Source organism: Thunnus albacares, chromosome 10 (genome assembly GCF_914725855.1).
Source record: "Thunnus albacares chromosome 10, fThuAlb1.1, whole genome shotgun sequence".
NCBI classification, from domain to species: Eukaryota; Metazoa; Chordata; class Actinopteri; order Scombriformes; family Scombridae; genus Thunnus; species Thunnus albacares.
In genome coordinates, this window is record NC_058115.1 from 31,463,238 (window position 1) to 31,576,656 (window position 113,419).

Sequence of the window (113,419 nt, forward strand, 5' to 3'; positions counted from 1 at the left end):
GCAATCTGACCTGAAGTTTTTTTCTTTGTGGAAATGTTGACTAAACCTTATTGGTTTGTTTATTTGTTCATATTGTTAAATTATAAGCCAGTCAGGCCCCTTAAACATCAGTCAGGAGTCATTCAGACTTCCACAGTTATTGGACTAACTGATAGTTTTGAGTCTGATGATGAAACCAAAATCTAATAATTTTATATCAGACTCCCTTTGGTCTATCAAACAGTTGTAAAAAGGTGGTTTTAGACACGAATAATTACAGTACATGAGATGCTTTTGTTTAAAGCAACTTACAGTAAGTGTATTCAACCTTAAATAAGAGCCGCATGTCATGAAAAATATACGTTCAATCTATTATTTTTAAATTTGAGAAGTGTATGACATGTTTTCATTTCTTCACTGCAGTTCATCCATACATCAACTCCTTTGATTGTGACATAATGATATTTTGCATTTGTCCTCACTAAACGCTTTATGAACATACAAGTTCCTCTCAGGTCATGTTTACTTTCTCTCATTTGAAACAACCCTTGGATACTGTTAGATAATTGTTGATTTTTACTCTCTACATGATTTGGGCAGTTTTGTCAACCAGACCTTTAAATTTTAGTGCTTTTAACTGTATAAAGTGGGTTTGTTAGTTCTCTATAAGTAGTTTTGTTTACAATTCTTATGGCTCTTTTTTAAAGGATGAAGGTTAGATTAGTGTTTGTTTTACATGCATTTCTACACATTTCCACATAGTAAGTTATATATGGGAGTATAAAGGAACACTCCAAGGAATTTAATTTCAGTCACTTTTTAGATCTCTACATCATTTATCATGAGTTTTCTTATCTGAGATATTTGAACGGTTACCAAAGATTATAAATTTCATTTTACTTAAATTCAATGTTAGTTTATTTGCATCAAACCAACTCTAGCTTTTTCAGTTCCTTTCCCACTATATCCAAAACATCTGTCATAAGCTATTACTGGTCACTGATATGTATCAGTCAGTATCGTTTCATCAGTGGAAGTAGCTGAATATGTGCATCAGTCTAGATTTTTCAGATACAAAGAGCTATATCCATTTCCTTCTACCCACAATCCTTTGAGGGCTGTTTAATGAATCACATCACAGCAGTTTTCTCGTTAGATGTGCTCGTTATAAAGCTAGCATGAGAGATGCAGCGGAGTCACAAGAGCAACTCAAACATATGCAGAAGTGAAAAAGTACATTTTACGCACACACTCAGAAATCCTGTTTGTTTTTTTACTGGTGAGACCAAGATAACGAAGCCCACTGAACTTTGAGCTCAATACTGCTCTGTATATAATACTACTACTAGCATGGATGTTCTACTACTACTGTTTACTTCTTATAAAGCATCTATTCAGAAAAACCTTTATTTACAGAGATAAAACAGTTTTTTCAACATATATTTCAATTAATTTCACAAATACACATTCCTGAATCTCATTTATCTAATCCCATACGTATACATATGTGTATGTATAAATGCAAAATACAGGTGCTGCAAAGAGAATCTGCATATTTCTATCCATAAAGCAGTTTCTATATTCCACATTAGACCTTCTATAGACAACCAGTGTACATGCAGCTTGTTACGCATGAAGCCCCACACACTGAGGCAATAAAGACCTTTGAATCCATGTCTGATTCTAGGACTGCAGCCTCAGTGTATTTTTTTCATTGCATGTATGTGGACTGAGGTCAGATATATTTACTGGGCTGCTTTAGGAATTCCATCGGAATCACATGTTCCGTGACACGAATGCTGCCACGCGAGGCAAAAAGGTCGTCCGTAATTGAAACTGTGACATTGAAAAGGCAGGACAGACAGAGAATTAATGGTCCGTCCTGATGTTCAAACATTAACTTATTGTGCCCCCTAGTGTCAGCAGACCAGTCATGCTCTGGTTTGTTTTTTTTTTTTTTTTTTTTTTTTTTTGAGTAGGACTGCTTTTATTCATAAGATTCATTCATTCTTCCTGTTTAACACTCTCTACCTTTTCTCCTCAGCTTGCTAATACTCTCCTGGAGCTACTAACATGCACATTAGCAGGAGAAGTTTTCCCATGCAACCTTTGACCCTCCCTACCATTGGTTGCTTGTGATATTGATGACTTAAAGGTTGTGTTATTGTTGTATTTAACAGTGGTGGAAGTAAAGTAAAAGTGTCAATATAGCCATGTAAAAATACTCCATTACAAGTAAAAGTCCTGCATGAAAAGTCCTATTTAAGTTAAAGTACCTGAGTACTAGCAGCAAAATGTAGTTAAAGTATTGCAGTAAAAGTAGTGGTTTGGTCAGCATGTTACTGTTGTAGCTGCTGGAGGTGGAGCTAGTTTACACTACTTTATATACAGTTAGCTAGTTTAGTCCAGTGGTTCCCAACCTAGGGGTCAGGCCCCTCCAAAGGGTCACCCGATAAATCTGAGGGGTGGTGAGATGATTAATGGGAGAGGAAAGAAGAAAAAACAAAGTTCTGATACACAAATCTGTTTTCAGTTTTTGGACTTTTTCTCTAATCTTTGATTTTTGCTGAAATATTGGATCATTTGAACATTTATTGAAATGAAAGCATGTGAGAAGTTTAGAGGGAAAAATCACTATTTGGTGGAGCTGTTAACAACTCATAGACATGTGAAATGTGACCCCGACTACACACTGCTTTTTGTAAGACATCAAAAGCCCAAAAAGGTTGGAAACCACTGGTTTCATCTTTAACAATGTGTTGTATTTTAAAAGCTTGTTATATTATCCATTGTGTCAAATCTTCATCTGAAAAGTAACTAAAGCTGTCAAATAAATGTAGTGGAGTAGAAAGTACAATATTTCCCTCTGAAATGTAGTGAAGTGGAAGTATAAAGTAGATTCAAATGTAAATACTCAAGTGAAGTACCTCAAAATTTTACTTATGTACAGTACTTGAGTGAATGGTGAAAGTTACTTTTCACCACTGGTATTTAATGTAAGTTGCCCTGAAGAGCAGCATCTCTTGATGCTTTTTTACATTTCAGTTTGAACTGTAAATGTAAATAAGGTAGGTAGGTATTTATTCCTTCCTGTTGCATGTGGGGAATGTGACTGATTGCAGGCTTACAGCCACTCCCTATTTAAGATGGCCTCTAATTGTCACAAACCAATTGCCTGATTTGCCTCCATCTCACACCTAAACATCACAAATAAATGTATCATTGCACATTGGACAGTGTGTGAAAGTTTGTTTACAACTTTTTGAGCCAGCAGTTTTTAGCCAGCTGACCTATATTTAAAGGTTTTTACGACCTGAAGAAGTTTTATGATCAGGTCACCACCTCTGTATCTTTGACTCTGATTGGGTGTATGGATTTCAGTCACTTATTTACTAGGATTTTCCTCCACCTTCCAGTGATCCAGGATTCAAACTTTGCTGTTTTGGTTCAGTCTAATTGCTCTCATCCACCTTGTTTCCAGCAGCTCTGATCTTTTTGTCTATTGATAGAGAGAAGGGTGATTATCTCCAAGTGTCTGAAGATTTCTAAGGTTGTGGTGACTGATGTTGCTCTCTCTGATCATTCCTGTGTTTTCTTTGAGAGCGCTATCTCCATGCACACAAATGTTCAAACAGAAATAATCACAGAACAGTATATCGCTGAAAAAACCAGTGAAATATTTATTTAGACTTTCTCTTCCACACCCACTCTCTCTTGGATCTCAGTCAATGAGTTTGCAGATGATTTCAATTCTAAAATTACAAATGTTTATTGATGACACTAAGAGGAAGGTGGTCTCTGGTAAGAAAACACCTCCGTGGAGAAATGCCACACTGGTCAGAATAGAAAAAAGAGAGTGTTGAAAAGCTGAACGCAGGTGGTGAAAAACAAACCTCCAGGTTCATTATGACTTCTATAAAGAGAGATTTCACATTTATTTAATTCTTCTCTGACATCATCGCCAAAAACAATAATAATGCATATTATTATTATAATATTTGCTACTGTTGACAAGCTAACAAACCCTCCTGTGTCAATAGCCCCTGAACTTCTATCCATCAAGGCCTGCAATGAATTTGCCTCCTTCTTCACTGACAAAATCCATAAAATTAGACAAGCAGTCAGTGCCTTCATATCAGGTACAGGATATGTGTTGTCCCTGTGTCCACTTAAAATCAACTCAAGTAGTATGACACAAAAAACCTGGAGGACATTATACAACATCTGACATCCTCCTCCTGCTGCCTTGATATTCTGCCAACAGGCTTTTCCAAAAATATTTCTAATTGAATGGCCTCAGAGCTTCTGCAAACTGTCAACACATCACTTCTCTCAGGTGTCTTTCCACAGGCCCTGAAAACTGCCGTCATCAAGCCTCTCTTAAAAAAGAACACTCTAGACACTTCACTAATGAACAATTATAGGCCCATATCAAACCTCCCATTTCTTCTTGGCACTAAACAACTGTTTTGATGTCTTCCAGTCAGGATTTCGACCACACCACATCACTGAGACTGCTCTTGTAAAGGTCTTCAATGACATCCACATAAACACAGACCGGGCAGAATTTCAGTCTTAGTATTACTGGATCTCAGTAGTGCATTTGACACAGTGGACCACAGCATATTACTAGATCAACCGGAAAACTGGGTGGGACTTTCTGGCACAGTACTAAATTGGTTTGAATCCTACTTAAAGGACAGGGACTACTTTGTGTCTCTAGGTAATTACACATCTGAGTGGATAAAAATGACATGCGGAGTTCCCCAAGGCTCCATTCTGGGGCCTCCTCTGTTCAACATCTATATGATCCTACATGAACACTAATTATGCAGATGACACACAAATTTGCATAACCATATCACCAGGGAACCATGGTCCAATACAAGCACTGAGTAAGTGCATTGAACAAATCAACAAGTTTCTTCAACCAAACAAAGAAAAAACTGAAGTAATTTTTTTTGGAGCCAAGGAAGAACGATTAAAAGTCAGTGCTCAGCTTCAATCGATAATGTTAAAAACCACAAACCAAGCCAGAAATCTTGGTGTAGTCATGGATTCAGACCTGAATTTCAGCAGCCACATTAAGACAATTACAAAGTCAGCCTACTATCACCTGAAGAATATATCAAGGATTAAAGGACTTATGTCTCAGCAGGATTTGGAAAAACTTGTCCATGCACTTATCTTCAGTAGACTCGACCCCTGTAATGGTGTCTTTACAATTCTCCCTAAAAAATTGATCAGACAGCTGCAGCTGATTCAAACGCTGCTGCTCGAGTCCTAACTAAGACCAAGAAAGTGGATCATATCACTTCAGTTCTCAGATCTTTACACTGGCCTCCTGTCAGTCAATGAATTGATTTTAAAATACTGCTGTTGGTTTATAAAGCACTGAATGGTTTAGGGCCAAAATACATTTCTGATCTGCTGCTATGTTATGAACCATCCAGACCTCTCAGGTGGTGGTTTGCTTTCTGTTCCTGCAGTCAAAACTAAACATGGAGAAGCAACTTTCAGTTTTTATGCTATACATATCTGGAAAAAAACTCCCAGAAAACTGCAGGTCTCAGTTCTTTTAAATCACAGCTGAAGACTTCATTTCTCACACTGCACTGTAACTTTTATTCTTGTGTTTTATACCTATCTTGTTCTATTTTAGCTTGTTTCTCTTGGCTCTTTAATGACCATATTTAAGTGTCCATTTATGGTGTGCTTCTTTTGCACTTTGTCTTGATGTTTTTAATGTTTTATGTAAAAGCACCTTGAATTGCCTTGTTGCTGAAATGTCCATCTAGACTTAAACTGCAGGCATTTGGTAACATTCAAACCCAAAATGTAGCTCCTTTTATTCTTCTTTTGTTTTTGGTCTTTCTGGTGGATGACAGTAGAAGAAGAAGCAGGTACTGCAACATTAAGGTCTATTAAAAAAATTCTGTCCCTATCAGCCATTATTGCATGGTCCCTTTTTCAACAAGTCAACTTTTCCCCCCATGACAGGAAAACTAAAATCCACCCAAACACACTGCTGCAGGATTGTGTCACTGACCTCAAGTGCAGCATGAAGGGTTCAAAGTCAACGACAGAGGTATTAAATAATCTACATAAATATGTCCCAACAGTCAGGGTCACATGGTGTTTATTACACAAAACCAGAATATTCGTGTTCCTGTGTAAATACAGACAATACGTGCTTCTTTCAGTCAATGCGTCTTCACAAACAGATCGTGTGTGTGTAGTTTTCACACTTTACACAGAGCAGGAAAGAAAAAAACAGGACGTCTGTGTTGTTGTGGTTCAACATGACCTCAGATCAGAACAGACTGAGACAAATCTGAGAAAATGACTGATTTGTTTTATCAGTCACACAGCTCAGTAACAAATACCAGACTTCTCTTAGTTTGTGTCAAGTATTAAGGTCAAGTATTGAGCAATGCCAGAGTAACATAATGTTGAAAATATGAAATCTTAAAGAGCAGCGATAGCCTAAAGGTAAGAAACCAGCCAGAAAAAGAAGAAGGTAAAAGTCAAGAGCTTGAATATCTATAATCAATGCGCCATTGTGCAAAGAACAACCTGCTTTCCATTTACTCCGAGACTGTGGTTGTACTGAGCAGCTCCCACGTCTCAACACAAGCCAAGAAACATTCCCAGAATGCATAAAGCTTCATGTCACAACCGTGTGTTAACTCAAAAGGTTGGCACTTTTGAGCTGAAAGAAAACCTTTTTAGTGGAGACCACTTCCTAGATTTGTTTCAGAGATTATACATAACCATAAATCTGTAAGTAGAAGTCAAATCGCTGCAGGCAGTTGTTTAGTTTTTGATCTCTGAGGCTGATTTTTCATTTGAACAGCGACTGAATTCCTGCATGTCTCACTTTCCCATCGGCACATTAACAAATTGTTATTATTATTATTAATAGTTATTGTTATAAAGACTGATTATCTAATGGAGATTGTCACAGATCAAGAGATAACACTAAAATCTGATTAACTGATGATCTGTCCACCACATTTCATCCAAATGTGAAACTTCAGAGGAATTTATACCAGAATGACAGATGGATATGTGGCTGTGAGATGATTGCCACAAGGTTGTCATCTTTATTACTTTTTATTACTTTATAACTTAAATCTGTCTTTGTTACCTCTCCAGGAACATGTTGTTCTTGGACTCTTGTCTTTTTCCCAGTTATTAGTCGAGTCAGACTCATTCTACATAATTCATCCTGTACAAAGCTTTAATATTTTCAGGATTTAGCTGGTCTCCAAAAACCTCCATCATCATGTGTCACTACTTTGATGCTGATTATTATGAACATTTTCTACTAGAAAATATAATGTGAAAAATGCATTATCATCTACTATTTTTCATCTTTCGTGGTTTGTTTGTTGTAAATAGAAGTAAGGTTTGTTGCTTCCCATCACTGCAGTGTATTTGTGTTGAGATATTATCTCTTTTACTGTCTCAGTAAGACTGAGGTTGTTGACTTTGCACATGACAAACAGCCTCTTGGATGAGAGGGTAAACTCAACCTCACATGCACCATCCATGTCAGTTATACCTGTCCCCACGGACCAATCAGAAGCCAGAATCAGGACACACCACAGACACATGTCAAACACACATGGGGTTCAAGGAGACAAACACAACGTGCGTTTGTTTTGCAGAGAAGCGAAAGTGTGTGACCTTGTGTGTGCATTTGACATGTACTTGTATCCTGCAATCCTGTAATGTCAACATTTTCATATGAACTTTGTGCACAGTTTATATTATCAGGGTTTAACAAAATACATTCTACGTCACTTATCATACTCATGAAACTTATATTTTTACATTTCTTCGAAATGATGCACAAAATACAAAATGATGATACATTATACTCACATTTCCTTAAATGCTTAGTAAACTTGTATACATTATTATATTAGTAGATGTTGCTTGAGTGCTGAATCAGAAAATGTCACTTTATTCATCCTCACTTTCTGAAATCAGAGTTAATTATTGATTTCAGAGGGAAGAAGGAGGATGTCTTCCCAGCAGATACAAACTGTCCAGTCCTATAAACATCTTGGTTTCTACCTGGACAGTAAATTAAACTGGAAAAAGAACACTGAGGTTTTATTCAAGAAGGCTCAGTCAAGACTATTTTTCTTGAGGAAACTTAAAGCCTTTGATATCAGCAAGAAGCTTCTTGATGTTTTTTATCAGGGAATCTTAGCTAGTGTCCTCCTTTATGCTGCTGGAGGGGGGCAGCATCACTGCGGAATGTAAAAACAGGATCAATAAGATGATCAGAGAGGCTGGCTCTGTGATCGGCTAACCCCAGACTGACTTGAGGTCTGGGGTTCAGGTAGAAAAGAGAACGAGGGCCAAACTAAAACCGGTTCTGTTCTTTGACGGCCGTCCATTACACAGTGATTTAAACTGACTCAGAAGATCAATCAGTGAGCGACTAGTGACGCTTCAGTGTTCGACTGAACTCAGAAGGTCTTTTGTTCCAGCAGGGATCAGATTTTATAATAATAAAACACTTTTAGATGTGGTTTAGATCCATGGCTATCAGTCATGTCTGAATGGCTTGATGAGGTTATTTATTTGTTGTGTGCTGTGAATGCAACGTCTACATTGTTTGCGTTAGCTGGTAATCATGTCTCAAATGGCTTTTTATGGTGTTATTTATTTGTTGTGTGGTGTGAATGAATTGTCTGTATTGTTTGCTGCCTTTATGAGTTGATTTGGTGGTGAATGAGTTAATGAAACTATCTAATCTAATCTAATCTAACTTTACAAACATGTTGAAAGTAGCTCATTTTAGGTAACTAAAGTTTACTTTAACTAAAGTAAAAAATACTAGTGTGATCTACAAATGAAAGCAAAAACAAAGTATCTTCCAGAGCAGCTTCAGTCTGTGGAAAATAAATAAAATATATTCCCTAATTTAGTGTTTTGATGGGGTTGGACATCCTGTGGGTGTTTAATGGAGTTGACATCTGGTGATTGTGAAGATGTCATCGACTCATGTGACTATTCAGACGCTCCTCTCGTGCTGTATGATCAGCATTTCTTATGTTTCTCCACTCATTTATTCAGGCTTTTTCTTAAATCTGTCACTCGTCTTTATAGCGGCATGCAAAACAAAAAATGACACTGACACAGAATTTACTAGAGTAGCTCAGGCTGATGAGTAAATTGCAGGAAACAACGAGATGACTGACTGGTCGCTGTTTATTGGTCTCGTAGGATCTGCAGCGGATGTTGACAGCTGAGGCTCTTTTTCCAATTTTTTTGCCAAATCATAGCTGGTGTCTTTGAGACACTGTGACAGAGTTTAACAGAATCTATTACAGAGCACCTCCATCAGGAATAATGAACTAATTTAACATTTATAATATTATTAATAAGAATAAGAATAAGAATAAGAACGTTTATTTATATAGCACTTTTCTTAACAATGTTACAAAGTGCTTTACAAAAAGAAAATCAAACCAAAGGAGGCAGATAAAAAGAAAGAAGAGACAATAAAATAAATGGGATCAAATAAATAAAAGCATAATCCAAAAGCTTTTACAAAGAAAAACATTTCTTAGAAGAGATTTAAAAGAAGAAAGCAAATGAGTGAGTCAGAGTTCAGCAGGTCCATAGTGTGGGAGCTTTGATAGCAGAGACCTGATCACTGTTGGTCACTAACCATGACCTGGGAGTCACCAGCAGGGCTCCACCTGCAGATCTTAAGGGCCGAGAGGTCACATACCAGGTCAATAAGTCAGAGACGTATGTAGGTGCGAGGGCATTTAAGGCCTTAAAAGTGAGCAATAAGGTTTTTAAATGAGTGTGAAATTCAACGGGGAGCAGATGTAAGGAGGCAAACACTGGAATAATGTGATCATCCCTCTTTGTTCCAGGAGGAAGGATCTGGAGCTGCTTTATATAACTGATTATGGTCTCTTTTTTAAAAATTGCACAATTTCCCTTCCAGTAAATGAAACCCTTCCTACATGATCTGTCTTAAATGTATTTGCATTTTGTTTAATGGTATAAATATCTGTTTTTGTTGTGTTCTGCTCTGTATCAGTCAGTACTCAAAGAAATCTGAGCTCAGTTATAGCCGTCTACAGCCTCCATGAAACATTTTAGTCGTTGAAATGTGATACAGAAACATACGAGAACACTCACACGCCCAGAGTCACACCGCCTATGTCGTCGTCATCCACGTGTTTGCATTTTCTCCGTCTTGCGGGTTGAGATCATTGATTCATCTCTGTGCAAATAATTAAAACTAACTTAAAGAAACACCTAAACAAGTGAAAATGGATACCAGTTTCATCAGTGTGCATCCACTACAGAGATAAATCCCGGATGTTTAGCCTAGCTTAGCCTAAAAACAGAGAGGAACTGCTAGTCTAGCTCCAACATACTCCTTCCAAGAACTCAGAGTCTGTCTTATTTACATGTATCTTTATATCAAACAGATGTCAGAATAAAAAAAGTAAAAGGAAGACATTGTGGTTTTACAAGCTGTTAACATTTGAGCTAATTTGTTGGGCAAAACTTGGCTCTGATAAGTCCTCATAGTGGGGTCATTAGGTTTGACTTCCTCTGATTAACAGATGGTGGCTTGCGTTTTAGCTAAATATGTATAACATATGAATCAAACAGCTTTGGAGTTGATGCGAGGTGTATTTTTACCTGGCTAGCAGTTTGCCTCTGATTCTAGTCTTTGTGCTAAGCTAGGCTAAACACCTCCCATACACATCTCTCTACCGGGCACCGAGATGAAAACTGATCCCCGTCTTCTCATCTGACTCAGACGGGAGGAGTTCCCAAAACGTGAGACTGTTTCTTACAGTAACCAAGCTGCAGTGGCAGCTGCATTAAAGTCACGTGTACTCAATGTAACATTTCAGTAAGACATCCTGACATAGTGCAGGAAATGTCTCCGTCCGGTTGTCACAGCGATTTATGGATTCATGCAGCTTGTCGCCATAAAGCAGTTTATTCACTTCCACCACAATAAAAACTCAAGTTGCTTTCATTACTTGTTACATTTATTAATTTGCATTTATATTTAAGGATATATTCTTAAAGTTTACTCACTGTTTTCTATTATTTTTTATATTTTTATATATGTTATGATGTGGTAAGCTGTGTAGAAACAGTTTTCACGCTGGCTGTTGGGTCGACAGGTCTATGTATAGCTGAACACATCAGCTACGGTGTAGATTTCATCAAAGGAAATACGTCTAAATGTGTAGTCTGGGCTTTCAGCAAGTAGATATATTTCAATTTACACTATGATCCTGTTACAGAGATTTAACCCTTCATCACCCATTTTTTAAGGTTTGCCATGTATCTGAATTACTTTTTTTGAAAATGACGACAATGTCCAAAGATACAAGAATCTGATCTGTACATTTATATATATTAAATGTTCATATATTAATGTAACTATTCATAGTAGTAATCCATGAAAGTTGTAGATAGTGTCCTGAGGGTAAGAGTAAAAGGTTTTGAGAAAAAGAAAAGTCATGAAATACATATATGGTAATCAAAGTTATATGACAGTACAATAATACAGTAAGCAGCAGCTGCTTTAGTTTACCTTTAGGACATAATGAATGTTTGATAAATTAACTACAAGCAACTTACAGTAATTAACTTCTAAATTCACTGAAATTGCCTTCTTTCAAATGTTAACAGTGTGTGTTTATATGTTTTAGAATGACATTCTTCCTCTGCTCAAACGTCGACCAAAAACAAGTTGAAACTGAAAGTAAAATGCAACAAGTTCTGTTGGAAACTGTGTGAACCGTGAGATAAAAAGCCCATGGGAAAAATGTCAGCGCTGTGCATCTGAGACTTCTTCTGTTTGAGACAGACCGTGCAGATTCTAGTGAATGGAAACTTTTTGTACTTTCCTTTATCAGCAACAGAGCAGGTTTTTATTCAGTTTGCACATTACCTGCATGCCAATAAATACATACTTATATTTAAGTATGAAATCATATATATATGTCCTCAGATGACCTTGGACCAGGACTTTAAATAGTTTCCTAGAGATCTGAGGAAGATGGAAGTATTAAAAATGAGTGTCTAGATCATGACAGGAAGCAGGAGGTATTTGGGGAAAAACAGCCAAACTCTGTATTTTCGATGGCAAAGAACCAAGAAAAAGCATTAATGCTTTAGATCAACAAATGATCTGTCTGGAGTTTATTTCTTCACACACGTCTGTTGACAGATTTAAAAATGGAGAGACTAATTAAATTGAGACTTTGACAGAAAAGTGTTGGAAAAGAGCCACAGAGAAACAGCTGTTTTTTAAAAGGGGTCCACTTGTGTTTCTCTGGTAATTTTCCACAAAGTGTGCATCGCCGTTATCAGCGTCTTATCGCAGGGTGGAGCTCAGTTTGTGTGATTGTTAAGAGGAGGAGGAGGAGGAGGAGGAGGAGCGTGAGGGGAGGGTATGTCCTCCAAAACATCTCTGAAACATTAACTTCTATGTTTTATGGAGACAAAGTATCATGACAACAGCATCATGGAATTTTATACAATAATAAACTTTTATATAATTAAACCTTTATAGCTGCTTTCAGGAGTTCAAGGTACAACATGAGAGACAATTTAAAATTATATTTGTTTGTTAAACCATAATAAAAAAGGTCATAATAATGAAATATGAATAAAAAGTGCATATTTATAAGAGGAAATACCTACTTCAGGGGTCATAAAATGATTAAGAAGCTATAAAAACAGAGAGAAATATAGTTCTTCCTCCTGTAGGTCACAAGTTTGTGAACCACTGTTCTGGGACTTTTTAAAACTGTTGTTACAAACCACAAAACAGCAAAGTAACAATATTAAAATAAAAACTGAATTGAAAGATGAGAATTAGTGGATAAGAAAAAGTTGTCCAATAATGACTGTCTATCATAGTACGGTTTTAAAAATGTGTTTTTAAAGTTAAGTAAAGCTTTGTTATTAAACCCAGTGGGCACATCTGTCCTCTGATCTGGCTCGTATTAACTATTAAGGAGCAGCAGTGCAACGCCTCGGGGACCGGCTCCACCTGTGAGGTCGGCGCCTTGGTCAAGGGTAGCGGCGGGAAGGTCCTGATAGCGAACATAATACTTAACATATAATACCTAAACCGGAGCACCTGGAGGAAACACACACAGACACGAGCAGAACAAACAAACTCAGGTCAGTGACCTGAGCTGCTTCATGTGTTTTATAGTTCTGATATATGTGGAGGCTGTAATGATTTGATTATTTTAAAAAGATAAAATAGAGATAAAAAAAAGCAATAAACACACAGTGAATCCTGAAAATCTTCAACTACTAAGTCCAGCTGTCAGATAAACGTTAGTAAAGTAAAAAGTGTAACATTTTTCTCTGAAATGCGGTGCTGTAAAAGTACCACAATAACATACCTGAGGACAGTATTTAAGTGACTGAGACACTCAGTATCAGTCTTCAATATCAGCTGATCATGTAAAACTCCTTCAGAAAACTATAAACTATGTAATCTTATAGAGTCAAAATGAACCTCTTACTGGGGTGGATCTGTCGTTATAAACTCATGCTGTGAAGCTTAACAGTGTTATCAATCCCAAAGTTCTCAAACATACTAAATATGTCAGGCTGAATATTGCAGAAATGTGTCCAAAATTATGCACAAGACATCTAGAATATTTCCATTTGATGCTTGTTTGGATATGCTGTATCACTCAGTGAATACATATAATGTCTGACAGAGTGGAATAAGAGGACTTTACCAAACTTAAAGCTATGAGGGGAAATATAACTCAACGTTTTCTTAAACACAACATATTAAACTCAATATCAATGGGTTTGTCACCTCTGAATATGTTCACGTTGGCTTCAGGGAATAATGATCAGCATTTTTCTCACTTTTTTCTGACATTTTATACACTGAACAATGATATTGAAGATGAATTGTTGTCTTACAGGACTCCTATAATGGAATAATACGACCTGGCCCTCAACAAATAATACAACAAATAAGCTCAATATAAACTAAAATAATTTAAATCTTAAAACTAGATCTTGACACAGAATGTCTCTTTAAGACCAACACACTAACAAATGATTCCACTCGTAATACCTGTTTACTCCTCTGCCTCCTTTCTGTACATCTACATTTTTTTTGTCTTTTTTCAACAGCAGTTTAAACCCCAGCAGGCAGACTGTACAGGACATAGTGAGACATTTATATCCATTAACATTGATAATGTTTTATCCACTTCTGTCAAAAAAAAAAATATATGGATTCAGTTACCCAATTTATCCACAACCAGCAAAGATCAGATGAGCTTCAGTCCATTGTTTTAAGTGCTGAGGGAGGAATATAAGTCCTGTGTATGATTTTTTTAATTATATAACTTTATGAATCTGATTGTTTTCTGTCTCCAGAGGTGACAGACACCCGTAAATCTTCCTCCCATTGACACAGAGTCTGATTGTTAAAAGAAACGAGTGATGAGAGTTGTTGTAAATATGATCAGCTGATTACAGTTGCGCCATATATGTTTAAATACAACATAAAACATCACTGAAATCATTATATAGTCTTCCACAGACATGGTGTAGCCTCCTATGATACACTGAGGAGGGAGGTTCGGTGTGTCAACAAGCTGCAGTTCTCAATAGAGTCTGTCTGCATTTCTGCTCAGCTTTTCCTCCTCATGGCTCATTTCCATGACTCTGTGTCTATAGGCTGTGTGGCTTTGGAGAGCTCGCATCCGATTGGTCGGGAGAGCCATCCCGCAGATCCAAACCGCGCTGTGATTGGCCGCTTGTGCCAACCTGCTGTGCGGTTCTCTTATCATCGCAGACACTCAGTAAGATCTCTTTTCGTTACAGAGAAACTGATCCGGCAACTACATTTTCAGTAAAGTCCGATCGTTGTTTTCCTCATCGCTGTGACTGATTGTGGGTTTTTTTTTTATTACTATCATTTTTTTTTTAATGTGCTGACTGATGAAGTTTGGACGCGCAGAGCAGCTCTGAGTTGAAGATGCAAACCTCAAAGAGTTTTCGGTTGGATGATTTTATCGCAGGATGGATCGGAGGTGAGTGGCATTAAGTTATTTGCAGCCTTTTATTCAGAGTGAAGCTGCCTGTTGGTGTTGTGTGGATCAGTGTGGGGGGGTTTTTTTTGGAGAGGAAGGGGAGAGGAGGGGAGGGGGTAGGAGTTGCACTCAATGTCCTCTCAAATCTGCATGTTTGTTTGGATGAAATCAGGTTTGCATTGAGGAAAACAACAGATAAACACACGCACAGCTGTTATATTCGCACAATAAAAAGCCGCTTTGCAGGAAAACCGCTGCTGATCAACATGCATCCACATCCATTGTAAACAATGGAAGGTCTGCAGAGAAATGTTGCCCCCCTCTCCCCTCCCTGCTTTCACCACACTAATAAACACTCTGACCTCCTGCCTGCTTTAACTCACAACTAAAATAATCCTGAAGTTAAATGCTTTGTCTTCTTGCATTTAACGGCTGCGGTTGAAGGATTTAGTTTCATTCTAATGAGAAAACGTTGTTGAAGTAGATTTCCATGCGTGCAGCTCGGGCCGTTAGAGGCGCTGTTGCTGCATCAGTTTTATTTGAATAAACAAAAGTAGGCCTCCCAAAGCCCTCATACTGACCCCATGTTGTCCTGTTTATTCATACAGGATGGTCCAGCGGCAGCAAAAAGCGATTCTGAATTAAAGATCAATAAAAACCTGAGCGAAGAGAAGCAGGAAGTCTTTGAAATTACATTTAAAGTGTTGCATGTGTAAAGGCAAATTAAGAAAAAAGTTGAGATCAAACTGTTTAAACTAAAAAAAAGTAAAATTTAAACTAAAACCTAAAGTTTTGCGATGAATTTGAAAGTGATTCAAATATTTACATGGTTTAATAATGTAAGAATAAAAAAAGCTGCTGCTGCTGCTGCTGCTGATGATGATGATGATGATGATCTGTCATGAACGTTGCAACCTTAAAACCAGAATTTCTGTCATCAATGCTACAAAAATCTGACCCACAACTAAAAAAACCTGTAAATTGACTGACTGAAAACTGAACAAAAAGCAACAAAACTACTGCAAAATTCAATAATCCAACGAAACTGATTGTACGTTTTCACAGAAGACGTTGAAATTTTTACTGTAATGGTGCAATTTTTTATTAAAAGTGCAAAAAATCTGCCCTTTTTTTACAGTATGTGCAGTAGTGGAGGCAACAAAGAAGTCAACTAAAACACACCGTTCATATGTTTTCTCTCATTGTCTGTCGGTGAATAAAATAACAATCGTATGTGAGATGAAGCATCTTTCACTCTGCTGTGACCTTTAGGAACTAATCCAGGCCACATGCAATCAAACTCAAGTTTCTAATGGCTTCAAACTTGCTTTTTTCTCAGGAGTTTGTTGTGTTGGTTAAAAAAAAAAAATCAAACTAACATGCAGTAATTATCCTGTTTTTCTTACTCTAGTCGATTAAAACATAGTTGAAAGGAATGTTGGAGAAGTACTGAGCAGCAAAGATGAATATTTAGAGGATCTGGGGAGGCATAAAGCATGATGAAGTGATGACTGATTTGTGACTGATTTTTTTTTTTTTTTCCTGGAGCAACTCAAGAAATAAAACGAATAAAAAAAAAGCAAATCGTTTAAAAGATTGAAAAGAAAAATTTAGTATCAGTCGAACACTTTGACTTGCATTTCAGCTGAAAATGACTCAACGTATATACAGCAGAGTGAACCAAAGCTGTCTGCTCAGTCACACATCTGAAATAAAGACTTGAGATGTCTTAAAAAGTTTAAATTCTCGAACTGCTGCTAAATACATAAAGTTACACCCTAAAACCATGTTACGAGTACAAGCTGCAGTTTTAAGCTCTGCTCTGGGATTTAAGCGGTAACTGCAGGATAAAGCTTCTTTTTTTTTTTTTTTGCAATTTCTGCTTCTGTAACTGTCATGGCAGCAGCCAAAGCTGGATTAAACAACCAGATGAAGTGAGTCGGTAAAATGGGCAACTGCCCCGGGGTCACTGCATGTCAGTTGGTTTTTGTGGTCATCACAAATAACTGTAAATTTGCTGGGCAAGTTTCAAAATACGCTCTATTAAAGCCAAATATCATCAGGAAGGATTTGAGTAGTCAGCCAAGCCCTGCATCAGAACTTATTCTTGAGGTCTGGTAGAGCGCCCAGAGTCAAAATCTACTTTTAAGATTTTCTTTTAATTATTTGATGTTGCTTAAGTCTCATACAAACGCACAACAGATCTGCAGCCAGTGAGGACTGGAATCTAAAAGTCAAAGATGTGTGTGTGTGTGTGTGTGTGTGATCTGTTACCTTCGGGTACATTCCCATCAGCTATAGGAGGAGAAAAGACGATGATATGAAGAGTTTTTCTGGATGTTTCAGTAAAGGAACCTTTTGTGTTGCTGATTTTAATTGTAGATCTTGGTGCAGAAGACAAAGTTCTTTGTTTTGTAATGTAATGTAAGTATGTGTTTATGCAGCTGTATTTTGGTGTCTTGTAAGTCCATGTGGGTTTGGGTGCTCGTATGTGCACGACACAACTAACTAACTATTGGTTGTGTACTGAGTCTTTAAGCAATATAGTGTATAAGCTGCCATGTGTAGTGTTGTGTGTGTGTGTGTGTGTGTGTGTGTGCTCGATGGGTGCTGGAAGGTGACGGGACATCCACACAATGCACAGAGAGCGGTGGGGACATGAGGCACAATGGCTCATTTTTGCCCCTGGGCCTCATGATTACAGCACCGTTTGACCGTTCTCTTGCTACATCTTTATCACAAACTTCATCACAAAGCATAACAAAAGGCCATAATATTTGTTTCATAATGGAACAATGAAACTAATATGAAGTGGTGTAGCTGTCTATTGAGGGGACTTTTAAAAAAAAAAAAGTCTTACAAAGAAAAAGAAAAGTTCACAGTTATCAAAGTAAATCCAACTTTTCAACAAAATGCCTTTTCATCTGCAGTTCCACGGAAACATAATCTCTTTATTCCTTCTCTGGTATTTTGTAAATTCATTTTTTTTCCCTTGTGTGTCTGGTTTTCTCTCTCTTTTGGCTGCAGGAGCCTCCAGTGTTGTTGTGGGCCATCCACTGGACACAGTGAAGGTATTTCAGTCCTACGGCATGATTTTACCACACATCTCCCACATGTATAACCGCCCCGTCCTGAATATAGTCGTGTAAAAGAACAAAAATCTGCCATTTGATAAGGCTCATGTATCTCTGGCGCTTTGTCCTGTAAGAACAATGAAAGGCCAGTTTACCTCTTTGAACAAATGCTCTTGTTTTTTCTGACAGAAATGTATCCATTTACTGATGCACAAAGTGGGGAAAAATAGGGGATAAATGGGGAAATTATGTATTTTTTTGATACAGAAAGAAGGCAAATCCACATCCAAAATGTTATTGGTGAAAGATGTTGCAGTTCTGGCTCCATTCGGTAGTTTAGAGTTTGGATTTTACACTAAAAACATCTTCTGAAACTTGTTAATCTCGTCTATAGAGAGGTGAATTCCAGATTATCTCAGATTAGCTAGTTTTGCTAGCTTTCAATGTATTTTGCAGGTATTTGTTGTAGAAAGCTAACAAAATCATTGTTTTATGCTACAAAAGAAGACGTGTTTACATTTTAATGTCCAGTAAAGTAGTAGATATTTATATTAGGAGGCTGTTTTGAGAAAGCGCAATGAAAACTATAAGAAAATACTTTGTTCAGCTGATGCTAAAGGAACAGAGTCGAGCTATAATGGCTTTCTGTTCTGTTTTATTCAGTCCTATTGTGACGCTGTTTGGTTTCTCTCCTCTAGACGCGGCTCCAGGCGGGGAAAGGCTACAAGAACACTTTACACTGTGTCCTCACCATCTACAGGAAGGAAACGGTAAAGATCAAACGATGCACTGTAACGTCCTGAGTACAGTATGAATAATTAGGAGATAACAACCATTTTCAATTCACTTCCTGGATGCTTTGTACATTGCTCTTTGGTAATAAAGATAGACAGAGAGAGAGGAAATGAAATATTCAGTCATACATTTCTTAGACTTTGAACTTAACAAATCCTGAGATTTATAAATCTCCTCTTTTGTCTCAGTAAGTTGTGTTGCTGTCAGTTTTCACTCAATGATAATACTCTTCTCTACATTTTTTTCCACTCATGCATTATATTTATCGCATCCCAACACTGTAATTTGTGGGTTGCTTATGTTTTTATACCTATTTTTTTATTTAGCTTGAGTCGGTTCCAGTTTTTGTTTTACTTGTGTTGCTTCAGTGACCCAGTTTCTCAGCAGGAATCCTAAAAATTGATCAAATGTTGAGTGAGTTTAACCAAGTTGTTTTTAAAAGCTTGAAATGAAGATAAAGGTTTTTGATCACCAAAGCTTGATTATTTGTGCGATATGAATAATTATAAGTTAAATTGTCAGTGGGAAATGAAGAAAAGTGTTCACTGCATCTGTTGAACACTAGGTTGACGGTGCAATATGAATCATTGTGGTATGTATCAGCCTTACACTACCTTACAGAAAACAAAGGCCTCCTCCTCCTCCTCTTAGTGGTCAGATGATTTGTTAAGGCAGTGGACAGCTGTGTTTAAGTTTCAACATGTGTCTACCAAACCTCCCCCCCCCCCCCCCAACTAGGAGAGAATACTTTCTGCAGAAAGAAAAATATTTGGCAGCAACCTCCAGTCTTCATGCTGCTACTTTTCATTCTGTGCATTGTTGGCAGAGGAAACGCTGAGTACACTCTTGAGTTTAAAATGTGCTCCTTTAAATCCAGGGTTTTACATTCTTTCCCCACAAGAAAATGTCTTTTTTGTAATTCATAATCACTTACAACTAACTGTATTGCAACCTGTCATGTTTCTCAGGTCATGGGGTTCTTTAAAGGCATGTCTTTCCCGCTGGCCAGCATCACCGTTTACAACTCTGTGGTGTTTGGTTTCTTCAGCAACGCACAGAGATTCATAAGCAAGTATCGCTATGGTGACGGGCGGCATCCCTGTGGCATGCTGGATCTGACCGTGGCCAGCATGCTGACTGGACTGGTGTCAGTGGGACTGGGAGCCCCGGTGGATCTGGTCAAGATCAGACTGCAAATGCAGACGCAGACGGTTCTAGCAGGTAAATCAGGGTTAAGTTGTTTTTTGTTGGGTTTTTTTTTTGGCTTTATTTTCCCCCCCCGTAGGCAGCAGAGAGCAGGAAAAACAGTTTAATCTTAAAAAAAATACATGACTGCTGTTGTTGTTTCTGTTTTTTTTTTTTTTTCCTCTGGTTCTCTGGAACATAGTCGACATAGTTGCTGACAACGCTTGAGCACACACAGACAGTCCTAGCAGGCATATTTGTTGTTTTAATTTGTCTTTGGAAGCTCAAATAGGCTCAATTTGTTTTCTAAAGTTAAAATTTTTTTTTATAAAATTCGTACAAGGATCAGCATCAGAAACAGACTCGATGTGTCCGGTCATCATCATCAGTCAGCCAATCAAACTGAAGCAGTTCAAGGTCGTGAAATAGCCGAACGTCAGAATGACATTGCATTCTGATACTGAGAGACTGAACAAACATCACTGACTGTCAGACACTGTCAGTGTGTGTGTGTGTGTGTGTGTGTGTGCGTGTATTTGTGTGTGTGTGTGTGAGTGTAACAAGGCTCCATTCAGTGATTTGGAAACATTTCCACCTTATCGTGCTGTTTACTGTGAGAACAGCAAGGTCCCTGCTACTGACCTGACTACTTGACATTTAGACTTCATCCACAAGTTGCAGTTCTGGTGTAAGACTGTCACCTAAAGTAAATGTCATACTCCTCTTAAAATCTATGTAGCCTTGAAAAGTGGCTGTTTAAAGGTCAATAGTCTTAGCTTAGATTCATGTCAGATACTTAAGCATCATAATCTAAATCTTTGAGATTCATCTATACGTTCGTTATGTTCCAAACGCTTACATTTTCACCAAAAAATGCCAAAAAGTGGCAAAATTTATTAGAGTTGCAATGATTAGTCGATCGTCAGAAAATTAATCAACAGGCAACTATTTTGATAATCGATGAATCGTTTCAGTTGTTTTTCAAGCAGAGATGCCAAGTATTTGATGGTTCCAGCTTCTCAAATGTGAAGATTTGCTGTTTAGTTATTGTTATTTAGTTAATTGAATATCTTAACATTTTTAGACTGTTAGTCAGACAAAACAAGGAATTTGAAGACCTCGCTGTGGCCCTACAGTTCACGGACTAAATGATTAATCGATAAAATAATCGGCAGATTAAATGGTAATTAGAATAGCTGTAGCTGTTGGTTGCAGCCTTAAAATTGACTACTTCAACTTAGGGCTTCAGGTATCGACTTTTTGTAGAATCCAGTGTTTCTACTGATGAATTCTAGTAATTAACTGAGTAATTGGATAAGAATGCTCATGATTTTAAAAAGCAAGACCAAAAAGCAGCATTTCTGAGAAAGGAAAAAGCATTTTATAGCTCAAAATGTACAATTGAAACAGCTTAAATGTCTCAAAATTGTTCTTTTGAGGGTTTTGTATTATTGTATCTACTTGTATGGCTGTCATGGCTGAAGTTGAAGTACTGAAAGAACTTGAAGTGATAGTTGAAAGAGAAGCACTTAATGAAGTAGAAATGGAAGTACCAATAAAGTTGTAGTGGCAGATGAATTGGAGGTGCTGAGAGGGTTTGAAGTGGCAGTTATATTAAAAGTGCTGGGAGGAGCTGCGGTTTCAGATGAAGTGCAAATGCTGAACAGAGATGAGGAACCAAGTTTTTTTCTTCTGCTTTCGATTCGCACAGTCAACTGGTGAAACAGTGATTAATATCCGCACTCTCATCCACGCATTACACAAGTTCATTGTCATTTGGATCATACTGAATTTAGGGAAGTCAATTATATTCCTGGAAAGGTCTGATAAGTGATACAGACACCTTTTAAAACTACAGGGGTGAGGCTGTTTGATAGTAGAGGGTCATATTTTGGTTGGGGTTTTGTTGTCTTTCTGTTAAACAGTAAACCAATAAAACTGAGGTCACAGCCGTTAAATTAAAGGATGAACTTGCACGTGAAACATTTATTGCCTTTTATTTGTTTATGGTGTCTATTAAACTCGCACGCTTCTGTTTTTGGCATGTGATAACTTCCGTTTAGACACCTCAGATCCAGACTGATTATATGATGGTACAAAGTGCCAGAAGATTCACTCAGTATCGGGCAACACTTTGATTTGATAAACCTGATAATACCTGATACATGGTTATATAAGAAACCGATTCTTTTTCACTACATTCAAAACTGTGGTTGGCATTTTGACTGTGTTGATAATGGCGAGAAATATTAACAATGCATTAACACATTCAGGGTTGGTGGTCTCATTCCCAGTGTACAGGAAGTCAATGGTTTGAGACACTTCAGAGTCAGATGTCAGCATAATGTTTTTGTCAGTTTTTCTTTTGCAGTTTGGAGAAAGATGCACCAAGACACAAATCTCTAAAATGCTCACAAACACCCTAAGAACTGGCTATAATCATCTTTTATATAGTTATATGTTTTTAAGTTGAGTTTTATGACAGTCTATTAATCACTTCCACTGATTTTTAACAACCATACAAGCAGAAAACCATCAGAAGAGGAGATAGACTAGTTTATACACCAACAGGAGCAGGAAAGTCAAGTCAAGTCAATTTTATTTGTATAGCCAGATATCACAAATCACAAATTTGCCTCAAGGGGCTTTACAATCTGTACAGCAATACAACATCCTCTATCCTTAGACCCTCGATTTGAATAAGGAAAAACTCCCTAAAAAACCTTTTAACAAGGGAAAAAAATGGAAGAAACCTCAGGAAGAGCAACAGAGAAGGGATCCCTCTTCCAGGAAGGACAGACATGCAGTACATGTTGTACAGAATAGACCATGAAAGTGAAATACAGTATGGAAAAACAGGATGACAAACAGTAAATGGATCGATAACATATGAAGAATCTGATCAGGATGTTGAGCAACTTCCAATGCTGCCAAAAACAGATGGAAACTGAGCCATGAAACCTCCATCACCATGTAACCATGTAACAAAGAGTACACTGCTCAGTCATTAGGTTAAATATTGCATTGATGTTGCTAATCTTGTTGATTTTCCTTTTTATTCTTTACAGAAAACTTACACCTTGCCGGCAATGTATCCAACGGCACCAACATCCCTCTGCGCTCTGTCGACATTCCCAACCAGAGACTCTACCGTGGCCCCATCCACTGCATCAGCAGCATCCTGCAGACCGAGGGCCTCCAGGGCTTGTACAGGGGGGCCGGAGCCATGATCCTGAGGGACGTTCCAGGATATATACTCTACTTCATCCCTTACACCATCTTCTGTGACCTGCTGAAGCCAGATGCCACGTCCAGCCCTCATCCGTGTTCCATCTGGCTCGCTGGAGGACTGGCAGGTAAATGTGACCAAATCTACAATATGCAGCGTTATAGTAGTGATATATTGGGTATTTCTGTTGTGTTATTAGAGTTTGGTTTGCTTTAAATTGTCTTTTCAGTAGGGTTAGGGATCTATTTAAGTGTAAGTTATGGTCTGCTGTGAGGCCAGGAAGTAAGAAAGGAGTAAGAAAAGAAAGAAGAGTGAAGCTAAACCTTCAGGAACATTGTGCACATCTTGAATTACTACAAGCTGGTTGGCTTGTATTCACTGGTTACCTCCGCCTACAACTCATCAAGTTAAACGTCGGCTCATGGGACAGGAAGTTGACAAACTGAGGATAAAGTAGTGTTTTTTCTTCTTTGGGTTGTATCCAAATCCAGTTGCATTGTTGTATGTTCTGATCAGTGATGTCAAAACCTAACTGGGTATTAGGCAGCTGTTGGAAACAGTGACTGCAATGTTACACTTTTAATCCACGCAGAGCAATGTAGTAATATTTTCCCGGACCAACAGTATGTGAGTCATTGTTGATTCACCCTTTAAATGACCAATTTATCAAATTTCAACCTTATCTCCAGTGTTCTGGGGCGTAGATCTGTTGTTCTTCCAGCACCAGCACCTTCATTCAACATATACAGTGACCAAAACTTCCTTGTTCTCTTCGCTTAAATTGCGATCTAGCTACATTTCCAACAGTGAAAATGGCATCCCAAAATATGAGTGCAGAGGATACATTTTACAGTGTTTTGGCTGACTCGGATATTCAGGCAACCACGTAAAGGCCGTGGTTAAAAATGTGTGTATATATACAGTATATACATCCATTCAGACATATCTGTTCCGAACAGCCACACTCGAAGGTGGGATGAAAAGCTTGCTGTCATGAAGAGGGGCAAGACATAATAATTGTTAAATATCAGGATAATGGTGCACTGAGTTGTATACATTTGAAGTGACAAATAGTTGTGTAAAGAGTGAAAAAAGACAGCTGGAGAGACAAGTTCAAAGTATGCTTTCTTTCTCTCCTACGCACAGCTGGTCTGGACGTCAAGATTGTCGGTGTCGGAAAATTAAAAATATTGTCAGACGCAGTTCAGACACTGGACAGGTGTGAGGAGAAGAGGTTTCCAACGCTATTTGACCATCTGACAAACTCTTCTGACGGAGTACACAGCCAGCTTAAATAACGATTTCCTTTACTTCTTTAGTTTGGACAGCAATTGGCTCTCTTGTCACCAAACACAAGCAGTACAGCTGTTGACCGTCCAGCAGCTGAGCCAGCAGTGCACTCCCATTTAAATCAGATTTGGCATGAACTGTTTCCGACAGAACACCAGAATACTAACGGTCAGTTCGTTTGATGGCTTATTGTAAGTTCCCATGAAAAAGAAGTGAACATGAAGTACATGACTCATAACTATTTATCATATTGTTGAGAAAAATCAGGTTTATTGTACATCGGCAAGTTGATGATCAATGTAAGCAACAACTCAAGTTGCATTGCCTCGATCAAAGCCATGATGCCAGTTCATTTTGGTCCCTCACCTGCTGTTATGCCAATGAGAGCACACCAAATGAACTTGTGTGTGAATGTATATCCAGCCCAGATTGTTTTAGATGATGCACAAACTTTGTGCTTTAATGGAAGCTATTTTTTCTGATTCAGCAAATAAATGCAACAAGTTAAAAGGATTTCTATAAATCCAGAAACTGTATTCAAGCAATGTACAGTATATGTGCAGAAATTAAGATCAAGATCAAGATTCAAGATTTAGTTTATTGTCATTTTCTTTCAACAACAAAGAAGAAAATGGATAAAACATATATAGAGAGAAAAGTACATGTCTCAGTTCGTGCAGGCAGCCCTTGCATGTCAACGAGTGACCAGCACTGATTGGGGAGTTATATAATCCATTTAGCTGCCCAGAGAACATTTGGCAACATAATTGTTGGGACAACCGGTTTGTAAGGGTTAACAGTTAGCCTAGCTTGCACTCCTCCGTGCTTGCCCCACTTCCACGTCCTGTCACACTGCTTTCGATGTTTCCTCTCTGGCGCAGATCCAGGCAAGGCTGTGGTCTCCTTCGGGTCCACTAGGCGTAGCAGAATAAGCGCACTCAGCTGATTTAATTGTCCCAGCTAGTATTTCTCATAGCAAAAGTATTTGTTACAAATGTCCAAAAGAAACTGATTACATATTTCCCTTGCACTCCACACGATGACGTAGACTTAGACATGGACAAAGACACTGCATAGTTGGAACAAGGAGAGGCCGCCGTAAACGTTGGTCACGCCGCCATCACACCAGTTCATGGAGGGAGAGAGAGAGAGACAGAGAGAAACAGAGAGAGAGAATACCACCAACAAGGACCTTTTTTTTTAATTTTTCTTTTTGTATTAAAATAACTCTTCTGTTAGCTTCCTCAGTGCAGTTTCTCCTTTGGAAGGTTGGTAACAGCAGCAGGTAGCAGTTAGCAGCTAGCTGGTTGTTTTGATTTAAAAATATATCCAAAGATGATATTTCCTCTTCTGTTCTTCCTGATTAATGCTGTTACCTCTTCTGTAGAGTCTTTTCTGAAGATTATTTGAAGATTGTTTTGCAAAATGTCCAAGTTTGAGATGTACTCAGGAACCCATCTCTCTCTCATAGAACGTAGCAACTGGTTTAGTAGGAAATGATGTACTCTAATACAGATGTATTTTACTTGACAGTAAAGATAGTATTCTTTTACTTTTCCTTGTAGCTACAAACCTATTTCCGGTCTAAATCACAACCCAGAATGGCCTTGATCTGATCAGTCAGCAGCGTGTGAAGTTTGTTTGTGCCGACTGATCTTTTATTGATATCTGTGTGCTGTTTTACTGCATGATGTGTGTCGGTTATTTTTATTGACTAGTGAAACACCTTGTGACGTTTGCTCCGGATAGGTGTGCCACAAATAAAGGTTACCTCAGTTCACCTTAATTAGGAGTGTTGCTGGGTTTATTAGTGTGATGGCTTCATTCCAGGACAGAACAATTACAAGAAATCATTAACCATTCATCATCTGTGAACACGTGGAAGCTCAAACTTTAGAAATCAGGCTGTTGCTGCATTGAAATGTAGAGCAGTAGGGGAGTTTGAACGCACAGCCAACCACAGGGAACGATCCGGGTGAATGTGAGCTGTGTGCACGGTGGATAAACAGTGAAGGGCCTGTGGACTCTGATTTGGGAATTGTTTGGTCTCAGAGGTTTCAAGTAGACTTGCTTCCAGATGCAGACCGGCCACCTACGAACACGTGACAGAGTCAAAACGTGTTGGAGAGAAAACTGAAATCCCTGTGTTCTGTAAATCACTTCCATCAGGCCTGTATGTGAATCATCATCTGGTGCCAAATTGAACCCCTACAACTCTGAAAATGTCCAAAATAAACAGCGGCTGTTCTACAAGGGTATAAACTGTGGTATTTTAGAGCAGCCCTACACCGTAAATTCTAACATGTTCAGTTTACTTGAAAAAAGTTTGGAAACCAATTGCCTGTCATATCACAACAATTAACCACCGATAGTAAACTCAACATTTTGTTTAAAATCTAGTAAACTTGCCATGTTATTTCTAGTAAGATTTCACGGTTTACTATTTATACTATTTTCAGTTTAAGCCTTTTAATGCAGTGGAGTAGGACAGACTAAACTTATTTTGTGTATCATCAAATAGCCATTAATTCACATTTTCTAAAAGCATTTTTTTTTTCTGCTAAGGTGGCTGTTTTCCTCCCAGTCTCCAAATAATAGACTGTTTTAGGCTTTTGATGACTTTATTGAATACTGAATTCTAATATAAAATATATCAGCTGAGAAACAACTTCAAAGAGGATTGCTGGCCTTTTATTTTCACTTTACCGCTGGTACTTTTCCACTTCCCCAGCTGTCTGAATGGATATATGACTCAACAGGTTTTATAAGATCACCTAAATGCACCATTGGTTTAAGTTATTTTTGGTCTCTGTGAGTCTTCAGGTCCACTGAAGGATCCATCTTTGTGGTCTTTGAAGTATCACATGCTAAATTGGGACATATTTGGGGGGAAAAGTCTGTAAATTATACTGTATTTTATTCAACTTTGTAAGTTTCAAATTGAAATTTCCAAGCTTTGACTTCAGTGTATGTCCCAGTGGTCTTATTTAGAAAAAAACAAAACACTAACAAGCAAATTAAGATGATACCTGACTTTCCAAGCACATATTTCATGTTATATGCCATATATTTGAACACAAAAAATGTATTTTAATAGTCACATTTTGTTGTTGGATTGTGCCCCTGTTTAATATTCAGTGCCATTTGTACTTTTCCATATTAGATGCCAGTTAATCTGACTTTCTGAATTACCTGGAATGCAGCATAACGCGCTGCGAGGAAAAGAATCCATAACCCCGGCAGTGTTTCACACTTGACATCTAAAGTTATTTTTTCTCTACTTAAGGGTCCATTTCCTGGGTCACGGCCACACCGGCTGATGTGGTGAAGAGTCGAATGCAGGCGGACGCTCAGCTGCAGAGGAAGTACAGGGGAATCTTACACTGCATCATCCACAGTTACAAGACAGAGGGAGCACAGGTGAGTGGCATGACTTCCAACCTGAGGAAGAGAAGTTTGATTTACAGCAGAACCATAACACAGTCATAAAAGTGCTTATCGCAAACTCAGTCAACATGTCAAGAATGAATCATCTGCATTATGAGCTTCCTTTTTCCTTGACAGCTTATTTGTGTAGGAAAACGTAAATAATGATGGATTTGATCTAACGTACGTGCGGTTTTCATTTTTGTGATACACTTGGCTGAATCACAAAAAAGTGTATCTATAAAAAGTGAAAAGCGGTACAACCCCTTAATAAGAAAGCAAATACTTTCTCCAGATTTACAAAAACAAACCAAGAGCAAAACCAAATATGAAAAAACAAGAAAAACGTGATATGTTACGTTCAGAGGCTTTATCAGCATGTTCAACTGGAGAATCTGTTTTGACACGATTTTATTACAGCTGCTTAACAGGCTGTAAATATCTTTTTAAGTCCTTAACTTGTCCTCTGAACTCAACAGAAACATCTATTTAATTTCCGTATTTTAAACAGTGTTGGGCAGTAATGCATTACTTTTAATGTATTACAGTAATATTATTACTTTTTTCAGTAATGAGTGGTGTAAGGGATTACAGTTTGAAATTCAATAATTACATTACAGTTACTAATCCCAGTAACATTCTGTTACTTTTACACTTGGGGGTCGGCGTGCTCGCTGACGTAGTGCAGTTAATGGAGTGTTGATATCAATGTCTGCCATCAGCTGACAGATAAGGAGGAGAAATGTGACTTCCAAAGTTGTGATGTAGCTTAGCCGGCTTGCTCACCTGATGCTGGCTCAGTTCAGAGTTGGAGGGGTGTGTGAAACGTGCGGCTGAGGTCGGGACGTCTTCCAAAATGTTTCCTGCCTGCTTGTTTTCTATTTCTACATGTTACTGCAAAGGGGCTGTAATCTGAATTAAATGACTGCACCGTACTGTGATGAAACATATCAGTACTGGTGTTAATGTTGACATTGACACCAAATGTATAAAACAACACACTCAACACGTAATCTTCTGTTTAAAAACAGCTCTGAACCTTGCAAGGCCAATGCTGACATCTTTTAACCGTTTGGGACTTATCTACGTCACTCCCCCACAGACACACACACACACACACACAGGAGAGCCTCTCGTAGCAGAGCTCAGCTATAACACACATGTACCACACAGAAACTTTTACAAAGTGCCGTGAATGAGCCTCTAATGACTGTCAAAGGACTCTCTGTGTTTCCAGCACGGACACGGAGAGTCTACCAGCTCTACATCTCTGTTCATGCTACACTGAGCGGTGGTCAGTTGGTGTCCCCTTACTTCCTGTGTCACACACTACATAGTCACGAGGCCACACCCCCTACAGTCATTGTCCTATCCGGTCCTCTGCTGCATTTTTTAAAATATGCTGGGAGGGAGGGAACCAGCAGAATTTGGGTGTGTAGTTATTCTTTAAATACCAAAGATGCTGAGTACCATTCCCGGAGTGCCAGGGTTACTGGGTTACTAGCTGCTGTAAATGAAACAGATGGTTTAATCGTTCAGAGGTGAAACCCTAGAAGAGTGTAAACACGACAAGCGTCAAGCTGTATTTTCAGAGCGTGAATCCCCTGAAGGGTGTTGATCCACGTGAATCTGTTGGTGAATGAAAGCTCAGCATCCAGACAACCTCTTCTGATAAAGATCACATTACACCAACAGCAGCCAGGGCATCACACCCACACACATGCAGTATGATAAACACACTCTGGTTCTCCACTGATCTGAGAGTAATGGATAATCAGATTCATTTATTTGGATTAGTGTCATTTATAGGAAAATGTTTAAAAATCTGGAAAATATAGGTGACATTATAATAAATACAGACAAAACTTGCAGCTCTCATCCTGATTTATGAAATGTTTTTGATCTATCAGCAAGAATCAGTATATGATGCAGCTGTAAACTGTTCCATGAAACTACAAACAGCAGATTTGTGACTTTGTCTAGCTTTAGTGGGGGTTATGTCAGGTGAACCGTTGCAACGTGATCGTATTAATCCCTCTCAAATCAACAACAGATCTGCTGCCAAAACCAACGTCCTGGTGTCAGGGTTCATAATGTTCATAATGTCAAAGGTCACAAAATGTAGACAAACTATTCAGGCTTCCAACATGGAAAAGCGTCAGTTTGTTTAACAAAACAGTCATGTGATCAATAACAGAAGGTCACCAGGAGGGGACTGAACTGCTCATGTGAACTCACAGATCAATGAGTCAGGTTATTATAGGATACTGTCCTCTAAAGCAAAAGAAGATACAACACTGTGTTCCCTGTGCACTTGGTGTTTTTGTTAAAAGTCAAAAGTCTTTATCTTGGGATAATGTTCTTTAGTTTCGTATACAGATCTGGAAGAAAGAGATTAAAATGTAAAGAAAATCCTGATAATAAAAAATTGTGCAAAATATGAGATTAAAGGAAGATATAGTAAGATAAAGTAAGCAAAGAAAACTCTGGCTGCAACTGACGATAATTTTCATTATCGATTAACCTGTCGATTATTTTCTGATTTAAGTGATTGTAGTAGAAGTTGATGAGTTGTTTGGTCCATAAAATGTCAGAAAATGGTGTAAAATATTGATCACTGTTTCCCCAAAGTCCAGGCTGACATCCTTAAATGTCTTGTTTTGTCCCAACCAACAGTCCACAACCCAAAGATATTCAGTTCATATTCACAGAAGACTAATGAAACCAGAGAATATTCACATTTGACATTTTTCTTTAAAAATGGCTCAAAAAGATTAATCTATTATCTAAAATTTAATTTAATAGTCATCAACTAATCGAATAATTGACTAATTGTTGCAGCTCTAATTGCAATTATTTCTTTTTATCCTCAGCTTGCAGTTGCAATGTGCATAACATTTAGGTAGCAGTTGCTTTCACCTGTTAAAACGCCAGACATCAATGACGGCAGATTAAAATTAATGTCATGAGTAAGTTGCCAAAGATGTTGTCTGGAAACTGGATATCATTCATGACGCAAAAGAGGCGTCACTTTAAATCACATCAGGAGTCAAAGTCTTCCCATTTAACATTGCGTATGATATTGACTCAGGCATTTTGGGAAATGTGCTTATTTGCTCCCTTGTGGAGAGTTAGATGAGAAGATTAATACCACTCTCGTCTGTTGAAGTATGAAACTAGAGCTATGAGGTGATTAGCTTAGCTTGTTTAGCATCGAGAGGGGAAGTGGGGCAAACTGCTCTGTCCAAAGTTTAAAAGGTGCCCACCACTACCTTTTTATATCTCAGTAATTAAGTTATATATAGTGTGAAAACTAAGGCGTGCAAAAATAAGTACACTACACCTGTTGTTATTCCATGTGTCAGATATATGTAATGAACATTTCACAACTTCTGCTTATTTTTTTATGCAGGTCATGAACATAAATCTGACTGCCACTCAAAAATGCTGTAATTCTGCACTCTCAACTTACAAATTGATTTTGTAATTTGATGAGTGGATTCAATACTGGATTCAGATAAATGCTATCCAACTCCAGCCTTGATTTTCCATATAATGAAAAACAAACCTAATAATGTAAATCCCTAAAACTGTCCGTATGTTTCTGTGTGCAGGTTTTCTTCCGTGGAACATCAGTCAACGCCATTCGAGGCTTCCCGATGAGCGCCACCATGTTCCTGACCTATGAACTTTCTCTGAAGTTCTTCAGGGGTCTTTAGGATCAGAAACGATTTTGGTGGTAAAGGAACAACACTCAGTTTTTTGGCAAATGAGCACACAGCAAACAAATCCCAGTTTTACCAGCTGTGAGTCAGCAGCTCTTTTAACTGATGTTAGCTTGTATGTTGCACTGAACACACAGTATAGTGTTGGCATGCTTCACTGTAAAGTGATCAAATATTTTCACTCAAATAATACGAATTAGGACACCACAGTCATCCATGTGTTCCTGGGTAGATCATTTCCATGAAGACCAGGATCTATCTGTGCTTATATAGCATGTTGAGATGTTGAACTACTTCTTCCAAGTTTCAAAGCTAAAACTTTAGATAGTTGATAGCAGGAACAACAGAAGAAATGTGTAAATAGAGACGGTGGTTGAGGCTGGACTCAAACCAGGAACCTTCATTACGATGGTTGCCCCTACAAAGCACTTTTTATGCTAACATGCTTCCATATGATGTTTGGTAGCACTTAAACTTAACCATGTACTGAGAGATGGTTTGCTAACTTGCATTAACTCAGAAGAGAGAAAACAGAATATCTAATGTCATTGCCTGATTTTGTTGTCTTAGACAATGATATTTATCATTCATATTGCTCTATATTTGAATTTATAATGTAAGTAAAGCTACATGTACAGATGATTTTAAATGGTAGTCGAGTTCTGGATGGAAACTATGTGTGTTTTGTGATTAGTATATCAACCAAATTAGCTTTAAAGAAAAAATGCAATACAGTTTGCAACATTAGGGTTTTTGCAATAACTTACTAAAGATGAAATATTGCAGGTCAGCTGTTAAAAAGAACTGCAATAGAAGAACCCCTTTGATAGTCATGTCATTGGAAAAGTGAGAGTAAAATGTTTTCGTCAGCATCTTTGTTGCGAGCTGCTAGCTTGAGCATTAGCTGGTTGAAGTTGAAGACGCCTCTGTTGGTGCTGCCAGCAACATAAGCATGATAAGCACGTGATAAGCACGTGATAAGTACGCAAAGACAAATTCTAGAGAAAGTGGGTGCTCCTCTGCAGTTACAAGGAAGTGTTTGTTTGTGGAGATTGAGGATTGATTCATCGTTTGACTTTGGCTCATTAAAAGTGGTTCTGAGATGAATTTACCAGGGAAAGTCGATGATTGGGGAAGTTGTGAGCATCCTCGGGTTAGTTGTGTAGTTGCTAAATATTTCCTGATGCAAATGCAAAAATAAATATAGCATAGCACAAAGATAATGAAGCGAACTGGAGACACATGGATGATTCTGGTGGAGCAGCGGAATATTTATTTGGTTGAAATTCGCCAAAGAACTTAGTGTGTTTTCTTTTTAAGGTGGTTTTGTGGAAATAAGATTATGTTGTCAGTTTGGGATCAGCAGAACTTAAGCTGGAGAACAGTCATCTGCTCACACACCTGCAGGTTTTTCCTGTGAGACCATTATTCCCCTGTGTCAATCTGTGATATATTGCACAGTAATACTTTTATTACACAGTATCACCCAATAAGCACTGATTTTGTAGGTCCAAAGAAGTCTAGACATCTAAATTAAAAATTTGCCAAAGTCTGGTTGAAAAATTACAGTTTTTCTAGATGTTTAGGTAACTATTGTGTCATCGCAACACACTGAAATATAGTAATTTAAGTGCTTTGAAAACAACACTCACTTTTCAACTACTCTTGGCTCAGTTTTAATCCAGCTTTCTGGACATCATTTGGCCTGCAAATCAGTGCTTACTGGCCAAGATTTTGTAGTCATTTATCAAGAAGAAGGGAGTGGTGCACTTTCATCTGACGAAGATGAAGAAATACAAATTCATGCTGAAAACAGAGCTGAATGTTTGTATAGAGGATGTGACATTTTCAACACAACCGTGAGTTTAAATTTAACATTTTTGTGTCTTTTTTTTTTGCAGATGTCTCAGTTTGCTTTTGATTTGGCTGTTTCAGTTTAATTTTAATTCAATTTCAGTTGTAGTTAATTGTTTTATTTTTGTACCATGCACATAATCCATAATATACATTTTAAATTATTTTACATAATAATTAGTGCATTTACGCATTTTCATCTCAGTTTTGAATATTTTTGATAGCTATAATGAGATTCAAAACTAGTTAAGTTAGCAATAAAATATCTGCTCTTTATGTTGTATTGAACAGTACAGTGTAGTGTTGAAAATGACACATCCTTTTATTCACAACGTGAAATGTTGCCGCCTTCCACTGCACATGAATTGTATGTGCATCCCATGTTACTGTCCACTTGTACATATGTTTGTGTGTTTCTTATATTAAGAAAAGTGAGTTTTACAAGTTAATTTTAACTTCATATTAACAAAAGCTAATTTTACCCATGATACTGTTCAAATGCATGAATTCTGAACCGTTTCACTACAGTTATATTATTGCTTTCAAAGCTTGCAGCACAAATATAGAATATAATATCTCAATAGTTATATGGCATTTACACTAATGAAATTAAGTTTCATTCTGAAATTTTGAAAAACATTTATTCAGACAAACTCATTACTTTCATGGAAATGAAGCAAATTCAGAGGAAAACAATCAAACTAGTCCTCATGTCAAAATCTTCCTGGATCAAAAAGTCATATTTTTAAGACACAATCATTTTCTCTTTTTTTTGAAAATATCCATTAATTTGACCCTGCACATCTTCCCAAAATTGATATTTCTAATTTTGAAATGAATACCTTTTGAAGAAAGTTGTCTGCCCTCAGAGTTTTATAGCTATATTTTACATATTGTTTTCTTGTCATGTAAATACTTGTAAATATATAAACTGCCATTCCAGATGGTGGAGAGCCAGAAGTGTCTTATTGTACATAAATAAAGCTTTTAATAAACACTTGGAACAACCCTGCTGCTTCTCTGAATCTGCTCTTCTCAGAATATTGTACTCATGTGGCAGCATGTCATGTGACAACCGCTGCATAAAGATAATGAGTTGCGACCAGATAAACACTTCAGGATGTATATATACTGTACGTTACACTGAAGGAGTTTTCATGTAACTGAGCCTACCAGGAAAATTTAGGCATCGGTAGAAATTAAGCCTGACAGCGGTCGTCTGCCTGCAGACTGCTGATAAGAGTGTGAAGCTGAGGTCACTGTCATAACTACAGTAAACTATATGCTCTGTTTGTTTTGTACATTTACCTAAAACTGGCTGATATTGTACAATGTCCACTAGATGGCAGCGTGTCACAACAAGTCATGCAGCAGCTGTTCACTACCTGCTGGATGTCCACTGGAGTACAGTATCAAAGAAAACCAGCCTAAAAGAGAATAATATCATTAATTAGCCTTTTTTTATTGCACTTTTTAAATATTAACTTTAATTTCTAATTACACTTGTTCATTTTTACAGTTTAATAAAGTTTGGAGGTATTAATGATCATTTTAAATAACCATTTTTCTGGCATTTCATGTAGAATATCTACCGCAGCTGTCCATAGGGAAGTTTAGTTTTTATACCAGTCAGGGGTTTACATTTCCCACTAAATCCAACCAAAGCTAACCAGGAAGAGGCAATGCAGCAGCACAGCAGCACAACATCTGGTGTGATGTGTAATCCTGACCTATGATGCTATAAACAAACAACAAAACAGCCTCCATTCCCATTTACAGTAAGATAACCACTCAGTGTACAAAAGAATTAACATTTTCTTATTACCAATGTATATGTAAGGTTTTGTTTTAGGTTTTTTGTGTGTGTGAAGAAAATCTATCTTTCAGTATTGTTGAAGGTCTAACTGTGACTTTCCATCTATGATTTCGGGACAAAGCATTTGTGTAAGTGTTGGTATATCCATCTGTGTCAGAGGACTTTGGTATTTGTTAAAAGTGTAAGTTATAAATGAGGTTTCAAGACAACATTAGACAACATATAGATGAATAAAGGGGGCCAGATAGTCACTGGCTGAACTGCTAGTCCACCACTCATAAATGCTGAAATTTTCTACATCATCAAAAATCATGAGGATATATGATGTACAGTTTGTCGAACAAGAATTAGCAAAGAGAAAGTGTGGTAACAAATAGTCCCTTAGTAGCGTCAGGTAACAGGATGATATTATGAGTAAGACTATTGAGTGTTTTATGTGCCTGACGCCAGCTAAGGATACATCAACTGAGTCCTCCCCGGTCAGAAGGAATAGTTGGATACTCTCAAGATTAAGTTCAGTCTCTTTAATCACCGCACAGACGGTCGAGGCCATGAGTACTCCAATACGCTGGTATATTCAAGTTTATGTATGTGTGTGAGTGTGCAGTATCTGAATAGAAATAAAAATACATACACTATAAAGTTATATTAAAATAAAGGTCTATGACATGGGTAATTAAATCAATAAATGAAATAAACTCACTTTAGTAATGACCACATTACTTGTTACAGGTGATGTAAAATAACTGCCAACGCCAGTTTAACACAAGCACAGTTAAATATGCAATATTTCAAACAGCCACCAGAGGGCGCTCTATAAATTTGATAGAGATTTTGCATAATTTACAGACAGAGGTGTCTCTTCCCTCATGTTGTGCATCAATAAGCAGATAACTAGACAGGAGTTTCTTTTTTTTTTTTTTTTTTTTTTTGTTAATTCAGCAAACTAATCACCTAACAAACCAAAGTACTCCATGCAAACATCATAAAAATAGAGTTGTAAAATGATATTCTAGAAAATGTATCTCCATATAATTTGTATATTGACATTGCAACATAAAATTACACATAATGTCAGACATTTTATTTATATGTCCTCCTCATAACCTTCACTAACATAGACTAATTGAAACTTTGTAAATATGAGCTCAACAACAGTAGACACTGCAGCCTTAAAAGTGACCGAGTTGGATGTCAAAAATCACCAAATGTGTATTCACTGTAGACTATAAGGTGACTGTCTTTTTTTCTATATATTATATAAATCCATATTCTATTGTTGGAGTCACTACAGGTCACTCTTGATGAGTGTGGGCTAAACAACAGAGGAGAGAGAGCACTTTAGATGTAAATGAGGCTCTCATGTTGACAGGTTTTCTGATCTGGAAGCCAACAGATCAGCAGCTGGGATTCAGTTTTAGGTTGAGTCAGGCCATAGATCAACCAAAAGCGGTACATTTTCACAGCACCTGGGGGATTGGCTGCTCCTGTGTCTGACCTTTGATATGTTAATGTCTTCACTTTTAATTTTCCAAGAGCCAACAGAGAAGCCAAAACCAATACAGTCACACCATGTCCTCACTACTACTACAGACGCATCTGAAAATGTACGTCTAATGTGTCTGAATTTTGCTGTTCATGCTAGTTTTTTGAATTGTTTTCTAAATGTTAGCTATAACACAAAGGATGCATCATTTTTTCTCGTGGTCTATTGGTGGTTCACCAACAACAAAACTGCACATTGGTCCCTGGCCTGACTCTGAGGTCAGAATGGGCTTGATCCTGATGCCGACAAACACTTCACAAACACTGGACACTAAACACTTGTCCCAGTTGTGGCAAACATACTCTAAGTTGGTCATTTTAGTATTGAGACCATGCATGAGGAAAATAAACCTGTGCAGCTGTCCCAGGCCTGGTCCAAAGACTGCGTGAAGGGTGACCAAGCCGTAACAGCTCTGTACTGTGCATATACAGGTGGCACAGGTGTAAGTGGATACATAAACATTGCTAAATGAAACTACACTGACTATAATAGGCCTTTTTCACAGCAGACACTTAAGCTATTTCCAAATTCGTTCACGACTCCCTATTTAACAGACACTTGTTAGTTTAGTTAATGATGAGAAGTAAATCAAGATTATTAATCATCATCATTTTGTGTCAACTGTAGTTTTTTTTAATCTACAAAATGTGATATATTGCATTGTTAGCAGAAAGAACTGTACTACTTTGCAGAACTGTACTTTTTTTGGTCTATTGTGGGAATTTTTGAGGGCACAATATAGAGCATACATTTATACTCAAATTTGGACACTCACATGGATGAATATAGTGAACTATATAATAAATAGGGTGTGGTTTTGGATGCAGCCCATGTGTTACTAATAATGTGAACTGTGGCTCTGTTGTATTCAAGTGTTCCAGTAAGTCATGACAGTGTGACAGTGAAGCAACGTGTACAATATGCTATACATATATAATATAATACCAGGACACTGACACCAGCAATCATTTTATTTTTTACACTTGTTTTTTCTGCTGTGACAAAGTGTGGTCTGTTAAAAAGGCCTGTTGTAGAAAAATACTGTTACAGGCTACACATGAAAATTAAGGAATAAGGAATTTTAAGTACGATTAATTAAAAAACCTACTTTGAATACAAATCACTTTGTTTAAAGACGTTTTAGAATACTAGTCTCTAGATAATACAATGTAGAACTGATGTGTTTTCTGGTGTATCTGCATTATGTCTTGAGGAGAAGTGAACAATTGGTCTGTTCAGGTGGCTAATACGCAGCTTCTTTCTCCTCTTCACCTCTGTCCCTTCTTCCTTTTCTCCATCTGTCCATTTCACTCCTATAATCTGCCCTGCCACTCACATCTATAGTTTTTTTGTGTCCGCTTAAATACATCACTTTGCCTTCCTTCCTCCTTCATCAGTCATTCTCCTCTCTCAGCCTCCTCCGGACCCCCTCTATCCACTCCTGTTTGTTTCCTCCTTTTCCTCCTTCCTGCCTTCATTTTCGGGTTTAAAATGTCTGTGATTTTCCCTCCTGGCTGTGTCCCAGTGCAGCTGAGGTTCCCACCCCTGCACGCAAAATACAGAATCTAACACACATACACACACACACACACACACACACAGTCCAGATAATGACTAATGGCTTCAGTTTAAATGTGTGTATGGATGCAGCAAAGTCTGCCTTGGTACACATTACAAATACATTTTCATCCATCATTCAGCATTTTCTCAACTTACCTTAAGTTTAATTGTTTAAAAGATACTGCCTTCCTATTCTTTGCTTGCGGATGGTGATCCATCTGTCTAGCACTAACTTGAAGGATATAGCTAATGATTTTCTATATTTTTCTTATAGTCAAGAAATCTCACGTGCAGAGCTGAACCGACAATGAACTGATCTATTGACAGGTATTGTGTGTGTATCTAAAGTCTGATATATCTTATTCTTCTGTGCGGTAGACTTCCATTGTTGTTCAAAAACTATTAAAAACACATCAGTGAGCCACACCGCTGCGCTGGGTGACATGTTCCTTCATTGTGAAGAGTTTGTTAGTTTGTTTAGAAACGGCTCCAAAGATTAATAACAGCGATCATGTTTTCAGTCTCCAGAGAGTAGTTCTGTGTAAGGCATTTTCCAGTTTACAGCTTTGATGGCTTATTGTGCTACATATCACAACCTCATGACTTTGTATTGAAGTTTTGGAGAAATTTACAATGTACAGTGTAGTAGGAAGTAAAAAGCACAACAAGCTAGTGGCAAGCTCTGTAAATTGGAAAATGTTCAGTGACATCTGCCTTACAAAGAACTACTCTCAGGAGACTGAAAACATGATCACTGTTATTAGTCTTTGGAGCTGTTTCTCTTTGAGGTGAAGGAACATGACACCCAGTGCAGCTGTGTGGCTTTTTTTTGGACAACAATGGAGGTCTACGGCACAGGGGAATAAGATATATCAAGCTTTGGACACACAAACAATACCTGTAAGAAAATCAATTCATCATTGGTTTGGTTCTGCACATGAGTTTCGTTCTGAGGAAAGAGAAGATGATCCCAAATGACTTTGGTGAACCTTGACCTTTAGTTTAGCACCTCCACTGGGTCAGATTTACCACTTGGTGAGAAATGGAGAAAAACTAATCAAAATGACAGTCTCTGGTTTCATATTTCATGTTTGGATGCACAAATGACACCAATGTATCTGTGCTTACATGCTGTGAGTCCATTATACTGCAGTGAGATTTCACAAAAACCAAGGTGTCATTGAGTTTTCACAACAGTTTTTCATTACATCAACAGGATACAAGACCAAAAAATGATAAAAATCATTCAATTGTTATCTCAAACAATTTTATTCTGTATTCAGGCTTGTATCATCTAAGCAGCTTTCCATTCAGCTTACCTTACATTTCATATTTTACAGAAAAAAAAATCCATCAACACAGTTTTAGTTTTGTTGCTTTTAGCAGAAACACAGAGGAAATATAATTATACATATTCCAAGACACACAATGCATATGCTTACAACCACAAACACTGTTACACAACCTTTTGTCTTGGCATTTACAGTGTCCCTGTTAAATGTGAGCATTCGCTGTAATAAACAGCTAATCTCTCTCTCTCTCTCTCTCTCTCTCTCTCCCTCCACATGTAAATGCCTTGTGTTGAGTTTTCCTCAGGAGACAGAAATACACTAAACCACTTCTCAGCCGTCTGTCATTCAAACCCCTTAACGAGAAAAGTCTACTGGTCTCTGGAAATTACAAGCAGCCCACACACACTAATCTGTCAGTCAGTCTTTCATTCAGGATTAACAAGACTGTAAAAGAGCAAATCACCGCTGGTAATTCATCAGTTACACAACACTGACGATGGCGGCAGCGGCGGCGGCAGTGTTGAGAAGCAGTGAGGTTTGAGGCTGTGTACGACTACAGCAACAACAGCAGGTGTGTTTGTACTGGACAAATGGTGTGAATGTACGCGAGTGTAGTGAGTGTGAAGCAGGGAGTCACTGATCTTTTTATATTGCACCATTCAGATATTCCTGTATTGACCCTAAAGGATTCAGTGTCAGTACACTGTGGAAAAAAATGACAAAAAAAGAATTGAAGGTGGCTGTACTACCTCTAACACTTATATGAGTAGATTACATTAAGAACCATGTATTTGACATCCCTACAAACAAAGCAATTCAATCAGATCCAACAACATCCTCTGGCTACTACACTTTATGCTAGTGAGAGGGAAAACCTTTAGTTTTAAACTTCTCTCCGCATCAAAATCATCCAAATTGCATGAGCAATGTTTTCAGAGAAAGTTAACTTTTTTTAACCCACCATCATTTATCATACTTGCAAAATGTTCACAACCAACATCTTCTACATGTGGATATTACAATAACCAATATTTCATATTAACAATAGATCAAATGTGAAAGGTGATGAACCCTTAGAGAATTGTGACCTGACTGCATTTCCCCTCAGCTCTACGAGCTTTATAGCTTCTGTCACCTGGACTTCTATTTGTCAGGTGAACAGAAACAAGACTTCAAATGAATGCCAATGTTGCTCCGTATCTGCTTTGGCAACTGCTTCCTAAAAAGTTCACTACATCAACTCAAAGGGTGATAATGTTGATAACTCATGATAATTAATACAATTGTATTGTCCTAATGTAGTTAATACTTCAACAAACTATGCTCTCGTAGAGCTGCATGGATGACATCACTCAGCTGTACATTTAAATACAAATATATTCAGTGTAAGAGACTTAAATAAAGAAAACTAAAGGACAGCAATTATTCTGACAGCACACTGACTGAGATCGACATCCCATAATATAAAAATGATAATTGGACTGGGATATTTCTTGTGAGAAATGAGATTTTTTTTATTGTTTATGTGTAAACATTTTAACATTGTTTTTTGAAGATGCTATACAAATAAACACCTCGGTTAACCCTATCAAGAAAGACATGTCAGAGCAAAAGAGATCATACAGTGACTTTAGCACTTTAGTTTATTGGATTCTTACCTCACATAGCCAGTCAGTGTTTATTATTATTCAGCTGCTGGGATGAACAGCACTGTCGTCTGGCTGATTGATGGTTGGTGTCTGTGCATTATGTGGCGGTGATTCGGCTCCAAACGATGTTAAATCTACTACAAGCAAACTCGGTTTTGTTGTGCTGCCAGAGTTAAGAACACTGATCCTCTTCTCACAGGTGAATGTCGGCCATTTTGCTTTGAATCTCTTGTTGTGTGTTTGGTGAGTTGGACTGAGCTACTTAGCTACTGTTGCTACACATGTCAAGCTTTGAATTCTTTACTTTTTTACTTTTTTCTATATTTTTGCTTTATGTTGACCACCACTTTTCTCATCTTTTTTTGTTCATTTTTGTTTTGTATGATTTTGTATGAAACAAATACAATTGTACTTAACAAGGATGAAGGCGGCTGAATCACCACTCAAAAGTCAAGATGTTCTAAAGTTGTTTTAGAACATCTCATTAGTTTTAGACAAAAGCAGGCTTATAATTTTTTCCTGGAAAAGTCAGTGTAGCAAGCCAATTAACATTATTGTTTGAAAACTGAAGTCCCAGGCTGACTTTTAGTCCAGCTCATTTAAAAATGAGAAACCTTCAGAAGTGTCAGTATGGATTTGATGGCTACATAGACTACATCTCATGCTAACTGAGCAAAGTTAAAAAGACTTAGCCTATGTTAAAGCTTATGATGCTAGGCACTAGGCTTATAAGACATGAAAATAAATGAACAGCATTGTTATTTTATTGCATGTAAGCTTAAGTAGGAATTGTTTTATAAGGAAAAATGTGTATATCAGTCTTTCTCTATATATATTTTTTCCTTTTAATGATGCTAAATGATGATTTTTACACACAGATCTAAGGTAAACTTCCCCAAACACAATAAAGAGCAGGACGAAACCTACTCTGCCATAATTAGCATCTGGGATGCAACCTCACATTACGTTACCCCATAAAAAGGTAATTAGCTAACATTGTGCTACCCTATAGCCTTGAAGTAAATCACTACTGTAAGCTAATTATACAGCTATGATTATGTTAATTTTAGGGCAGAACACACTATTTAATCCATTCCTTGCACTTTTGCTTTTGTGCTTTTGGTCTCAGAAGTGATAAGCAAACTACACTCGACTTAAAAACTTTAAACTAATTTAATAACAAACAATGAACAAATACTAGCAATTTCTGGTAATTAAGCCAATAGTGCTCATTAAAAAAAATGTAGGCTATACAGGCTACCTTTGAAGTAGCCTACAAGGAAGCAGAACAAAAAGACAGGAAGCTTTTTATAAACATTTTTTTTATTAGTGTTATGTATTTAATTTCCAAAAAGAATGATTCAATTCCATTGATGAGACAGTTTTACAGTGATTGGGCTCCACATAGAGTATATGACATGCAATTAAGGAAAAAATAGAATAAGAACTTGTATTTTACATTCTTAACCTCTGCACCCTGAAATTATTTTTACCCTGAATTGAAAAGAAAGACCCTCTTGATTCAATTATAGGAACTTGAAAAAAAATCCAGTCCTTTTTCACTCATTTATACCATTTTTAAACACTTCTTTTATTCGTTATTTCCCCATTTTCCTCCCAATTTTGTTGTTGCCAGTTCCCACTGTGTACCATGGTCCATGTCATTGCCAAATCCCAGGAAGGGGACAGACCACCATGTGTCTCCATGTGGAGTCTACAGCTGCTTTGCCTGACATTAAAGACAGCTAACGTACTGTACAGGACAAGGTCACATCCTCTCAAACCAGTAAACATCGCCAATTTTTTTTTTTTTTTTTTTTGGTTGGCACGATTGGCCAAACTAAAGGGACTGTTGCCAGGTGTTGAACCCTGGGTCTAAAGGTGTGGCTGAATGTATTACCTCTAATCCCTTTCAACTTCATCGCTTAAAAGGCTGGCGGACGGTAAAAAAATTAAGGTAGTTGATGGTGGTGACTCTTTTGATGCCACAACGGTTGTCAATGTAACATTTTGACATATTCTAGTGCAAATGCCAAAAAGACTGGAATGTATTCAAACAGTGTCTCTTCACAGTAACAGTTGTGCTAAAAGCTAACAAGAGCTCCCCAAAATCTCGACATCCACTGGAGGGAAAGTAAACTTTGTGATACAACAAGCTACGTAACATGCCATCTCGATAAAAAAAATGTTTTCACCGAGCGCAACAGGTTAACTTCAACTTGTACATCTAGTGGCAGGAATCAGCAGGGCAGTCACAATAACGGTACATTTACATGAAAATGTTACAAAAAAGACAAATGTTATGACATCATCACAGCGTTCAGGCAAATCAAATCCAGCCTTGGTTTTTTTTTTTAGGTGGAGGAACGATAAAGTTTAAAGGAAAGTTTTTCATCTTAAAATGTCCTCCGTCTTAACTGCTCCTTGCATTTCATTCAGTTATATTTAAGAAGTAAACGTTCATGGCAAGTCTTTTGCACACTGCCAGTATGAATTCTTTTTTTGTGTATATATCATAATAGTCATGAGAAATATCACTAAACCTAATAGAGAAGCTTTTTTTCTTTTTTCTTTTTTTTGGAGGGATTGTATTGTGGTTTTGAATGGCAGTTCAAAGCCAAGCCTGTTTCTCAGTTATCTGAATGTTTCTGGGCTCCTGACAACAGAAGATGCTTTGATAATCCAGTTTTTCAGCTGCAGTGTCATGCAGCTTGAGTCCCAACTAAAACCATCCCATTGACCGACAATGGAAGTAGCCTTTGAGCTAAGACGTTTCAGAGAAACACCAGCCAGGATTTGATGTAGCTGTTTAAATGTCTTTGAGGCCTTTCATCTCAAAATCTACACTTGCGGTTTTCATCTCACTCATTCACGCACATCTAAGTCTGTTCAACTGTTAAAAATATACACTTTATATATTCCATGTAAGATAATCCTTATTGTTAACAACTCCTACTCGGATTTAAAGAAACAACTCCTCACTTTTACACTATTATCTATGAAACCAAAGATTGATCTAAACCGAGAAGCCACAGGGGCCTCTTAGATCAACATTTCACTCCACAAACACAGTTTTTTCCACACTGAAGTATCTCATGCAACCAGAATGAATTAAAACAACAACACGTCACGCCAGGACAAGCACAGATGTGACAGATGAGTAACCACTAACCTTACATACAGATGACAAGGTAATAGCCCTTTTCAAAGGCAGTTCACAAGCTGTGACGCCTTGAGACGAGTCCCGCTGAGAGACTATTTTACATACAGAGGATGTATGGCTGTAGTTTCCATGAAGGGAATGAATTTAGAATAGTTTTCATTTCCAGCAGGGAGAAATGAAAGCAAGGCTAGAATAAGCTTAATCTGTGCACTGTAGGTGAAACTGGCCTGATCTTCAGGTGCAGGAGGAAATGCAGGAATCCCTGTGTTGATGTACTAAATCAAATAAATCAAGGTGAATCTCCTCAGACAACTCGAACAAAGCATACTGCACTAAAAACCATCTCAATTTCTGCACTGAAACCATTTTATGTGGCTAATCCTAATGCATTATTCGAAAATGGGTGGTTCGTTTACAATGATGAGCAATGCGACTGCATTAAAATAAATCTCTCTGCAGGTTAGTCTCATGTATAGAGACATGGAGATTTGCATGATGTCTTTTACATTGAAATCAAAGTAACAAAAATATTCTAGTACTACACTTAGATTATCAAAAAAGTTCATATTTTAGTTACAGTATCTTCGTCTTTTTTAATTGCACGTCCCCTAGTTTCTTTTTGAAAACCTTCAAGCCAGTTGTCAATCCACTAAATTATAAACTAAATTCATCTCAGAGTTGATGTCTTCAGGCTGTGATCACACAGGATGATTTTTAGCTCCGCTGACACAAGTTCGTGTGATTGGTTGCTTGGAAAACTGATCCAGCAAATTAGTTTGAACCAACAGGTGCATTTTTTAGTCATCTGTCTGACTGAACATTTTCAGTACAGTAAGTGCAAAACGGCCACATTGCAAACGCATCGTAGCGCACTCTGGATGCGTCATACAGACAGCACAAATAAAGTCGACACCAAAATAGGACAGCAGCATATCCTGTCAATCAACTGACATCCTGACCTTATAATAGTGAAGCTAAAAATGCTGCATCTGGAATACAAATTAATTAGCTTGCAAGTTGTGTCAAAAGCTGTGTCCCAATTCCACTTTATATGCTAATACTGTAAAGTATATTTATTTTTTGCATAATATACTAATTTGGCAAGAAATCAAAGTACTTTAAATGTTTAGTGCGTCATCAGTCAAATTCTGACTTTGGAGCACCACTTACAATTTTACAATTTTAAATTTGAAAACCTAAGAGCGCAAAGTCCTTTTCTAAAGACTTGATTTCTTTTACTTTTAGTACATTTTCTGTAATCTGCAATCTGACATATTTTGGTATAGTTATATCTACTGTGCATTCTTATGCCAGGCGTAAACTTTGTATTTGAGCAGAAGAACAAAGATCCTGTCTGATCACGGCCTTAAGCTTCATCAAAGCTCCATTTAGTCAACTCACTAAGACAACAAAGAACATCCAACACCCAACAAGCCCATCACACAGCTGATCTTTCTGGATCCAATGCACAGATTCTGTTGCCTGGAGACTCAGGAAAAAACAGGAAAATTATCTATTTTTGTCTTTTGACATTTTGGTGTATTCTCTTCTTTAACAAACATTTGCATGCTCAACATTTGAAAGGAATGTGTTAAGTATTCTTTTTTTTTTTTTTTTTGTTTAGACATGGCACAACTAGGGAGCCGCCCTAGTTTACCTGTGCACAAAATAGTTCAAAGACACATTTACGTAGTATAAACCGGGACTATATGGATCAACGACATGGTCTCACATCACAGACACGTAGAAAGACACACACATATAAACACACTCACATACAGTACACATGTAGTACATTGAGACAGTTATAACAATGGCTTCTTTTTTCTACATACATTTTCTTTTTGCGTATACATTAGTATACATGTTTAAAGATACAAGAATGTTGAGGATTTACAAACAGATATGCAAATATCTTTTTTTATTCTTTTTTTTTTTACAGAAAACAAACATGAGACAGTTAACTTTCAATGTTGAAATATTCTTTTTTAGAATTTTAAGTAATTATTGCAATCTAAACAATATGGCTTTGTCTAGTGAAAAGTCCTATCTGAGCTAGAAAATGAAAGAAAAAAAAAGAAACATGTTTTTATAGTGCTTGTGACAACTTCATCATTAGTCTTATTAATCCTTAAAGTTATTCTAATTTACAAACTCATGGAACAATGTATTAATCATACATCATCGCATAACTAACCACTGAAAAGCCACCGGATCATTTAGGAATAACTAACATGCTTTGTTTTACTGTTAAATGTCCATATATTAAGGTAGTTTCATTTAATAGAGATTGTTTCCATTTAAAGTACATCTACTTAAATGCTATATGACAAATCACTATGATATTTTGTTGGATTAAGAGATGCAGGATGCAGAATATATTCCGCTCTAAGCGAGCTCTTCAGGCAGTGAGATACGACAACTCACCAACTGGTTTTCCCAGGCTCAGTCTACAGTTTAATTATCTAGTTTAATTTAGCCATGGAATACTTTTGAGGAAGTAAGAGAGTATAATTTTAGATTAGTGGTGGTCTTTGGAATGCATGCACACGCTGAACAGGCTGCTGTGTTTCTCCTGCAAGCCTTGCACATATGATAAGTCCGGCATGCACGTCTTTGTTTTTGGCGGTGACGAAAGAAATAGTAAGGTCTCACCAGTATTTCTTTGGTCTCGATGTTGATGAATTCAAACTTCAGTCAAGGTAAACATGCATTAAAAGATAAGGGGGAAGGTTAAAACAGTTGGAATGTAAATATGGCCCTGTTCACACTTGGAATTAAAATGCGTAAAAAGGGTGATTTGATCACTAGTGGACGGCTCTAAGTACAGGTGTGAATGCACCCGAGACATATTGAGGATGCATTGAGATCCAGTTGCTCAGACCACATATGGAAGTGCACGCAATGTGTCCAGGGCCACACTGAAGGACCGCCTATTCAACTGACATCCTCTGCAAAAGTGGAAGTATGTACTCATTTACGCACCAATTGCATCACATTAAAGTGCGAAATGAAGAAGAAGAAGCCACAAGAGGCAAAATGGTTTCTCTGGCAATATTTTTAAATATTGCACATGGGAAGTGCATTGCTGCCTCAATAAGGCATTTGGTCTTTGCAAATGAAAATGATCTACATGTTTATTTACATATAGAGTGGGAAAGTGAGAACTAATCCCACTCAAGAGACACGTGGAAATGCATTCTAACGCCAGATGTAAACTGACGTACTTAGAGCTGTCCACTTGTGATCAGGTCACCAAAGACGCATGTTAACGTCAGGTGTGAACAGGGTCTGTGTGAATTACATCACAATTTTGCAGTTGCATGAAAATAAATTTGCAGCACATTCACAAATAGTAAAATTTAAAGTAAGTAAAAAAAAAAAAAACAGACATTGCCTTGCATTTGCATTCATGTGTGAAGAAGTGATGAAAAAGAAGAGAAACTCTAAATAAATGCTTTAAACGAAGAGCCACTTAATAGCAATCAGGTAATCAAGTGCTTAATGTAGGAACCCACTTTGAACCAGTCATGGATGGCGTGACAGGAAATGACAACATGTAGAGTACCGGCTACCCCCACTGTTTCCCAGTGGTCGATGTTTTGATTGTCTACCTAAAATCATGACGACTTGGCTTGACCTTTACACTGAGCTATATGTTAATCTGTAGTTGTTAACAAAATTGTAAAATTTTATTTTGAAAATGAGATTCTACAAAGGTAAAAAAAGTCATGTTTGCTTGCATGAATGATACCTGGAGCGAAGCGAAGTAAAATATAGTCTAAAATCCCTTTTTGATTGAACATATGAAGATCTTAAGTTGTACTTTTCAAGCATAATGGCAGTTAGAGAGTCTAGCTATTGAAAGACTAGAGGTGGAAGTAGGAGGAAAAACATCTTTTTTTTTTTTTTAGCAAACAGCTCTTCAGAAGCTTAAGCTTTGTAAGTAACAGTGAATTATGTTTTTAAGATGTTGGCTGGACTGTTAGGCCTTCAAAACTTTGTCAAGGATTTCCAGAAATAGTTGATTTGAACAACAGTTTCTGGAAACCCCCTGAAAATGCCAACTAGCAAACCTTTTATCAAATACATTATTCCAAAAGTGTCCTATATTGTATCCTTGAACGTGTGCCTACGTGTTACCAACAACTGTACACCTGTTTCACTCAAAATGAAACCCTCATTTACAATTCCTCTGCTAGAGGAGATGATATGAAGGCACGTCCTAAAAACTGAAATGCTGATTTGTTTTTTGTTTTTTTTTTAATATAAAGACCTACATCAGGCTCATAAAAGTAGAAAACACCCACTGAAATAAAACGAAACATGCTCCATCTACTGTAAAACATAGTGGCAGTGCCATTTGAAAAAAAAAAAAAAAAACACGTTCTGAAGAGTCCACTGCCCTTCTTTAAAAGGGAATACTGTTCTCCATTGGTCACCATTGCCTGGCAACAGGTGATGGCCAACCAATCAAAACGTCTGATCTTGATGTGTGTAAAAACAAGAAAAAGGACACAAAAAATACTAACTGTAAGAAATGCGCTAAGTGGCAGTTGAAAGGTTGAACGGCAATTGTGGCAAATAAAAGGGGGAAGATTGACGCAATTGTCGAGGAGTAGAAAAGAACAAAGTAAACAGTTTCTAGAAAGGCAGTGTGTAGCCTCTAACAGTTTGGCAAGAACCCCCCCTCCCGAATCTGTTTTTGCCCCCAATGATCTTTACATTCCCCAAATCTACACTCAAACCCTACCTGCTTACAAATACCCCAACCAGTTCCCCCACCAGTCTTTCTTCTCCAGTAACCTGCAAAACTCAAAGTTCGCCCAACCCTTTCCACAAAGATCCCCTCCTCCCTTTGCCCCCCCAGCCTAGCCCAGACCAGACTGGACCCTGAATTTAGGGTTCGTTTGATTTGTTTTGGGGTTTTTTTTGTTTTTACTTCTTCAACATATCCTGTAGAGGTCCGGGCAGAAACTTGAGGACGGTGTCGAGGATGCTCTCCTCGTCTTCTTCGTCGTCATCTCCGCAACCCCGCGGGATCGCCTTTTTCGGACGTGTCAGTGACCCTTCGCAGGCCTGCTCCATGGCCGCTTTCTCCTCCGCCTCCTTCTCCTCCTTCTTCTTCAGTCCATACTGAACAGACAGAGAACAGGTGGTGAAGTGCAGAGAAAGAAGTGTAGGTTGAATGAGAAGTGAGGCAGAGAAGTTGCATTAACTGATGTGTAGTGAGTAGTGTAGTAGTGAACACAATTTGATATGTTGAACTTGTTAGCAAACAGCTGCTTATTTCAACATCCAGCAGTTATGAAGAAACATTATCATTCATTTGGAGTCATGTTTCTGTCCACCTGGTGAATGTAAGTCCAATATTCACTCTCTTTTAGCTCTGTTTTTGCTTTCTACCAACTCCTGAGGGAAATATCTGGCTCTTTAGCCGCTAAATGCTCCACTAGGTTCACCAGCTCGTCTACAGCTAACTGTGTCTGTTTGCTGTTTGGTGCTGAGCAGGTAGTGTACACTGAGGCCCTGAGATTAGCTATTGTTGGAGGATCGTCTTGTATTACTTATGCATTTCTGTCAGGATGCTCCAATCAAACCAAGGCTGTGTGTCCATACCTTGTCCCTGATGGTCTGCCGTACTTTTTCCCTCTCGGCCTCCATGCGGGCGTGTTTGGCCTTCCTCTCCTCCTCCTGCTGCCTCAGCGCCTCCTGCCGCTCCTCCTCCTTCTTGGCTGCATCTGGGTCCTTCTCCTCCTCTCCACCCAGCATCTTACCCATGTCTTTGGTGGCCCCTGGACAGAAAAATTAAAGATACTGGAGGTTGGTCGGGGCTGTTTTACTACCTTTTCGACCCTGAAGATAAATGCTGGGAGAAATACTAAATACTCTTTGTCTTGAAAATGTTCTTTAGAGAGGTACAACTGTAACATCAAAAGGTGCAAACATCTAAAAATGGTAGGTATGTATAGAACAAATAACTGATATGGCAATATGCTGCAATCTTGCGTAACACTGTTGGTCCACTGGAACAAATATTTTGATTTGTTCTCCTGCAATACCGCAATACTGGACCAGAGGTGATTTCTTTTGTTTACTTCAGACTTTTTAACTTTGGAACTGTTGCTTTCTGTGATACCATTTTACAGCATCCCCTGATGATTGTTAATGTGTATCACAACTTATTATGTGTTACCCCGATTTTGTACAACTCTGTACCTCAGCTGGGGGTGTCATGCTCAGTTGTAGTTACTTAATTTCCCACAGCCAGATTCAGTTACTTAAAAGTAATGTAATCAAACCCAAGCTTTGGCATTGCAAACATGCAACTCCAAGGTAAAAAAAACAAACAAGAAAAGTTATTCCTCTTGTCTAAAATTTTATGTTACATAAATCATAGGATAAAGTTGCAAAATTCAAAAATGTTGTAATTTACTTTAAATTCTAAACTTTCTTTTTAACTTTGGTTTTAGAACAGACAAAACCAAATTCATATGAATAAGAAAACATTCAAAAGACCACATGTACACCGACACCCATGTTTGTCATGTTCGACTTTGAAAACACTGCGTTGGCAGTTCAGAGGATTATGTGGCGACGGGGATCCCTGAAGATCCTCATGGCGTCTTGGAAAACAACAAGGAAGAAGAAGAGCCAGCTGGAAAAAGTTCAAAGTACCACCGAGACAGAGGAAGACACATTCTTCCATCCGGAGTCGGCCATCTGTCAGCCCAACCTGTACCTCCAAATTCAGGTATTAACCGTCACTTTGAATCATATCTGAATTATAATTATTAATCATAGATGAATGTGTTTTTATTTCTACATAGTAGAGCAGCTACTCTGGGTTTTATGTTACGACCTGCAAGTTCGGATTGTGACGGAAATCTTCTGCATTGTTTTATGGCAGATAACAGGGAGAGAGCGCTGTTCTTCCACAGAAGAAAGAGCTTAACACCCCCTGCTGGTCAGAGGATGTATTGTATTTTCTTTCAGAAGTCAATTGCCAGGTCATAGTTCAAAATATATAACTAAAAAGAGTGCAGTCAGAGTGCATATTTCCACCAGGTGTGTACAGTCAAGTCTAACTTTAGTGGATCATAACATGTCAGATATAGAATTAATCAGCAGATGCTCCAATTCAAGATGAGACCAAACCTTTCTATGGATTTCAGTTTTTGAGCCACAACAAAGGCCAAAATGTGGCCTGCAACAGACACGGTAAGCCTTGTTTTTAGTCTAGATGATTGTCAGAAATACCTTTTTCTATGTTGTACTGTATATCATAAAATGGCAAGGACTGCTGAAAAGACAAAAGACTAAGCTTTACATGTTCATAAGGAATCTCATCAATATTTATTTGAATTCACAACACAACCCACTCTCAAAGTATTTAAATTTGGCACCGATGGATCTAATGTGGCAACAAGGCATGACTGGTCGTCCCTATTGGACACAAGATTCCTAACTGATGCAGTTGTTGATCACTCATCCCTCCTCTTCATACTGACTATTAAAAAGATCCCCTTCAAATGTGCTTCCAATGTAAGTGATTCCTTGACTGGATAATTTGGGGTTAAATTCATTGCACCTCTAGTTCAGTTTCATCTGCACTTTCTCTGCCCCTTCTCACCTCTTTATCTGTGACAAAAGCTGCCATCTAGACGTGAAAGCGACTCCCTCAGGCCTATCGATACTGCTGTTGTTACCACCGTCTGATCGATAGTAAATACAGGACCACCTGAGAGTGTATGAATTATGGATCCTCCAGCGGAGAGAAAACTTCATCTAGGTATTGATCTGCCTCTCAGGTGCTGGTGAGAGGAGAGCCTGGCTGGTTTGCTTTTCTTTAGCCAAAACCTGAATACTGACTTAATATGTTTCACTACTGAGGAGATCATTGGAGGAAAAGCAATGGTACGAACAATGGAAAGCTGTGTATTTTCTGCAGTGTATCGAAGATTAAATGTCTTGGAACGTAAAATCATGCCGTTATTTTTTTAGCTGCTTGACATTTTTCATATTCAGCTACTACATCTATTGTAAAGTCATTAGTGCTTCAGTGGGGCAATGAATGTATTAGCACACTTGTTAAATAAGTCACTAAATGTGTCGGATGATTGACGTCTGTGTAGAATACATGTCAAAGACTGAGTTATTATAGTAAACTGCACTGATGGCTTGTATTTTCAATCTGCTTAACATGTCACATGATTTGTTCCTTCTTTATTAATAATATTGATAATTGATTTTTTTTTATAGCTAGCTCTCTTAAGCTATCTACCCTGATGAAGGCAAGATAGCCAAAAATGTTAAGTGAATAAAGCATGCTGTACAGAAAAATACTTAAATTTGATTGACTGGAGGCTCACACCGGTCTGCACCTCCCTCTGTGCACGATATCAATGTTATAAATGTACAGCAATAAGCTGCCACCACGACAAACAAAAATATTTGCTCAGTTTTTTCTTATAATGAGAAACTTTTCTCATTTTAACATCTTCCTTTTCACATTATAACAAGATAATTTAGTATTATAATGACTTACTTGTTACTGATAGATGCTAAATTATTCCATTTTAACCCTTTCATGCATGGTGGTCACTACAGTGGACAGCTATTCAAAAGCCGTTTTCTTATATATGCATGGGGTTTTAATGGTATAGTTGCACATCAGCCAACACAGTGGACTCTAGTGTGTCATCCCATACACTGCCATCCATTGGCCAACCTTTGTAAGTGCAACACAAATTTCTCAAAACCATAGACTGTAAAAGCTCAAAACCAAGATGGCCGCCCGCGACTGGTTTATATGCTGCGGTAGAAATGGACAATTTAAACCGCAACATTTTTTGCCATATTAAAAGCGTGGCTCTAAGGATGGCAATGTTGTTGTGTTGGTCCAAAACTCAGCAACATTTTATAGATTAGAAATTTGTATTTACTGTCAAGTCAAGTACAGTCAAGCTGGTAACTAATAATGTTGGTTGTTCTGTTGGTCCAACACTTTGGTCCAGAGAGAAATATCTCTATTATGTGAATTACAATTAAATTTTGTCCAAACATTCATGGTTCCCCAGATGATAAAATCCTGATGACTTTGGTGATCCTGTGACTTTTTTTCTAGTGGAGCCAGCAGGTAAAAATGTCCAACGTTTTAATTCATGACAAGATTCCTGTCACCCTCAGCTGATGAGATCATTATCTTTCTGCCAGCTTTAGCAGGTTAACATTTATTTATTTTTATTTTATGTTTTTTTTTTTTTTAATTATTATTTCTTTAAGCGGAGTTTGGGTTGTTCTAAAATGAACAGGGCACAGATGATAAACCATTTTAATTAAGGTAACAACAAGGCCTTAACTCTAATGTCACCCTCATGACACACTTTATGTTGTTTTCCACACTAGTTGTAAAAACAAGGCAGGAATTATACTACAGCCAAACAGCTGTAATGCCCGTTCTGTAATTAACTACCCACATGGCCGGTTACTACATGCACATGCAACACAGCAAATAAACAGACTCACAAGATGGTTTTAACTCATTTTCACTGAATTTATTTCCTCCGTTGCAGAAAAACACGAGCCTTCAGAAACTCCTGCAGTTGTTTGATAATTGTTTGTTTGATAATTAAACTGTTAATTTGACTGAACTGGTTAATTGGATTTTTTCTAGAATAGTCAATTAGTGACTGTGATTGGATTGAAATTAAATAAACAGAGGCAGAGTGCTGTTATTAGTCTGGTTCCTTCACTGACTTCAGTGTGGAGGTTTTATTCTGAGAACATTAAAGGACTGAAAGTTACTTCTGAAAGCTAAAGTCATTAACGGTTCTGTTATTGCCATTGATTACTAACCCTATCAACCTTCACAGATATATTGTGGTCATTTAATGTTTAATGTTGGCAGTAAAAATCTGACTTACTGCCTCTTAAAGCACACAGGAGCTTAAAGAGAACATTTCCGAGAACCAGAGTAAATGTGACTGTAAGGACTCTGCGGTTCCATCTGGGGTTTGTGAACCCAGGGGTGGCTGGTCCTGTGGCTCTGCAGCGGACTCAAACAGCGGCCCTAATTGCCCTGCAGTGCTGTGTGGTGGCAGCAAACCTGAAGATGACAAATTATCACTCAGCTGGTGGGAGGGGTAGGGGTAGGGGTGAGGGGTGGGCACTCACAGGGGAGCCGGGTTAAGGTCAGACTGTCCGCTGTGGATGCTTCATTGTGTTAAAACACACAAACACACACCGTATGTGGTGGAACTGTGTGCTTGTCATGTCACACAGCGTTGTGAGTAAAGATGCACAGATGTACTGTGTGCAAAAACACACTAACATTGATTTGTGCTACTTTTTGCACAATATTTCCAGTTGTGATACAACAATTCCCATTTTTCCATAATTCTTGGAATTCTGTTTTTACGTCCACTATCAAATGAACAACACACAACCGAGACAACAAATGAACACACACACACAAATGCGCCAATGCAAAATGTGTAAATCAAAAAGGACATTTAAGAACAATAAAATATAGACAAATACATGATAAATGTGCTAGTGGTGCACAGCTGGTCCTCAGATAACTTCAGTCAGTGCTTTATATTTTTAAAGCAGAAACTGTGTCAGGGAATCCTTGTGGTTATTTTTTCAGAAAGTCCATGAATGAATGCTGCATCTTTTCAAAACCACATTATCTTTTCCCCTGTCATTGCTAACTACGCTAACGTCCTTTAAGAGCTTGGTAGTTTTCACTACAATTAATTATGGTGTGAAACTCTATATGACAAAAATAATAAAATGATAAAAATAAAATGTATTTGCACAGTTGTTTGTAGTCTTCCTGTAAAGAGGTTTATAACCTATAACACAAAGATTTACTAACAAAAAGTATCTTCTTACAGCTCGCACTAGCATTTTCTTTTTGTTTGTTTGTTTGTTTTTTCATTATCGATCTGTTGATTATTTTGTCGATTGATTAAAAATGTCAGAAAATCGTGCTCATCACCATCTCCTAAAGCCCTGGGTGACATTTTCAAACTGCTTTTTTTTTCTGACCAACAGTCTAAAACCAAAAGAAAAGCAGCAAATCTTCACAGTGAAGAAGCTGGAAACCATGAATGTGACATTTGTGCAAGAAAAAAAAAAAAGACTTACTATGACCCTTCATTACTGTGAACACACACACACACCGTCCTGATGCCAGAAATACTCACTAGAGCACCGAATGTGGATTCATCCGCCACTGAAAATAGTCCCAAACAAATGCACCGTTTTCTCCTTTTTGAGTAACATTTGCGAAAACCTACAGTGCCCAGCAGTTTTAAGAAATTACAGAGCCTTTTTTTAAAAAAATTAGACTATATAATTGTGGGTCGTTTTTGCAGATTTACATCACCAGTGAAGGGACCAATGGGCTTGGAGCTGAGAGCAGGGGAATATCTATGTGCGCTGTATAAATGGGACCTCTGAGACATAAATGATCTTGGTAAACCAGAGGAAAACGAAAGGCTGCAGATAGTTAATGAAATGGGACCATCATTATAACTCTACTCTCCAGAGAGGTAGACCGTTTTCTCTTTGACCCATCAGTGTTTTACCCTTCACGTGTTCCCTCCCCTCATCTATCCATCCTCCTCCGTCCTTCTCATCTGTCCTCTACTGTTCCTCTTCCCTCCCCCACAGTTTCCTTCTTCTAAACTCTTCTAAATTTGATTATCTACAGACTTACTCCTCTTTTATTATCAACTCCTCTTCATTTCTTTACTTATTCCCCTCTTCTGTTTCATTTTTTTCCTCTTTCTTTATTTCCATTTCTTTCATTTCTTTCCTGCGTTCGATTCTGTCACACAACCATCAGTGATAACAGTGCTGCAAGGACTCATCTATCCTCCCCGTTTCCTTTGCTTTGCTTCTCGTCCCCCGTCTCCCTCCTCCACCTTCCACCTCCACCTCCTCCGTCAGTCCATTAGAGGCTAGCTTGCAGATTGCTCTGCACACAAAAGGTGGGCAATTCAAGGCTAAGTGCTCAAACGGCCCCAGTCCTCGTTATTGTGCATTCAATCGCTCATTACTTCATTTGCTGTTTCCGTGGGCCATGTCTTTGTGCCGCAGGCGTTTTAATGCAACAAAAGCTCTCAAATTTGAAGAGGCGGAGATACGGTGGCATGATGGTTACAACACGGCTCCTCGAACGCTTTAACAGACGCCTCAAAACAGACAGACAGAGAGCCCCCGTGGTTAGATATGATTGATTTAAACTTAGTTAAAGCTGATTAAGGGATGAAGAGTATAACTGTCTTCACTGTATGTGGAGAGATATTAGTGGCGAGTACAGAAACTTGTGATTACATCTAACTGAGCCAATTTAGGCTGCGTAGCTTTTTTAAAGAAGTAGTTCTAGCTGCTGAGAATGAAAATAACTCCACAGTGGTTGAAAGTGAGACTTATATTTTCAAGAGTATGACTAAAAATAATCACAATTGGCCTTTTTGCTGCTTTGTTTTAACAATTACACCTGTTACTGAATGAAAGGTTCCCCAAAGTTATGATGCGTGAGTTTAACAGCTCAGCGACAGACAGCAAGAGAGGAGGTAGGACATTTCCTAGTGAATCTTGTTAGTGTTGCTCGATCAGCGAAGCCTCTCTGGATATGAAAAGGTTAAATAAACTGTATCATGACGAGCCGAGGCCACAGAGCGAAGACAGTGTCTCTTCAACCAGAAGATGTCATATAATATTTATCTTAGCATTTCTGAACTGCTGGGACTCTGCACCTCGCCCTCACTGCTGGAAGGCTGATTTCTACTGTCTGGTGAGCAGCGAGGGAAGCAAAGCTGAGAGATTTTAAACAGAGATAAAGACGATGTAAGAGCAAGAGGAAAAATAGGAAGAAATGCAGGAAGGAGATACAGGTTGCCAGGAAATGTTTTGATGAAACACTGCATGAAAAAACTGGATGAAAACTCCAAACTCCAAATCCTTTTTTTTCAGAAGGAAACTTGAGAGAAGTTGCGGTTGAAACTCATTTGCAAAATATATTAAATTATGCCATCGTGACATTTGCACTCAATGTTTTGTCCACAGCCTCCAAGAAACGGTGGTGATGTATGAACATTAAATCTGCCATAAAAAATTCAAAAGTGCATTTCCTTTTTTTTCTGATGAATTGTGACTGAAAAGGCATCTTTACCTCTCTGGTTTGTCCTTCTGTTCACACTAAGCTGGCATTGTTTGCACCCAAAGATGGAACTTTTCATGAAGATGCTGAGCGGATAAACCAAAAAGTTGCATAAAAAAAACACCAGCTTATTGTAAACAGACGACCAAATCAGATTTCACTCACGTAGTGTGGACATGGTCTGATTCTGCTGTAGATCAACTCTGAAATAAGGAGGTTTATTTGCTTAAAGGATGAATGAATTAAAATAAAACATTTTTAAGTTCTAACAAGTTCTAATCCTGTGTCCCTGTGTTAATTGTTCATTTCTATCCTTTTGAATATACATGAAAAAATACATTTTGAGTGTTTTTATATGACAAATCCCTGTGAAACTTTTCAATATTTTTGATGGCTCATCTTGGCATATATGTTTTTTTCCCCAAAGAATATGGTTGTGCACTATTTTATTAATTCCTCACTAGTCTTCTATCTCCCCATCAAACAACACGGCTAAGGGAGATGAAGATCGAGGCCGGCGGTCTACAGCTCCGTATCCGCTAAGCTGCTCCCACTTTTGATCTATCCAATCAAATGTGAAGGATTTATTGACAAGACTTTATTCCTCTTTTATTGAAAAAATTTGGACCTTTATCTGCTGGTTTACATCCCTTTGTCATAAGGACACGGACCGATAGCAAGGTGTAAATTACTGGCAAAACACAAAGATCCCTAGTAAAGCTTACTAGTAAACAAATCCGCAAAAAAAGCATATAAGATTATCTACAAGCCCATAGATTTCCTCTATAACGACTTTAACCTATAATACTTTATAATATGTGGTGTTGGATATTGTTGGCCATTAATCCTTGTGTATTTTAACTCTTTCTAACATTCCTGTATTTGTATTTTTAGATTGTCTTTGTGTGTGTGAATGACATATGTATGTGTGCATTGTTTGCCTTTCGTAGCTTTACCCCACCCATATATTTTATTTCACTCAGAAAATACGTCATGTTAAGGAAACTAAAAACTCTCTAAACTTTAAATCCAGCTGATGGGGACAAATTTAATCCACATTTAGCTTTTCTGCAGCATTTATTAATATGGAAATGTAACTGGGAAGAACAGGTGTAAAAATAGAAAAAGGGTAAAGACAGGAAGCTTAAGAATGAGAGAACGTGAAGATGGTTAGTAGAACACAAGACAGGAAATTAGAAAGACGAGACATGGACCATTGACTCTCCCTCCAGCCGGTCAGATGGATGGTGGTGCTGCTGGATAATTTGTAAGAGATGGGGGGAGGGGAGTGGGTTGAAAAATGGAACTCATTTAAATAATGGATGACCTCCGTTGCCAAATTACTCCCTCATAAGTCACATGAATGCCTGAAAAATCGTTTGAGCAGCAGGGCAGGACGGCTTCGTGGTTACGTCGCTGGATGGTCACCGGTTCCAGCCCAAATCCCAGACCTGTGTGCCTTGTCTAGAGTCTGTGGTCAACTAATCAACCTGCTTATGACTTCCTGTTATTGCACCGTCTTCGCCTTCTTATCCTCAACCACAGGAAATGAAACTGCAAGCTTGACCCGCCTGCTGAGGATCAGTTCATGCCGATCTTTCAGAGATTATCTTAACATTATCTTTCATATGAGCTCCTTTATGAGAAAAGGCACAATGTTTATGTGTTTGATATCCTGGCCAAAGCAGAACATGCTGCGGGACAAAATAAATGTTTTGATGGACAATTTGCTGGAGACAAAGAATGGACAGCACACGCATCAGTTACATCTCATCACCAAAATAACACAAATACCCATTTTTCTACCTTATATTTGCTCACTCACATGCAAAGAGCTAAATTAACTGTCTCTGGAAGCTCCCTTGACAGTTTGCTAATTTAAATAACCTTGATCTTTGCTCCTTGTGCAAGAGTACACACAGGAGACAGAAAAACATGCTCAGGTATATTTAACATAAAAAAAAGTCTAAACACAGCTGAGCCACTGTGTCTTCAGAGTGGATCATTTCATCCCATTTCTCTCTTCAGTTTGCTTCTTGTCTGCCAGAACTTCTGTCCTTTTCTTCAAGATGTTTCTATCTGAGCAGGAGATTAATGAAGGTGAGAATGATGCCATTTAGACTTTAGTGACTCATAAGAATACAGACAAGGCGAAAATGTCTGAGTCCAAAAAGAACCCCAATTTTCCCAAAGAAACTATAAGTGATTCTGAGTAGGAGACAATTACAACTAGCCAGGATCTAGACCGGTGAATCACCACACAGGTCTGATATGTTCAGTGATTCATAGACTGTGGGTCTTGCTCACTGATGCTGTTTCAGTCCATCAGTCGTCATCTCCCCACAAAGTCAGCGAGCTACAGTCAAAAAAAAAATAGCAAGAGAATACACCTTACATGTTGACCACCATCCCAGCTGAAAATGGGCTAATATGAGCCTAATATCAGGCTGTATGAATCAAGTGAAACAAATTGGCGATTGATTCTGATTGATTCTCGTGGATGATGGAAACTCAGTCATTCATTTTAGAGGTATAGAGGTATAAAATGAAGTAGAAAATGTGACTTGTTTAAAAGTCAGGGGATCACCAAAGTCATTAGGACTCATTCTCTGTAGCGTTTGAATGTTTGTATGAAATTTCAGCATCAATCCAATAGTTGTTGAAATATTGGAGACCAGCAGTTCAACCATCCACTACATACAATACAGTACATACTAGGGGTGTGCCCGAATACAAATACGTTATTCGGCAAAACACAAATAGTGTGTCTCTTACGAATATTTGTTTCATACAAATATTTTATAAATTATTCATTTTGGGGAAGAAAAAAAAAGTCAAAGACCAGCATGCAGGTCGGTTACATCACTATCTCAGTGTCTCTCTTCTGCTCCGCTGTGACATCTATCAGCAGGTCTCAACGAGGGGTGTCACATCCACCTGCTACATGATGCACATTTCCTAATTTGGACATCACTCCTGGAGCCACTGACACTTTAATTTTCTAAAATTAAAAGCGTAATAAAAACAAAAACAGTATTTTTAGGCCTCTTTCCACCTTTATTCGAATACAAATACAAATAATTTTGCTGCCTCAACAAATACAGATACAAATACAAATACTGGGCTCTCTGCATTTCCCTACTAATTAGTGACGTACCAGGATACACTTTACAAAGGGAGTCTAATCATTACATGCTAGAATTTAGAATTAGTAACAAGTTTTTTTTTTACTTTTATGAGCTATAATCCCTAGTACATACAGCTTTGATGTCTGTAAAATGACTTGTTGCATTATTTTGGTGTCTACACATCGTGGTTCACAGCCTTTTCCATGGATCCATCATGCTGTGCTGGACTGATTAATCCAACACAACATGGAAACTGATTAATCCAATTTCTAATTATAGAACCAGTAAAAACAATCTGTGGCTCACAGCTGAAATCTATAGCTCCGTCTGCACCAATGAAATGTTCAGGAGATGTCCAATATTTAATGACATTAGTGAGGCCCAGTCTGGTTGTGTGTGTCAGGCCAAATTAGATAAAAGTTTGACTGCAGATAAACTGGAGGGAGTAGACGGCTGTGTGTGTGTGTTTGTGTGCACATTTATCTTGGTATACAAGTGTGTGTTATGTCTTGTCTGTTTAACTCACATGTGTCTAAATTAAATAACACTGAATGTGTGTTTGTGCTGATAATGAACACACAACTTCATTTCTAAATTGATGACAGTCCGTCTCTGAATATGAAGCAAATGTTGATGAAAAAGATTTAGAGTCAATCCAATCAGGTTTACAGGTTTACATATATTTGTGGTGTTAAATTAGGATTACTACTTTTTTACTAGAATACATTTTCCTTCACAAACCAACTACTCCAAAATATATAAAATACATCAATAAATTCTAGAGTAAAAAGAAGGAAATAAAAGTCCTTGGTTCTGGTCTATTTACTTACATTTCACTAAAACTAAATGTGATGCTTTTACTTCCATGGAGAAACATTTCATGATGTTACATTATACCTGCAGATAAAACTGTTTACAAAAAGACCTTAATGAGCAGCAGTGAGCATATTGTTGTCCTTTTTTGGCCTCAGTTTTGCACAAGTCCTGCTCTACCCATTAAATCATTTCAGAGTTTATATTTCTTGAGGAAAATGCAACAAATTTGGAGTTTAAAGGGAACATATGGTTCAGCTACACATCACTGTTGGAAACTCTGATAACTTTGTCTGGGTTAAGTTTGGTCTGGTATCCTGACCATTCAACACTAGGATATCCAACCTTTATTGTCATGGCAATAAATTTAACTCAGCTCATATCTGATTGTCTAATTTGTCTGTTTTAAGAAAGCCTAACTTAATTGTTTTACACCTACTTCTGAAATCACGCCTTCGCCCCTGTTTAACAAGAAAACGCTTTATTTTACAGGTCTGTGAAAAAATGTCCTAATATTTTCCACAGTAAATTTATGAGAAAAAAGACGATGCAGTCTTGTACTATTTATACCAACAATAAAGAAAATGTTCAAATTGTACACTTTCAATTAATTACTTCTGCAATTAGTTTATAGGTGAGAATACAAAATATATGTAAAATAAAGTTTCCTTGTGTTCAAGTCTCATCTCAAGGTCCATTTAGTAGCTGTTCTGGAGCTTTAGATCATATCACATGGTCTTTACCAGCAGAAGGATTTGTCATGCAATTGATGTTCATTGATATTTTCTGTTTCCTTCTGAGCATTTTGGTGAAATTGTTTCCAAGGATAAGAATGAAACTTGAACCTCAATATTAATAATAACTATTAATAATAATAATTTTGATTTTTTAATGGAAGTACCTGTTTTTCCTACAGTTAATATTATGGACAAGTAAAATAAAAAGTTGCTAGAAATAAATGTTTTTTGGCTGATGCAAAATCAATTTGGTTATGCCACCTGAGTCATCTCTATGTATGAGAAACACTGCAGGGGTTGTTGTTAGATTGATGCCCTGACACACCTATCTAAACACAGCACCGTCATTGGATGGAGCACACTTCATCTCAAAATGGTCTTGTGTGTATTTCGTGAGCATTTTTTGGTTGCGGTGCATGTCTTCATTTCTGGATTTTTGTGTGTGTGTTTGTATGTGTGTGTGTGTGTGAGGTTGCTTGTATATATTTATGGACGGCCAGCTGTGTCCCAATGAAATAAATGCCAGTCTGCTCCAGGAGAAAAGGTCACAGCAATAGATGCTCTATGGGAGGTAAATTACAACACTTCAAAGATGGACAAAGGGGGTGATGGAAGGAGGGATGGAGTAGGCTATAACATGCACAGAGGGAGGGATGGAGGTAGTATGAGGAATGAATCCTTTGGATGGAGAAATGTTTTGCTGCTCTCAGACCTGCACCAGCTATGGATGGAGGGAAGGATGGATGGATGGATGGGTGAGTTAAAGGAAGAGAAGAAAGCCTGCACTGCTCAGAAAGCAGAAAGTACAAAAGGATGGATGGATGGAAAATAGAGTAATAGTGGGAGCTGAATGGAAAAAGGTGGAGGAGAGCAAACAGTAACGAGCCTATGGGAGAGAAGGATGAGTGAATTAGAAAAGAGAGAGGGGGAGAGGAGTGGAGAGCAAGGAAATTGCCCCATCCATAGCTAACAGCAGGTGTTGTAAGAAGGTGGAGGGAAAGAAGAATGGATGGATGGAAGGCTGGATTACCAATCAGGCAAAGTGGTCAGCTTCCCAGAGGCTGAAAAAGCCCAGGTTTACTCCATATTTTTTAGGTCTACATCATATGATTCGCAAATTTGTTAGAAATTTTCACCACTGGAGTAAAATATCAACTCTGACAAAATCTGGTTTGAAGACTTTACTTGTTTTAGTTTATATTGTGCTCATTTGTTGTTAAATTGTGTTTTAGTGTATAAAATATTGAAAAATGCCAATCATTATCCCCTGAAACCCAAACTGATATTTTCAAATTGCTGGTCAAAAAAAAGATGTTGACAGAAAACAGGCAAAATGAGCAAATATTCACATTTGAGGAGCTGGTACCTGTGAGTTTTTGGCATTTTTGAATTAAAAAAAAATCAGAATCAATTTTCTGTGAAGTACTACCATGTATAGACTAATGGGGGTCATAGGGGCCCCAACAATAACCTTTTGCCCCAGGGCCTCATAGGAGGTTAATCCGCCCAATGATGGATGGATGAAGTTAGACATAGATGAAGCAATGGTGTTCAGACTGAGCAAACAAGCAGCACCCCCAAGATAGCTGAAAAGCTGCCTAAACTAGAAGTCATTACCCCCGTTTACCAGAGGCACAACATGTTGCAATTCATCACAAATTGAACCTCCAGATAACATCCTTGTGTCACCCACTGTGATTCAAGACTCAAGAGTCAACATGGAGAAGTTGACAAAGCTTCAACTTAATGACAATAGTCTCTGACACATTGGACTGAAAGCCTTAAAATAACCCCTTGTGCTTGTTTGGAGTCGCTTGGGAAAGGGAAGCACAGCTGCTTTTTATTCCAACTCAACTACTTAAAGTCCAAGTGAAATTAAATAGCATTTTTTTTGTCTACTACATTTACAGCATATGTATGTGCTCTATAAAAATCACTTGTCTTATGTTTTCCTTTGAGAAAAATCAGAACCAAAGGGGAGAAATTTCTACATTTCTTGGTTTCATGACATTGCCCTCTAGTTCTACATGAATTCAACAGAATACCGGAATATCCATCTATGTAAGCTTAAGTAGTTGTTTCCATAGAGCAAATCAAATCTTGCATAAAGTGATAACGTGACGTTCTATCACAGGCAGAGCAGTCGGTCACACTGAGCTTGATAGCATGCTGCTACACAACACAAGAGCCACAGACTCTGAACAACAACCCACATTAGCTTTCCTGCTAAATTCTCCTTTTTATCTAACTTACAAACATGAACACACATCTTGTCCTGCAGCTTAGCTTGTTGAATGAGCCACCAAACAAACATTCATCGGGGAAAAGTGCACCGCTAACGTCAGTTAGCAGCTAGATAGCTAATTAACTGCTCAGCTGCAGCACATTAAATGTACCTGATAATGTCACTTCAGTCCTATTTGAAAAGGTCATATCCTTTTTCATCGTGTGCCTGTGTAGTGTGTGTGAACAGGGTGTTAAAATAAAAGAGGCAGACACACAGGGATTGGTCCAGATGGAAGATGTGAAGTGGTCACGTGACCACTTATTTCCCACATGTAGGTCATGTGAAGACACTTGAGCCAAATTTATTTGCTAAATGACCAACTGAGGGCTCAGAAAGTTAGTGAGTGGAGCTTTGAGATTTTCTTTCTCTTATTTTCCCAATATTCAAGAATGAATATGTGATCAAATACTTTTGAAAATAATTGGATTTGCATTTTAGAAAAAGTGTTTATTTTGATTTGAACTTGGTACTTTTAAATACAAGTTTTAGTTTAACCTGTTTTGCTTCCACAATGCGCAAATTTGCTGCTACATGGGTAGCTGAAAATTGCTCTGCATTTAATCTGACCACACATCATATCCCAACTACACCAAAAAGAAAAACTGTAAAATTTCTACACTTTTACAGTTACAATTTCTTTCACAAGTTGATTTGTTAGTGCTATGAGACCAGGAGCAGCTAACAAGCTAGCAACATTAGCATGCTCACTTGAAAGAAAGGGGAGATGAAAACACAGGAGAGAAATGATATGGAGATTTAAGAGAATGGCAAATTTGGAAGAGGAAAGAGAGTGAGGGAATAAACCAAGAAGGAATTGATTGAATGAAAACTGTGAGGAGTAAATGAAAAAGTGGGGATGAGGGATGAATGAGGAAGGGGAGGAGTAGGAATAAAAGAGTGATGAGGGATGAGAGAGAGTCGGGAGGATGGAGGGAGAAGGAGGGCAGGCCGAGCTATAAAGGAATAAATCTCATTTCATTCTAGCTGGTGGTCACTGAGCTGATGAAACTAGATGAGAGAGTTGATTTAAGGAGGCATTGACCTCTGGCCCCCGGGGGCCCCTCACTTACAAGAACATTCACACAGCCTTTTTTATGTTGCTCTTACTGAATGAGTCCAATCTCCGCCAATGCACAAGTCACCTGGGGTGCTAATGAAATCCAGGGCCAAGACTTTAAGAGAAATCCAATCGTCTTGGCAAAAATCTATCATATCCTGATAATTATTCCGTCCTATAACAGAGCTCTTGAAAGAAATAGTCCAACATTTGGATAATATGGATGATCAAGTTCATCTCTGTGTGTCCACTATGGACAATTTGGGCATTTCAATAACTAGTTTCAGATATAAATGTTGACATCTTATCCATTTTAAAACCAAACAGACCAGACCAGATAATGATTAGAGAGTACATATCTCCACTAATGCTGGACAATCCTCCAAATTTGTTATTTCTGCATCAAAATACACACAGTGTCAGACAATCATCAAGTGGAGTTGTTCATGAGAAATGGTTAATGACCTCTATTATATATTATTATGTTTAGTAATCTTTCACAAAATTCCTGGATCTGCCCCCATTTACAGCTTATTACATGAAATTGTTTATATCAAATCAAGACAGACACAAACACACCAGTTCTTTTTAGAGCTTCATAAATTCAAAATCTCCTGCCTGCAACATTGAGATCAAAGAGGCCACTTCAGTCAGATTCAACCCAGTTGGCTGGTGAGATTTGACCAACAGCTCTTTGCTTTCCATTGTGCTAACCACTGATCCACCCTGTTATCCATAAAAAATTACACAGAAATTGTGTTCTGACATGAGTGTTCATGATAGATTAGGACCTTTTTGGGCCACATTTATGGAACATATTACCAGAAGAACTACAGTGTGCCCCAACAATGACTGTCTTTAAGAGCAGTCTTATAACCCTGTTATTCTCTGCTGCCTACTAATGTTGTGTTTGTCACCATGTGTATTCATCTTTCCCATGATTGTCTGTTATTTTGTACATTTGGTTACATTTTCTTTAACACTCTCTTTCAGATTTACTTTTTTAATGTTTTCTTTTTTGTAAATACACATAAACCACTTTGAAATTTCCCTAAGTGTATGAACTATTATATAAAATCAAACTTGCCTTTTTTTCATAGCCATTACTTTGTGGCAGCAGCCATACCAGCAGCTCTGTGAGGCTGTACACAGCTGAATGTTAACATGCTAATGTTTAGCAGGTAATGTTTACCATGTTTAACATCTTAGCTTAGCATGTTAGCATGCTAGAAACTACTAATTGACACCTCTCACAAAGTGCAGCTGAGGTTGATAAATGTCATTGGTTCTGCAGGTCTTTGGTCAGAAATCAAAGTGTTGGACAAAGTCAAATGTTGACTTGATTGTGGGACTATGAGAAAAATTACATGATTAACAAAGCTGTTCTAATTCATCCTGCAGGGAACATAATATTCTGTACTAAAATTCATGTTAATGCATGAATGCATGTTGTGGAGAAATTTTATTCTGAACAAAAAATGTCAGCCTCGTGATGGAGATAGAGGAAAAGTCAGGGGATCACCAAAATCAGTAGGATTCGTCCTCTGAGGATCATGGAAGTTTGAACAAAATGTAATGGCAATTCATTCAACAGCTAAGCATTTGAATTGTCATTGATATCCCTGGTTCAAATGACTCAAATGACCACACTAATGTGTAATTCAGTGGAACAAACACAAGATACAGGGTTACCAGACATCAGACTATCTCCAGGAGAAAACCAACTGAGTCTTCTGTTCCGACATGATGGCGACATGGAAAAACTGTCAGAGCAATGACAGGTTACGGTGCACATGGACAAGAGGTCTAGAGTTGGGTACTTACCACCTAAAGCTTGTTTCATTACAAAATCCATGGTTCCTGCTGATTCGTACGGTTGTTCTTCTCAAAGCCAAAGAGATCTGAGCATGTAGCCACCAAGCCTGGGATCTCCGGGTGTCTCGATCCTTTTCACTTTCCCCTTCCTCTGTGGTGATGCAGAGCGTCTTTCTGCTGGACCTGAGAGAGAAAAAAGATGGAAAATATTTAACAAACAACCTCTGTAAACTTAGTTTGAAATAGACGTTAAGCCATTTTCATTTACTGACACAGCACGACAGTAATTTTGCTTGAATCAAGTTCACAAAAGATTTTCCTTTTCCTGCTGTACCCATTTCAGGTTTGTTTGGAATAAACAGAAGAATATGAATAAAGGAAAAGACAGGAGGAAAAAAAAACAAGGTTGTTTTTTTCCTCATTTCCTGAAAAGCCTTACATCAGAGAGTCTAAAGCAATTTAACCAATGTGTCCAGCTTGGAGTGTGAGACAGCAGATCACGCTGATGTTAAAACAACAGATAATGGGGATCTTCTTAACACTCTTTAGCCCTGTGACAGGAATCCCATTCTGGGAAGCAGGTAGATCAATCAATGGCCATTTGCTCCAGGTCACTTATCTGTTTGTAACTCAATACCAACGGATCAGTCATCTTGTGTTGCTAACTGCTCATAAATATTTCACAGTAAGTGAAACGATGTGGTTGTTTTCTGTTTAGATCCATCCGACACATGGATGACACACTTTCCACTTAGATGCAGATTGAGGAAATGAGTTTATATCCACACATATTAATGTATATAAAAACACACACTTGCACTATTTGAAAGGGAAATCCACTTCACAAAAAAAAGATAGCCACATCCATATTCTCTCATTAATATTTCATGAGCTATGACAATTAGTGTCAGTTTCAGAAGATATTTCCTGCATTTCCATACCAGTGTGTAATACAATCACTTTGTATATCATTCTCATGTACTGCAAGACTGCCTGAGTGCATATCAACATAAAAAAAAATTAACATGAAGTTTATTTACAGAGTAGTGTATGAGCAGTAAGCAAAACGAGCTCAGAGAGTGTACTTTATTATAGAGCTGCTACGATAAGTTGATTAGTTGATTGACAAAATTAATGGACAACTATTTTGATAATCGAATGAATTGAATCAATTACAGCTAATGGTCCACGCCTTAACCTCGGTGCTATCGGAGGACCATGTACACTACTTTTTCACAGTCAGTGACAGGCAAAGAAGGCAAAGTGGATTCACAGCTTACAGTGTACACTCTTATCAAAACATCACTTTGTCAGTTTCACCTTTCTTCTCCATGAAGTTGTGGTTGAATTAAATGTGGCAATTTCAGTTTAGTGAGTGGACTGTAGTTTATTGAATCAAATCAAGTGCAATTAGAGTCTTATCCAAAACATACTTCTCTTTAAGCCCTACTGTCTGCTTAAAAGCATTTAATTGTGATTTAAAACATCACCAAGAAACATATCAGAAGAAGGGAAATTAGCTAGTGTCACATTATGCCATTTTTAATTAAGGTATGGTCGATGAGATGTGCCAATCTGGGAAGAATATGTGGTGAGTTTTAGGTTTTTGGGTTTAGGTTTATTGATACCTTAATACATTTTAGAAACACAACATACCAGACTTTGTCTGGGATAGCATGATAAAATCCTTGACTTAATTCCATTGTTGTCCCTGGTGTTTTCACAGTCCATCAACCATTCAAAAGATTGGGACAGGAGTTCATTGTTTGATGTGAAAAAATATCATAACACAAGCACCAAATGTAGACATCCGAAGAACAAGTAGTAAGCAACATGTTTTTAGGATGTAGTCAAGACAAAAGGCAAAATAAACTCACATAACATCACATCTTAAGAGACAAGGGTTGGTTGTTAGACACAAAAAACATATCAAGATACTGTACTATCATTCGATTCAGGAACTAGAAGCCATTGTTTTGCCTCTGCTGTTTCACTGGAGCATTAGCACTGTCAGGTGGTCATTAGAGTCATCAGAAGTTCTCTGGGGACCTTTTTTTATGATTTTACAGATACAAGCTTCATGAATACCATCCAGAGAGCCTATCACTGATCTGCAGCTACTCAGGAATATATATGAGGCTGAATTGTATATATTTGAAAGTCCTTGAGCTTTAGGAGTGCAGTCTTGTGTGAAGAGATGTTTGTTCTGTCTCTTCTTGAAAGCATGAACACCTCATGACACATCCGACGACAGCAGGGGGAAGGCTGTTCCATGTTGTTACAGTGGAGTTGAGAAAGCTCCTGTCAAGGCATTTGGTGTTAGCCCTGGGGAGTGACAAGGCATGGCTTGGTGGTAACCTCTGGGTGGTTGGGAGTGTGCATCTTGAAAAAAAAAGTTGTTACAGCAACTGCTCTGTGATGGCTCAGCTTGGTGATGGCAGAATCCTTTAGGACATAGTCTTCATCCACACAAATTATATTTATTGCCTTTTTCCAGATGATATCTAGCTGCCTAAGAGTGGTTTGGCATGGAGGCATTCATCTAGGCATGGCAGTAATACTCCATGATGCTCCTGACCTGGGTGTTGTAAACATTGGCTCTGCCTCTAGGAAACAAGCTTGTTGGCCAACTTCTGCAATGCTCCAAGATGTTAGACTGATAGCTGGTCCACTGGAGTTTTCTATCAATGCATCGTCCTAGAATTTCCATCTGCTCACCGAGCTTGATTTGTAATGCTCAGGCTGATCAGGATGAGATGGATTCCTCTTTCTGGACAGGATCATTGCCTTACACTTGCTGGGCTCAAAGACAACCTTCCAGGCATCAGCCCACTTTCTGATGTTTTCTGATGTCTTTGTTTAGGCTTGCTATCACCTCAGACTCATGTGATGGAGTTATAGTGGAAGATCATGCATGTTTGTACCAAATTCATGGCAAAGCATTGAAAAATAGTTGTTGAGATATTTCAGTCTGGACTAAAGTGGTGGAGCTAACGACATTGCCATCCCTAGAGTCATACTACTAGCATGGTTAAAGCATATGATTGATGATTTAATATGTTCTTTTACTGTCAACAAATCTCATGTGCAGAGCCAACATTGAATTGATTCACTGACAAGTATTATGTGAGTATCCAAAGCCTGATATATATTATTCCTATGTGCTGTAGACCTCCTTTGTTGTCCAAAAACTATTAAAAACACTTCAATAAGCTATACCATTACACTGGGTGACATGTTCCTTCGACATGAAGATTATGGACAGCATGTTTTCAGTCTCCAGAGAGTGGTTCTCTGTAAGGCAGAGGCCACTGATATATAGTACAATATGCATACATACGCAATGGCATCCACCTTCCACAGAACTACTCTCTGGAGACTGAAAACATGATCACTGTTATTAATCTTTGGAGCCATTTCTAAACAAACTAATATGACCAAACTCTTCACAATGAAGGAACATGTCACCCAGTGCAGCAGTGTGGCTCATTGATTTGTTGTTAATAGTTTTTGGACAACAACGGAGGTCTACAGCACAGAGTAATGGGATATATCAGACTTTGGATATACACACAGTACTTGGTATAGATATATACATTATGCTATAGATCAGTTCATTGTTGGTTTGGCTCTGCACATGAGATTTGTTGACAATAGAATAATGTAGACAAATGCCAGCCTGATCCTTTAAGGATGGAGTGGAAAGACCCTTAATTCATTTGGAAGAATATTTATTGCCTTCATGTTTCATTAGAGAATTGTTTTCAGTATATTTGGGTTTTTCTTGGAGCCACCATCCAGTGGCCATTAGAGGAACTGCAGCTTCAAGCACATCTGCACATTGAGGATTGCACCTTGTTGTCCCTGCACTGTGTTACTGTATACTGTCTGTCTGTGTATCTATTTGATAAACTGCACTAGTGTCAACGACAATGAAATCCTCCACATTTATTGCAGCTGGCGAACCAGAACACCATTTCCATTTTGAAGCAGATCCCTCCCCGCTCTCCTCGCAAAGCGCCCGGTGTCATTTTGCTACGCCAATATTTTTCAGAGCTGAATAGAGCTGGGATGAGATGGGATGGGACAGCAGATTGAGCTGCACAGCTTATTCTGGGAGGCAACAGGGGAGACGAGGACGCGTGGGACGAGAATCCATTTGTAACTGTGACCAAGTGCTTCAGGGGGTGAAGCACCTCATTTCCATACACACACATACACACACACACACACACAAAATGAGAACACACACCCACACACAAGATTTCATTAACAGGGAAATACGCAAATACATGCTCACACACAATACGAGAAACACAAACGCTACACATTTAACCTATGTGAGGAGAGTAAACTATGCACGTATACATAAATGTGTGTTTGTGTGTATGCATACAAAAAATAGGTGCATACAGGCATGTGTGTCACTAAACGACAGTGTCATTAATCTGAATTTATGCTCAACTGAAAGAAGGACATGAATCAGATCATTTTAGAGATTAAATCAGTACTAAACAAGGATGTATAAACACATTCCGGTTTTCTGAAGAGCCTTGAAGAGAAGTGTGTATGTTCGAACATCTATGAATGAGTGTGTGTGTACTTTTGTGTGTGTTGCTTGTAGTTTGAATACATATAAATATAAAGAGAATATATATAGTATATATATATATATATATATTTTATTATCTTGATTTTCACATAGAGTACAAGCAGTGTAACAGTATTTCCTTTAGAAATACCTCCTCCTACACCTGAGCTTTCACTCAGCAAGGTCAGAGGTCACAGACACCCACGGTTCAGCTATGGTACTTATTGTACTGTATATACCTTTTTTTTTTAACACTTTATGCTGCTGAACAAAGGAAATATATGTACATAAATATGAAACTGTGGCCCTCTTACCATGTGGATAACAAAAGAGGAATAGCAAGAATGAAAACTGACAGAAAAAAAGAAAATCGTCATGTTAGGTTTCTGCTGCTCTGAGGTTTTTCTTACTGTTGCATTTTCAAGCATAATTTTATTAGACATTATTTTATGTTTCTGTATTTAATGAAAAAGAAAAACAAGGACAAGCACTCCAAATTGACTTTTCACAAAAAGACAGAGGTGGGTTAATTATAGATTGTTAGATCTATAATTAACCCACCTGTGTTTATTGATTGTGAAACTGCCAGTACACACGGTGAAGAAGGGCGTCTCACCCGAAACGTCCATATGGCAATTAAAAAAGTCAATTTGGAGCGCTGTCCTAGTTTTTCTTTTTCATTATTTACTACTTTAAGGATCCAGCACCCAGTTTTCATGATATTATTGTGAGTTGAGTGCGTTGTATCTTATTTTTTTCTGTTTCTGTATTTGTCATTGAACTTTACTTTGCTGCTGTGGTTTAATTTTGATTCTAAATTTTTGGTTTTGACAGTCTTACATCTTACATACATACAAATACATCACAGTATACAACAGCTGTGTGTGTGTGAGTGTGTGTGTGTGTGTGTGTGTGTGTGTGTGTGTGTGTGTGTGGCCTCTGGTGTTTGTGGTCTGGCAGTAGAACATTTCTCTTATCGTTACAGAAACAGACTCAAGGACACACTAATGGAATAAAGGAAAGATGCTGCAGTCAGAGAAGGACATCTGGAAAAAAAGGCACACACACACTCACTTGTGTATTGAGGGCATTCAGTTAAAGTCATAATCCTTGACAATAAATGTTCGATTATCTTCGTTTCTTTGTATCCCAGCAGTGATGCGGCCTGTATGAAACCTTCTCTGACCCTGATCATCTGGGACAGGTCTGCTTTCTGTCCCCAGAGTCAAAACTAAACCTGGAGAAGCAGCGTTTAGTTTTATTCTCCACATATCTGGAACAAACTCCCAGAAGACTTGAGATCTGCTGCAACTGTCAGTCCTTTGAAATCAAGACTTAAGACGTTTCTGTTTGCTGTTGCCTTTTATTAAATCAAATCTGGACCTTTTGATTCATATATCGCACTGCACTGCCATTTTCATTCTCCAGTATTTTAATTGTCTATTCAACTCTTTTAAATTTGTATTTTTATAATGCATTGTGTTTCTTTTACATTTTGTCTTGATGCCTTTTATGTTTTATGTAAAGCACTTTGAATTGCATTGTTGTTGACATGTGCCATACAGATAAACTTGCTTTGCCTTCTCTGTTGACTTTGTTGTTCAAAACATTCATTTTCTTGTGGCTCTCTCCTGAAGCACAGTGACAGTTTGTTTAAGTGTAAAAGCGTATTACACTTTTACGAGATATTTTCAAGAAAGAAAACCATGGTGACCAAACAGCAACCTAAAATGTGTTAACACTCAGTTTTTCTCACCAAAACACATTGTGTGCGTCCTTGAGGTCTAACCAAGCAGCAGCTACCACAGCTTGAAGATGAAACCAGTGCAGAAGTGCCACCGACGGCTGCTAGATGCTCCAACTAACTCACATTGAAAAAGCCTCAACTTCTCTCTAGAAATACAAAGTCAATCACTTTTTTTTTTACAGTCATTATGGTCTCAATCTCTAAATTCTGTGCTGGTGATCATTTTGGAAATTATTGCTCCATTAATGAAATTCAAAGACTTATAGTAGCTTTGATGTCTGCTGTGTGGGCATTGATTGACAGCTGTGATTGACAGTTGGTTGGACAGTTGGCTCCTGGACTCGCACTGAGTCGGATTATTGTTGCAATATTGTTGCTTTGAATTCATTTCCTTCCTAATAACACATTTGAAAAAAAATGTACAAAAAAATGTTTGCGAGCAAGCAGTTTTCTTCTGAGTATTAAGTGTATTGCATCACTCAACAAAACATGGAAATACTTGGAAAAACATTTTTGGGGATAATGCATTAGAGTACTCAGATTGCTTTTTTGTTGTAACGAGCAACATCACGCCTAGTGCTGGACGGGGTAGTTTGTTAAGTTTGCTGTTTTATGTTCCAAAATGCAAATGTTACTTTTTGTTAGCGTTTGTAACGTGTCTGTTCAGAACATGGTGGTTTACGTTGGTAATTGTCATTTTTGTGCTGGTTTACAGTTTTAATCATGAGTGAGGTGGCTGTTACATTTCTTGACCACAGCTGATTTTGCTACAGTGTTTTTGAGATCCTGTCCACTGTGTTGTATGTCAATAATTGCTGAGAACTGCTTCCTGTCTTTCATTCCATGTTGCTCACCACAATATATATAACCAAGGAATTGCAAAGGGGTTTTCAATTTTGGTAATGCAAAAGTACTCTGATGCGCTACTTTTCCCAGGAAGTAACGTTACTTTTTAGTGGCAGTAATGTAACATAACATGTTCTTTTAAAAAATAATGTTACCCAACACTGGCTACTAGTGGTCAAAAACTCCACAGGGTTCCTTTAACTGTAATGCAGCATTTAAAAGGGTAAACACAGAAGTAATCTGTCATGGTATTGCATTAATTGAAAATCCCACAATCCTAACATCTCCACTTCTACTCATTAGAAATTAATTAAAACATAACTGATAAAATATAATATCCTTTTAATATATTTTTAATTTCAAGGGTCATAAAACTTGAGCATGGCGTATTTTAATCACGCATGTTTTCATCTCTCCTCATGTCATCTTCCACATCACTCTCTACCTGCAAACTGAAACCTCTCCAACACAACAGAAACATAGCAGCACAATCTTAAGAGCTCCTTCATCTGCCAAAGACCGGAACAATTCATCACGCTGTTATCATGTGAAACAGAGAAGCGTCACTCCACCTGCCTCCATTTACATCCTCGTCAGAAACCAGAGGCCTGAACCTCGGCTCGTTATGTAAGAGCTTATCAGTGGGCGGTTAGCGTTGGACTGGAAGCTGAAGCAGCTCTGCCGCATACTGAACTTCTCCATTCCAGTGATAGTGGCAAGGCTTTAAAACCTTACGTAACCCTCCCTTTCACACAGGGCCAAATATACCATACAATCACTGACAACAGCACCCAAGGGCAACCCCCACCCCCCACCCCCTCCTCCTCCAATCTCCCATTCCCCAGCACCCAACCATTTTCCCTCCATCCTCCACCACCCTTTCTTCTTCTTCTTCTTCTCCTTTTTTTTTTTTTTTTTTTTAATTTCATAATCCAAGCGCTGGCAGCGGTGCATGACTTGGGATAATGTTATCAGGGCCGGGCAGGACCGCGCGCTGATCCTATCCAGTTAATTGGAAGTTGTTTCCCAGTTTCACGGCCGGAGACGGGGATGGGAGCGGCTCGGGAAGGCGGACATGAGCCTGTCAATGGAACATGTTTATGACAGGCAAAGTAAATGTGTTAGAGGGAAGGGAAGAAAGGAGGGGGGAAAAAAAGGACAGAGAAAGCCTTAAATGTGTGTGATTTCAGTTCAGGGATGACAGGTCCATTAAAGGAGTTACAACCAGCACGGAGAATCACATACTGGATCCAATAAGCAATGTTGCTATTACCTTTTTTCTGATGATGGAATAAACAACATATTGCTGTTGTCATGCGAAAACCCATTACTCCAGTTTTTGCTGATCTTCATTTTTTAGCTTTAAAGGATGATTCTATGTGTTTCTTATTGTCAACAAATCCCATAAAAAAGACCAAAACCAACAGTATGTTAACAACAAGCTATGTAGGTGGGATTAAGAATGGCAGCATCCTCATCCTGTGGTCTTGCGCTTGAGGCAGAAAAATGGCAAAAATCACTAAAATCTAAATCGACTCAGCTGTACAGATTGTTTTAAGTCGGCTGACAAAAATAAAGACACAATATTTCTACAATCATCATGACACAAGTTAGGTTTGGGTGACGTAAAATCCCTCCCAAACAGAAAATAGCTACCATGAACACAATGTCAGACTGAATAATGAAGTGAGTCAGTCGGATTATCAGACTGTGGAATAAAAATAGATTTTACAAAATTTACAGCATGCATTCAAAAATGGTGAAAAAAAAAGAGAAACCCTAATGTGTAATTTCAAGCTGCAAAAATTAGTTGATTGACAGAAAAAAATTGGCAACTATTTTGATAATGAATGAATCATTTCAATTATTTTTTTAAAGCAAAAATGTCAAACAACCCCGAGTTCCAGACAGTCATTTGTGAGGATTTGCTGCTTTTCATGATCTTATGTGATAGTAAATTGAATATTTTTGAAACAAACAATTTGAAGATGAGTTTTTAAATGTTTTTTAACTGAAAATAATATTAGTTGCAACTCGGGTGTAATTATTATAGTAACAATTTCCTGTTCTCTCAGGCTCATGAAAGTCTTTTAATGAGCTCACAAATGCACAAGGATCATCAACCCTTTTTATTACTCCTGAGGGTTGTGAAGATTCAAGGTTTTTACCCTGCAATTAATGTGCTGCATTGTAACAGTCTGTGCAGTGGAAGTGGTTGCAAAGGTCCCACATCCTGCATCTGTGCTGCATTAGTGGTGTAATGCAATGTTCTCATCATTGGTAAACCACATCTATGACATAATAGTGATCATCACTGACCTGGAGCCAATTATACGTGAAGATGGAACTCACTCGTATAAATCTTTTTGATCTTTCCAGGAACCTTTACCTCCGTTTTAACCTCAGTAACCCAGAAAGCTCAAAACGAAGCTTTATAAAAACAGAAACTAAACATCTAATGAGCTCTGAAGTGCTGAGAACGTCTCTCTTTGGAGAATCAGTTACACGAGATGAATCAGAGGTGAAAGGCTCGTGTCCCCTTTAACCAGTTTCAAGGACAGATGTTAAAAATAAAAGTAATTTGTAGCAGTCAGCACACACACACACACACACACTCTGCCCCCAGCTAGCCTTTCACCCAGTGTTTGATGAGCTGACCCTAGGGACAATCTGTCGGACATGAATGGGAAAATCAATACTGAGAGCTGGACGAATGAACCAAGATGGATCCCTGACAGGAGCTGTTTTTATACCAGGTTAGCATGACGCCAGCTGGACACTCAGTCTTTATCTGTCAGCAGTTAGAGAACACAATACTGTGGTACATGAGACTACTAATCAAATTTGAGGCTTTTGATTAATATCTTACACTGTTTCATGTGTCTTATTCTATTTGAACTTATTTTTATTTCCAATTTAACTATTTTTAATTGTATTTTCTTTTTTTACATTGCCTTGTGTTGCTTTTACATTCTGTCTTGATGCCTTTTATGTTTTATGTAAAGCACTTTGAATTGCGTTGTTGTTGAAATGTGCTATACAAATAAACTCGCCTTGCCTTACACAGGACTACAATAATACAGTATCCATTACATATTAACTAGGGGTGTGCCCGAATACAAATAAAAATTAAAACATGTTAAATAGCAGGGTGCAGGTCGGTTACATCGCTATCTCAGTGTCTCGTCTCTGCTCCACTGTGACGTCTATCAGCAGGTCTCAACGAGGGGAGTCACATCCACCTGCTACATGACGCACATTTCTTAATTTGGACATCACTCCCGGAGTTGGGGGTGTTCGCCAGAGATAAGTGAAGTGCTCCCAAGGGAACACTTCATGAACGCTTATTGTAACACTTTAATTTTCTAAAATTAAAAGCGTAATAAAAACAAAAAAAAGGATTTTTAAGCCTCTTTCCACTTTTATTCGAATACAAATACAAATAATTTTGCTGCCTCAACAAATACAGATACAAATACAAATACTGGGCTCTCTGCACATCCCTAATATTAATGCTAAAATGCTATTTTTGATTACACATGTTTTATTTGTTAACTAATTGTAACTTTGCCATTACATTTTAATTTAAAACTCCTTTATTGTTTTTGGATGACCTGAAACGGCCTGGTTAAATAAAATGTTTTCATTCTTGGTACAGCTATACTGTCATTTATATCTGACTGCTACAACACAGCAGACATAAAGCTTTATTTAGATTATGAAAGCTGTTCTAAACACAAAAAGTTTCTACATCAGTGTTTCGGGGCATCATACATCACAAATTTATTTCCTAATGTCCAAAAATGTCCAAACTATTTGCCATGTTTTGTAAAAACTTACTTTAACGCATCAAATACCCAACATATTGATTCAAATGACAGAAAGTATACAGAAACCTGACCTCAAACTAGAGCCAAAATAAATTCACTTTTTTTTGGTGGACATGTAACCTTTTTCTGTTCTCATTACCGTCATTATTAGAGGACACGCTGGTGTTTAAATAGATGAAATTTAGTGTTATCTGCTCTGACAAAAGTCAAACAGGATTATGGGCATTTTCTTTAGCTATTTAATTCAAAATATAATCTGAAAATGATCAGATTATACCAGGAATCTTATTCCATTAGTTTTCAAACAGGAGGTCAGTTCCTCCCTTTAAAGCCAGATCCTAAGTTAAATGAACCTGATTCACGAGGAACCAATAATCAATAAAGAGGGCTCTGATGCAGTAACACTATCAAGATTTAAGTTTGTGAGATTTATTCTGACAGCAAAACATGTAAAGGACTAAATTTTGGAAGACAAGCAAAGACAAAGACACCCTGGGCTTTTATATCAGTTTGTTTTTGTGCTGGTGGGGTTTGGTTTGGGTACAGATTGGTGGGAGTGGCTCATGGGAGCAGTGCCAGGGTTAGTCTAATAGGCACAGGTGTTACCTGTTGTCTAATAACTCTCTCCTTTTTATGCAGTAGCGTGCTGGACCTGAAAAAGACAAAACACACACGCTGGAGCAACAAGAGGAGGACGGACACACCAGCCCTCTGTTATAATTGTATATTGATTCTGTGTTGTTTGAAAAAGTGGACTGTGTGCCCTCCAGAAACACCGGGCGAGTGAGCAGAGTTAAGGAGTGAAAAATGTGTTTATGTTGTAAAAGCGTGTGTGTGTGGTCAATAAAAAGACGACCCGATGTGGTCAGAACTGCTCGCAACTGTGCTTGTGCTGCGCAGAACCTCCGAAGTAACACTGAGACACCTGTTACCGTTTTGTTACTGAATTTTTTGGTCTTTATTTCAAAAAGTTTGAGAACCAATGATTTGTCCTTCAGTTTTGGTGTAGTACTGATTTTGTAAAAGATGCAGTTGGTCTTTATCCTGGTTTCTTTTATTCTTTATTATCCATGTCTGCAATTCAGGAGGTAAAAAAATTCACTGCAAAATCTCAACCTAAGAGATAAATATGTGATGTAACAGCCAGTTCCTTCTTCTCAATGGAAACTACAGTATTTAGTAAAATTTTTAACTTACTTTAAAATCTGTTAAAACCTGTCAGGATACAAAATGAGCTAATTCTGAATAATTATTAGTTGTTGTGAGCAGCGGAAAAGCAAAATGAGTCAAAGTTGAACGTGCAACAAATCGGTTCAAACCGAAGACAGCGAGACAGCCACCGGGAACGTTAAACTTCTCCCTAACAGGGCGTTATAAACACACACACATACACACAAACATTTTTCATTTTGTTTGTTCTGAATGAAATAACGTTGTGCGATGCAGAAAATTCACGGTGCAAATGTCACCGAAGACAGAAAATACATTTAGGAGACGAAAGTTAATGAATTAATGATGAGCTGCTAACGCCGCGCCTCGCTCTCAGATCTGCGAGGCAGCGACTTCACCGCTCGACAACATTATTTATTCATGTGACTCTGTGGTGATAAATTATTCCCTCAGCACAGGCTGGAAGGCAGAGGAAGGCTACATGACTCCATTTAATTTCTCTTCTTTAAAAGTGACTAACCCTCCCTCCCCCTTAAATGTTAGAGGAGGCTCTAGGAGACCTTGTCACATAGATGAGGCTCACTTTAATTTGCATATTTTATTTTTAATAATGTGGTTTATAGAACTGGATTCTTGCAGGTTAGAAATGATGACATAGTTATATTATTATAAATATGTCATTCTATTTCCTCTGTGGGTCTATGATACAACATTATGTACTGATAGCAGTCTTTAGTGTGGGTAATTTATATTAATTCAGTTCTGGTCTGTTTGTAACTAAATTAAATGACTGGACTGATTATATCACCACATCTATGCTTTTTCTGTTTTTGTTCTTCGTCTTCTCCTTCGTTTCTCTAAATCTTGCCTTTTGGCATTTTGTTGCCTCGGTCATATTTCTGTTTCGTTCTCTGAGAGTTTGTCGGTGGGAGGACTCATGTGGGAGGACGCAGGGAGGTGGATGCTGCTTCTGTGTTCCTGCTTTTCTAGTGTATCTGAGGTGCAGTTTCCTTCTTTGATTCAGGTAAAAATTAAAAAGAGTTTAGAAAAATAATCGCCAATGGCCGATTTTAAGAATGATTCAATACGAGTAATGTTTGGGTTTTTTTGAGCTGTTAATACATAAATACTGTAAGTTCTGTTAGTAGTGAAACTTTAAATGCTGTTTTGGAGGTTAAAACTGGAGTTAAGATGCTTTAACCTAGTGTGTAATTTTAACCACTGCTGAAAAGTTGATGCTACCTCATTCAATAACATTACTATGTATTATTATTTTAATACCAGAGACTCTGAGGGAAGGTAAAGTCACCTTAGCAGCAATTTTGCCTCCCATTAAGTTTAATTAAAGCTTGAAGAACTGGCAAATTCAAGTATGAAAATGAAAATGTTAATAATTGCAGCTTTAAAGGATCTCCTGTCTCTTCACTATACACTGGTTTGGTACTGAAATTATGAATACCTCTAAAATTTGATATAATAAGGCAGGAAACCAGTAGCTCATTGATGTGTAATAACTGTGGAGAGACTGTGCCACGCCGTCATTAACTCCCTCGACTTCTTAATTGTTGCACTCGGTGAATCTATCTGGTGTGAAGGACTATTGATGTGCGGTACATGAGGTGTAAAGAGGTGAAGTGTTTTTTTTTTCCCCCCACTGTCTGTTGTCTTCCTCGCTCCATCTGTTTATGTCTCTTTCATTCATCCTGCCTTTGTTTCACCCTCTGCTATTGTTTGATTCTCTCTCACCATCCGTCTGTCTCACTTTTTTTTAAGCCTCTACCTCTTTTTCAACGTTTTCCTCATGTTTTTTCTACCACTATGACCGTTTTTCCTCTTTCTTTCCTTTTCTATTTACTTTATTTAAACAATTATAAGTCATAACAGAGGCTGTGGGATACAATGAGATGCAGATTGAGGGTTTTTGTATCATTTGAAGAGAAAACTGTGTTTGGTTTTATTGTTAAATAATAATTAAGTTTTGACTTGTAAATATTTGACAACATAATTCTCTATATTTGTATATTTATGTTTATATTTATATATTTATATGGAGATATTGAGCCCTTTCCATGATCCATGATCACTTTTGCAACACAGTAACACTGCTACAAATCTACATTTTAAATCATTTTTTAAATTTTGTCCGTATTGAGGCTTTAAATTTTCTGTTTTTCCAGCAATTTTATTATCGTTCTTCCATAAAGTCGGTGGACTTCTGAGTGACATGTTAAAAGACAAACAGTCAAAATCAAAAACTTGACAAAACTCTCCTGGAGTCACAGAGGATATTGTACGACTGTTTTTCTAGACTGAGTAGTACCAACCATGAAAATTCAGCTAATATTGAAGCAGAAAATTGTTGGAGTGTCCCTTTAAGACAAGCGAAGAAATTCTGCTACTGCAGTAAGATTATTCCAACCTGTTTAACAATCTTCTTTTTTTCAGTTTTGTACAAACAAGTGTCTCGAAAGAAGACAGAAAAAGGCAAACTTGCTGCATAAGAATGAAAAAAAATGACTCTATGAATGATTGTTTTGTGTTGGAAATGGGTTTTTATATCACTGCCACAGTAGATTTTCTTACTTGTATTAGAAGAATAAGACTTTAGGATTCAATAAAGTTGCTAAAAAAAGGAGAATACGGAGATATGAAGGTATGTAGTGGTGATTCTGGAGGATTGTAGGACAAAGACAGATGAGGAAGGAGGGAAACTGAGGCCGACATACAGAGGCAGGTTGAATGTTATGTAATTAATGGAGCAATTAGCTGCTACAATACGGAGCGTTTACTCAGACATCTGTTCGGATGACAAACAATGAAATCGATCCGGCGCAGAGTCCCGACGTTCAGCCATTAAACAAACAATTCAGAGTCGATCTGAAAACACTGAAGGCTTCATTTACACAGATAAACCCCACATACGATATATTCTTCAGGTGTTTACTCATCATCTCTTCCACCTTTGTCCTGGTTCACATCCAGTGTGTTTACCTTTGAGCTAATTGTTGGATTAATTAACATCCATCTGTCAGGTTAACAGTTTAACCAGATTATTTTAGTTAAATTAAGTCTAAAGGTAGAGTAAACATAACCAGATTAACAGACCTGAGCTAAAAAAAATGACCTTTGCTGGAGCAGGAAAACTACTCCGATTTAAACCACATTATCAGTGCAGCGAGAGGAACGGATGTCCTCTCTCAGGGGGCAAAGGAGGAAGTAGTTTAACATTTTTATACTGCCGAAAAAGGTTGTATGAATGACACCAGAGACTACAGTTCACATCCCATGTCTTACCAAGCGTCAACATTGGTTTATCTTAAAAAACGACTGTGACATTTAAAAATTCACTTATTAAGTGAGTTAGATGAAAAGACAAAACCTTTAACATCCTGGAATCTCTGTAGGTCTCGACCCAGAAATAGTACAAAACCCCTCGTAAAATGGTTTTGTTACTATGGGACAGAGCCAGGCTAGATGTTTTCTTGTGCTAAGCTAAGCTAAGCTAAGCTAAGCTAACCGTCTCCTGGCTGTAGCTTCATTTAAGGCGTACATGACACCCTCTCTCGTCTGGCTCTCGGCGAGAAAGCCAGCACGTGTACTCCACAAAATGTCAAACTTTTCCTTTAACCACAAAGGCAATCTTTCTCTAACCTTGAATAATTGCTTTTATATCATATGGATAATTTTAGAGGGCTTTTTTTTTTTAAACTGGCAGATGGAGCCATAGACAGAGCAGATGACTGAGAGATGATGTATGTGTTGGACATTTTTGTAGGAAAGTCATCAGTTACACTCATTTCTAGCATATATAACAGGAGTATAAATGTGATTAGTGACATCTAAATGAAGTCTGATGTGAAGTGTCATGCAGTTCATGTAAACCTAGTTGGTGTATTTTGAATAACTGCCTTTTTTTACTTAAGTGTACAGTATGTTCCTTCTTTCCAAAAGTAGAATATTTAACATCAAGTCAATCAGCTACAGATGATGGTAGAAAATGTCATAACTGGAGCTGCAGTCAGAGATTATTTTCTCAATCAATTAATCTATAAAATGTCAGAATGGTGGAAAATGTCAATGACCGTTTCCCAAATCCCAAGATGCAACCTCAGATGTTTTGTTTTTGTCCTGACCAAAGATATTCCAAAAATACATAAAAGATATACTGTATATGAATATATTATACAAATGAATACACAAGATATTAGACCCAACTCAAAGATATTCAGTTTACTATCACAAAGGACTAAAGAAACCTGAAAATATTCACATTTAAGAAGCTGGAGTGAGAGAATTTTAGTATATATTTTTTAATATTATAAATAACTAAAAACAACTTATTACTTATCAAAATTGCTCATTAATTTTCTGTCGGTCGACCAATCAATTAATCGACTGATCATTGCTGCTCAATTTTAGCGATATAAAGCCCTCAGAGCTGAAGAAGGAGCCGCCATTTTTTAGTGATGTTCAACAACCATACAGGGTTCATCCTCAGAAAAGAGGAAACAGAAATCAATCTGCAGGAAGGAAACCACAAAGCAACGAAGCTGCGACACATGTTGGAGTTTCTATCCGCATTTGTAAACCAGAGACGAGAGAAACAACATTTTCTGGCACAAGATGCATCCTGGGAAATGTAGGAACTAACTAATACCAACAATCCATCACAAAATGACTCCTGGAGTTGCTGTGAACAGATGAATGGAAATCTTTTACAACTGTGCGATTTGCATAAAACACTCAGAAGCAAAAAAAAAAAAAAAGCAACAAACAAACAAACAGCAAAGAAAAACCAAGCAGGGAAAAGGCAGCTGGTGATGAAGTAGAATCAAACAGCTGGTGACATTTTCAGAGTGAACTCATTCAGCCTGAAGACAAAAGAATCCAAACAGACAAAAAAGCCTCCGATGCACCTCTGACACAAACACAGAGACGGCAGCGTTCGTTTAGTGACATTTAATTATCTGCTGATATTTTACTATTTGCATCAGTCCAGAATGTCATCCGGCCATCTTGACTTTTTCCATCCATCCATCCAGCCATCCATCCTGACTTTTTCCATCCATCCTTCACATTTTTCTTCCTCTTCCACTCCTTTCATTTATCAACGCTCTATCCATGTGAGTCACTTCTTTCACCCATGAATTCATCCGTCCATTTGTTGTATTGGTTGTCCATTGATCAAACTCTACCTTCATCCATCCAGCCAGCTGCCAATCACTCCATCAATCTATTTGTCCATATCTACACTTTGGTCCACCTTTTTTTTCCATCCTTCCACCTGTGTTTTCATTCATTCTTTTATCCATCCATCCATCCATCCATCCATCAGTCAACACACTGGTTCCATTCAAATGAATGAGAAGGCTGTACGCAGAGATGATGTTGGTTTAAGCCTTTCATCTATTATCCACTCTCCTGCCAATGTATCCAACATTCATCCAGTCACTCGTCAGTTCATCATCCATCCATTCTTCCATCCGATGGCTTATTTTTCATCCATCATCTATCCACCCACCCCTACCTCCACCCATCCATCAGCATTCATCTGCCCTTCCATTCAGCCTTTCCATCTTTTATTTCCATCTCTTTTTATAATCTATCCATCCATTCATCTACTGTATGTTCACATCTATTATGTTACCCATCTATTGAGTACTCTACTGCCATTTTATCCATTCATTCATCCATCCATCATTCATGAAATGTATCCATCAGATCTGTATTTTTAGTCTATTAGTGTTTTTTTAATGCTCCTTTTAAGGTGGTATCAGTAAATACTGGGAAATTCTAGCCACATCTTTGTCTTCACAGTAATATTAAAAATATGTCTTTTTCTTTAATAACATCTAGATTTTGAGAGATTTATATATGAATCTTTCTGCAAGGTTGCATTCATCTGCACAAGCACAATAATCCAGGAATTCAATTAAATGTAAAAAAACAACCCTTTGATACGCAGTTAGTCAGCTTGGGTAGTCACTTCATGAAAATGAATGTATAATTTAATCAAGGACGGCGAATCCGAAGACGACAGCAAGGATGCAGAATCTGTTGTCACTGAAAATCACAACGCTGATGCACGGACGCTGGAGCCAATGATATCAAACATACACAGTCCACTGACTCTGGCTACTTTTTGAGCCTTATACATGTAGCTGCAGACCTCCTCCCCTCAGGCAACGGAGGATGGAGGGGGAGGAAGCAGGCAATAAATCACCAACGAGGCGTTCGTCCATTTGTCTTGCGGTTGGGTGGCTGAAGGAAGAGAAAGAGGGAAAAGAACGGAAAGAATGGGGGTGGGGGTGCAGGGGTGGACATAAAGAGAGAGAGGGAGGATAACGAAGAGAAATGAGGACAAGGGGGGAGGGGGAGGAAAAAGGGAGGAAGGTAGGAAGGACGGATGGAGAAAGGAAGAAGATGATTGGGTAGGGACAAAAAGGAATGCAAAAATGTGAATGATTACTGTAAAATGTAGAGAGGGATGAGATGGAGGATGGAAGAGAAAGGAGAAAACTTGAGCGAAAGAGTGAGTGGATGTGAGAAATGTGCGGCAAAGGAAAAGAATGCAAGGAAAAGGAAACAGAAGGAGACAACGACAGGTAAAGGAAAAAAAGGAAATGATAGATGGAGAGAAACTGGAGGACGACAGAAAGAGACAATGAAAATGGAGAAGACACGATGAAATCAAAAGTTAAAAAGAGATGGATAGAGAAAAGGGAGATAAGGATGAGACAGGGAAGGAGAGAGAAGACGCAGAAATAGAGGAAGTGAAATGGGATAAAAGTAAAGAAAGAAACAAATGTGCATTTTGATTGTGTAGTCTCTGTCAACGCAGCGATTGGAGATAGTCACCCAAAAACGATCCCTCCTACAGTACTTTCATAAATTTGGACCAATAATATGGCCATTGATGTCATGGTTAATGGCCAAACAGATCAGTTCTTCAACAGAAAACTTTCCAATGATCATCAAAAATTGTAAAAACCTGATCAAAAATGTTCTTTTCTTGATGCAGCGTCACCATTTTAGAAATGTTTCAGCATCGTGTTTATTGGAGAATATATTTGACTCAAGGGTCAGACCACCCAAACTACCAAATAAATAAACCTTTGTGATATCTAACCATGCAGAAAGTTTCATCTTTAAGTGCAGAAGTTTTTATATTTGAATTTCATGAAGCATCTTTGACAGATTGGATTAAAACGTATTATTTCCGAGCTTTAAAAATCATTAAAATTTCTTTCACCTCCATTGTCTGTCTTGAAAGCTGAAACTCTATTATTTATTTATTTATTTTTATTTGGATGAACTGACCCTTTAATTGATTGACTGTCAGCACAGCACAAATATAAGAACCACTCACTCGGAGAGAACCGCCATCAGAGATGTCAGCGCACATGATGAACAGCGGCTCTATATTTCTGTTTCGCTCGAGGGAATTCTGATCATTCGATGGCCCCACAGCTAATTCAAGCTGTGGCCACAAGTCACCTGCTAACAACCGCAAAAAGCACCTTCACCTTTCCGGTCAGCATGTGAAAGCCCCCCCCCCCGAGGCCAGACATCTGTTGTCAGGCCTGCAGACGTGCACACATCACTGCTGGAGGTTGGCAGAGATGTGGACTGATGGAAAACTGATTGATGTGCTGTGGTTGAAATAGTAGTAAAGGTGCTAAAGGTGGTGGTTTTAAAGCTGCACTAGTCAGTAGTTTTCTAATAACTCTGACTCAAGAAACTATGTGTAATTTTGAAGGGATTATAGGTTGTAGTGACAAACCAACTGAGAATTCTCACCAACTCTGCGTCTTTACGGAGCTTTTTAGCCTCTTTCAGCTCATAGTTTTGGTTTTATAGCACATTTACTGTGTAGTTCAGTCTCAGCTCATTGACTCCATGACAGTTAATGCAAATCTAAATGTTCAAACTAATACTGAAATATTAGTTTTCTATCTCACATCAGTTAGTTTATTCTCCAACATAATTCCGTCCCATTTTATACTTTCTACACTAAATGAAGCAGTTTCTTTTTGTGTGTTTTTAACTTTAATATGTTTAATATTAGTGGCTAAATATATTGAGAATGGAAACAACATGCAAACATATTAACTTTGACTTAACCTGAATCTATACTTCCTTGTAGCTGTAGCTGCTTCTATCCACAAAAATGTCAAAAAGTCATTCCAGTAAATGCCAATAAACATGTAGTGTAAAATGTCAGACAAAAATGATGCTTCAGCAATGCCATGAAATGTTCTCATTATTTAAAAAAAGACTTCTTTCTGACCCAACAGTGTGTCATTTTGTTCGAATCCACTGAATCTGCAGCTGAATCATAAAACCAGCGGATTACAGGTCAATGTGTGAGTCACACTTTTTATTCTTAGGTTTAAATTAGTCTGAAAAGCTCAATTTCATTTCAACATGTTCATATTTTATCTGTCAAATATTCACATGATTGTGAGGGATTATTTTCATGAGAGAAAATCAGGTTTTAATTGCAGCAACTGGAAACTGTTAACGCCACACAGCGAGGAGACGAAACACTACAGCAACAAATGTAGGTGAAAAAAAGGTTGGAGGAGGCTGGAAGTGGACTGGTATGTATCTGCCAAAATGTGATGAAATTGTTTTATTTCACAGCCCAATAAAAGAACAAAACATAAGTAGGAGCATAAACATTATTAGAAGCCAAATAGGATAAAAAAAAAAATATCCAAGAAGTGAATTTCCAACCCTACATAGACTGTATCATGCTGTGCGAGATGCTTTGGATGAACCCGTCCACCAACCGGAGGAGGAGAAGCAAGACGGATACACTGAATTAGTAATAGCAAAGCCGTGTAGCGCTGTGTTTGCTCCTCTTCCTCTGTTTGTACGGGCCGGAAGTCCTCAGAGAGAGACGAACGCTACATAATGCATGCTGAGCTGAGTGGTTTGTCTTCAGTCCTACTACGCTGTCTGCTCCGCTGGGCCGGGACAGATCGAGGTTAAAGCCACATCACCGAATCAGGGCAGACATGTAGACATGGTCACGACACCCTCAGACTGAGGAATTTCTTCATGTGTCAAATGTTGATAATACTTGGACCTTAAACTAGAAGATGAGAATTGTGAACAGTATGTATGAAATGTATGTATAAATATATCTTATGGAGACAGATAATTACATTGACACATTACTAGGATGGTAAAGGAACTACTCTACACAGCTCACTGTGATCCTGAAATTATTTGTAATTCAGACACCATTATTCAATAACCAGTGTTACAGTAGCAGTCAAGATAAACAGTAAATCATCAGCAAATAAATTGGCTTGTTCTGATGGATCTAATCTGATCAAACCTCTGATTTTTTCTTTCTGTCTTTGTTGCTCAGCGCTCATGGCTGCTCAGCGCTTCTCTTTATTCCACACAAACTGGAAGAACATCACTTTGGTTGCCTCTTTATTCACATTTGTTCCTCTCTCTCTTGCGATTACGTGAAACAAAGCAGTGTCCTGAGACAAAACTTCAGTCTGTAAAGAGACTAATTAACCCCCCTCTTCCTCCTCTGCCTCCAAACACTGGTACTGAGGGATCAAACACTGGTATTGAAGGACATCCAAAAAAAAAAAAAAAAGCATGTGAGGAGGAAAGAAAAAGGGATGAACAGAGAGAGACACATGAGACTGGATGGTTTCTTTTTGAAGGGCTACTCCTAACGCAAGGTTTGGTTGGTGACAGAGAGGCAGAAAACAGACATTAGTTTATATCAGTGCAGTTCCTGTTCAAACTGATCAACAGCTGACTGCTTGACCTCCAGCTGCTGCTTCAACGCATAGAAAAATGAATACAGTTGAAGGAAGGAGAAGGCCTGAAAGAAACTATTCTATTATACATAGATGATATAAATAACAGGCTGAGTACTCTAAGAGTAAATAAATGTTCTTCTCTCATTTCAAGTAAAACAAAGGCTGCATTTGAATATAAAATAATCCTAAAATAAAGTGGATCAATCATATCGGGCTCTTAGATCAGTCCTATTTCTGTGCCGTCAGCTCAGATTTGAGTGGGTTGATTTGCTCCAATTATTTGTGCTATTTCCAGTCACCACCGTCTTCGAGCATATGAGACAAAATGGTTTTGAACTTTAAAGTATTTGCTCCGTTTAGTCAGTGTACTGGGCATCCAAAACGCGAGTGACCTACGCTCAACCGTGTGCTTGAACGCCTCCTGTGTAGTCACTCGCTTGCTAATCTGCTAAACGTGCTGCTAACGCTACGCTTTCTGTCTATACATGCAGTAAGAGTGTCCATTCTTGATTAAAAGCTCTGTTTTCGTTTTCTACTTTTCTCTTTGTAGACCACTTTTCTCTGATTCTGAGTCGATCAGCGGAGCCCCTGAAGCTCCGCCCTGCACCTGCAAAGTGGATTGGCTCATTGAACGCTGATTTATTCAATACCAGCAACCACAAAGTTAGGTTGTAAAAATAGATACAAATACAAATACTGGGCTCCACTGCACATCCCTATTGAACGTATTGATTGTCCAAATTGCACCAAATATGAGTCGATCCGGTGAACGGTTCAAGAGATACGCAGAGGACATACAGGCATATAGAGATTCCTTCCTTTACTAGATAGAAGAAGAGTTACTTTCTCCAGTGATGACCTTGATTTCACCACATCTGCAATTTAAGATCAAGAGTCTCTTTGTGAGGATGAGAATCCAGCATCAGAGACAGAGAGGAGTCAAATCCACTCATATGTAAATCTGACTGAGCTGTGCTGCTGTTTGTTTCTTCCTTCAGCTATTTTTTTTTCCTGTCAATAAGTGCTCATTGAGCCCCCCCCCTTCACTCCATCAGGGTTAAGAGGGCTCTGGTAAGTGGCCAGCAGCAGCATGCTGTGTGGGTGGGAGGTTTGCTACGCCTGCCAGCTGCTGGAGTACAGTGATGAATGTTGCTGGGAGATGGAGAGATGCGCTGTAAAAAAAAAAAAAAAACATATACCACATAACAGCAACGTCCGCGGACCCTCGTTGCACACGGTGCCCCTCTCTCTGCCCTATTTTCCTTCCCTTATGCACTTTCAATTATCAAATAAAGGCAAAATATACCCCAAGAAATCTCTCAGCTACCGCTAGCAGGATGATAAATAATAGTCAGAATTCCTAAATTATAATTTTAAGGAAATCAAATTAAAATCTTAATTACTTTAATGAGGATCTTTAAGCAGCTTGTTCTTGTCTGTGAAATTGTAACGTTAGCTAACGTTAGCTCAACGGTAACGTGAGCTCACCCGGATCAATTTTGATAACGTGACTTATGTTACGTGATGTTTATCATTACTTTAAATAGATAATTACATTCACCACTTTATATAAATTCCACTTTTTAATGTAATGATTTGAATTATAGACAGTAACGTTCTTTTCTAGAGACAGATGAGCTATTACGTTCTTTGACTTTCATTTGATCATCACAATATTTTTGATTCATATGATGCCAAAGCTATAATTTCCCAAAAAAAATCCTCTTTTGTTTAGAGTAATCGCAAAGGAAACAAAGTTATATTTCTAAAATAACATGTCTAATATCAATATATTACACATATATATTATTTTAATAGTTTTTTGCAGCACTCATCTCTGCATTTTTTACAATATCGTTTATTGTCCCCCTTGGATGGAGCAGTGACCCGCTATAAAAGTACTAATAAGCCCATTTGACCCCATCAAGACAATCCTGGCTCGTTAAACAGCTGCTTGCAACATTTGATCATTAAACTCCTGTAAGACAGTCTGAACGAGAGCATCATCTAAATCCTGAAACTGTGAAGTTGTCAACATTTTGTGTGTGTTTGAGCGTCGGGTTGGTGGAGAGGTGGGGGCAGTCTATAATCAAGTTATGCTCAATATAGCTCTTCCTCTCTGACAAAGTGGATGTGACAGCAGGAACAATGGATGATTAGCATTAAACACACAACTCTGGTGCTCGCAGTGGGTCGCTCGCTGCCCCACGCCGACAAGACGATCTGAAGAGTTTAAAAATACTGAGAGACCACAGGCTGCTGTCTGAGAGAAGCCTCATGTCCAATAACATTATTTAAAGAGAGAATATTAGCTAATTAAGGAGATTATTGCACACTGCAGGAAGTCAAGGGAAGATCTGAATCTTAAGTATTTTCTGGTTCACACATTTGTATCAAGGCTGCAGTGGGTTTTTTTTTTGTTTTTTACTTGAATAAACAAATTATAGTCACCTTTGTCGTTCTATGTCAACACCCAAATCTAAAAAAAAGAGAGACAATAAGCACCCGGGTTTGCTGACAAGAGCAACATATTTAAGAAAAGGAAGCAGCACATAACTCTGATGCTATTTTCACTTTCTGGAAACATAAATACCTTCATTAAAATAATAAATACTAAAGTCCCCAACCAAGCTGTTGGTCCAGTCACACTGTTAGCTGATACAATTCTTAGATCTTTACTACTAAAGGGGTGAAAAATGTAAAGTTTGTCCTCAGGTTGGCGCTTGTTGTTACAGCACGGAGGCCGTTTTAGGGATTCTCAGACTCAGTTTGTCAGGCTCAGCTCAGCTATCATCAGTCAACTGTTTTTATACTTCGCTGTGAGCTAAATGCTCAACAAGCTTAAAGTGGGAACTACTGGAAGTTTAGCATGTTCAGTTAGCAGCAAACAACAAGCAGAGTGTACGCTATGAGCCCCAAGACAATATGATTATATGGGTTAATCAAATGAAAAGACTATTCTTTTTCATATTAACAATGGATAAAATGACGGTGTGTAGCATTAAAAATATTCTGCAGTGATGAACCCACTGAAAATTAATACCACCTCTCAATCTTTACACCGCTTTTTAGCCTCTTTTAGCTCATAGTTTTGGTTTTACAGCACGTTTACTGTATCAGCAGGCAGCTGTTTTCAACAAACAAGCTCTGATAAACCCACTGTAACGGCACCAAGCAGCTATTGAGCCAGAGGTGTTTCTCAGGAGTTGGTGGAGACCAAACCAGCGTTAAAAGGAGAGTGAAGATTCAACTTGGACACAAACATCAACAGTCCAAAGATGATAAAGTTGCTCCATGTCTGATGGACTTTGGCATCTTTTTTGCTAACATGTAATCCACAACAACTCTATAAGCAAGTATTTTTCTGCCATTAAAAATGGCTCACAGCAGCTTTAAGCATACCTTAAGGCGCCTTTAGACTGTGCGATAAATATGGACGATGTGTCTCCACTTCCTGCCGCTATGCATAAGTGAAGCCAAAATATCTCCTCTCCAGGAGCTGCCATTTTGCTTGTGTGACATCATTTGGAGCCAGAGTCTGCACAGTAGAGTCAGGCGCCCCCTCAGCTGTCCTGACATCTGACGGAGGTTTGAGAGTGGCTGTCACAGCTGTCAATCATGATGTCACTTCCCCTTTTATATCGTCAAATAACTGGTTGAAAACACACTTATCAGAAAAATTAGCACTTGAATATACATCACCATGATAAGAACGACCTAAAAGACAGAAACCATCTTTGGGAAAAATGTAATGACGTCTACTTTGATTTTTTAGTTTGGCTCATATCCCATCCACTAAAATGGAGAGGGCGGGACTTATGACCTATACTGCAGCCAACCACCAACCAGGGGTCGATCCAGATGTTGTCACACGAAGTCACACAAATTTCTTTTTTGTTTCACCTTTATCGTTTTGTGTGTTTGTGTGTCATGGACGTATTAAGAAGAAGGAGTGTGTTTAGTTTCTCCCTAAACTTTATTTTAAAAAACTGCACTTACGAAATGTCACGCCGGCTATTCTGTGTCATTTCATGTCATATTCTGATTGCTTTGTTTGTAGACGTGGGTTGTCGCAGCAGTCACACTGTGAGACACATTGCTTTTTCAATTTCTGACTCTTTGGTCGCCAAATCTCCAAATCGGTCATAAGTGGACGAGTCTAAGAACACCGTTGGACAACCAAAGATTTCACCACTTTTCTCTCACGATTATAAACGTTAGTCTCAGACAGTTCAAAAATCACACAGTGTGAAGGAGCCTTTAGCTGCCAAACACACATATTATAAGAATAACCAGTGCTTTGCTTTGATATATTTAGTGTCTTATAATTACTACACCGTTTAACTTTCAATGTCTAACAAAATAAAATGCTAAAAACATGGAGCTATAGTGCAGATGTTCCAGTGAAAACAGAAACTTCACCATCTGCAACTCTGTCCAGTCCATATACTGTACAGCTTCTGTCTCATGTTCATTCTAGTTCATGACCTGTTTCTGTTTCAGGCCACATACAGACTCTGCTGTCACGCTGCCAACATTGTGCTGAACAGTGAAGCAGGGCCAAGATTTGCCCCGTTTCCTGTCAGTGACTGACAGCGTGAGGAGCTCCGTGATAAACGCCGTGACAGCCGTGTGTAAAACAAGACTTCAGAGGCCTCGTTACATTGGCGTCTCGCCAAAGCAACGTAAAGCCCACGACTTATGCTCTTGTGTGTGCGGCATACAAAGAGAGCCGCGGCGTCAAAGTGTAGATAATTAAAACTCTAAATGAAAAGCTCAGCAAACCGTTTCAGCAGGACTTTGGTTTCTTCTGAATATATTGAAGGTATTTAGTTGGAATTAAGTGAATTAGCTCTGCTTCAAGGGGGCTACCGTGTGGGCCGGCCGCAAGTTATTTAACTTGTCGGTGGAACCTGCTGTGCAGTTAATTAGCTGGGGATTCTGGATGGTGGGATTCATTACATGGCTGATTGAACAATAAATCCGTGTGTTTTCTGAGGGGTGACATGAGGAGCTCAGTGAAGCTGAGGTCGAAGTGCAGAAACAGCTTTGTCCAAGGAGACCTGGAAACACTGCACCGATGTGTTTCTGAATTAAAAGGCCAAAATATATGAATTTATTGCATATAGGATCATAGTTTCATGCTCTGGGGGACAGATGGTGGAGCCACAACCCTCCACTGTCTCTGGTCTGCATTATATCATTTAATTGTAGTAATTATTCCTTGTTTCAAGATCTGTGTTATCCAACATTTAAAGTAAAAATAACACTTCTCTTGGAAGCATTAAGATAATCCAAACCTTTAAAGTTGCCATATCAGGTTTCATGTTCTGCTCCGTTTGTGAGCAAGTTTCATTCACAAAAATGTTCCCAAAGAGTAAAAAGAAGAATATGACACAAAAGACCTGCTCAACAGATGAAACCAGTGCCAGTAATGGTATCAGTGGCTCTGAAACCATTAGAAAATGACTGTGAATCCACCAAGTTAGATGCTAAAAAACATCAAGTGCTCCATGACTAATATGAGAGGTGGTCATGTGACAGTCAAAGAGATATTAGAGAGAATATTACAGCCTACAGTAGGTGATGTTAAACTGCAACAGAAGATGATGCTGGACAGAAACCTGCAGAAACACCCTGAGGTAGCTGTTTGCAACAGCTACTGCTGTGCCAGAAGATGACGATTTGAAACTGAATAAAGCTCAGTAAACTGGCGGCCATGATGATGACGATGAAGTTTGTTTACAGGTCAAGTGAGTGTTTTTTTTCCCTGTTGAGACTTTCTGTTCATTTTCTTTTCTAGGAGAAAATTACAAGAAAAAGTACCAGAAAATCAGGACACTGAAGTAATCGGTCCCATCTTTGCTCTCGTGATGAGATTTTTTTACCTTTAGATTCCAACATTGTTGTTTTTATAACTAATTTTCGGTTCTTTTTCCTTTTCCTGACACTATAAATGAGACGCCACCTGTTGTTTTCTATTCTGTTTGGAACTGAATAGAAGTGACTGAGTTTAAGACGTTTGGCTGAACGGATTTAATTATCTCAATGGTGCTTCATGTAGGTGGAACTGTGACAATTAACATTACAGGGATAAAAAAAAATAAGCAATACAATTTTCTTTCTTTTCTGTCTTTAACACATTAAATAAATTCTCTTTCTCCATCTTAGATCAGTTACTGTAAACATTTAACACCAGAGACACTCAGCAAACTGAGATGAAGTCACTGCCTTTCCCTCCCTGCTGCTGCACAAGCTGCTTTCTCTCCCAAGTCAGCTGGAACGTCACCGATTGGCACACGCTAACGCGGTGATCCACGGCAACAGGTGCCAAAGGGTTGTTGCTGGGGCAACAGTGGCACTTTGCATCAGCTATAAGACATTGTTAAAGAGGCCAACAATACTGAGTTCAGATGAGTTCAACAGGCAGAAACCCTGAATAAACAGTGAGCAGGAACATAAATGAACGATTCTACTGCTATTACTGCTACAAGTACTGATGTTGTTACTGCTGTCGAGCTGCACTGGTTTCCCCAGGCATATAAAAACTGATTTAAAACTGTTCTTCTCACTTGTTTTGGCAGGAAGTGAAGAGGTCAATGTGATGTCCTGTTATTCTGATCTTTAGCTCACAAAAAGTCCATTAAATGTCTGAGTGGCCATTAAAAAGAATTACATGTCAAAATATTTCACCATGAGTCATCTAATGGGAAACAAAAGTGAAATCTATCACAGGTGTGAGACACATAATGGACCAGAGAGGCGTCAGTGACTCAGACAGTTTTTAGAATGAGTCATCAATTCACAGCTGATCAGCGAGATGATCCATCAGCTGCACAGCGAACCGAAGCAGACACAAGACAAGTAGACTGAGAGAGAAACTGACAGACAGACAGATATGTCTGTTACAGATATGTAAAATCCCCCAAAACCAAAATAGGAGAAAGACCCCCGGACAGAAGACTGACAGGTGAACCAGAAGAGCTGCTGCTAAACTTCAGCATTTAGTTGACACAGGAGATAAAAAAGGCTGTCTGACTCCTCTCCGAAGCTTCCTGACACATCACATCCATACTGGGGATGTGCAGAGATCCCAGTATTTGTATTTGTATTTGTTGAGGCAGCAAAATTATTTGTATCTGTATTTGTATTCGAATAAAATTGGAAAGAGAGTTAAATATCCTGTTTTTTGTTTTTATTACACTTTTAATTTTAGAAAATTATTATGATTACTGAGCTAAAACTTTCTCATCACCTCCATTGCAGCCAGATCTATCTATTTGTACACCCATAACACAGAGACAGCACAGCGTGTAACGTGTTTGCACTTTTCATTTATTGCCTATTTTTTACAACCTAACTTCGTTGAAAGGAGAAGGGGAACAACAGGTTATGGAGAGTCTTTAAGAGCACTTTGCTTGTGTCAGTAGCTCAACTTTATCTCTGGGGAACACCCCAAACAAATAATTTTTAAAATATTTGTATGAAACAAATATTCGTATAAAACCTGCTATTTGTGCTTTGCTGAATAACGTATTTGTATTCAGGCTCACCCCTAATCCATACTAACCCTCGCTTTTTTATAAAAGATTTCAAGATTTGATGTGTACACACAGACATTCACATATATACCTTACATACTGTTCATATTCTGACCCTTCACAGTATCTCCTCATAATTAATCTCTATGCCAAACATCTGAACCACAGATCTATTTTTCATTCACAAACATTATTCTTTAGGTTTTACACTAGTTATTTATGGAGATAAAGTATTCACAATCACACTATATTGTAGTGAGATTACCTGAAACATGTTACCTGAAACAGGAGAACATAACGACCAGCATGATCTCAATTAATTTCATTGAATGTGAAGAATTTGATTGGTGATTAATAATTGTGTTAATAAATATGGGTCAACTTTAACATGGAGCATCCTCTACGTACAAACATGTGTATCAGATGCACAAAAATGTTTTTATAAAAGTTGACATATTTCCATTTTCTGTATATTCTGGGTCATTCTAAGAAAATTAATACAATTTTAGGTTAAAAGAACAGTGTTCAGAGTATTTTTATTACTCGTAAATGTAAACATTTGACGGTTAAGTGATTAAAAGAATCACAAGATGGCAAAAAGTTCAACTCTGAGCTGAACTTCTCACCCTGCATGAATATATTTATACTCATGTTGTTTACAGATCATGTGATCGCATCGCCGTGTGTTTTCCCGTTGGTCGTGTTAAAACCCGTATCCGCTCCCCTCCTGGTGGTTCAGGCTCGCTCCAGCTGAGCCGGGCTGCGGCGCCAAGATAAGGCGGCGGCTGAGCCTCCTCAAAGCGCAGCGTGAAGCTCAAACCGCATTATCTGCATAACATTTCAACAAGATTAAACACTCACACATCCAGCCACTATCAGCCCCCTCTGACAACACCACCGCTGGATTAAGAAACAGTCGCCGCGGTCAGGTCCGCAATGGCTCGGTGGACGGTTGTTTTTGGAGTCAAGTGGGAACCAGCAGAGGAGAGTCTGAGGTGTGTTTGGTGATCTGGTCACTGAAGGAGGAACTGGAATTGGAACAGGATTGGTTCCTGAATGCCGTCGAGCCAAAAACTTTCATAGATGATAAAACTTTCAGTGGAAATTAAGGATATTTAAATCTCAAAACAGCCAAAGTTTACAGTGAGATGACAATAAGGTTTGACATGAACACCAGAACAGTTATTACATTGTTCAACTTCTATAATAAAACTTGAAACTTGTTGCAATGACAAACTGAGTGATTGTGTTTTTATCCTAAAAGGTTTTTCATGATTTTAAGCACTTCATGCTTCAAGAGAAGCCAAACAAACAATTACTCGTTTACATTTTGTCATCAGTTTAGAGCTGCAATGATTAGTCGATTAATCGATTAGTTGAATGACAGAAAACTCATCGGCAACTATTTTGATTTTGAATAATGTCTTTAGTTTAGAATAACAGACAAAACTATTAACTTATTGCAAATTGTACAACAGGAAGTTTCCTGCACTTGTGTAACTCAAACAAGCGACTATTTCCTGTCAAACACTCTGCTGCAACAATTAGTCGATTAATCAAAAAGCCGACTGACAGAAAATGAATCAGCAACTATTTTGATAATCGATTAATTATTATAAGTAAGTTTTTAGCAACAATGCCAAACATTTGATGGTTTCAGGTTCTCAGATTTGAGTAATTTGCTGCTTTTCTTCGTCTTACATTTTACTGAATTGACTTTTAGACTGTTGGTCGGCCAAATTAAGACATCGGATGACATCACCTCAGGCTACAGTTTTTTTGATGTTTCATTGACTAAAATGATTAATTGATTAAATAATTGGAAGATCAAATCAATAATAAGAATCATTAATAGTTGCAATTAGTTCTAATACTGTAGAATTACTTTAAATACTGTAGTTTAGTCTCCATTGACGCCTCAAATCAGAGCAGCACAAGTGTTTTTCCTGCTGTTGTTTAATGTCATTGTATCCGATCTTTGTCTGTAAATCTTCCTCTTAATCTCAGCAGCTGTGAAATCTAAAACCGCAACAGCTTCGTTACCCTGATTGACCTTCATCAGTGAAAACTAATCAACCACAAACTGGCAGACGAACGCTGAGAGAAAGACGCCTGAAGCCTGTCTCCAACCCTGAGACTCATTCTCCCATGAGGCTTAGCATTTCCTGAGCATCCTAGCTGTCCTCCTGTCATAATTTTGTAGATAATAGATGAGACTTAAATTTTTTATATCACCATGCACAGACTGAAAGGCGATAAATGAATAAAACAGTAAATCTGCCCACATGTATGTTAGACGCAATACTTTTTTTTATCTTTTAGACTAAACCTTAGCATGAACCTATATGTTTAAGACTGAGGAGTGTAGTGAGAGGTCTCACAGCAGGGAAACTGTGAGATTCACTCTAAACAAAGAGCTCCAGGAAGCCTAATTGAAGGTATTTCAGTTTCACAGTCAGTTATTAATAATGCATCTTTCATGAATTCCCTCTGACGTACTGTCGCTCCTGCGGTGAGAGTCCTGCAGAGTGCAAGCATGACGAAATAAACACACACACGTCACTGTATTGAGCCTGCTGTTGTTTTCATTAGTTTTACATAATCAGCATGTACATGGTTCACTTCAGAGCATGGAAGATGTGTTCAATATGAAAATGTTTTGCAGCTGTTTAGAACATTTGCTCATATTTAGAGGATGTATTATGATGAAGTTAACAAACATGGTGTACTGGGGTTTGTGCAAACATAAGAGTGAGATGGTTCCTTTTATTTAGTTTTCTCAGTCAGACTTGAGCACTTGAGGGGAAAATGCACAGATGTCTCAGCTATGCTTCTTCAGTGTGTAACACGGTTGGGTCCTTTTAACTTTATGACAACTGGTGTCTGCCTGTGATCGGAGGCGTCCTCAGATCTGCCTCACTGGAAACATCGTCAGGCCCTTTCACAACATCAGATCCCCCAAAAACAAAACTGTTAACACATTTACAGACATGTATATACACATATACAATCAAACAGATGTTGATGTGGGTCATCTGGACAATTATAAGACAACTTCCAACCACCGCAGACAAAGTAAACACAGATATGGTGTACTGCATATCTGTGGTATATTGTAGTAGTATATCACGGGAAAAACTGAAGGTATTTCAATTCATTCAGTTTATTTTATATTTTTATTACCACAATAAAGTGGTTTATTATACTGGTTTTGAATCATATTCAACCATTATTATTCTAATATTATCCAGGTTTCTGATCATCTGTGTGCACATCTGTCATTTCTGAGTTACAGCAGCAGTTGAGAGTGAACTCAGCTAAGTTTTTCCAGTTGCCCAATCAGACTGGGTTGACTGTATCTATCTCCTGGCTGCTGGGACTCTGCTACAGTTACTGTGTCCCTCTGCTGGATTTGGCTTCGCCGTCTGATCAATGGTAATCGAAGACGTGTGTAACAATACAATTTATCCTCCGCAGTGTCTTTTACTTTCATTTCAATATCAGAAACCTATTTGAGGTATCAAATACTTCAGGATGCCTGGCAGGTGATGTATTTTATAGCGAGAAATTAAGATCATTTGCCTTCTCAGGTGGATTTTGCGACTCGGTTATTAGAAGTGACACGATACGGTTTGAATAGCGTCAGACTGGTTATCTGTCCCCCCTTGTGTTTTCTTGTATTTCATCCCTTTAATTTCTTCACTTAATGTGGGAACAAATTGCAAACAAGTGACGGAAAAAGCCTGAAAGCCAGTCGGACCTGAACGAGGCTCGTCTGGAAGGATACATTTCCAAAATAATTTACTCAAGTAAACTGGGCTTAACTGGTATGAAACTTCCCTAAAGTCACTGGCACCAGTATATGATGTTTACATGCATCAAACACATCATTATAACCAGGATGCTGATGCTAAATATATTATATATATATATATATATATATATATATTATACTAAATGCACTTAATCATAAGTGACTGAACAAACATCAAGCTGCACAACAACAAAAAACAAAAAGCTGCTATCATTATCAGAATGATTGACGGATCCTTGAACACAACATGTGTCGCACTACATTTAACATTATCTGTGAGTCAGTTTACATCAGGATACGACTTTAAAACATACGATTAAACCTACACTTTAAATTAATTTATATCAATCTGCTCATCTATGATTTTAATTATTTATATGTAAATATTCCATCTGATTTGCACAGTTAAAGCAAGTTCTGTGTACCTTTAAGGATGTTTTGGGGGCAAAGTTGCTTGTTTGACAGGTGTCTCAGCCTATTATGATCAGACAAGGTGGTTACCAGTTGCTTATCCTACCTCACCTCCATCCCATGTGTCCAAATAAGGATTTTCAAACACCAGTAACTGAAAACGGTAAATACAAACATCTGGATTCCTTGTTTTCACTGAGCATTCCAAGAAATCTCAAAGTATGCCTTCAGTTTGGAGCAACAAGACAAACCAGGGGGGGTTTCCTCTCAGCATATGTGGCTCATACACTGAACGCGCACCGGCTGGATGACTAACGAGAGCTAATGGTGTATCAGTGCAGCGATAGCTCGCATGTATAGAAGTCTGTTTATGGCAACAGCAGGATGACAGACAGAGAGTGAGAACACGCCGGGTGAATATTTCTATGCTGCTGTCACTCAAACCTCTCGCTGTTCGAGAGCACAAAGCCAGAGATTCAACAAGCGATGCTCGAGATTTATTCATTTGCAGAAAAGGTTTTCTATGAGAGATGCCGTAATGATAATGGTAGCTCATTCTTTTCCTTGTGTCTTTTCCTCAAGTCGATGCAGCGACGACAGCCCAGATACTGCTCGTCGTCTGCTTTGGTTGTTGATGTTTTGCGGTGGGATTAGTTGTAACGGCACATGTGCCTTTTACAGTGTTGTCATGAGAAACAGGAGCCTCGTACAAAGACAAAGGCAGAGGGCCGTGACAGAGAGGTTTACCTCAAAGGTCAACGGAACAGAAATGACAGCGATACATGCTTTTAGCAAAACAGGACATGAGCTTTGAAGTCAATTATTTTCTCTGGCTTTGCAGGGCTGATCTGCTCGTACTGTATCAGAGCCTACGTGGAGCCGGATTCGCCACAGATCGCAGGAATCCTTTCCAGAGGGCTTAAAGGTAACAAATCTAATGACAGCAGAAAAAGGGAACGAAGAAGAGGAGACAAAATTAGATCTCAACAGATCTGAACTCGCAATAACTGACTGAGAGGACGTACAGTATGACGGCAAGTTCCCACCTGTGCTCTGATACCCCTTTTCAACCGAGGCAGCTCGAGAGCCAACAGAACCGACTCCAGAGCTGCACCAACATTTTTGCTTTACACACACAACCACTGCAGCTCCTCTAAACTGTGTCTACACGTCAGGGCTACAGCGGCTCAGGAGGTGACACCGTAAGACCTGTGAAATTTCTGATGCCGGTCGAGTTTGTTGATAGTGAAGACAAACCGGATTTTAGCTTGACACAAGGGTGTTAACAGGAGTCCAGTGTAGGTTTTCATTTACAGTTCAGTGTTTTGGATTTACATCACCACAATACATCAGACACATAGATCATACATGTCATGCTTAAATTACGGTATACTCTCCATGGTAACAACAGGTTTCATTTCATATTGTGATATAGAGTGATGACAGGCGACTCGCATACTTACAGGAGTTGCATTCAAGGAACTTCTGTTCAACCTTTTCTCATCACTGAATAAGGAAACAACTCCTGTGCAGTTGTTTACGTTCATTCATTCACTCTGAATCGTAGTGAGCAGAGGGTTTGCTGGACGCGCACTTCTTCAGAGGCACATACGACTGTCAACAATCTTTTATAGCATCGGACAGTTGTAGGAAAAAAAACACAAGCAGCTCAAGCTGACAAATCAGTTCTTCTTCTTCATATAGTATCTCTGTCACTGTCATAGCCCTGGCATGTAGTAAAAATTTTGAGATGGCGCATGTTAGCTATGTATAGCTTGGAAGCCCACAAACATACATGTAGGTACACTGCAACATCTTATTTTCCACTATAAATTCACTTTAAGGAAAGATTCAGTAACCTGCTGTTTCTCACTAACACATCTCCGCTGCAAACACTCATAATGAATGAAACAAAGTAAGTCAGTGGGGGCCACACACACCGCTCGCTTCCTCATGCAATTGTTGACACATCAGGAAATCATTTACCAATTTCCCACAATCAACACTTCAGAAAAAAGACTTCAACAAATCATCTCGCTGGATCGCAAAATGAATCCCCAAATGCTCTATAACTGGAATGTTGAAAAACTGTTTAAAAACCTTCGGATCAGCACCAAAAAACTAATCACTCGTTCCTTCGCTCAGGGACTAATTGTGCTCCAGTTTTACTCAAACTCTGGTAACAAGTTTTAAAAATATCCTGCAAACTGACAAGACTGGAAAATACCAGACTGGTTTAAGGGCAGATATTAGCCTCAAGTGGTTCACATTATAGCCTAAACTGTGTGCAGAGGAAGCTCTTACAGTGTACCCACTGTAGTGTTTGCTGCACATTTTCAGATCACTGACTTTCTTTTCTAACAGCCTGGAGGAACGATAAAGAGCACATTACTGGATGCTCTCATCATGTCTGCGATGCTGTTGTTGTTATGATTCTGTTTCTGGTTACTGTCCAGATACAGTATTTGTGTTCTTACAGACTACTGTATGTTTATTAGGTTATATGTGTTGGTAAGAACTGAAGACGTACTTAATAAAGATGACGAGTCGGGGAAACTCTGTCGTGCTGGTGTTATTCTGAGTGTTTTCATTTACTGAATATAAGAAAACAGTTTTATCATCTAATGTAAAAATTCATTTTACTGTTTGTTTGCTGAGCTTTGATACAAATAAGAACTCAAAACCTCAACTGCTGATTTCTTTAAACCAACTGCAACATTCTTCATTTCAGATATTATTAGTCAAAAGTCATCTGCCTGCAGTCATCACTGCAAATCAGAGGAAGTTCAACCTGTAGTTTAAACCTGCATTAACTGAACACTGATATATCATCAGCATCTAAGTTGCTTATTTCCACATCCAGCAGTTACGGAGCAACATTATCATTCATCTGGAGTCGTGTTTCTGTCCACCTGGTGAATGTAAGTCCAATATTCACTCTCTTTCAGCTCTTGTTTTTGCTCTCTACCAACTGCTGAGGGAAATATCTGGCTCTTTAACTATGTTCACCAGCTGGTCTACAGCTAACTGTGTCCGTTGGTGCTGAGCAGGTAGTGTACAGTGGCTTTTTACAGCTTTTTCTCTGAAAACAGCTGCCTGCTGTGGCCGAAAACGACACTATGAGAGCACTGAGAGTGAACCAGAGCAGTAAAGTTGCAGCCGGACAGATTACTAAGGAGCTGGAACTCGCTATAAAGCTCCATAAAGCCGAGAGGAGCTGCAGAGTCACTGATAGGTTCATCAATATGAGACACGCGCAACACATTACACACTGTCATTGCATATATCTGTATTATAAAAATATAGATTATAGCTGTAACTGCCAGCTGCCACATCAGGGAGAAAATACTACTAATGATATCATAACAAAATGTAATATCAGTCACATCATTACAGTGAACATTTATTGTTTTTAATTCAATTCTTTCAATGTTAAAAAAACTAAAGATTTAACATTAAAATGTTTCTAATATTCATGTTTGTCTTTCTGACAACACAGCTCATAAATGCTCAACAGCAGCTGCCGCAAATATCAGATGTCGCAGCTTCTCTCCTGCACCTGAACGCAGCACAGCAGCCGCATTAAGATGGAACAATATCTTCACTCTGGTGGATCACATCTAAAGTTTAAAGCCTGTAAGTTTATTGTTATACTGTACTGGAAGTATACATATAGAACACATAGAAAATATGAAAACAACATAAAAAGATGTTGATGTGCTTTAGTAAATGCATGATTTGTTGGAACATGCAAGTCGTCATCATGAGAAATATACTTATATTTTTGACATTTCACTGATAATTGTATGCTCTCTGACTTCATCTGCAGTTTTATGATTTCCTACATATTTTATGATGGTGACCTTTTATTAGGAGACAAGAAACAACAAATCAGCTGCCTGCAATGTACTGAAGAGGACAGTTTTCCTTTTCTCTCCCCTTTCTCTAACCACAGCTTGCATTCTGGTCTATACAGGATATAGATCATCCTGCAGGTGCAAAAAAATTGGTCTTTTTGATGGATTTCTGTCTGTATGATTGTTGGATGTTCGGTGCAAAATTCTCTAGATGTGTTTTGCTTTTTGATGGGGGAAGAATATCGAACGACAAAAATGTGTTCGCAGCACAGAAAAGCAAAAAAAAAAAAAGGTTTTGCAGAGAAACTGTGTTTTGTTTAACTAAGATGTCGAAAAGTATTGTTTTGGTATTAGTACAAAAACTCAAGTACTGTGTCTGCAGCACATGACATCCAGCCCTGCCCTTTGCTTCTCCGGGCATCAGAATGAATTGAAGGTACTGAAAAAATCCTCTACATCGAGCCGGTTTTTCACAAGAAAAACCAAACTGTACGGGATGAAACCAAAAATGCAAACTACATGAGCAGCGATGTTTTTTTTTTTTTGGGGGGGGGGGGGGATTTTCCTTTAAATGTGCAGTAAAGCTGTTTTATAGGTTACTATGGCTCAATTCTCTCTCTGCATGTGATTGGCTACAGCACACACACACTATGACAGCCCCTCTCCCCGGTGCATTACATTACATAAAGCTAATCAATGCACTGGCTGCTATAAATAATTCAGCCTCTCTACAATCCATCACCAGCCGAGATGCTGCTACTGCTGCTGCTGCGGCTGCTGCTCAGTGCTGGTGACGGCACTGCAGAGGACCGGAGCCGGCCAGGCCCTCCTCATTCAGCAGCGAGAGGGATCTGCCTCATCCTTCATCAGTGGTTTTCAGTGAAAAGCACTCAGCCGCAGCAGCATCCTCTTCCTCCTCCTTCTCCTCTTCTTCCTCCTCCCCGCCTCATCATTCGCACCTACAGGCGCGATATGGTGGTGAAATGGGCAAGAAAAGATGAGCCTTCACCTGGATGAAGAGATAGATAACACCGAGCAGGAGGAGCAGGAGGAGGTGGAAGAGGTGGAGGAGGTGGAGGGAGTGGGGAGGTATGATCCGCAGCACGCCTTGATGTTTGGCAACCCCGCGTGCCCAAACTGAAATATGAAACCGTGATTTTTAGACAGAAAGCGCGCCTCTCCTGCCGGGCCGTTTCCGCATGTTGCATTAAAGCAGCCCGCCAGGTGCACCTGACTGATACCTGCAGCCTGCAGACCGTCTGTAGCCTGTGTTGATCTGCACAAACACACTCAGAGACACACACACCAGCAGTTCACGCCTAAAAAAAAACCTATGCGCACCCTCTCTCTCTCTCTCTCTCTTTCCCTCTCTCACCCCTCATCTCCATCCTCACACCGTTAACATCATCCGAGCTGCAGCACAAAATGCAAATCACTTCCACCAAAGAAAAGAAGAAAAAACAAACAACAACAAAAAATAACGGAGCATTCCCGCCGCCCCTCCCAACAAAGCTTCTGTGATGGTTTTGGCGCACGGTGCGTTTGGTTTTTACTGACCTGATGCGTCTGAAGCGACCGAGGCGGCGACAGGGATCCCGACCAGTCTGCAGCCAAACCACCGTTTGATGCCTGTCCTATATCCCCCCTCTAGCTCTCTCTCTCCCTCCCTCTCTCTCTCTCTCTCTCTCTCTCTCTCTCTCTCTCTCTCTCTCTCTATCCCTCTCTCTCTCTCTTTGTCTCTCCACCACCACCCCCTCCTGCGCACTATTACCTCACAGCCTCCATCCACTCTGTTCCTCAAAGATAGGAGCGAGCAAGAAAGCATATGGCGACAGACTCAGCAGCAGAATACTAAACCAGAGAATCAACAGTTTTTTATGCATTAAAAATAACAGAAACGAAGCAAACAGCATCAGCTCTACAGGCACTGATAGCCTAGTGAAGTCATTCACAGTCAAATATATATTTTACAGGCATTACAGTCCTCCTACATTTAAATATATGTTTTCTTCTTGTTCCCACAGTTGGATGTTTGAGCTTCACTGTGCAGAATGATGTATGTGCACAGTTTGACACTAGAAGACCATTTCAAGTTTATTTTATTTATGTAGCACTGTAAAAGAAAAGAGGTTTTGCACCAAACTGCTTTACAAAGACAGGTGTATGTAAACACATACAAGCATAAAGACATATACGTGCATAACAGATAACAGATAACAGATAACACGTTTAAGCACAAATTAAAACCCAAGAAATCAGATAGAAATCAAACAAATTAAACACAGTTTAAAGCCAGAGAATAGAAGTGAGTCTTCAGGTGCATCTTAAAAGCGACAGTTTCTCTTCACTCACCAAAAATCAGATATTAGGGGACTACGAGCAGGATTTGTAACATCATAACTAGTTTGGAAGCTAATCGTAAGTAAGCAAATGGACCAGCTGTGATGCGGAAACTTGTAGCCTGAGTATGGACTTTACAAGTGAAGTAGGAGACATCTTATAGTCAGTAGTTCAACTTTTTAAATGAAATATATTTGCATATTTTGACATTTTGACATTTTTAATGAGGTAGAAGGAGTAGATGCCATTTTACACACATATTATTGTTCCAAGCAGAGTTTTATATGTCTGGAGGGGATCTTTAAGGAAAGCAAACACGCTGTAGAATTTAGCAGAGTAGCAGAGTTTCTAACTGAGCTGAAGTTAGAATAAGTCCCTCAACACTCCCTCAATTACTGTCCAGTGCAGCAGCAGATACTCATTTGGCTTAAAATAGAGACAGAAGCTGTAGAGGGACAGATGCTAGCTAAGAGAAGAGGTGGCGCTTCAGCTCTTTATAAATAAAAATAACACTGCTGCTGCTGCTGCTGCATTCAGGTGTCGTCTGTCCGCCTGTTGTAGCTGACGGTGGCCGCTGATGTGAAGCCCGGTGTAACACTAATGCACTCATTGTTAAAGTGTCATTACCAGCCTCATTTATCACTGAGCAAACACACACATACAGACACTGAGCAAACAGACAGGACAGGTGCTGCCCACCGCTCACCACCAGCGTGTCACGCTAACAACATGGTCGAACCAGCTGGATGAGAGCTCAACATCATCTCATGTTCTGCTCCAGAGAGAAATGCACTAAAGTGGATTTAATTTTAGCAATGTGAAGCGTCTCAAAAACAGAGAAAAAAGTAGAAGTACATTTATCATAAATGTACAGATGTCATTATATGTGTCTGCAGCAAAATCTCTGGCACTCAACAGAAAAGTCTGGCTGTTCTGTTTAAATTCAGGGTGACAGCTCCCCATCCTCTACATCCAGAGCTTCAGATTTTTACCTTCTGCTTCTCCCATCAGCAAAAACTAAGAGATACGAAAACTCTGTCATCTCCTCGGCCATCTCTCGACTTTACTTTGTGAGGAAAAGGTGATTTAAGCACACAAACCTACTCAGGACCCATGTCGGGTCTTGTGCTGCATTTATCTTCCTTTTTATTACAGGCATTAATAACAAAATGAAGAGAAAAAGTAATACACACAATACAAACTGTAACATACATGCATCCAGAACAGATAGATACAAAAACACACATACATACAACAACAAGAACAATATACATATTTCATACATCATAACACCCCTAAACAGCACAATTTACTGATAATAAACACTAAAAATTCATGTCACTAACAGTTTATACTAAGGGTTCATTATATCAAGTAATCAACTGAAGTTTAAAGAAAAATAAAATAAAATAAAACACACAATGTACCAAATACCAGTTTGCTTCTCCAACTTAAATCTTTCAATTGACATTGTTTGTAATCACAAACACAGTTTTTTAATCCAATGTCGACACATTTTAAGGCATCCAGTATCAGAGAAGGTTGTGTATGTTATGTGTTTATGTTAAAAAGTGAATGTTTGCTGATATTTTATTTATTTAACCCTTATATACTGTTCATATCCTGACCCTTCACAGTATGGAGCAGGTCATTTTTGACCCGGCTCAAGTATCCCTTGATAATTAGACCAAAATTTGAACCACAAATGTAAACTGAATCCATATATATCTATATCTTATCAGTCATTAATAAATGGGTGATTAATCCTTCATTAATGAGAGCAGAGAGAGTTTTCTACTATTTGTTTTTAACATACTATATTATGATCTCATGTTATCTAAAACATTGTGACAACATTTTTGGATGGTTTCATTATAACCATTAAAACCATCAATCAACTCTGCCTGCAAACCACATGCCCTCCTTTTCTGTCAATTGTACACAATCAACTCTGTATCGAGCACATTAGTCATAAAACAAAACAACTGGTTTGTAAATTTCAAACAAACGAAACTGCAAAAAAAATGTTACTTTTTTGTTTTGCAGAAGTTGCATCTCCTTCTCTTTTGTCCCCTTGTAGCAATAAACTGTGGGGCCTGCAGACTGATCAGGGTCAGATTCAGACTACTGTGCTGCCGCGGCTGCTGTGCTGTAGCTGGTGTGTGCATGAGAGATGTCACATGGACCTTTACTCCATTTTTTTCTATGTCCTCCTCTTCTAATACTTTCTCTTCAACTCACTGTCTGCTTTTTCATCTTGGATTAAAAGATCCATCAAATCACTCCTTCCACTCCATCAAATCAGTGAAATAGGGGCTCAGATACTTTTTATAGTTCTATGAAAGCTGCTCTCCACTATAGGGAGGACTATGCTGGGCAACCACTCTGCTGGTTGCTTGGTAATTGATGAGCTTGATTTGGTACGTTGCAAAGGCTTATTTGCAGGTGCAGATGCCCATCTGAGCTCTGTCCCTACTGTCCCAATGACAGAAATAAACAGACATGGCAATCTATAGTTTCACTGTTTCAAGATTCCACATAACCACTCTGTACTTTGACTTGACCCCCTTTAGTGACTTTAAAATCCCTTTGAATAAATATTGGTCAAATTTGACCCGCAACACCCTCAATGTACAAATATTTATACCAGAAATATTTCCATTTTTGTATATTCTGGGCCACTTTAGGAAAAGTCATAAAATTTCAGGCTTAAAGAATGTCATTGAGGGTGTCTTTACTGCTTTCAAATGTCAAAATGGGTCAAATTTGACCCGAACAGTATGTGTAACTAGTTGACTCTGCGTTGTGTCATAAGGAAGAGGCTCAGACGAGTGTTTTGTTGGAGGCCACCATTTATTCCGGCAACTGACAGAAGTAAATGGAAAGAAAATATCCTCCAGTCAATCGTGACGCTAACTCAGGCTCCTCTCCCATGAAGTATGACAACAAAAGGGCAGCCATGTTGCAGCAAACACACCAAAAATACAGAAAACGTACCTCACAGAGGTAAATGGAAGGAAAATATCCTCCGGTCAATCACTAACTCAGGCTCCTACACAAATTAAATTACAGAATTGTGTTACCGTACTGTACAATAAGTCCAAACTGATAAACAAACTTCAAAAAGGTGTGCACAACGTTGCTTACCTCTCCCATGAAGTATGACAACAAAAGGGGAGAGGTAAAGGTGGGGGACATCATTTATAGGGGGGGGGCACCCACAAAAGTGAATGTAAGGGTACAGTGAACTGAGCCTTAAATGTTCCACCTGTTGACCCTGGAGGAGTAGCACGTCAAGATTTAACTATTTACAAATTTTGTGTAATTGTAATACATATGCTGCACAGTTGACCCTGTTACATATGTCATTAAGGGTATCTTTAAGGGTCAAATTTGACCCGAACAGTACGTAAGGGTTAAGGTTGTTCACATTGTCCACTCACATATTTCAGGTCATATTTCGGCTTGAACATGATGTATTTGAGTTGTTTTGATTAAAGAACGAGAAGAAAAAGAGGTGATATCATACTACAAGTGTTTGTTGACGTTGCCTCCGAAGCCAGAGGAAGTTTCCGGAAGTCGGCCAATCAGATTGGGAGGGGTGGGGGCTTAAAGAGACAGGAGCTAAAATGGCCTGTTTAAGACAGAGGCTGAACTGAGGGGCTGCATAAAGGGTCAGTATAAGATATATAAGGAGTTTTTTAAAAATGTAAATCATACAAAGATCTTACAGTAGAGCCCCAGAATATAAATATCAACCTGGAAATTAATGTTTTAGGTTGAATCTGTCCTTAAACAGCTTGTAACAGTAATACTATTAAGTATATTTTGTAATTTGTAAACTCGCTGTTTAATAGTCTGATGTATTGAAAACTTACAAACTTGTCAAACTCAAAACACAAGGAGCATTTCCGCAAAATGAGTTTCAGAAGAAATTAGGTTTTTCATCCAGCAGCAGTAAAAAAAATTTTTCCACCTCTGAGGATACAAATCTTCCACCGCTCTCGCCTCGTCACAAAATCCATCCCGTAGAGTCGGGGAGAGGTTACTTACACAGCATTACACGCCCACTTCCACTGTGGAAAAACCTCTCAACTAATGAAATATGTCTGCAGGTCTGATTATTGGCTGGATTAAAAGGCTTAATGCTGCCGTAGTGTGAGATCAGTGTAAATGTGATAATGAAGCCTGTAAATGGCCTTCGCATCGCCGACACTGTGCTTTCAGGCCGAGCTGCCGCCATCTGTCTCATCGTTCACTTATCACTTTATGCGTTTCTTCTTATGGCATTTCTCAGTATTTCACATTGTCTGCATATGGAAAAGTTAATATTTTATTACACTGTCATTAGTGGTGTGGTACTTAAAGTCTCAAGTCCATATTTTTGTGATTTAAGTCTCCTCGCCTGCAGTTTTCTTCCTAAAGAAGCAGCACAGTTTGTACGACTACGGGAAAACCCCGGGAGGAAAACATGTCCTCACTCACACTGCTAAAAGTACGCTATGAAGTACATTGCGACTTCCACATCTTCGACTTTTCCCAACACTATTCAGCAGTGATGGATTGAACATGTGACAAATACAGTCTCTCTAACTGTTAATCCACTCTGCTTCTTATTACCAGGCTGTTAAATCAAACATAAAGCACAATAACAGTCTGATGAAAGAGCTGAGCTTTACTTCGGAAAATGCAATCAGTAATAGACTGCAGTGCAAGATTAGCTCCGTATTATTCAATGAATCAGTGTGCATAAATAATATCGGGTGCAGAAAGGCGATCACACCACAGCTGCTGCAGAGGAGGCAGAGTTTGAGCCCCACGACTCAGACGTGACGTGTTCGGAGTTGGTTTAATTTTGGTTTGGATCAGCATCGACTTTATCTGCATAATTAGAAAACAGAGAAGACATGATTACTGTTTTAACTGTTTTATCACAGACTAAAGTTATACTTGGACAAAAACACATAGGACACAGTTGTCTCTTCTGAAAAACACATTCACTAAAGTCAGCAGAACAGTGAAGTGAACACTGATATATGTTTTAAATTTGACACGCATGAGGCGGCTGAAGGCTGTTTCATGACAAAAACAGGGATGAGGGTGTAATTGCATTAAGCCATGATGCCTTTAAATAGCAATTTCCTGCTAGCAGTCCTGCTAGTCCTGCTAATCAAAATGCTAATTAATGTGATTTGGGTCTGTCAGTGTCCACAGTGTGCGTTTGTTCTGCAGGTCTGAAGTGTCCTCAGGCTGAGCCTCCGTCTCAGTCAGTTCACAGGAAGATGTTGTATATGTCGGACTCACAGATAAACAGAAAAACATGATTCTGTAATTTGGTGTTGCTGCAGCTCAAACTCAATACATCTACAGTGCTGACTCATGGACAGAGAAAGGATATTTATAAACTTGAAGACCAATTTAGAATTTAAAAAAAACCTCAAACAGGAACAAATCTACAAATTATGGGCAAATGTTGCACTTCAATAACTTTAATGGACTGACAAGACATAAAGTTTTTTTTATTTAAAGGTCAATATTGATGTAGCAGAGGTCTAGGTATCCTGATGTGGACTCTCTGGTATGGGACAGGCTAAAAGAAAGATAAGACATTACCGTTGCTATGGAGAAGAAGCCAATCAGAGCGTAATGAATTCAAAACGTCTTCGTTGTTCAAGTTGTAAACAAAACTCAGCACGACAGCTGCTGAATTCACTCAAAAGTGACCTAGAAATTAAAACTGAACTGATTCACACTGCAGATTGTAAAATCAGTTTTCTCAA

The 113,419-nt window shown here is 38.4% G+C and overlaps 2 protein-coding genes and 1 long non-coding RNA gene across 4 annotated transcripts; 2 read left to right on the forward strand and 1 right to left on the reverse strand.

Moving 5' to 3' along the window:
* Positions 1-14,769: 14,769 nt before the first annotated feature.
* slc25a48 (solute carrier family 25 member 48) lies at positions 14,770-32,682 on the forward strand. Of its 2 annotated transcripts, XM_044364231.1 has the most exons (8): positions 14,770-14,846; positions 14,992-15,077; positions 18,105-18,148; positions 18,850-18,921; positions 19,915-20,167; positions 23,200-23,487; positions 27,937-28,070; positions 31,691-32,682. In XM_044364231.1, exons 2-8 carry the CDS (start codon positions 15,023-15,025, stop codon positions 31,793-31,795), a joined length of 951 nt encoding a protein of 316 aa, XP_044220166.1. In that variant the 5' UTR covers positions 14,770-14,846; positions 14,992-15,022; the 3' UTR covers positions 31,796-32,682. The 2 variants fall into 2 exon arrangements, with proteins under 2 accessions (XP_044220166.1, XP_044220165.1); XM_044364230.1 differs by lacking the exon at positions 14,770-14,846 and having other exon boundaries at positions 14,853-15,077.
* Positions 32,683-49,598: 16,916 nt separating this feature from the next.
* LOC122991022 (complexin-2) lies at positions 49,599-106,938 on the reverse strand. Its single transcript, XM_044364615.1, has 4 exons — positions 106,857-106,938; positions 67,705-67,878; positions 50,301-50,476; positions 49,599-49,817 (listed from the first exon to the last, which is right to left on the reverse strand). The coding sequence occupies exons 2-4, from the start codon at positions 67,733-67,735 to the stop codon at positions 49,620-49,622; spliced, it is 405 nt and encodes a 134-aa protein (XP_044220550.1). The 5' UTR covers positions 67,736-67,878; positions 106,857-106,938; the 3' UTR covers positions 49,599-49,619.
* On the forward strand, positions 95,683-96,786 carry LOC122991023. The gene is made up of 3 exons (XR_006405511.1): positions 95,683-95,736; positions 95,848-96,122; positions 96,261-96,786. It is a non-coding gene; the product is annotated as an uncharacterized LOC122991023 (long non-coding RNA).
* Positions 106,939-113,419: the final 6,481 nt, after the last annotated feature.

Bases quoted from the DNA above. Each gene is read 5' to 3' on its own strand.
- slc25a48 (XM_044364231.1), top strand. From the start codon at position 15,023: ATGCAAACCTCAAAGAGTTTTCGGTTGGATGATTTTATCGCAGGATGG. The intron at 18,149-18,849 runs GTATTTCAGTCC...TCTCTCCTCTAG, and splicing joins ATCCACTGGACACAGTGAAG to ACGCGGCTCCAGGCGGGGAA. The intron at 28,071-31,690 runs GTGAGTGGCATG...TTCTGTGTGCAG, and splicing joins ACAAGACAGAGGGAGCACAG to GTTTTCTTCCGTGGAACATC.
- LOC122991022 (XM_044364615.1), bottom strand. From the start codon at position 67,735: ATGGATTTTGTAATGAAACAAGCTTTAGGTG. The intron at 50,477-67,704 runs GTAAGTACCCAA...TTTTCTGTCCAG, and splicing joins AATGAAACAAGCTTTAGGTG to GGGCCACCAAAGACATGGGT. The intron at 49,818-50,300 runs GTATGGACACAC...CTGTCTGTTCAG, and splicing joins GGCAGACCATCAGGGACAAG to TATGGACTGAAGAAGAAGGA.